At 32.9% G+C, this 144,179-nt stretch overlaps 12 protein-coding genes across 18 annotated transcripts in view; 7 read left to right on the top strand and 5 right to left on the bottom strand.

Moving 5' to 3' along the window:
• Nucleotides 1-418, bottom strand: part of LOC11416088 (pectin acetylesterase 8) — a 3,803-nt gene extending 3,385 nt beyond the window's left edge. Inside the window, exon 1 of the mRNA XM_003613874.1 lies at nt 292-418. Within this exon, the coding sequence (XP_003613922.1) occupies nt 292-418 (127 nt within the window). The remainder of the gene's footprint in view (nt 1-291) is intronic.
• A 21,531-nt stretch (nt 419-21,949) lies between these two features.
• LOC11414771 (protein UXT homolog) lies at nt 21,950-28,211 on the top strand. 5 transcript variants are annotated; one of them, XM_003613871.4, is made up of 8 exons: nt 21,950-22,059; nt 22,360-22,501; nt 22,901-23,004; nt 23,254-23,283; nt 23,524-23,625; nt 24,091-24,198; nt 27,077-27,131; nt 27,909-28,211. In XM_003613871.4, exons 3-8 carry the CDS (start codon nt 22,913-22,915, stop codon nt 27,975-27,977), a joined length of 456 nt encoding a protein of 151 aa, XP_003613919.2. In that variant the 5' UTR covers nt 21,950-22,059; nt 22,360-22,501; nt 22,901-22,912; the 3' UTR covers nt 27,978-28,211. The 5 variants fall into 5 exon arrangements, with proteins under 5 accessions (XP_003613919.2, XP_024640989.1, XP_024640991.1 ...); XM_024785221.2 differs by having other exon boundaries at nt 21,950-22,177; XM_024785223.2 differs by lacking the exon at nt 22,360-22,501 and having other exon boundaries at nt 21,950-22,177.
• Nucleotides 28,212-36,129: 7,918 nt separating this feature from the next.
• LOC11408910 (protein argonaute 7) lies at nt 36,130-40,724 on the bottom strand. Its single transcript, XM_003613868.4, has 3 exons — nt 40,136-40,724; nt 38,259-39,474; nt 36,130-37,882 (listed from the first exon to the last, which is right to left on the bottom strand). The coding sequence occupies exons 1-3, from the start codon at nt 40,500-40,502 to the stop codon at nt 36,415-36,417; spliced, it is 3,051 nt and encodes a 1,016-aa protein (XP_003613916.1). The 5' UTR covers nt 40,503-40,724; the 3' UTR covers nt 36,130-36,414.
• A 16,271-nt stretch (nt 40,725-56,995) lies between these two features.
• On the bottom strand, nt 56,996-63,588 carry LOC11412808 (CSC1-like protein At1g69450). Its single transcript, XM_003613866.4, has 11 exons — nt 63,339-63,588; nt 62,071-62,400; nt 61,634-61,789; nt 61,480-61,543; nt 60,683-60,889; nt 60,164-60,355; nt 59,745-60,040; nt 58,487-58,763; nt 58,053-58,325; nt 57,722-57,955; nt 56,996-57,268 (listed from the first exon to the last, which is right to left on the bottom strand). The coding sequence occupies exons 2-11, from the start codon at nt 62,349-62,351 to the stop codon at nt 57,113-57,115; spliced, it is 2,136 nt and encodes a 711-aa protein (XP_003613914.1). The 5' UTR covers nt 62,352-62,400; nt 63,339-63,588; the 3' UTR covers nt 56,996-57,112.
• A 5,587-nt stretch (nt 63,589-69,175) lies between these two features.
• LOC11422160 (vesicle transport v-SNARE 12) lies at nt 69,176-74,570 on the top strand. Its single transcript, XM_003613864.4, has 5 exons — nt 69,176-69,402; nt 71,429-71,487; nt 71,590-71,778; nt 73,831-74,001; nt 74,247-74,570. Exons 1-5 carry the CDS (start codon nt 69,306-69,308, stop codon nt 74,397-74,399), a joined length of 669 nt encoding a protein of 222 aa, XP_003613912.1. The 5' UTR covers nt 69,176-69,305; the 3' UTR covers nt 74,400-74,570.
• Nucleotides 74,571-76,459: 1,889 nt separating this feature from the next.
• On the top strand, nt 76,460-80,677 carry LOC11427768 (uncharacterized). Its single transcript, XM_003613863.4, has 5 exons — nt 76,460-76,872; nt 79,521-79,620; nt 79,702-79,837; nt 80,218-80,304; nt 80,392-80,677. Exons 1-5 carry the CDS (start codon nt 76,536-76,538, stop codon nt 80,527-80,529), a joined length of 798 nt encoding a protein of 265 aa, XP_003613911.1. The 5' UTR covers nt 76,460-76,535; the 3' UTR covers nt 80,530-80,677.
• Nucleotides 80,678-93,107: 12,430 nt separating this feature from the next.
• On the top strand, nt 93,108-100,733 carry LOC11414006 (pentatricopeptide repeat-containing protein At2g25580). Its single transcript, XM_003613857.4, has 3 exons — nt 93,108-93,355; nt 95,976-98,113; nt 100,182-100,733. The coding sequence occupies exon 2, from the start codon at nt 95,993-95,995 to the stop codon at nt 98,099-98,101; it is 2,109 nt and encodes a 702-aa protein (XP_003613905.2). The 5' UTR covers nt 93,108-93,355; nt 95,976-95,992; the 3' UTR covers nt 98,102-98,113; nt 100,182-100,733.
• Nucleotides 100,734-101,888: 1,155 nt separating this feature from the next.
• On the bottom strand, nt 101,889-107,044 carry LOC11419111 (serine/threonine receptor-like kinase NFP). The gene is made up of 2 exons (XM_003613856.4): nt 104,534-107,044; nt 101,889-102,869 (listed from the first exon to the last, which is right to left on the bottom strand). The coding sequence occupies exons 1-2, from the start codon at nt 105,692-105,694 to the stop codon at nt 102,132-102,134; spliced, it is 1,899 nt and encodes a 632-aa protein (XP_003613904.2). The 5' UTR covers nt 105,695-107,044; the 3' UTR covers nt 101,889-102,131.
• A 5,487-nt stretch (nt 107,045-112,531) lies between these two features.
• Nucleotides 112,532-114,445, bottom strand: LOC11408903 (photosynthetic NDH subunit of subcomplex B 5, chloroplastic). The gene is made up of 5 exons (XM_003613855.3): nt 114,166-114,445; nt 114,005-114,068; nt 113,548-113,610; nt 113,098-113,156; nt 112,532-112,986 (listed from the first exon to the last, which is right to left on the bottom strand). The coding sequence occupies exons 1-5, from the start codon at nt 114,385-114,387 to the stop codon at nt 112,756-112,758; spliced, it is 639 nt and encodes a 212-aa protein (XP_003613903.1). The 5' UTR covers nt 114,388-114,445; the 3' UTR covers nt 112,532-112,755.
• Nucleotides 114,446-115,064: 619 nt separating this feature from the next.
• Nucleotides 115,065-122,621, top strand: LOC11429366 (acylamino-acid-releasing enzyme). Its single transcript, XM_003613854.4, has 17 exons — nt 115,065-115,354; nt 115,690-116,005; nt 116,221-116,442; nt 116,708-116,926; nt 117,049-117,120; nt 117,214-117,352; nt 117,811-117,962; nt 118,369-118,451; nt 118,541-118,662; nt 118,764-118,842; nt 119,411-119,588; nt 119,764-119,824; nt 119,953-120,075; nt 120,815-121,012; nt 121,508-121,576; nt 121,838-121,914; nt 122,209-122,621. The coding sequence occupies exons 1-17, from the start codon at nt 115,225-115,227 to the stop codon at nt 122,270-122,272; spliced, it is 2,304 nt and encodes a 767-aa protein (XP_003613902.2). The 5' UTR covers nt 115,065-115,224; the 3' UTR covers nt 122,273-122,621.
• Nucleotides 122,622-123,087: 466 nt separating this feature from the next.
• Nucleotides 123,088-132,756, top strand: LOC11420124 (acylamino-acid-releasing enzyme). Of its 3 annotated transcripts, none has more exons than XM_039834182.1 (18): nt 123,088-123,281; nt 123,363-123,517; nt 123,618-123,915; nt 125,654-125,875; nt 125,956-126,171; nt 126,265-126,333; nt 126,858-126,996; nt 128,113-128,264; nt 128,364-128,446; nt 128,533-128,654; nt 128,742-128,820; nt 129,440-129,617; nt 130,443-130,503; nt 130,650-130,772; nt 131,570-131,767; nt 132,149-132,217; nt 132,307-132,383; nt 132,473-132,756. In XM_039834182.1, the coding sequence occupies exons 1-18, from the start codon at nt 123,103-123,105 to the stop codon at nt 132,534-132,536; spliced, it is 2,484 nt and encodes an 827-aa protein (XP_039690116.1). In that variant the 5' UTR covers nt 123,088-123,102; the 3' UTR covers nt 132,537-132,756. The 3 variants fall into 3 exon arrangements, with proteins under 3 accessions (XP_039690116.1, XP_003613901.1, XP_003613900.2); XM_003613853.4 differs by having other exon boundaries at nt 123,603-123,915; XM_003613852.4 differs by having other exon boundaries at nt 123,600-123,915.
• A 5,570-nt stretch (nt 132,757-138,326) lies between these two features.
• On the top strand, nt 138,327-141,989 carry LOC11416082 (pentatricopeptide repeat-containing protein At3g23020). Its single transcript, XM_003613850.4, has 2 exons — nt 138,327-141,041; nt 141,526-141,989. Exon 1 carries the CDS (start codon nt 138,475-138,477, stop codon nt 140,776-140,778), a length of 2,304 nt encoding a protein of 767 aa, XP_003613898.2. The 5' UTR covers nt 138,327-138,474; the 3' UTR covers nt 140,779-141,041; nt 141,526-141,989.
• Nucleotides 141,990-144,179: the final 2,190 nt, after the last annotated feature.

Genomic DNA, 144,179 nt, shown 5'->3' with positions numbered 1-144,179 from the left:
GTTTTTAGATTAGATGGTATTTGAAATTTTCTAAATTCGAATTTTACAAAATACTTCATTATGAAATTTATTCATTTTTAAAATTCTTCAAATTCATCATCAAAATAATATCATACATTAAAAAAAAAATTACACTCTAAAATTATTTTTTTTTTTAAGCCAAAAAAGAAAATATATTAAAAAAAGAAGATCAGGAAGTACAAGACTGAGGGGGCATAAACCTAACCATTAAAATTATATTATCTCAACATATTCTCTCATTCAAACCAACTATATATAAAAGTAACTAACCGGCTCCTTTTGCTACAGCATTTTGGACAATAGTGGTTGGTACAAAATCAGCTTCTGCCTTCAGCAATACCAGTAAAATCACCAGAAGGTTTAACTTTAACCATTGGCCTAATTTTGTGCTCTCCATTCTACACAAATCTAACAAATATGAAACTATGATATCCATATCCCTATGTATGTTATCTGGCTTTCAAAATGTATCCATTTTGAAATCATGCATTAGTTAATGAAACCAATCTCTTTTTAATTCAAATGTGATTTGGAATATTTCAACTTTATAGCATATGATCTTAGGATCCATATAAAAAAAAAAAAAAAAAAAAAAAAAGCATGTTATCTCTCAAGTACCTATGGAGGAAAACATTTATTCATTTTCAAACCATGCATCAATGAAACAAATTTTTTCAATGCCCTTATTAACACAAGGAAGAATTGTTTCTTTTATCTTCAAATGTGATTTGGAATATTTCAACTTTATTGCATGATCTTGCAAGCAGTAATTGCTTCATACAAGAATTACCGTTGGCTCAAAAAAAAAAAAAAAAAACTTCAATGGTTTAAGTCAATCAAATTCAAACTAACCCAAATGCCTCATTGGTTTCAAAATTCCACCATGAAAAATCAAATAAAAAACTTGTATTTTCTCAAATACGAATATCTGTTATCATAATCATAATGCAATTGTAACAAAAAAAATCATAATGCAATACAAAAAGACACAATAAAAGTAAGAAAATCCCCTTAAAAAAAATGAGTAAGAAAGTTAACCTTCAAGGCAGGAGGACTTTGATTCTAGTAGTGGGGCTAACTATAAAGATTAGAGTTCATCCGATAAATAATGATGCATCAAATTTGATATACTAAGTAGATTTTCTAAAACATCAATTACATTAGAATGGATAGTCAAAATTTGATGATATTTCCTAAAATATTAATTCTACTTTTATTTTATTTTTTAAGAAGCAAATCATTTTTCTTTTGTAAAAAGGACAATAATTATATTTTTCTAAGACCTTAATTACACTAGTCAAAAATTCATATTTCCAGCCAACGAAAAAATATATTATTTTTATATATGGTACCTTTTTTTTAGAAGTTATTTATACTTTTTTTAGGAAGTTATTTCGGTATATGATGTAAGGTCTTGTTTTGACTTCTTTTTTGTGGTCAAGTGTCTTGTTTTGACTTTATGAATGAATTTTTGTAAAAAAAATATAAAAAGAAATACATTCAAATAATTAAAAAAGAAATACACATGCAGTTCTTGTCAAAAAAAATATACACATGCAGTTCGCAGTTCTCTTCGATGTTCGATCATTTTTATTTGACGCTGCTATTAGATTAATTCGCGCTGTTCTTTTTTTCTTCCAATTTTTTCAAAAATTATTCCAATGATCTTTCAATTCATGTGTTACTGTAGATTCAGATTGTGTTTACCTCTTTGGGGCTCATGTTTACTTCGCCTTTTTTTTAGGGAAACATGCTTATAGCATTTCATTAATAATAAAAGTTTCAATATAATTGGGTATATCAAAATAAACGGCGGGACTAACTAAAGATGTGGTCTCTCTTGCAAGAGCATGAGAACTGCGTTGGCTTATCACCTAACAAACTCCACCCTAGAGTTAGAAAAGAAAGTGCTGAAACGCGGACGACGGGAGGAAATAATGCAGCCAAATTCGGACAAATCGTTCCTGGTAGAAAGGAATGCATCAGTTGTCAACTTTGAATCTGTTTCAAAATCCATATTGTCAAAGTGCATATCCCTCAACCATTGCAAAGCGGAGTGCATCCCTAAAGCTTCACCCACATCCATGGAAACTATACATGGGTATGTAATAGCTTTAGCCAGAATAAAGGTACCTCTGCATCACGAACACAAATACCAATATCTGTACGGTTGATGTGAGAAGAGAAGGTTGCGTCGATATTACATTTGTATCTTACGGCCACATGAGGCTGCCACGTGATTCGTTGTTGATGAGAGGTGGTGCGGTTGTGGGTTATTGAGACGAACTAGAAGCAAGAACGTCTGGAGCATTAGCCAGTGCCAGTCTGCAACCATGTTCCTAGCACGCTCGACAACTGTGGCACTTGTTTCTGTTACATCATCCCACACTCTGAGATTGTGGTGCTTCCATATGCTCCATATTACAGATGACAAACGTTGTGTTAATTCAACAGACAAATTCTCTAACAAGAAAAATATAGCTTTCGTAGCTGAGGCAGTAATAGAAAGGGCGTGTTGCACAGAGCCCCAAAGACCTGTCCTATGCCAAACTTGTATAGCAAAAGGACAATCAAAGAAAACATGCATGAGATCTTCGTGGTTAGATGCGCAACTAGCCCAATTAGTCGGACAAGTAACACCTTTGTCCAACAAACGGACATGAGTCGGTAAACAACCACGACACATCCGCCAAAGTAAATTCTTGAATATCTTGCCAATAAGCCTATTTTTTCGCTCATCATTCTTATTCATGTACAGTTCCTTTGCCTTCCCTATCAAATTTCTAATTCACTGTCAGGTGAAACATTCTTCTCTTTCGAATGTTCCCTTTTTTTTTTTTGCATTGAAGCTATATTGCAAAATTTGTACGAATTCTTTCATATTTTCTTTTGGCTTTTTTTTTTTACAAGATTTTCTTTTGGCTTTTATCAATAGGCTATTATCACTACCAAATGAAAGGAAAATATTTAAGGAAAAACTCAAATAATATAATCCCGATTAGCACATAACATATCGATTTAAGTTATATGCCAACAAAATATGTAGGGTACAATTTAGCCACGTTTAAACCGTGCAAATGTGTAGAAGGGGGCAGGTTTTGGATTTTATAATTCTAACTCTATTTGGATCATAAAATTTGAAGGACAATTTTAAAAGGAAAAGAAATATGGCGCGCGAGAACTTCATAAAATGGGAAAAGTAATAGTCGTAGTTTAGTTGTGTCAAACTTTTGGACCATGCGTTGTAGCCCAATTTGCACATGATATGACCCTATTAAACACTCCAAAAAATATTACTTAACCAGATCAGTTTACGGTGATTAGTTTACAATGAAGTAAACTAAGCCTCTATTTATAGAGGTTCTCTATTTTAGGTTCACTAGGCGAAGGAATGATTGCCTACCGAATCAAGTGTTTTTCCTTTGAGGGAAAAGCCAATTGTCTTCAGATATTTTTTTGAACCGTCTTAGTTCGCTAGGCAAGCCAAAACTCGCCTAGGAAACCGCCTTTAGAATTTTCTTTTAGAACTCTTTATTTGGGCTCGCTTTCACTTTGCTCAACTCCCCTAGAGAATCGGGAATGTCACTAGATGTCTTTGTGGAGCTCTGGCTTGCTTTTGACGCGTGTGTTTGCGTTGCTTTGTTCTGTATTGGTGTAGTCATGTCCAAAACCTACAACAACAAAAAGGTGCGGGAAATAGACGTATTAGCTTCCTAGCATATTTTTGAGATATAAACGATATTTATATATATAATTAGAGGATTTTTTTTGTTAAATTTCTTGTAAAACAAGTCGATAAGTTTATGGAAAATAACAGTAATTTGACACTTATTAATTCTCCCCAACTTAAAACTTTGTTTGTCCTCGAAAAGATATTTTCACCCTTCATAATTCGATTGAATGCGAGAATGAATTCACAAGGTTTCTAGTGAATCAATCATTTTTTAAAAGAGATTATTGCTAATGCATGACTCAATAGTGAATGGCACGGTCAAGTCTTATTTTTACCACTAATCTAGAATCAGACCATGAATGTGAACTATATGCAAAACACATACTTCATTTCATATCCAAATCAATAACATAGTTAATATTGAATCACACATAACACAATAATTTATAAGTAAATAATGAAATTTAAGAATATATGTTGAATTGAATTCACATCTGAAAATTATACAAACATCCTGATCAAGTTAGGCATTCATTTAAGCATGTTAGTTTGAAAGCAATAAAAGATATATCACTAAGGTCTTTTGAGAGTTATAATGGGGCATGGTTACAAAAGAATTGTCATTTATATGGGTCATTTTATTCAAAGTTGCCAACGTATATAGGATCATTGACACATTTGATATTTACATGAAACATGTTATTTACAATCATAAATCTCCTATTTTACAAACCCTTGGTGATATAAACATTTGTTATAAACTATTCTTGACAACTTATTTTCTTTTTAATTTTCTTTTTCATTTCATTCTTCTATTTGTTGTCAAGTTAATATTTTAAAAGTCACCACATTACTTCTTTTTTTTTTTTTTTGAAAAATCACCACATTACTTGACCTTCAAGTAAGCCTCATTTTTCTCCCCAACTAGAATAGAATCATATAATTTGATTGAGTGATCCTCTATCCTAAGACAAGGGACAAAATTGAAATAAACAGTAAAGGTTTAGGGTTCTATGTTCAAGAAGAAGAAAATCAGAATTTGTTTAGAGACCAGTTATGAATTGGATTTGGTAAACAAGGCATGTTCGGTAGGCGAGTTAGACTTGCCTAGCAAATATGGCAGTTACATAACCATAAGACTAAGACATATATATATATATATATATATATATATATATATATATATATATATATATATATATATATATATATCACACAACAAACAACTACTTAATTAAACAGAGTTAACAAGTTGTTCAAAGTTATTACATCAACACTTGAAGTTGAACACATTACCACACACATAAGTTATAAGGACACAAATTAAAAACACATATAAGTCAAACACAACACCACAAGTTATTTAAAGCATAGAGTTATTAAAGACTAAATTTGAAGGAGAATAAGTGACTCAAGGCATATTTAAATTTTTCAAATGTCAAACACTAGGTAAATAAGCTTAATATCAAAAATTATAAGTCAAGTAAATAAGCTTGATATCTTAAAATTATAAGCAACAATTGGATATACATGATCATTTGTTTAGTCGATAAACAATATTTTCTTCTAGTGATTGGAAGCTTTTATAGGCTAATGTGGCACCTTCTATCACGAAGTCGTATAAAAGTGTAAATATACTAAATAAATGAATAAAAAGGGTAAATTGGGTCCAAAATAAATATGTCACAATTTAAATTACAAAAAAAAAAAAAAAAAAAAAAAAAAAAAAAATCAAATGTAATAGAATCGAAATCCTGAATGTTGACGTAATCATAGCCAATTTTGTAAAATTTCAAATTACCAATGGGTAAACACTTTTTTTTTTTTTGTCAAGTAGTCTAGTGGCTAGAACTCACACAATTTAATTGTAGAGAAATGGAGTGTCCGGGGTTCGAACCCCGACTCCTGCATATAAAATGCGATATCTCTACCAACTGAGTTAAGCTCACGGGATCAATCAGTAAACACTTTAACGAACTATTTTGATACCTGCGCATTCAAACATCTATCAAATAGCATATATAACTGAAAATAAATAATGAAAACAAGAGGTGTTACACCAAACCAATTAGGTTTTTTTATTACTTACCTCCAGATTTAGTTCTTCTGCTAAATCAGCCTTTCTTTTTTTCTTGTCAGTTGTATTTGTTGAACTGGTTCTACAATTGTACACAAGTGATTGTAAATTAAATATGATTTTATTCCCTTCAACTATAATGTTTTTTTTTTTATATATTTGTCAATGTAAGTCTTTTTGTTTAGATTCGGTCCTTACAAATTCTAAAAATGTTACAATAGCCTCTACCTCAATACATGTTACAATAGTCTCATGGCCAAATAAGTTGACTCTAGGGTTAAAAGCAACCGGTTTTGAATCTGCAGAGACTAAATTTAAACAAAAATAACTTTTTTTAAGAATCAAAACTAACCCAACCAAATTGTTAAGAGGGGGAATCGATCTTAAGACCTTGAAGAGGAATAAACTTCAATGTCCTAAGTCAACACCTCTAAATCAACACAAGTGGGTTCAAACATAAAAAACACTTGCACTAAAACAGAAAAATACTATAATTAAAAGAACTAAAATCATATTTAAACATACACATTTGTCAACAAAAATATGTATTTACACATACTTTTTTTTTTAAAGGACTCGACATATATTTACACATACTTATAAAAGGCCGGAAGATATCCAAAATCAACCTAAAAATTAACTTTCGGTCTATTATTAATTCGATTTTTTTAGAAATAGATAAAATTTTACCTCATATAAATATCTCAAATTTTGTTTTTGGTCCTTCTAATCATTTTTAGCAAGTCTGGTCACCCAAATATTTTCTATCGCGTCTTTTAGACCTTGTTTTTAAATTAACTAATGCATATCTTACGCATTTTTTAATAAGTTTTTGCATGGCTACTTAGAATATTATAGCCATCTCTCATATATAGATATTTAGAATTTTTTAGCAAAACATAAATTTTTCAGCGCTGATAACTTATAAATTTTATATAATGTACTAAACATGACTACAAATTATTCAAAATTTTGAAGAACACGCGTGAGTTTACATAAAAATAGAGACAAAAATTGACAACGAAAAATATTTGAGGGACTAAAACTTGATGAAAGTTTTAGAAAGAAAAAAAGCAAAATTTGAAAATTTAATAGTGACCAAAAATTTCTAACACATTTTTTTAATAATGTGTATTTTATTTTACCTTGCAATAGATGCTTGTTGAACTTCATGTATGTCTTCCAGTTTTGCCATCATATACAAAGCCTCAATTCTTTCAATATATTCTGACCTGTTATCAGCTCGATATAGAACCTGCATGCAAATAATTGTCAACGAATAATTTAGCTAAACCTATATATGTAGTAGTCAATATTTCAATTGGTTTTATAAGCTATAGTCATTGATTAGAGTGAGTTGCTTGCATAAATTAAAGAAAACATACTTGGAGCTTATTCTTTTCAGGACTATAGGAAATTACTGTTCCCAAACATTTAACTCCATCGTATTCACTACATATAATGAGACCCATAAATTCTTGAGGATCAATATCTTCTGGAGTGACATTGTCTTCTTTGCCCTTGTTTTTTGGATTAGCATTTCTCAAAATGCTTAAAACTTCATCTGGCTTCAAAAGCTTCTGTGTATTATCTTTGTATTCAATCTAAATATTTAAATAAATCTAATTGTTAATGCAGAACAAAGGGAATATTGCAAAGTCAACATCTTACAAAATTTTACGAAAAACCCAACAATTTAGTTTTTAACTATCGTTCTCTTTTAATTTCAAGTTAGTTTATAAACATTGTAAATATAATAAGTAGTTTCTAAAGTATATAAAATTCGTCAATTTAGTTTCTAAAGCATTAGAAAATCTATCAATTTAGTCTCAAATACATTAATAACTATAATTAAATTGGCGTATTGTACTTTTCTTTTTTAAAATAATCTTAATAATTGTTATTCTAATGTGTTCCAAGTTTTAAAAAGTAGTTCATTTCTCAATCTTTTTCTTATTAATTACACGTTATTTAGTTATTTATTTATTTTATGGGTTCACCTCTATGTAAAATATTTCTTGCACCAAATTGAAAAACGTGCATTAATGAAAAAAAGTGTAATCATATATTCTTATCTGAGTAACATTATACACGTTAGAAAAACTTACTCCCTCTGTATTTTAATATAAGCAAAATTGACTTTTTAGGTTCATTCATTTAATGATGTATGTGGTTCATATTATAGACCACATACATCATTAAATGAATGAACCTAAAAAGTCAATTTTGCTTATATTAAAATACGGAGGGAGTATATAATAAAAACATAGAATTATTATAAATAAATATATAAGTGATTTTTTTTTTTTAAGAAATAAATATATAAGTGATATTAACCAAATTTGAATAATATAATTTCAAACAAGAAAAATGTACCTAAAACAGTGGATACATGACAACTAATCAATCACAAAAGGCAATGAACTCATACTTTTAACAAATTCATTCTTGAAAAAAATTGAGTAACAATTCCATGAATTCCATCTCCATCATGCTCCTTATAGATACGTTTACCAATTAAATTTTTAGCGGCCACTATTTGTTGTTGAGTTAAATTTGCTCCTCTTGTTTTCTGTGAAAAGAAGCATCCAAAATATAAGTTACGATTCTTTGCATATCTATGTCATTTGAATACATTCAACGAACGCTAAAATGAAAATATATAACATGCAATTATTGAGATCATAGCATGTAGTTGATATAAATGAGAGCATATCGCATACATGTTTGCATCTTTTAGGCTTATCTCTGGTAGAAGAAGAACCACCTTCATCAACATGAAAACCAAGTTCAAAAATTAGTAAAATGATAAATAATATTACCTCCGTCTCTAAATATAAGATCCTTTTGAGGAAAAACACGTGAAATAAGAAAGTTGAATGTTGTATTAATTTTGTTGATCTTTTTTTTCATGACAAGTGTGTGTGTGTGTGTCTGAAACGAGAGGAACCAAAATTGTACACAGGACCCTGCAAAACATAGAGCAGTAGGATTTGTACCAGAGGTACCAAAAACACAAAACAACGAAAACCAAAACAAAAAATCAAATAAAAACACCATAACAAACACAAAAATCAAACTCAACCACATCCACGAAAACCACAACAAGAACAACACCACATCACAAAACCAAACAAAAACACTCATCAAACCCTAAAACCACCTCCCCGATGAGAGACAACCCTACCTTGGATGACTAGAGCGAGGAACAACACTAGAAAGGCGGTCGAAGACCATAAGCCAAACCGCATAACCCATAAACGACAGAACATCGACACCATATACCGATTCCAGCACATGATGGGAAGAGCCTCCCACACTTAGAAAGAGCAGGGGCTACCACGATTTTTACCAAAGAACTACTTCCATGAGGAAACAATATCACTAACCACTAAAATTTCGACATAAACAAACCCTCCAACAAAGACAAGATCATCGTGGGAACTCCAGATAATCCACAAATCAACGCATCAAACATGGGTCAAATCTATCATGACCCTCTTACTAACACCTAGCCCCGAGAAATACAAGAAAAATGATAAATGTTCTGATGGGGAACACATAACCGACCTAAAAACCGAAAAATACTACAACTCACATATTCAGATATCTCACACAACAGGAACAAGTGGGACGCTGAATCCATAGGATCATCACAAAAACAACAAGAAGTACCCACATACATTATCACCTTACACCTAATAAGATTATCCCTATTAGGAACCTAGTTCTAAAGAAGTTGCCAAGAGAAAACAACTACCATCGACGGAGCCCAAGACTTTCAAACCTTCACCAACACCCTTGCCACATCCACGCGCTTATCAAAAAACCCCATAAGAATACTTAATTGAGAACTTCCTCTTTGGATCAAACTTCAACCACCAAGCACCCACCATCTCCGGAGGCCTGATTTAGGTTAACGCATAAAGGAGCTATTCTTGAATATCCAACTCCTAGACAAAAATTTGTCTCCTCCAGGAAAAATCCCACCTCCATAAATTACCCTCCAGTGACTCATCTCCCTAACCACCCCCAGTTGTTGTTTGGGCACCTAAACCAACCCCCAAAACGTAGTGATTAACAGTGTACCACCCCACCCACATATCATGCCAGAAGAATTTCAACAAAACATTACCAACACTTTTTTCCTTTCCAGTATGGAGCCACTCTATAGCTACACCTCTTAAACCACCCAACACAAACACCTCTTTCCACTAATGTGAAACCCTCTAGAGGCCCCCAGGATGAACCCCATGATGAGAACATGAGCATAAATATATATCTCACCTTGAGGATATCTCTCCAAATAGCGGGCTTGTCATTTAACAACCTCCACCTTCATTTGCAAATGAGATCAAGGTTCACGAGTCGAAGATCATGCACCCCTAGGCCTCCATCATAATTAGCCTTGCATAATTTTTTCTACTAATATGTTGTTATTCTTTTGTAATTTTGTCTTTAGTTACCATGAGTAACTAAACCCTAATTGGATAGGATTCTAAGATAAACCTCTATTTGTTTGTTAGATCTTTTAAATTCAAGTATTTTATTTACTTATTTTATAAGATCTATTTAACTTTCTTATGCTTGTGCGGTCCCAACGGAGTGTGACATAGCGAGGAAATACACCCAAACTTAGGAAGATGAGGCTTCAGAAGATACTGCTAGTTATATTTTTTCGAACGCTGCATATTGAATTATATGCTCTCCCCTTGGTTAAGGTAGAAGAGATAGGACTGCATGTATGTAAAACTACTAAGGTAAGAGAGAGTATGTGATGAACTTCTAAGATGCATAGACGAAGTTGGAGCCTTTAGATGAAAATTTAGAAATCCCGATTCTTTTATGTTTCAATTACCTCTAAGAGAGTAAGGCCCCACTCTAATACTCGTATGTTAGCCTATTGTATCATGTAGTATTGACGACCATGCAACCTTTAGAGTTATGTAAAACCTTAGTGTGGTTAACATGTGAAACTCAACATCTGGTGGGACATATTGCCCCACGAACTCATCGCTAAAATAGAACTCATGTATCGTAACTGAATGTTTACTTGTCTTTAATCCAACAAGAAAATATAGAGGATTTGAATTAATCCAACAAGGAAATAGAGGGGATTTGAAGAATCCTAGACGCCGCTAAAATTCTGCAATCAAACCAGGTAACTAATTTGCAACTGCTTTGCGCAATCAAATAAAACTCTCAGACTCCCCCAGTTTACTGCATTTATTTATTTTATTTGTTTTTATTTTATGTTTTAATAAGCAATGCTAGTTTTCGAGTTGAAATGATTATCCGTGTGGAGACGATCTTACTTACTACTTTATTACTTGTTAAAGATTTGGTACACGTGTCGAAATTTTCCATCAATTCATAACAATTGACGCCCTGCTCAAAAGGTAAGTTGTCTTCAAGTGGGCACCATGGGTGTAATGTATGAGGATGGCGAGGGTGGGGAGTGGTCACCGATGCACAAGGCATGGCAATAAGTAGCTCCTAGAAGCTTCAAGGCAAAGAGAATCCACATCAGGGAGAGAGATCCTGAAGTCGTGCAGGTTTGGAACTGCATGGTTGAAGGAAGGATTATAACAATTGTTTGGTACTACCTATACCAAAAAGATGCATCTTCTTTTCGGTAGCTTATTCCATAAGAACTCCATAATTAATCGTACTTGACTTGGAGCAATTTTAGGATGGGTGACCTTCTAGGAAGTTTTTTAGAAAGTGTGCGAGTGAGGACAAAACACACTGAAAAGACTCGAGTTGGTTTGTGGGGTCAGTCAACAATACTTAAAGTCGTATGGGATGTTACATTGGGTATAAATGGGATATTGAGAAATTTTCTAGAGACAAAAATTTCGTGTTGTGGAAATTGAAGATGTGTGTAATTTTGAATCAACACAAATGTGTAAAAGCTTTGAAGGGTGAGACGTTGTGACAAACCTAACATTATCATAGAAGATCAAGATGATTGATAATTGAAGGAGTTACTGTTTAATGTGCATGGAAATAAGATGTTGAGGGAAGTCACACAGGAAAAGATTATGGTATGAATGTGGGCATAATTGGATTCATTGTATATGACCAATTTGTGAGCTTATAGACAATATTTGAAATAACAACCCTACGCATTTAGAATGGTATAGGTCATAATATATTGTGGAGTAATTGACAATTTTTGAAAAATCACTAACAATGTGGTGAACATCAAAGTGAACCTTAAGGATAAGGATTTACTTTTATTGTGTTTCTTACCTAGAATGAGTCTTGGGTGTCCACCAACCTTTTCTAATTGAATATTATTTTCTATATATATTTTTGTCTTGCATATATGTCCTTTTCACCTATTTAGATGTTTCCCTACTACAAAATTGTCATTCTTCCCACACTATAGAGTTGCTACTCCTAAGTCATGTGTTCCCATTAATGCTTCACTCGTGAACACTAGCCTATCTTTATTATTTGTATTTTCATATCTTTTAGTGTGTAATTTGCATAAGTGATTTTAAGCAAAAAGAAATAAGAGAGGGAGAGAGATGGAGATAGAAGAATATATATATATATATATATATATATATATGTGTGTGTGTGTGTGTGTGTGTGTGTGTGTGTGTCCTCGTGAACTTCGTTTCGCTTAGTTGGTATGGACAATGCATAATATATGCACGGCCCGGGGTTTAAACTCCGGCCACCACCAAAAAAAGATAAATATATATGTCGCTTAATTTGATTTCTCAATGAAATTATGAATAGAGATTGAAAAATATGTAATCCATGTATTTTTTTTTATACATGATTACGAAGAATAGTAAGAAGAAACGATTATATATTTCTTTTTTCTTCAATAACATTTCTTTCATCTCTTTTTGTGTTGAACCAAACTAAAAGAGGAAGAAAAACACATTTCTCCCTCTTATATTTCTTTTATCGTTCCTTTGTACCAACTCATGAATTAAATATATTTTATTTTTTTCATCTTTCTCTCTTCTCACCTTTTTTCTAACAATCAAACAAACGTTGTCACTTTGATATCTCTCTTACACACACAAATTTTCGCTCTTGTTTATTTTCTAAGTTTTCAAAATGATTTTATTTTTACATTAACTAAACATTTAAAAATGCGATGAACACACAATAGTCAATTTTCTATTTGCATTCTAAATCAATTTGCTTACTTTGCCTTATTATCCTTTTGAAAGGAAATTTCGACAAACTATTGAAAAATATATTTTTAACATATTTAATAATTGGTCGCACATAAGAATCATATCAGCAAATAAAAATTGTAAACATAAAATACCCACAAGTTACATCCAAGAAGATTAAATAAATCAAAAAAAATTATATCAAAGACTCAAGATTGATATACCTTTAATATTGTTGAGGGATTGAGTGTCATATTTATCACCCATTTTCATATGAATCTCTTCAAATCATCACCTAAACATAATCCATCAAAGAATTACAAAACAAAATAAATTATCAAAAAGACAATACAATAGAAAATTTTAAAACATGAATGAAAAGACATTGTATTAAAAATTAATCTAGAAGCAACTCACCACGTCCTTGAGAATTGAGAAATTACACTTACTGTGAGAAGTAAAATATGTCAAAAAAATGTTATAACTTTATTGGTACTATGAGTATGAGGTATCATTTATTTTAATATGATATGTTTCGCTCAAGAATGTTCTCTATATAGTATTTTATATCTATGCATCACTATGACCAATAATGAATTGCTAAATGTACAATCAGATTATTTGGTTGATATATATTAAAGCCAATAAATCCATGTATTTTCTGATTGTTTGCCTTGTGTATACATATTTGTGAGCGCACCTTAAGTATGACCCAAGCACAGTGTGCAGATAAATATAGTTATTTAGCATCCCTACCACCCTCTTTTTAAATTCCAAACCCTAATTTTTTTTCCCTTAAAAATTACCTCTAGACTTAGCTATTGAAAACACAAGTTTCCTCACAAAACAAAAAACTTAATATTTGGACAACAACTTATTTTATTCTATTAAAAAATCATGTTTGAACTTTAATGTAATGGTTTTTGTTATTTTCTTTTTAGCCCTTTTGTTCTTAGAGATAGAAGTTGATACTTGTTTTTATCGATCTATGTGAATTAATGAACTAATATCATAAAATTGATTAATGTCATGTTGTATTAGAATATCTTGTTTTGATTGCAAAAATAAATTTTATTTGTCCAAAATTGATTTTTGTGGTATCTATCTAATTCAAAAAGATAAAACAGCTCCACTTTTTAAGATATTATTTGAATCCAACAAAAACACTATCTTATGAAGACTCGGACTCTAAGCTATTTAAACAATACTTGTTCAAAAAAATAAAATTTTAAACCTTTAGCATCTCTAGAGTTTGAAATCACCAAAGTCTAGTAAACACTAAAACAAAATCCCTCGAAAATTCAATTCCAACTTGTTTTCGATTTTGTTTAATGTTGTGGATCAATTAGCAAATTTAGGAGTACAATGCAAGCATTGTTTCTAATCAATCATAATCATTATTTGGTTGGTAATTTCGTAAATTTGTTTGTTTTAATAAAAAATACTAAGAAATCAACTTTGTTTTTATTTAATAATTTCCACTATTTCTCCTTAAACTTAGACAACTAATGAAATTAGACTCATATCTCCTAATCTTTCATGTTTATGCCTTAACACCAGGTTCATTCACCTCTCAACTCTCAAGAGAAGTATGATGATTCTTGAATTTATGAGGAGAAATAATGAATAGAGTGTGTTTATCAATACTTTCAAAATCTCCATCTTTCATCCAACTCTATTACGCCTCTCTACATGACCATAAATAGCTACCTGAACATCCTTCATCGTGATAGAACTTTCGATGAGTCTAAGAACCTATAATGAAGTTCATGGAGCTTTTTTTAGAATGGAAAACTTCAAATCTTCAGGGTCAGACGGGCTTCATGTATATTCTTCAAGAGAAGTTAGGATACTTTGGGTTATGTGATCTACAAGTTAAACCAAGAGTATTTCACTAATTCCAAAAAAAAACAATTGCATTAAACAAACTATTGTGCAAAAACATGTACGAGTATAAACAATCTACAAGTAATATAATATAATTATAAGAAAAGATCATTCACATGAGGATTAACTTGGTTAAAATTACAAGTTATGCCAACTTCTACCTCTACTTAACGAGAAAAATAAAAAATGGATAAAAATCATCATTGATTATGCTAATTTTTAATAATAAGAATTTTTTTCTTTTTTTTATAAATAAGTTTATAAAAGTGATAGCAATGACATAGTTTGGATGTGTCTGCCTTGTAATGAAATATGTTCGATGTTAACTAAGCATGAAGAGCTACAACACATGAGAGTAATTATAAATAACTTGTATTGTTTTACTATAAAAATAAAAAATAATGACATTTGCATTATTTTATATTTTGATCTTGATTGAATGAATGTGGTGGATGAATGTAGTGGTAGTTGATGATTGAAAATGAAACAAATGCATGTTTAGGTGCTTAAGAAAACAACAATTTTGTCAAGAATTGTTGTTCTGTCTACGTACCAGAACTTAGCGGCGGCAGTTAATTCTTGTTGAGGTCCATTGTAGTTAACAGTCTTTGGCTCAACGTTAATTAAATGTTGTTGGTACAATCAACTGCTACTGCTACTGCTACTGGGGTTAATAACGTAAATTTCATGTACGAAGTCAAATTTAAAAGAATGAAGAGCAAAATTCGTTGATTTGTTAATAAAAGTGTGCATCTCTCTCAAAATACTTTGTTTTAGTTTTTTTATAATTAATTAATTTTAAGAAAACAAAACTTGGCATGTGGCATAATCTGGTTGGTTAAAACAATCGTACAGCCACAATATGTTAAATGGCACCGTGACTTTGCGCCACAGCCACTGAAGTGCAGTCTTGATCAGACTGACTTGAAACCCACCACACCAAACCCTGAACCCGTCTCACATACCTCAACCCGCCGTCGCAGCCTCTCGCCACTATTCGAACACCAAAGTCTAATTAACTTCTCTCCGGTTCGTTCTCTCTCTCTCTCTCTCTCTTCTCTGCAAAACCCTTTCTCCCTCTCATTTTTCAATTGCTAAATCCCGAACCCTATCTTCTCCATTTTTTCAAAAATTGATGAAAAAGTAAACAGAAAAAGAGGGTTCAAACTTCTCCAACTCCTCATTAACCATCATTTTAATTATTTTGATCGTTCAATGATTAGACACTGTTTTGTTAAAACTTCTCTAGATCTTTGGACCACACATTTCTGAATTGAATTGACATGTCTATATTAGATGCTTTTGTACCATGTAGTAATAGTGATGTATTTATTGTATTTGCTAAAGTGGGAAATAATGCAAGGTAGGTGATATTGTAACGCCCTATTTTATTATTTATTTATTTTATTGAGTTTAGATGTCTTTTTATAATTTAGTCGATTTATTTTGATGAGTGATATTTTGTTATGTTATATGTTGGTATTTATTAGTATAATATATATGTTATTTGGTGTAGAAATATATATGTTATCTGGTGTAGAAATATATATGTTATCTCGTGTAGAAATATATTTGTTATCTCGTGTAGAAATATATATGTTATCTGGTGTAGAAATATATTTCTTATTTGGTGTAGAAATATATATGTTATAGAAATATATTTGTTATAGAGATATATTTGTTATTTGTTATAGAAATATTTTATATTATATATTAGAATAGAATATTGAGACTTTGGGGCCAGATTTGAAATTAAGAGAAAATAAGTAGGTTAATGATTTATATAAAAGGGAGAGTTAGAGTTAGAAAATAAGGATTTCGTGAAACCTGTTTTTGGAGAAAAGGGGAGAAAACCAAGAGAAGAGGAGAACCAGAGAAGTGAACCTTTCAATCGATCAATCTAAGGTAAGGGTGGGACTAACTTTCTCTAATAATGGGTTGTATAATTCTGAAAAAGGGTTTAACCTTGTAGTTGTTATTAGTTTTGATGTTATAGAAATTAGGGTTAGATTTCATTCATAATCTTTTGTATAATCTCTTTTTCTACTTCTACCCATAAGTGCCTATATGTGATTATTGTGGATTTAATTGGTGAAATTTGTGCTTATGTTTTGATGCAATGTTTGGGCATGTGAATTTGATGTTAATTAAGTTGTTGATGATGAATTTATATGCTCAAGTTATGTATATATGTATACTTGTGTTTTTGCTCAAAATTGGTGAAGTATAATGTTGTTGTTGATGAATTCACTTCTGATTGTTGTTGTTTTGTTATGAAATGTTGTTTTTTGATGATTTTCTAAAATAATGTTTTGGGTCAAGTTTTATATGGTTTTGAGTCTCTTTTGATGTATATAAATGTTTAGACAAACTTTGGGATCAAATTTGGGCATAGGAAAGTTAAAATGGGATTTTGGGGTGAAAAATGGGTTTTTCCCGAGTTGCTCTCTAACAGCACGTCCTGTTTCATGTTCTTGCGTCTTTTTCACACGTTTCTGTTTTGAATTGGCATTTGATGTAAACATGAAAGTTATAGATAATTGAGTTAGCTTTCCAGTGGCTTTGGTTTGACTTGAAAATGATATTTGGTTCTTGAGTTATGATGAAAATACTCCAAGGAGGTCTTAGTGAAATTTTATAAAAATTCCGCATAACTATTTCTAGGTCAACCCAAAACTTATGGATTGTCTCCAAACTTCAAAGCTTGTGCACTATGAGTTCAATTAAGGTGTTTAAGAGTATTTAACCTATGTTGTGATGAATCTATCTTGGTTTGACGTGAATATCTTTAATTGATGAATTATTATATGAATGTATATGTTGATGAATATGATGTTGTTCATGATTGATGAAGTATTATATGAATGTATATGTTAATGAATATGCTGTTATATGATGTTGTTCATGATTGATGAAGTATTATATGAATGTATATGTTAATGAATATGATGTTCATGATTGATGAATTATTATATGAATGTATATGTTGATGAATATGATGTTACATGATGTTGTTCATAATTGATAAATTATGATATTATGATGTGAAGTCGTTGTTGTTGTCGTTACCGCTGTTGTCGTCAATGTCGTAAAGTTGCAAGTTATTGCCAAAGTCACTAAGGTGTAAGTTGTTGTCTAAGTTTTAATGTTGCCTCTACGTGGGTAATGTGCAGATAACCATGAATAGCTGTTGAAGTGAATTGACTCTCTCACACGTTGTCTTAGGGTTGCTTTGATACGTAACGGGATGGAGATCTTGCTTGTTTTCCATGTGTTACGTATTTCTATGATTTTATGTTGATGAACCACCTAAAATGGAGTTTAATAAGTTGTTTATGTTAAGGCCGTAGTGCCATTTTGTTGAATAATGAAATGTTTTTCCGCTGCGATGTAATTTGAATTATTGATGAAAGATGTTTAAATAAATAGTAATTCTATTTTATTTATCTTTTAAAGTAGTGTGACATCATGTTTAAGTTGATTACTCTGATTATTATGTAAAAAATTTGAAGTTGAGAAAATGGGGTGTTACAGATATAGTAGAGATGGTGGAAATACCGAGCTATATTACCCCAATTTAACCAACATAGTAGTGGGGTAGTTCGTAATATGGTTCTCTTCAAAGGAAAAAACCTGAGTTCAATTTTTAGAGTCGCCTATTCGGGAGGCAACTTGTTAGGAACCCAAGAATTCCCTTTATTCTATAATCCTATCACAACCCAACAAAGTAGATGATTGGTTCCATGGCGAGCCCAATCGACTTAGGTTTGTGGGGATACAGTAGAGCGCCCACTGGGTTAGAAAGAAAAAATATTAGCGCAAACTAGAGTCAAAATATCTTAACCTTGTGCATAGATACTGAATCTGATTAGGGTACACATAGTCATCCCATCTAACAGACCTCTTTTTCTTTAGATTGTGGTATGCAAGTTATGAAATATTAATATATTTTTTGATGGCTTTATTATAGTAATAAGTTAGCTTGAAATAATATGGGCTAACCTTTCTTTGCTAGAAACTACCTGGTTTTATCGATGTTTGGCGTATAAACAAGAAATGCGTGTTGAATTAATTAGATATTACAAAGGAAAATAATACCACAAAACTTCATTATGTGTGTATATATTGAATATTGAATGAGTTCCAGCTATGCTTTGTGTTACATTATATGTCTTTTTGCATGAATTGGAAGATAAAGTGATAGAAGCAAGTGGATATATTTGAATGTACATAACATTCGTTTAATATTCTAGGCATCTTACATTACATGATGATAAAATGAATTTCATTTATTATGAGCTATTGCTTTTAAAAAATTTGACATGTATGTTAAATTTAGTGTTCTGATTTGCCTTTTGATCTCGAGTATTGTTTATTCTAATCTGTAAACAGCAGAATTTGGGACATTTCTGTTTACTGATTATTTTTGTTTGATTCTTTGATATCTTATAGATTGTTCCCCCAACAAGATATTGACATAATGGCAGACTTGTGTACTGCCTGTGAAACATGTATACAAGATGTACTTCTTTGAGATTTACAAATCTTTTTTGTTGATTAGTTGTGAAGAAGAAATAATTGTATTAATCAATTTAGAAAATAAGTAATACTAGTTCCATTTGATGGCTCTTGGAGGAATAGATTTTGTACAAATCATGAAGAAATACATTAAGTCGAAGAAATGTAAAATGGTTAAAATAATAGAATTAGTACCTAGGGGTGGGGAAGGGGTACCCAGTTTCTCATTGATAGGGACTGGGACTGAGTCGGGATAGTGTTAGGGAGTTGAGGGGAGGAAAAGGGATGAGGAACCCCCCCCCCCCCCCCAGGTGGAAATAATTAGCTTTTAGTGTTGTTTCCTTATGGGAAACCAATACACTCTCTTGCTCGCTTTGTATTTTACATTTTATAAATTTTCTATTTCTGTATGGATATTGAAGGTGAGCTCGGAGGATTGTATTGTTTTCGAGTTGGGGTTTAGGGTAGGGGTGGGGTCTAGTGCTTGTAGGAGATACAAAGATTTCTGGTTTCATGGCACACGCTGTAACATTTTGTTGGTCTTGTTATGGGGCCTCCCAATGTGACAATCCTTTGGCTCTATATTTTAATTTTTGGGTTAGTAGATATTTGAAAGAGGAATCTAAGAGAGATAGAATGTTTGCGCTTCCTGGTCATCTAGGTTCTTTATTCATTACTCACTTGATTTCTTATGGTGATTTTGTCTATATGTATTATTTAATGTATAGTCAGTGTAAAATAGAGTTATGTGTTGTTCATATTTCATTCAGTGCGTCATCACTAACATAGTTGGAGTATTATAATGAATGGTTATACTTATATGTTAACTGCTATTGTGGCAGTTTATTGTCTTCCATATTGTATTCAATTTATCCGTGTTATGTTATGGATATGGTTCTCTAGCTAGTCTGTAGCCTTTACCTGTTTAGTTTACATTCATCTAGAATCGTGTACTGCTGTAACTAACTGAAACAGAATCAGTTAGTGACAGTTTTTCAGTTAGGAATTACTTGATAGTGTCTACTCATGTGATGAGATTCTACTTTTGGCCGATCCCACTTAGTGGGATAAGACTTGGTTGTATATTTCAGACCACCCAATCACAATTTCTGTTTCAGGATGTTTTTCTTGTTTTACCATGTTAATATGGTATCAAGAGGTTGATTTGGCTGCAAATTACCTTGGAATATTTACCCTTAATTATGCTAATTACATCACCTATAAACTAAGGCAGTGCTGGTAGAAACTAGAAATTAGCTTGATAATCAGTGGTTTTTGAGCTCAAACTATAAAATTTAGGGTTAATTAAGTTTTTTATCCCAATAAATATCTGCAGTTTTGTTTGTAGTCCCTATAAAAATAAATCACACTTTTTAGTCCCTACAAAATTTTCCGTTAATGTTTTTAATCCCTGTTAAATTAAAATTTGTTTAATTATGCTTAAAATTTTAAATTTTTCAATGATTTTTTACATACTTTGTTTAAAACATTATAAAAGGTTCCGCCGCAATAAATTAGCTCAAAATTTTATTTTTAGGTCCAAATTTTCATTAGTTTTAACTTGAATTTTTGGCGTTTTAAAAAAATTATATTTAATTCATTACATGTTAAAAACTTCTAATTTTTTATAAAAGAGATTATTATAATGTTCTTAACATGTCTGTTAAAAATCATTTAAAAATATAGAAGTTTAAGTATAATTAAACAAATTTTAATTTAATAGGGACCAACACATACTTTTAGTCCTTGTAAATTAAAATTTGCTTAATTGTGCTAAAACTTTTAAATTTGTAACATATTTTTCACATACTTACTTAGAATATTATACAAAGTTCCTCCGCAGAAAAGTAACTTAAAATTTTATTATTAGGTCCAAATTTTCATTAATATAATTTTGAAAATTTGGCTTTTAGAAAAATTCATATTTAATTCATTACATGTTAAAAAACTAAAAATTTTTATAAAAGAGTATCTTACGATGTTATGAACATGTATGTAAAAAATCTTTCAAAAATTTAGAAGTTTAAGCATAATTAAATAAATTTTAATTTAACAAGGACTAAAAACACTAACAGAAAATTTTGTAGGGACTAAAAAGTGTGATTTATTTTTATAGGGACTAAAAACAAAACTGCAGATATTTATAGGGACCAAAAAGTAAATTAACCCTAAAATTTATGATTTTATTTCCACTTCATTAATCTTCAAGGTCTAATCTATATGTGATCAGTGGCGGAACTGGGGTTGGCAAGGGGGAGCCACCGCCACCCCATCCTAAAAAAAAAAAGGTTTAAATGCATTTTTGGTCCTCTATGTTTGCCGTTGTAGCAATTTTGACCCTCTAACAAAAACAATGCAATTTTGACCCCCGAATTTTCCCAACTATGCTGAGAAGCCGCCACGTGTCCCAAAAAAGGGGTCAAAATCGTAACTTTTTGATAAAGATAAAGGGCCAAAAGAGCATATTTCCCTAAACATGGCAAAATTAAGGGGTCAAAATTGAATTTTTTTTTGTTAGGGGGCCAAAATTGCTGCAAACATAGGCCAGAAGGAAAAAAAAAAAAGTTATATACTGGAAATGACAAAAATACCCTTCGTAATAATAATATTTCCATTTTAGTCTCATTTCCCCTTCACGTTTCTCTTTCATCTGAGAACCAAGTGAGAAGTGAGAACAGAGAAAGTGAAACGGAATCCTTTTCTTCTCCCAAGCATAGCAAATCGATCCACCACCGCCGGTGAGCCGCGAGACCACTCTCCTCTTTCTCCATCCATCACCGCCGCGATTACTCTCCTTCTTCTTCTTCAATTTAGAGAGCTTTCTTCCTTCATCTCTCTCCACAAACCCTAATTATTGTAATTTCCTTCAATTATGATTCTGATTTGATGATTACATGTTATTTAGTTGATTTCCAACCCTAATTGTTGTTAATTGTTAAACCTGTTGTTCTTTGCCTCTTTGGTGTTTGGTCGTAACCTTGTTTACTGTCCTTTGTTAATTGATAAATTAACAACTTTAAAGTACATTTATGCAACAGAAAAGTTAAGCTGAAGATTCAAAGAATAGATTCTATTTTCAAAAGGAAGGCTGTTGATATTGAAAGAGATGAAGTTGTAATTTCTTCATCCGATATTGTTCTTTGGCGGCCACCCCAAACTTTTTTGTCTTGCTCCGCCACTGTATGTGATACCACTGTTAAAGGCTATTTTTGTGATTTACTTTTAAGTATATTTAAAGCATCAATTATAACTCATAAGAGTCCATTTCTGCATACCTAAATATTTTATGTGTTCACTTTGAATGGGTGAGAACTTAAACCTATAAACTCACACACACCACAAACCATTGCATCAACCAAGCCGTGGTAGTTGAATCAGCTGCAGCAGCAGCTACCAAGTCTCGTTCCCGATACATGGTTGATAAAATACCCAAACGACCATAAGCTGCAATAAATACCCTTTTAACAATCATGTGCCATTTGGGTAATATATGTTGCCCACTACTGGTAATATATACATGAACTTACCACATATGTATACATATACTAATCATTCCTGATTGGCTTATACTTTTGCTAGGACTCTTAACATATGGACAATTTACGTCAGCAAAAAATTCAAAAGTATGAAGAATTTGTTGATAAACGCTTGAAACCTGATCTTCTTCATGTTACCGCTCAGAGGTATAGTGTTTACTTTGTAGATTTTATTCTTGGTTGTTGTTTATAATGTGAAATGCCGTAAATGAATGTTGTTCTTCCTCTATTGTAAGTCTTTCTAGTAAAGCTGTTTCTACATTGAACTTCCGAGGTCTTGAATAATGAACTTGCAAAATGGACTTCATAAAGCTGTTTCTACATTGAATGGTTGCTTTGTTTATTTCAAGGGTTTCAGAGCCACGTTTACTTATTTTTCTCATTTCTTCATTGCAGGGACAAGGTCTTTGAACAACAGAAAATTTTGTATCCTTTTTCACTTTTATGCATACTATTAGGTAGAATTAGTATCAAAATCATAATGACATGCTTTTTAACACAGTAAAATTTGTATCATCCATTTCCCTTAAAATCCACAGTAGCACATGTAAATTATACTTGTAGGCTGAGTTTGGAGACTAGCACAAATTGAGTTAGTACAAATTCAATGATGCATTAAGTGAAGTACTATTGTTCCGTCTGAATACACTTGACTTGTTCACTCAGTGCTGATTTGCGAAGTAACATTGAAAACATAGAGAAGAATAGTGTTACCAGTCTGAGAACTATGGTCAATCTTGGCTCTGAGGTGTACATGCAAGCAGAAGTGTAAGTCATCAAACATTTCAGCTTTCGTCATACTTCACTTGCTTTTTAGCTGCCTGATTTGAGAATTAGTAGCGTTAATTCTTTCTTTTAATTTCACCTTTTCTCGATCTTTTTATGAATTCTGCAAGACACATTTGTATTTTATCACCAACCTACAGGATCAACTTATTTTCTTTCATTTATGGCATATGTTCTTTATAGATCAGTCATCACCATATTATAAACAATAAGACTTGTTCTATGTTGCCGAACTTGTGTCTAGACTCTAGACACCTCTCTCCGCCGATCCAGGGTGCAACTAATGTTTGGAAGTTTAACCCGAGAACCTTTGGCGAACTACCTAATCACTCATCAGCACAGCCAGTGCTTTTTATTTGTGCCCGTACAATTAAATCTCTTTTTTGTCTTCAGCCCATGGAAATGCACATTTTTTCATATTTTATGTATTTGATTGAAACTTTACAGGCCCAGTACACAACACATATTTGTGGATATAGGCATGGGATTCCATGTGGAGTTTACTTGGTCTGAAGCTTTAAACTTCATAGAGAAAAGGGAAGAAAAGATCGCCAGGTATAATTTTTTAGTTTTACATATATAGCCTTATTGAAGCTGTAAAAGTTAATCTAGCACAAGGGAGTGTTTGGGATTTCTTAGATGTGAAATATTGCTTACCGACTCTAGTCTGTTAAAATACATCATAAATACAGTGAACTAACTAAAAAACTAATTAACTCCAGTCTAACTTCCATAGCAGAAAAATACAGTAATTCTCATGCACCTCTGACAAGCTCAAGGTGGGTGAGAAGCTAAAGCAAGGTCAAACACACTGAGCTTGTCCATAAAAGTTGAAATCTGGGTGGAGAAAAAGCATTGGTGAGCATATCAGCCCACTGTTCCTAAGCAGGAACATTAACTACAGAGAGCTACTTCTTAAGCACTTTCTCTTGAACAATGAAATTCGGTTCCATATGCTAGCTGGGCATGCAAAACCGGATTATGAACCAAGATAATGACACTCTGATTGTCACAAAACACTGGGACTAGAGAAGGGAGCTGGAATGTTTGTATCCAATGAATGTCTGTAGTAACATGAGCTAGACTTCTATAGTCTACCTCCATGCTAGCACGTGCCACAACTGATTGTTTACGGGACCCTTAAGATCGAGCTCAATGCAAAGGCAGCTCATGATGTGTATCTGGTCTATGTTGTCAATAGAGGTCTGTAGCGCCACGATATCAGCGTAGTGAATGGTGTCTATTCCCGCATGTGGCAGAGTGTTGCAAAATGGAGTAGCGTTCGTTACAACCGCCTTCTTTTTAAGAATCGGATACGTTCACCTTTGGAGCGGCACCACGCAGGCGTGAAAAAGAGAAATGGAGTAAAAGCCCAAAATAGCCTAAAACTTAGGCTTGTTACAGAGCTACTTACGGGTTTTCGTCCCAAAAAATCCCAAAATCACCAAATATAGCCTGCGGTGCGACGAACCACTGTCCCTAGGTCCCATACCGTAAAGAATATGAGAATATTCAGTCATAGAAGTGAAAACGCAGAGTCACTAACCAGAAGTGGAGACAGTGACACTGCACTTGTGTGCTGTGGCTGGGTTACATATTAGGGTTACCTATCAAATAATCTAATGGGCATGTTTTTTAGTTTGAGAGCTACTTTTACCCCCCAACTGTTTTTTTAAAAACCTCACCCATTCGGATTTACCAATCTGGACAGGAAAAAACCCTTATTTATCACGACCGGATGGGTTAATCCAGAAAAATCGTTTTTCCCCATCCGGATGGGTAAATCTATGAAGCCTGGATACTTCAAAAGTGGAGATAACTGTGTCTTATCTTGCACGTGCAGAAGTGAATGGCATGACTATATTTGTATTTTTCCTTCCTATTTATCTGTCTTCCCTTCCATAATATGATTTGGAATTGTTTGGGATGAAAGCTGTTAATTGATAATGTGCAGCAGAGGTTAGTTAAATCATAGGTGAGTTATATCATCTCACGAGTTCGAAAATAAGTAGATAGTTTTGAGAGCTTGGCTAAAAAATTACAAAAATGTGGGTTTAGGAATTTGGGGCAATGATTTTGAAATGTAACGAGTAATCAAATCATTGAGCTCACTGATTGACAATTCATATTATCAATACGACAACATATTAAAAATAATATATTAATGCTTAAATGTAGCTTTGGCCCCTATTTTCAATTCCACGGTTTTGGTCCCCACATTTTAAAAATGTCCAATATTTTCTCAACCTATGCATTTGGAGTTGGTTTTCTATAATGGGACAAGTCTTATGTGCCAAAATGAATCGATGACATCAAAATGAATCATTATGTGAAAATCCACCTAGATAGTGTAATGTCATCAACTGAGTTGCTACAAAAGCAGCCAATTTGTCTTATTATCAAAATCTTGCCCCAAAATGCCCAAGTTGGAGAAAAAAATCTGACAATTTAGAAATTGGGGGACCAAAATAGTGGAATTAGAAATATGAAGACCAATATTGTGAGTCATTAAAATTAGGGGTACCAAAAGTGCATTTAAACCGTATAGGCTATAAGCCATATATTTATATCACAACATTGATACCTATTTCAACTATGTGGGGTTGCTATATGCTTCAATCTACACTATAAAGTCTCATCATGTATTTTTATTGAGTTTAAAGACACACCATTTACCTCCAACTTTCTCTTACATGTTTGGCTGTGCCTATAGTTTATCTTGTTCCCTCCAAGTTCAACCAATGGACTGTCCATCCAGTCTACTGTCCTTACCAGTACTTTTACAAGTCTTTTCTATACATGCCCAAACCACTTAAGATAATGTTGTATTATCTTTTATATGGGGCTGGTCCAATTTTATTTTCAATGTCCGTATTTCTACCTGCCTTGTCCGTCGTAACATTGTCATATGTTCAATGCAAAGTTTACTTAAGAGTCACGTAGGGGCCTCTGTTCTCTGTGTTTCTGCAAAGACCAACAAGCACCCATACCCACTTTATTTTCGATTAGAGTGGCTGATCTTTCCAGATACTGTGGAGGTGTCTGCAACTTTGCAACTCTTTTTCTAGAAGGCTTCTCATCTGTTTTGCTCACTTCTTTTGTTTCGCAACCGTGACGTTCTACTTCTTGCTTTTGTTCTCTGTTGTTTTCGCCACTCCTTTTCTACTCTACTTTAGGATTTACGGCTAGTTATATACTTGCAATATCAACCACTCCACTAGTCTGCTTTAGCAGTTTTAGCGTCAGGCCGCGCTGCTATCCAGGATTAACAACATGACTGTCGGTAACTCTTATGCCTGTCTCTGGACAAATTTGTCTTTGGCCTTCAATTATCATCTCTTAAAATGATTGATTAATTTAGTTTTCACAATTTTCATTTTATTGTTGCAAATATTGTTTAGTCTCGTACTTAAGAATCACTTGTATATTGCAGGCAGATAGAGGAGTACACCAAACTAATTGCTTCAATCAAAGCCCAAATTAAACTGGTACTTTCACTTCGTTTTCTTCATTTAATTGACTCCCTGATATCTACTGCTTGTAACTGTACTCCCTGATATGGGCCAAGCCTGCCCCACTGGATCCTAGCTGACATGGATCAGGATTCAGGGTCGAAGTATCCTTGAAGCATTAGGGGGTTACTTTTCATTCCGACATTTCTAAAACTATATGCTTTCAGAAGACCAATTTCAAAAAACATAATTTGTCTGAAATTGTACTTCTAGACGGCATAAGTCTTGTGGATATTAGAATGCAAACAATGTTATCAGATAGATAGCCTGAATAAGATGTTTTTATTAAATATCTAAGAAACCGTTTTCAAATCCAGTAACACAAGTGCAATGACCAAAATATGATCAGAAGCCACCATTATTTGATTTTCAATTTAATTTTTTTTTCTCACACTGGTTTTAGTTATTTGTCCAATTTCACAAGTTGTACAATCATCGCTCATTATTAAACTCGATTAATAGGCTACCATTGTCTTTTCTTTAATGAGAGAATCCATTCCCAAACCCACACCACTTTATGAGCTTTTCATCTGTACCAATGTGGCATTTTCAAACCCACCAAGTCTACCCACAGCCACAATGATGATTCTACTTCTAGAAATATCAAGGAAAATGTTGGAAATGTTAAGATGATTCTGGACAAACCCGGAATTGATTTTTCCCTGAAGACATTTGAAGAAAACTGTAATCTATTTCTATTCAAATAATAATAATTGTACAGTTTTGAGAACTTTCACAATTGTCTAAATGCAGGTTTGTGAAGGCATTAGAGAATTACTTGATCTTCCAGCTGAGAAACCCTTACCAGAACGGAGATTTTGATATTTACAGAGTACTCACCGAATTGCTTATGTTAGAATTTGTCACAACAATTATGAAGAAGAAATGCAATCATGTGAAAAAACTTTTAACCTTTATGAAATATTGCATCTCTTCTTTTAGTCATAGTTCACTTTCTAATTAAATTTTGTGCAGGGTTGTAAAGTATTTTGATGACCAACCGTGAATAGAAACATTAACAAAACACCCAAGTCCTTATTTATATGATTTTCTATAGTAGAGTTTTCAATTGAAATTTCTGCTAATCTGTTTATTCATCTATAAAAAAAGATGTCAATGATTTTTTTTATCAACAAATACCCGGTTTGACAAGTAGAGGCGGCCGGGTGAATTTTATTCCACCCCTAATCTGTGTTGGGTTTTCTGCCTCTTTTCATGTATATAAAAAAAATTATAATAATTAACACAATGAAATTATAATTATTAGACTATAAATAATATAAACGAATGAATACATGTACATAAAAAAATTGTGATTTTTGTTCATCGGAATGGATTCAGGGGTGTGGGACGAGGGAGTGGATTCTCTCCGGTGAGAAAAACCAAGTTAAGAGTATAACGGAGATATCCCATTCTTTGGGATGGTTATAATTGGCTACGACTTTAAATATCGGTCATATCATCTTTGTTCGACGATCAGCTGGGTTCATGTGAAAACTTGCATTGGGGTTTAGGTAACTTATTTGTTTGAGGATTAGAGTTAAAAGATTAAAAGTTTCGAATTCTGACAAGGTAGAAAATGCTAACATAATAATTAGTCAGTTAACATTTCTCATTAAAAAATGACAGGGGATGATTAATGTTCATGGTTTGGTCCTACGACATGCATTTTATATGTTGTTTTATAATTAATTTTTAGAAAGGAAATAACTTTTTATGATAATGTTTTTTTTTTTTTTGAAAGAATGATAATGTTATTATTATATAAAGGTTAATTGTATAAAATATATATTATTGCAGTCTTATTCAATTTGAAGAATTAATTTTTACAATTACATGTAAAGAATATCTGATTTATTCATAAAAATAAGTTGTTTTGGCATGCAATATGTTCTTGATGTGATGCTCTCAATTTTAAATGTATTGATGAAAAACAATAAGAATAAAAGATACCATTTCATCAAAAAGATACCAAGTAGCAAGTGAATCTAATATACAGTAGAAATGTAGAATCAAATCCAAAGTTACCACAAGATTCCAGCAAGAAGTCCCAACCCACACTAGCTTGCTAGTTCCTACTTCCCATCACATGATTCTGGTAACGTAAATTATGGAAGAGCTTTGGTGCATTCATTGAATTATCCCGTCATTTTTTTTTGCTTTTGCACCGGTTTCCAACCTACCAACGGTTGATAATTAATACGGCTCGTACGTAGAGGCATGCGCTGTCCAAGCATTATTCCCATGAGAATCCAGTCATTATGCTTCAACACAAAATTATAAGTTGTAATTTAATTTCAAAGGAAAAGTATTGTGGGATGGGATGGAATTGATGGGACTTATTGTATATATAATGCAATGCAAATTTCTACAATAAACACAGAAGATACAGCAAATAAAGAAACGTCATGTCTTAGCTTGTCTCATTGGTTCAGTATTCAGTTGATGCCATCATGATTGGTGATTGATCAAAAGGTTGTTGCTTCTTTTAAGTGTTGTTGTGCTGTTTTGATGTGATCAATTGAATTTCATCATGAGGTTATAAAACAAAGTCGTATAAAAACAAAATCAACTCTACCTATATACATAACATATATGACATTTACTAAGTCATGTTTGGTATTGTTGGATGGAAATCACGATATTAATTTTTTAAGATTTATTATTAGAATCATATTAATTTGTATCCTAAGAATGCATGATAAAGATTTCAAAAATATAAATTTTGCATTAAAAAAAAAACAATTTCTATAACTCTTTTTACGCAATTTCTATCAAGATATTATTATATATAATTTCTTAATATATGTTTTTAAAGCACATGTTAGAATATATTATTATTAACAATATTACAATTAGAAGATATTTAATATTTTTTTATAGATTTCTCCGTATAATTGTCTACTATTAAAAGTGGACACACTAATTTATAGATTCAAATATTAATTTGTTTTATTATAATAGACTTCCTTCTTCCTTTTTCAAATATTGTAAAAGTGATTCAAGTTAAGATGTATTTTTTTATAATTCAACTCATTTTTATGAGTGTATTTTAACAAAAATCTATTTTAAAGAACTAATTCTATCAAAAGCAATCCTCTTCTCAACTAAGAGTGTGAATAGCTTAGATCGAGTTAGACTTTGCAAGGTCTAAGTCTAGTTTGTCAAAAAATTTAAATCCTAAATTTGGCTTTCTGAAAATCAGATATGACTTACTAGTCTGTTTAAAAGTCTATTTCATATGAACATTTGTTAATAAATAATGCAATCTAAGCTTAAATAGATTAGTGAACTAATAGATCAATGATATTAAACTTTTTTGATATTTAACACGAAGTTTTAGAGAATTTTACTATATAATATATCATATTTCAATTCTTATTTATAATAATACATTTAAATATGTGAAAAATCAATGTATACTAATAAGCTTGAATCACCGTAAAGGTTAACAAATTTATAAGGTAATTCAAAGTAGAATATATAATATAAATAAATGAGGGTTAATTAAGTTTTTAGTCCCTATATATATTCACAGTTTTGTTTTTAGTCCCTACAAAATAAAATCACACTTTTTAGTCCCTGTGACATTTTCCTTAAGCATTTTATGGACAAAAATGTTGATGGAAATTTTTGACAGGGACTTAAAATGCTGATGGAAAAATTTTATAGGGACTAAAAAGTGTGATTTTATTTTGTAGTGATTAAAAACAAAATTCTGAATATTTATAGGAACCATTTACTTAATTAACCAAATAAATAATATTATTCGTATATATCTAAGTATGTTGACTTAATACGTTCAAGAGGCTTTTTTAATAGTATTTGTGGTCTGACTTTTTAATCTAAATAAGCTTTTAAAAAAGTTTACATCTTTTTTGATTAAAAAAAAAAATCTGGTCTGACCTGGTCTGTCGTAGGTTAAGTCGTAGCCTCCTATAGGCCAATCATCCCTACTTGGTGCCCAACCAATCACATGTTTAGTAGAGATCTCTTATACTATAAAAAATATGTCTTGTTAACTAGTTCCCTTCTGACACTCGTTAAGGATTTAAAAATGGAAATAATTTATAAATTTTATAAAAAAAAAAATATTTACTTTTTAAATTTTCAATCTGTTAAATGCATATAAAATTTTTTATTTAAATTTCTTTAACAAATACTCCAAAAATACTTGTTAGTATTTCTTTAAGAAAAATTGAGAGAACAATATGGACTAAATTAAAATTACATGAAAAACATTATTTAAATCAATGTGGCAATGGTACAACAAAGGGGACCTAAACCTAAAGCGTGTGTGTTGTACTTGCTTACTGTATAGATAGGTAATCGAATAGATAGCATAGCTGGTTCCTAGTAGAGGCCAAAGCAGTGTCAGTGACAGAAACAAACCATATTCATTTATTTATCAACTCTTTCTGTCCCTTCCCTTAGCTATGGACGTGTAGTACTGAAAAAGTATCTGACCAATATCTAAAAGTATGAGAGAGATTCAATACAAACATTGATATGAGTGTTGCCAACTTCAATAAAATATCAAAATGAAATAAATATTTTGTTCTAATTTTTGAAATATATTTCATATTTTCATTATTGTTACTTTCTTTATATTATTTTAGTTTTTGTGTCAAAAATGACATACTTTGTACGTATAGCTAAGCATCCATTTGATTTTATTTTATCCCTAAATCTAAACCCCTTTTCAAATTATTAGATGCATTTATTATTATTTTTCCTAAACATACCCCTAATTAATACTATTAATTTAATTTGAAATATGAAAAGTCAAATTTAATACACATACAAACAAACAAATGATACTTTAATAATATTAACACACAAAATAGACACATTAATTACACAAATAATTTTTCTTAAGAAATGTGAAAAAAAAAAAAGCGATTACATACAGAGACGGAGGGAGTATAAATGAAATGTTAACGAGTGTTTACATAAAGACTTTAAATAATAAGTTTTATATTAAAATATGTCTATTTAATGTATTAGAATTTGAAGTGTTTGATTTTTTAAAAAAGATAATTTCTAAATTTTTAAATTATTAAACAAAACTCTAATATCTCAAGTTTTGAATAAAGAAGTAGTTTAAACTTAAGAGAAATGATATTTGTACAACCATTTTTGTACAACTTTTGTACAACCTTCTCTTTCATACTCACATTATCTTCTTATTCTCTCTCTTCCTTTCTCTCTCTCTCTCTCTATATGTATTGTTTTTGACCAATAAAAAGAGAACACAACAAGGTTGTCCCAAAAGTTGTACCAAAAGAGTTGTTCAAATATTACTACTCTAAACTTAAACAAGTAGCCTTCATAATCCTCCATTGTGTATTACTAGATTATCACATAGGTACGAATCTCAACTATATTATCTAAATCAACGGTATGAGATTGTTTAAAATTGACAAGAAATCCCAATCATACATTGTGTAAAGTAAGCAAGCAATCACTCTAATATGAAAATACTCTACTCATTTATGAAATTGATCATTCTCTTATATCAGCGGCAGTTAACTACCGTTTAATATTTTTCAACAACAGTTAATTGTTGCTGACATTTTTAAGATTGGTTCAATCAATTTTTAAGTCAATTCATCAGTTATTAAAAGTGTCAGCGGACATCTAACAACTGTTGAAAAATGCCAAGCGGTTGTTAACTGATGCATCTGATACAAGAGAATAAGCAATTTCATGAGTTTGAAGAGTAATTTTCCTCAATAATTATAATAGAGTGAACCATCAAATTCGTCCCTGAATTTTCACTTGTCGGCCAACTTCGTCCCTTAATTATGCGAAATATCAACTTAGTCCCTGAATTTGTCAGACGTCCATCAAAAAGGTCCCTCCGTCCAAGTGCTCTGTTAGCCTTGCTGATCTGTCACCTTGCATGCTGTGTTGTCTTGTACACGTGGCAAGAAGGAAGCCACGTGTTAAGGGACTAATTTGATTGAATTGGAAAATGTTGAGTTTTCACTTTTCAGTTTATTTTTTTCTGCTTTTCCCATTTTACCCCTGCATTACCCATACCTCCTTCTTCACATTTCAGAACATCAAAAACGTCTTTGACCCTTCTTCTTCTCGCTAAAACTTCCTCCATTTTCACCCCTCCAAAATCATCATCATCTCCGGCGATTCTACCATTTTTGAAGTTTGTGTGTTCGGCTGTGATTAAAGGTAATGCCTTTCCTGTTGTTTATCAAGTTTTTGTGTTTGTATTCACCCTGTTTTTGTCCATTTTTGTGTGTTTTCGTTTTAAGTTTGGATCATGTTCTTTATTTTGTTTTTGTGATCGTTGATGCTTGCCTTGTTCTTTGTTTGTGTTTGTTGCGTTTTTGAGACAATTGTTTTGATTATTCGTTTTAGGGTTTTGGAAGTGAGGCTCAAGAAAGTCAGCCACAAGAATAATGTTGTGTCTGGGAATGTAGAAACTGCAGGAAATGTTGTTGCAAATGCTAGACAGGTATGACTCTTAATTTTTAAGGATCATTTTGGCAATTAGTAATATTAATTGAAGGACTCATATGATTGATTATATTATGATTTTAGGGAGTAATTTGATTGAATTTTCAATTTCAGGTTTCTTCACCAAGGAGGTATAGCCTTAGAGGACCAGTTCTTTCAGTTGATAAGCCTAAGCAAACACCAATGAGGGTCCTGCACCAGCTCATCCAACTCCTTCTGGCATAATTAGGGTTCCATATCCAACCTATGTTCCATTCGGTTCGACTCAACCTACTGAATTCATGGAGTTTATACCAACTACCGGATTTCCAAAGAAGTGATGCTTCCTGGAGTTTAATAGATGTTTTGAATTTGTAATATTTAGGCTTATTTGAATTATGCCACATAGTTGGGTTTCTTTTTGCTTAAATTTCCGTATAAGACTTATGACTTGTTAATGCCCCATAGTTGGGTTGCTTTTGCCTATGTAATTTCTCAAACTTATGACTTATGACCTATGACTTATGCCTATGTAATATTTCAGTTTCAATTTGTGTGTTATACCTTTTTTAGTTTATTTTGTACACATATGTTTCAAGGATCAATTTGATATCTGATTAAACAATTCAGGGACTTATTTGATGGTTTTTTATATAACGCATGGATCTAATTGATAGATAGAGAAATAATTCAGGGACTAATTGATGGCAATATTATTATAGAAAGATTACATTTCTCAATCATCTTCAACCTCTTTTGATTAGTTAAACCAACCTTTGGCAGAGGGCAAGCATAGAACGGCCTTCCTGGATTTTTTGAAGTATTGGATTTTCTAACAACACAAATTGTAGGACACCAACATTCAAGCACTCTCACAACACCATTAAACTTGGAGCTTGAAGATGAAGCTTTACTTTCATAACCGTTTTTTCCTATATTCCCACCCCACATCATTTCAGATTCAATTTCAATAGTCTTGCTTCAAGAAATTTTGAGGATTTTGGCTTTGAGATTCACTACGAAAAAAATTAGGGTTTGAAGTTTTTTGAATTGGGGCAGAACTGAACCACTTATTATTGGAGAAAATTTTCATGATTATAGAGTGTAGATTACAGATTGTGTAATTAGGGTTCCAATTTTATACAATTGGGGAAGAAAGAGCTATTGGGGAAGAAAAGAGCCATTTGGAAAGAAAGCCAAAACATTTTATGCAAATCAATCAATTTAGTCCTTCAAAATGTTTGTTATTATCGGTTAAATTAGTCCCTGCCTACGTGGCGTCTGACATGTGAGAGGTTAACGGCCACGTCAGCCCCGTTAACGCTCCGTTTGAACAGGACTAACTTGATTGACATTTAACAAATTAAGGGACTAAATTGATATTTCGCATAATTGAGGGACGAAGTTGGGGAACCCGTAAAAATTCAGGGACGAAGTTGATGATTCACTCAATTATAATACTATTGTGGTGGCAGGACAGGAGGGGCATATGCCGTGCACTGTGATTCAGTAACTGAGCTACCTATCTTCTGTACCATTCTGAATGGGACCCAACAACAGTATTTTACACAATTGATTTTATGTATACCCATAACATAAACATATAAACATGGTTGGTTGTCTTTTTGCTTTGAAATTTGGATTCTTTTTAATAACTCTGTCACTTTATTAATGCTTGCATTGCATTGCATGGCAAAAAGATATTCTGGAGTACTTTTTATTTACACTTACACTAATGCTTTACTTGTATGAGTGTATAAAGCATATATCTAGCATCTATTTGACTAAACAACTTTTATTTAATATACTACTTGTACTTAGGTGAATCTGTCTTTACAGTTATGTAGTAAATAGTTGCTTCACGTTTGGTTAGTTTCACAAGTTACTGCTGCTGCATGCATAACTACTTGAATCTCAAGATTCTATATCATACAAGCAACTCATAAAAACAATGCATATATTTATACTACAAGTAAATGTTTGGATGAGCCATTTTAGAAGTGATTTTCCTAAAATTGATTAATGTTTGGATCAATCCAGCACGTACTACATTTTATTTACTCTAATCAAACTGAGGTTTGGAGGAAAAATTGTTGGAAAAAAGTAAAAACACAGATGCATGTTTGGTAATATCGTTAGGTAGTTGGATCTTCACTCGGACGTGCAATGTCAACGTGATATTGTCAGATTCAAAACACATTTTTCCAACATGAAACCAAACACACCACAAGGTAACAATTGAAGGGCCATTGAGACTGAACTGAATTATACTATGGAGAAAGAAAGAAACTTGGAATTTTGGCATATAAGTCTCTCGCACGCAAGGAGATGCATTTCTGGTACAGGTAGTACTGGACAAGCTCTTAGTTTCCCATCATAGTACAGGTAGTATTTTTGCATTTATGAATGTCAAAAACTAAACAAGTAAAGAAATACAGTTAGAAATCCTTTCTGACTAACCAACATCTTTGGCCTTTAAAGATTACATATATGTTTTTCTTATCTTCCACTGATCTTTGTTCTTGCACAATACTATATTTGCCATGTGTTTCATTCTCTTCTTTGTCACAGAAATCAAAAGCTTGATCATGTAATTAAACAATCTAAAAATCAAATTACATTTGCATAATAGATACCTATGAAGCACCAACAAAAATACAAACACCAACACGTGGACACCGGTAATAATTTTGAAAAAATAGAACTAATAGTATGTAACCACAAGTCCCAGTGTCAGACACCAACACATATCAAATGTGATCTTAATCTAAAGTGTTGGTGCTACATAGATTAGCTATCACTAGCAGTAAAACATAAGCTTCTTGATGTTTTCACTAAGTTTAGGTAGAGGTGGTGTCTTCGGCGTAGCAGCTCTTGATAATGTAGAAGCACTTCTGAACAAACCTAAGGACTCCGATCTCTCAAGGTAGAGTCTACCTCTATATGCAGCTAAATGTGCATAATATGCAGGAGGAACTAATGAAATTGGCTTAGTACATCTAACAAAAGTAAAACACAAATTGTAAACAAGCTTTTGCAGTTCATCTGAAGTAAACTTATTTTCATCCAACAAGACATGGTAATGAGTTGGCCTACTTGTTCCCTTCACACCCCAATGACTACATAGATAGAAATCAAATTCCTTTGGATGAGTAATCACTGAATCAACCACAGTCCCTGGTGGAATATTTTCATATTGAAAGTGAAAATTGTTGTGCATCGAAGATTGATCGGTGTCGGCAGGAAACAACCTTGTGTGATGCCTCTTTTGCACAACTACAAAAGTAATAAAAGGTTTATAACCATGAAACCTTGATGAACATGCTTGTTTTATTGATTGTAGTTCCTCTTGCAGAACTTTGTAAAACTGAGTTTCGCTAACACCGTCTCGGAAGAAAATTATTCGGTTTGGGAGTTTTTCCACTTCTTGATAAAAATCTTCAAGCAATTCTCCTACCATTGCACCGAGATCTGCAATAATTTCTTGCCTGTGTGTTTGAGACCTTATTCTTGAAATATATTTGTTTGCTGTTGGCCAGTTCATGCTACCAACAACAGCAGCGACAGATGGACTTGAATCGTCGAGCGGATGAGGATGCGTGACGTCGGCTCCCATGAACATCACCGGCTCGTCGATGTTGAAAAGACGCGGTAATTGAGAAGGAAGCGAGTTGTACAAAGCAACAGTGCATCCACCAACTTTAGCATTGATCTTGAGAGCCAAATTAGCCAAAAACTGTGAACTTAATTTGATGAGATTCGGATACAAGCAGCACTGGCTTACAACACCGACACTTGTCTCGGCAATTCTTTTCAAATCTGCATACCCTTTGTGTTTTTTCTCCATTATACAAATAAGAAGCTGTAGATTGTTTGAGGCAATACTCTGGATTCTTTTGAGCTTAGATTCCAAAACTGTGACATTGTTAAGAACTTGGATTGATTCAAACTGTGGACTAATAATTGTGTTCTTGTTGAGAAAAATGCCTAATTGTTCACATCTTTGAGTTAACTGGTTTATGAATCTTGGGATATGAGACTTTTGCTCAGGTGTGCCTCCAAAACTTATTAGTGCCCACCTTTCAATTGTAGTTCCTTCAAAGACATGGCCATCTAGAAAGTTCCACTGGCGATCATGACGTGAAGGAGTCAGATTTCTCACATGACCTCCATCTCCAAGCTTTAGTTTTGGAGGGTAAAGAATTCTCCCAGTCAACTTTGTCATTTCTCTTGAGACTTGGAGTTTAAATTCCTTTTCCTGATCACCACTGTCAAAAGGATTACTTTTAAAGCATTAGAAAGTAGAAAGAAACTAATTCACAAACAATGTAACAATCACTTAAACACTGTTAATGCCACTTAGTCCAATTAACCCTACACACAATCACTTAATAAACGGTTTCACGGTTTGTGGATGGATGTTGGTTAAGATACTCAAGTGTTCTGGTTTATTTTACAAGGGACAAAAAATTGGGCTTTTCTTCTGAAGGGCTAATCTGAACTTTGTGCCTTTTGTACGGAATCAGAAGGAAATTTCACTCAAATACATAAACGATCATAGAATAGAAGTACTAAGAAAGTACTAAGAATCATACACAGCATTCTATAAACAAGAAATATGAAAGTAGTGCATTGCAGTTATACCTGGTAGGACCAACATTTCCTCTCATGACGCCTTCGATGATGGCTTTCCGTTCTCCTGGTCTTTGACAGCCCATCTTGAGTATTTTTGCCGTCTGATCATCCGACAGTTTCCCAAGGAACTTCTGTCCTTCACAGATCACACAAAGCTCCATAGGGAGATAACAAGGTTTACTTCTACTAATTTGCAAGCATGGCCACTTCCTGAATTGAATGTCGTAGTTATAGTGATCTTTAAAGTAACTCATAAGCCTCAGATTCTTTCCATCTCTATCAGGAAACCAAAGATTTTCAGTTGCCTCCTCAGTTAAGCCATAGACACGGTATCTCTGAACAGTTTCTCTATGGCAAACAAAGACTCTGATATTCTTCAACGTTTTCTCTACTTCCTTCCTTTCTTCACAAGTTAGCTGAGTTGTCTGCCTCTGAGAAAGGTCTCTAAGAAACTCGAGACGTTTCTGCAAATACGGAATAACTCCTATACTCTCATGGAAAGCAGTTACCGAGAAATCCACATTGAGAGCAAGTCCTTGTTGTGTTGGTCTAAGACTCTGAAAGAAGCCTCTCAATCCAACAGCTCCTCCACCGATATCTTTGCTTCTCCCCATTGAACTCGAATAGAATGACCTTCCAACAGGTATACATTTCTCAGTCGGACTTTCCCTCAAAACTACATCCAAAGCATGTAGATAATCCTGCGGAAGCGGAATCCCTTCATCACCTTCTTTGCTCAAGTAATTAGTCAACCCCTTCCCGTCAATCTTCGAGACTAGTTTGATATTTATCCGAAAAAGTTTATGTTGTTCACGTTTCTCATAAGGTGATGTCGATTTGCTAGTCGGGATCGGGAGGCCTATGTAGAACTCAAGCTTATCATTTTGGAATTCAATTGGACTATAAAGATTTTTCCTCCCGTCATATGCCGGCAGAGCGCCCGATAAAATCTCAGCATTGTTATTTACCAATTTATGCTTGATTTCTCTAGCAACATCCTTAGAGGGATGAGGAGTAATTTCAACATTGTAATGATATATTTTATGTGATGAATCAAATTTCACCAAAAAATGGTTGGCAAGGAGAGAAATCACAGGACCTTCTTGTCCACCAGAATCTGGTCTCCTTGCAACAATTACTTCATGTGGCTTCCTTGTTGAAATAAGCTTCTTCCCATCAACTTCTTTAAAGGATGGTCTAGTTTGTTTCTGAAGTTCCTTTGGAGCTAAATCATTATCATAAATAAGATGGTTCATCATTTTTGCATAAATTAATTGTTAAGCTCAAATAACTAAGTATCTTTTTGATCACATAGTTAGATATATCTTATGTGAAGAATGTTATTAGGATAATTTCTAAAAGTGCTTAAAGCAAAAAGCAAATTATTGTTGCTTCTTAATAAAGCAAGTTTGAGAATAAATCAATTTTGACTTGATGTGAGACCAAACAAGTGATCATTTCACTTTAAATTAAATCTACTTTTAACAAAAAACATCACTAAGCAAAAACATAACACTCAAGTTACAAAAAAATGTTATGTTTCAAAAACATAAAGGATCAATTGCTGCAAGTGAAACAGTGACCTTACATTTTCACATTAAAAACAGCAAAACCAATCTAAAATCTGAATAAAACCTAGCTTCATTGAAGTTAAAAAATGCACAAATATAAATAAATTATTACTACAAGTTTACAACCCCAAATGCAAGAGTAAGAAACAATAAAAAAATGTTTTTTTCCACACACACTCCAATAAGTCAAAGTAAATTTAAATTTTTTTCTTAAAAAACCAAACAAACAAGGCTTAAAGAACAAATTTTTAGCATCTATATTAAAAAAAACAAAGAATGCAAGCAAAAGGGTATGTTTGAATGGTGGTTACTTACCAGGATCAAGTGAAAGTTGAGAAAGATTGTATTCAGATGAAGGAGAAGTATTGAGTTTGCATGGAAGTTTGTGCAAATGGGTTTTGAGATTTTGAGGGAAAGATGGAATGAAAGGTAGTTGTTGAAGTGAAGGTAAAGGAAGAAGAGCAGGGTAATATCTTTGATACTTGTTTTGGTAGTAGTTGTTGTAGAAACCAAGTTGAGTTTGATATTGTTGAAGATGATTCTGATACTGTTGTTGTTCTTGTTGCTGTTGATAGTGATTATAGTAATGATGATGTTGATGAGAGTTTGTTCCATTTTTTGTGATGAAAGTGGTTGTTTTGTTTTGGTTAGTGTTGTTGGTTGAGTTTTCTTGTTGTTCCATGATTTTGTTGATTTTGGAATAAGAAAATGGGAAGTGAGAAAGAGAGAATATTGTTGTTGGTTTGGTTTTTGTGATGTTATAGTTTGAAGATGTGACAAAGAACAGAAACTACAGTTACTGTTTTTAGAGAGAGAGAGAGAGATGAATATGAAGAACAAAACAAGAGACAGAAAGGGTGGTGGGAACAGAAACAGAGAAGAGGTGTGACTTGAGAGAGTGAGATATATTAAAGGAACTTTGTTTTGGGCTTTTGTTCCTGGCGGTTTTTTTATGCACTATTCTTTGAGATAATTGTGGTTGCATTGGTTGCAATATAAGAAAAGAAAATTGGATAATAGTAAAAAAAAAGTTATATGATTTTAAAACTACAATAGTTAAAATTGAAACTCAACATAGTTCCACGTAGTTAATTCTTTTCGGTTGTCCATTTCAGATCAAACGGTCTCGATTTCAATATTAATTTTTGACAAATTTAAAGCTTAGTAAGCTTTAACTTTAGGGGTAATGTTAAAATACTAGATGTTTTAAATTTATATTATTATGGTATTTGTTTGTGTTCGACAAACTCTTATTGCTTCATATTAATGTATTTTGAGTAGAGGTGTCAAATAGACTGCCCTGGCCTAGCTCAAGAGGCCCGGCTATATAAATGGACCATTCCATTTATAATTGGGCGCAAATTATCGATAATGGGTCGTCCCGAAGCCTGATGGGCCAGCCCGGCCCCGACCCCACTTATGTATGGGCCAAATGGGCTTGGGCAAAAAAACCGAGTGCTTTTTTGGCCCGGCCCAGACCAAAATATGGGCTAATGGACCGACCCATTAGCCCGACCCATTTCTCTACAGCTCTAATTTTGAGTATAACGGAAGATGTTAGATAATATATAACGAGTCTTTAGCTGTAATTGAGCTAAGAAATGTTTTTTCTATTTATATTTCACTATATATTTTTATAGTAACACTTATGTTCAAAGTTTTGTTCATTCTAATAAAACTCTAACCGTCTTTATTGTTTTGCTTTCTTTTATCTGATTCTCTATATAATTAAGGGTAGAAATATCAAGACCTAAAGGGTATGTAAAATCATAGATAGATATAACTACTATTTCATTAAACACTTGAGTTAAATTTCATTTTCTTCTTATATGTTGTTAACTTAGTGCTATGAATTTGTTCGCATATGAAGGAGGTACTACTAATATTCTTGTGGACAAATTTACATTGACACTTGAGTTAAATTTCATTTTCTTCTTATATGTTGTTATTACATTGGTGCTATGAATTTGTTTGTACATGGAGGTACTCCTAATATTCTTGTGGAGAAATTTACATTGTCTAGTAAAATTGTGAATCTTTTTTATGATTTACTCTTGAGTGAAACGTACCCTTGAGTTGCATTAATGAAAGGGTAAAATGGCATTCACCAAAGAGGTTGTCTTTTACATAGTTTCCAATCTGTCTTTGACATTAATATCATCATATAAATGGTCCTTCAAACACTGTCAAACACTTTTCCTTTTCCTTTGAAAAAGCAATAAGAAGTCAAATTAGGAGAAAAAGACCAAAGAAACCCTCTCCCCCCTCTATTCTGTTTATTTGGGTTTCATCAATCAATTTGGGTTAACATTTTGTCTCTCTTTAGCAGTATTTTCAGTTCACTATGCTCTAAAACATTACCATCCCTTTGTTATGTCACTGTTATTGTCTATTGTGTGCAGGCTTTAATCAATTCTCACACATTGAATTTTCAGCATGTCATGAACTATTATGTACATCAATAAACTGATCTTCTTGCGTCATCAATACTATGATTCTTCCAAATCTCTATTCTCCTTACAATAAATAATAATATTGAGATAGTATAGTACTATATTTTAAATGCAATGGGACCACTTTTACAAGCCTATATTTTTTTCCATGAGAGATAAGAAAATGGCACAGAAACAGGATCCAAATACATAGCAATTGACTATTGCAATGGCAGACTTTGAGAATATTCAACCACTAGCACACATGCAGCAGATAAATAATCACAGAAGAAACTATAGTCTAAGCATAGAATATGCATATGGTTTTTTATTTTGATTTTTTGAAAGGGTATATGGTTTGCAGACATATACCTTAATATATTTTTTATTCAATTTTTTCGTAAATATTATATTTAGCATTTGTCTTTTCTAAAGTGAGCAATTTAATTTTTTTTTTTGAAGAATTATTTTATTGTTAGAACATCGACAAATAATAGAAATTAAAGTAGAGGATAATAGACAAGATCGATCTTTGTTAACACAGTTTGACTAATAATATCTCTCTTTACACTATAGAGTAGCTATAACTCTATAATTTTTATGAAAAAAATCATAAGAAAAAAATCATTTCACTCTTATTAAGAAAATTAAAATATAGTAGTTTATAATATAGTTTATTGTGTTATCCTTGAAATAAGTTTTATAGATAGATGTAAAAGCAATTTTAATTGGTTTTTTTTTTTTTGAAGACATAAAAATGGAATAAATTAACATCAGTAGTGAACCGCCTAAGTACAAGATGTACTAAAGTGTCAACCCTAGAAATAGTCCATCATACAATGATCATACAATAAGAAGACAAAAGTAAAGGTCAATCGATACCCAAACATAATAAAGGATCCGACCACCATCTTTAAGAACCGTACATAAAATAAATGCAATTTATATTTAATTTCTCTTTATAAAAGATGATTTTTTTGAAATAACATACTCTCTTCGGTCCTATTTATAAGAAAAATAATTTTTTTGATTTATTGCATAAATGATATATTATTTGGTCTATATTCTAGACAAGATACATTAATTACTCAATAAATTTAAAATGTTAAATTTTTCTTATAAATAGAAAGGGAGAGAGTAATTAAATATGATAAAAATTTGTGTTTTTGACTTTTAATTTAGGACAAAGAAAATGATTTTTTTTCTTCTTCTTATAATTTGGAACTTGGAGAGTATACAGTACTAAAATTCATATTACAACAATATCCTGAATTCTTTCAAATAAAAAAAATAAAAACAATACCCTGAATCGGAGGCAGAACTATACATGAGCCATACTCAACATTCATGATAAAAAAATGAAACAAAAAAAATAATGTAAGCAATTTAATTTGGAGATAAAGCAAGGATCTTCAATGTTGATGATAAAATCATTGACTAATACTATGTCGACATACATATACACTTTTATAAAATCATTTACAATTTTAGTTCCTTAACTTAATTTCTGGTAACAGTTTGGTTCTTTATCTTTTTTTCATTTTAATTTGGACCTTTTTGTTCATTTTGAAGTAAATAATATCACAAGAAAAGGGGGTTTGAATTGTGATGTAATAAAAATTACCTATTAAAAATTCTCAACAAAAACGTTAGTGATTTAAATGGAATTTTAAATAGATATAGTGAAGGTGTGTGACTAGTGCAAATAAAAAATAGATAAGGAAGAAGGATCACACAAAAAAAGTTATCCTGGTTCACCCAACTTGGGTTAGTCCAGTCCCCACAATACTTGTGAGATTTTCCACTAGGTAATTGAGTTATGACTTAATCTCAATTCCTTCTTTCTTCTTAGATCTTTCTAATCTTTACAACACTTTCTTTCAACCTTCACTTGGTCAAGTCACTTGCCGTTACGAGCAAGAATTTTTACAACCTTTCTGCACACTTGCAGATTCTTTTACAATAGTATTTAAAAGTATTAAACTTCTTCAAAGATTTAATACACAAAAGAGCTGCTTGCTCAAAACAAAGATATGGTTCTTGAGTGATTTGTAAACAAAGAAATTCTTAATGAATATTGTCTTTTCTCTTTTTCTCAAAAGTTGTTTTTCTCTCTTGCTGAAGTCTTCTATTTATAGGAGAAAAACTCTTGTTAAATTCTTCCTTTCTTGCAGCGCAAGTTTCAAGGGAGCCTTTGAGATGAAACTGTTCCTTTCGAAGTTGAGATCGATCTCTAAATCTGCTGAGGCTTTCCTTTGTACTTTGTTGCTTGCTACGTGAGACATGAGCTTTGTACAGCTCATTTCCTTTTCACTTGTTGCTGTACCATAAGACTTGAGCCCAAAGAAAAGGCTTTTCTTGTACTAGGTAGCTTTCTTGTCATGTTGTGAAGTGACCATAAAGTAAATATCCAAAGGTTTATAGTTTTGTATTTGTCTTACACTCTTGATGTGTTGTCGAAAATATAGTGGTCATTCTCATGCCAACCATTTTTGCACATGACATTAAATATGTTCTTTTTGTTCATATGTTCATTTGTAGTAAGCTTCAAATAATATTCCCTTGTCATGATATAATTTATGCTTGAAATATTTATTGCTTCCTCAAATGTAACATTCCATTTCCCTGTACGTGCTTGGCCTTATTTGAACATTAAATCCATATTTGAAACCAATACTTGAGATCAATCTCTCCATCATAACTTGGTGCTTTCCTTGATAATTGTACAATGCTTTTATACCTTTAACTTAAAAAAAGATACTCAAGAGCACAAGTTATATAACAATTAAAATCAGAATTAATAAAGTTTAATTTAATTAGTTTGTTATCTTTAAAATTAAAAATAGGGATTTAGATTTTATATCAACAATCTCCCCCTTTTTGAAGATGACAAACTTATTGAATTAATTCTTTATTTAAAAATTCTGATGTATTTATAAAAGAGCTTTTTAGTGAATCAGTGATTTATCAAATAAGCTCCCCCTCAATTTAAGCATTCAATTTCAATAAGCTCCCCCTTAATTTATGCATGCAAAAATGAATTTGTAAACAAAGGAGATACACAGGAATTTTGTTTGAACCAAAATATCATTCATTTCCAAAAGATGTTTTACATGATCTTAATCATATTGTCAGTACATAATCCATGGTTCAACAAAAAAAATTCCTAGCTTAGAAATTGAAAGACATAACAGAATTAAAACATAAAAGCATAAACAACAAGATTTCCAGTTTTTTTTAAGATACACCAAGTAGAATCAATTCATTTCTCCCCCTTTGGCAGATTCAAAAAGAGGGGGTGGTGAAGGACTGGAAAAGACACACGAGTGATTAAGGCTTGGAGGTAGCAGGACCAGAAGATGATGCACCAAAGGTAGAGCGAGGCGGAGTCACACCAAACCTTTTGCAGTAATCAGTAATAAACCAATCACGAAAGTTTGCAACATCAAGAACCATGAAGGATTGCAGGTTGTAGACAAGATCAAGTTTCTCAAGGATGGGACGAAGAGCAGCAGTGAGGTCAGCCATTGTCAGATGGGGTGGTGGAGGCACATTGCGAGAGCCAGCTGAAGCGTCAGGAGTGTTGGGTGGAGCTGGTGGTGGTCCGTATTGACCAGAGCTTTCAAAAGATCCAAAGTGAGATGGAAGGGAAGGAAGAAATTGATCAGAAAACATGTTACCAAAGTAAGATTTGACAGGGGCAGAGTAAGATCCTGAACCACTGGATGTTCTGAGCAGAGTTTCTAAGAAACTTGAACCAAAAACAGGAGAAGAGCTACCGTGTTGATGACTAAAAAGAGGAGATATGACAGTGGGTTCACCATGAGCAGCAGAGGGGAAAGCTTTCTCAGCTTGTTCGAACCAAGTGTTTCCTGGAATGTGGGATAAAAATGGAGAGTTTAAATCAAGGACAGAGTTTGAGGCTTGATTGAACTTCTCAGAGGCATGAGTGGTAGGCATCTCAGTGCTAGATGATGGATTTCCTTCACAAGTTTCTTCCAAAATGGCATCCAAAAGCTCATCCATTGGAGCTTTTCCTTTGTCTGCCCTGTTGTCTTTCATAGATGTTTCAGCTTCATCAGGAGTATTGCTTGGTTGAGGAATCTCGATTGGGGGAGTTTTCTTCATATGAGCAATGTTTTTGGGCAAAAATTCTGAACAGACAGTATCAAATTTTTCTTTGTCAAGGTTGATGTTAAAAGCCTTGAAAACACGAGTAAGCACCATTCCATAAGGGACACATGATTTGGTTTTCTTAAGAGTGGTGGCATGAATCATGTGACGAATGATTATGACAGGCAGATTGATATCAATGCTATGAAACATGTGATACATAACAAGAATGTCAGTTTCAGATACCTTGTGTTTGCTTCCTTTTCGAGGAGTGATAGAGAATTGACACATGTTGTGGAGAAGTTTGTATTCCTTTTTGAGATTTGCAGAAATCAGATCATCATCAGATTCATACTTAACAAACATTTCTCGAATGATGTCAAAGCGAGACACTACAGCATTTGCATATCCTGTTCTTCCATAGCATTTTGGTCCTTTCTGAGGAATGTCCAGGATCACAGCTAGTCTTTCAGCAGATAACTCAATCACTTTGTCTTGAATTTTTGAAACGATCAAATCTTCCTTCGGAAAGGTTTCAGCCATGAAGTAGAAATTTCTTACCACTTCTGGATAGTGTGTTTCTTTGATCTGAAAGAAATTCGTCCAACCAAGTGGTTTGACAAACTTGAGAAGATCAACACCTTCTTTCAGCAACTTCTCAAAGTTGTAAACTCTTCCCACACCAATTGGTCTTGCGACCCATTTTTTGAAATTGCGATCCAGAGAGGGATCATGCAAAGGGATGTGCATGTTCTTGATTTCAGAAGCAGAGCCTTCATTCAGTGATTTTTTGTTCTTGGATGGAGGGCTAGAGCATTCCTTTAGCAATTTCCGTTTCTGAACATCAGCTTTGAAATCCTTCTTAATCTTTTCAACCCGTTCAGCATTTTTTTCGGAATCAGTAGGACTTTCTTTGAGATTTTTGAGGGGACGATCTTCATCTGAATCCAAATCGACGAACATAACGTCACCACTTTTCCTTTTTGCTGAAAGTCTGGTGGATTTACGAATGGGTTTCTGGTTTTCAGATGATTTTGCCATTCTGGGTTTGACGGTTCGAGAGTAGGTTTTGAGAGGAGCAGAGTTGGTCTGACTTTTGGGAGGAGAGCAAGAGAAAGGATCAGAATTTGGGTTACGCGGCGACGGAGGAGGTGGTGGAGATGGAGAGCGTTCAGGAGAGGGTGATGGAGAAAGAGAGAAATCAGTGTGATTCCCTTTTGTTCTAGCCATTTTCGAGTGAGTTGTTTGAAGCTGATTTGAATGGAAGAGAAGTAAAACTGGGTTTTGATTTTATAGAGGAATAGGAGTGATGGTTGTTTCTTGAGAAGAGGAAGAGTTTGAGAAAGAGAAGACGGAGCAGAGTGGTTGGGGAGAGTGAGAAGAGTGATGAGTGAAGTAGAGTAGACTAGGGAGAAGTGAAGTGACTGACTCTTCATCTTCAGCCGAAAAATTCTTGGAAAGAAGGAGAGAGATGGCTAGAGTGTACTTGAAAGGAACAAAAACATCATGACAATCATTGTCCAGAAGTTAAAACTGAACTTAATCAGTTGGAGTTTTCAAGACAAGAAAGAGATGCCCCTCGTGTGACAAAAGAAGGGAGATGACCCTCCGCCCCCCCTTTTTTTTTAAAAATTAAAGGGGTTTTTTAATAATTCTTAATTTTTCTTTGATAAAATTAAATCTTTCCTCCACAAGAGGTTTTGTAAAAATATCAGCTAATTGATTTTCAGTGTCAACAAACATAAGTTCAATTTCCTTTTTGTTTACATGATCACGAATAAAATGATGCTTAATTTCTATGTGTTTTGATCTTGAATGCTGAATAGGATTTTTTGATAAATTAATAGCACTGGTATTATCACATAAAATTTTAATATTTGCGTACCTGAGAGAGAAATCTTCTAGTTGATTTCTAATCCATAATACCTGAGAGCAACAATTTGCAGCGGATATGTATTCAGCTTCTGTTGTAGAGAGTGCAATGGTGTTTTGTTTTCGACAACCCCAGCTGATCAGAGCTTCACCAAGAAATTGACATGTACCACTTGTACTTTTTCTTTCTATTTTGTCTCCAGCATAGTCAGCATCACAATATGCCATAAGATTAAAGTGAGATCCCTTTTTGTACCAAATTCCTATGTCTGTTGTTCCGACCAGATATCTGAAGATTCTTTTGACAGCTATATGATGTGATTCTTTAGGAGCTGTTTGAAATCTGGCACAAAGTCCTACTGCAAATACAATGTCTGGTCTACTTGCAGTTAGATATAGCAAAGATCCTATCATTCCCCTATATTCTTTTTCAGGAAATGCCTTTCCATTTTCGTCTTTGTCTAAACTGGATGATGGATGCATAGGAGTAGACATGATTTTGGCTTCATTCATGTGGTATTTTTTGAGAAGGTCTTTGATGTATTTTTCTTGGCAAATAAAAATACCATCTTTATGTTGTTTGATTTGTAATCCCAAAAAGAATTTAAGTTCTCCCATCATACTCATTTCAAATTCACTTTCCATAAGTTTGGAAAACTCATCGCACATTTTTTCATTTGTAGCTCCAAAAATGATATCGTCAACATATACTTGAACAATCAATAAATCATTTTTATTTGTTTTTCGAAAAAGTGTGGTATCAATTTTTCCTCTTGAGAAACCATTTTGCAATAAAAATGTGCTTAATCTTTCATACCAAGCTCTTGGGGCTTGTTTTAGTCCATAGAGAGCTTTGGTTAGTTTAAACACATGTTTTGGTTTTTGAAAATCTTCAAAACCAGGAGGTTGATGAACGTAGACTTCTTCATTTAAAAAACCATTTAAAAAGGCACTTTTTACGTCCATTTGAAAAAGTTTTATGCATTTATGAGATGCATATGCAAGAAGAATTCTTATAGCTTCCAGTCTTGCTACTGGAGCATAAGTTTCATCATAGTCGATTCCTTCTTGTTGATTGTATCCTTGTGCAACTAGTCTTGCCTTGTTTCGAGTCACCTTTCCTTCTTCATCCAATTTGTTTCTGAATACCCATCTGGTACCAATAACTGATTGATTTTGAGGTTGAGGTACCAAGGTCCAGACTTGATTTTTGTCAAATTGTAGTAACTCTTCTTTCATGGCTTCAACCCATGATTCATCAATGATTGCATCCTTTATGTTTTTAGGTTCTATTTGTGAGATCATTGCCATGTCATTGTTCTGAAAAGATCTTCTTGTTCTTACACCGTCAATGGTATCTCCGATGATTTGTTCTTGAGGATGATAGTCAACTGTTCTCCATGATCTTGGAGGACTTTGAGGTGGTTCCTCGTTTGAGGATCTTTGAATATTATTCTCAGAATTTTGATTATTTTGAATTTCTTCATCTTCTTCGTCAATGATCTTGTTTTGTTTTTCTAGTTCCTCAAGCTCATCAAATTTGATATGCATACTTTCTTCTAGAGTTCTTGTTCTTAGATTGTAAATTCTATATGCTTTTGAGGTAGAAGAATATCCCAAAAATATTGCTTTGTCTGACTTTGAGTCAAATTTCCCCAAGGTATCTTTATTGTTTAGGATGTAGCAATAACAGCCAAATATATGAAAATATGAAATGTTTGGCTTTCTTCCTTTCCAAAGTTCATACGGGGTTTTGTTTAAAACTTTTCTAATTGAAACTCTGTTCAAGATATAGCAAGAGGTATTTATGGCTTCTGCCCAAAAATATTTTTCTACGTTTGATTCATTTAAGATAGTTCTTGCCATTTCTTGCAGTGTTCTATTTTTCCTTTCTACAACACCATTTTGTTGAGGTGTTCTAGGACAGGAGAAATTATGAGAGATCCCATTTTCACTGAAGAATTGCTCAAAGGAGGAGTTTTCAAATTCTCCACCATGGTCACTTCTTACAGAAGTAATATGAGTTTCTTTCTCATTTTGAACTTGTTTGCAAAAGTTTTTAAAAGTTTCAAAAGAATCATATTTGTGTTTTAAAAACAAAACCCAAGTGAATCTGGAGAAATCATCAACAATTACAAAGCCATATCTTTTTCCACCAAGACTTTCTATTGAGATAGGTCCAAATAAGTCTATGTGTAGAAGTTCAAGGGGTCTTTTTGTTGAAATAAATTCTTTTGGAGAAAAACTGCTTTTGACTTGTTTTCCCTTGATACATGCTTCACATATCTTATCTTTCTCAAAGTTTATCTTAGGAAGTCCTCTTACTAGATCTAGTTTTGAAATTTTGGAAATAGTATCCATACTTATATGTCCAGCCCTTTTATGCCAAATCCATTTATCCTTTTCAAGAGATATAAAGCATGATTCAACAGGGAGTTCATCTAAGTATAAGACATAAACATTTTTGTTTCGAGATCCGGTAAATAAGATTTTTCCCGAAGATACTTGTCTTACTTCGCATGTGTGAGGTTTGAATGTAACTTCAAGACCGCTGTCACACAATTGACTGATGCTAATTAAGTTGTGTTTTAATCCTTCTACATATTGAACATTTTCAATCTTTGCAGAATTTATCTTACCAATAATTCCCTTACCTTTGATTCGAGCCTGTTCATTGTTACCAAAGGTTACTAATCCTCCTTCTTTTTCGACGAAGGATAGGAAACTTTGTTTATCTCCAGTCATATGTCTTGAGCATCCACTGTCCAAGTACCAAGGCTTTTTCTTGACTGTTATGAGGCATTCCTGCAGTAGAAGTTAGTAAAGTTTTGGGTACCCATATTTTTTTGGGTCCTTCATGGTTAGTGTTATTTCTTAAAAAATTTCCTTTACGGAACTTGGTGATATTTGTTTTAAACATGGATTTCTTCTTTTGAATGGCTAATTCTTTTTCTTTTCTGAAACAGAATTTTTCTAAATGTCCATATTTTTTGCAGTATGTACATTTATATCTTTCTATCTTTTTGTTAGGAATAAAAAGATCTTCATACATTTTTTGTTTGTGATCAGTTTTAAAACCTATGCAAGTTTTATCATGATAATTTTTTTGAACTCCTATGATATTTTGAAAAGTTTCAGTAGATTTCACAAATTTAATAATATCATTTTCTAATTTATGAACGTTTTTCTTTAAAGCTTCATTTTCTTCCTTTGTCTCATTTTTTTCACCTGTTTTTTGAGGTTGGGAATTTTGAAAAGTTTTAAGTAGTTTTTCCAAATCTTCTTTTTCCCTTTTTAGTTTATCATTTTCATTTCTCAGTTTTTCACAAGTTTGTTCAAGAATCTGTGAGCTATGAAAAAGATTGTCAAAAAGATATTCAGTTTTCTCACAAGATGAGCAGGGTTCATAATTTACCTCTTCTGTATTTGCCATTAGGCATAGGTTTGCTTGTTCATCTTCGTTCGTTGATTCTTCTGGTTCATCCCATGTAGTCAAGAAGGATTTTTGATTTGATTGATAATTGTTAGGCTTTCTTTTGAATTGTGGACATTCACTTTTGTAGTGTCCTGTTTTGTAACATCCATAACAAGTTATCTGACTTTTGTCAATTTCTGTTTTTGCATTTTCTTTTCTTGCTGGGAAGTTTCTTTTGCTTTGAATTATTCTTTGAAGTTTTCTAGTAAGAAGAACAATTTGAGCTTGTACTTCTTCTTCATCAGGTTCTAGCTGTTGATTTTCATAATTCATTTCTTCTTCTTGATTTTGCACTTCTTGAGATGTTTTGAATGCAATCATCTTTTTATTTGAAGATTTGTCTTCTTGTAAGAATACTTCATGAGCTTTTAAAGATCCAATGAGATCCTCTAATCTGAGTTTAGATAGATCTTTTGCTTCTGTTATAGCAGTTACGATGTGTCTCCAAGATTTTGGAAGACATCTTAGAACTTTTCTTACTCTTTCGTGAACAGAAAAATTCTTTTCAAGAGAGCGTAACTCATTCAAAATGATGGTAAACCTTCCATACATTTCATCAATGGTTTCGGTTTCCTTCATTTCGAATAGTTCATATTTTCGTACACCGATGTCAATTCTTGTTTCTTTTACGTGACTGGTACCTTCATGATGTATTTTTAAGGAATCCCAAATTTCTTTGGCAGTTTTGCTTTCTTGTACTCTATCAAATTCTTCCCTGCTTAAAGCCATGGTTAGAAATAATTTTGCTTTAAAATTAAGTAGAGCACGCTTACCTTCCTCTTCCGACCAGTCTTCTTGTTTTTTTATGTTTAGATCCTCATCATATGCAATGTAGTTTCCGTTTTCTACTACCGACCACATGTGGTTGTCTTGTGATTGTAAAAATAGTTGCATTTTGTCTTTCCAGTAGTAGTAATCAGCTCCTTCAAATAGAGGTGGTCTAGATGAAGAACCTCCTTCAGACATGAACTTTACCTTAGACATTTTGTATTCTTTTCTTGGATCTTTTTCCTTCTACACCGTTGGGTGTTTAGGTTTTTTGAGACTTTCTTTTCTGGATCTTTTTCCTCCTACACCGTTGGGTGCTTAGGCTTTTTAGAGGCCGAGCTCTGATACCAATTGAAGTAAATAATATCACAAGAAAAGGGGGTTTGAATTGTGATGTAATAAAAATTACCTATTAAAAATTCTCAACAAAAACGTTAGTGATTTAAATGGAATTTTAAATAGATATAGTGAAGGTGTGTGACTAGTGCAAATAAAAAATAGATAAGGAAGAAGGATCACACAAAAAAAGTTATCCTGGTTCACCCAACTTGGGTTAGTCCAGTCCCCACAATACTTGTGAGATTTTCCACTAGGTAATTGAGTTATGACTTAATCTCAATTCCTTCTTTCTTCTTAGATCTTTCTAATCTTTACAACACTTTCTTTCAACCTTCACTTGGTCAAGTCACTTGCCGTTACGAGCAAGAATTTTTACAACCTTTCTGCACACTTGCAGATTCTTTTACAATAGTATTTAAAAGTATTAAACTTCTTCAAAGATTTAATACACAAAAGAGCTGCTTGCTCAAAACAAAGATATGGTTCTTGAGTGATTTGTAAACAAAGAAATTCTTAATGAATATTGTCTTTTCTCTTTTTCTCAAAAGTTGTTTTTCTCTCTTGCTGAAGTCTTCTATTTATAGGAGAAAAACTCTTGTTAAATTCTTCCTTTCTTGCAGCGCAAGTTTCAAGGGAGCCTTTGAGATGAAACTGTTCCTTTCGAAGTTGAGATCGATCTCTAAATCTGCTGAGGCTTTCCTTTGTACTTTGTTGCTTGCTACGTGAGACATGAGCTTTGTACAGCTCATTTCCTTTTCACTTGTTGCTGTACCATAAGACTTGAGCCCAAAGAAAAGGCTTTTCTTGTACTAGGTAGCTTTCTTGTCATGTTGTGAAGTGACCATAAAGTAAATATCCAAAGGTTTATAGTTTTGTATTTGTCTTACACTCTTGATGTGTTGTCGAAAATATAGTGGTCATTCTCATGCCAACCATTTTTGCACATGACATTAAATATGTTCTTTTTGTTCATATGTTCATTTGTAGTAAGCTTCAAATAATATTCCCTTGTCATGATATAATTTATGCTTGAAATATTTATTGCTTCCTCAAATGTAACATTCCATTTCCCTGTACGTGCTTGGCCTTATTTGAACATTAAATCCATATTTGAAACCAATACTTGAGATCAATCTCTCCATCATAACTTGGTGCTTTCCTTGATAATTGTACAATGCTTTTATACCTTTAACTTAAAAAAAGATACTCAAGAGCACAAGTTATATAACAATTAAAATCAGAATTAATAAAGTTTAATTTAATTAGTTTGTTATCTTTAAAATTAAAAATAGGGATTTAGATTTTATATCAACACATTTTTATATGAATTTTTAAGTTTAAAATTCATGATTTTATTTTCTTATGGTTTTTCAATCTTCAAATTTATGATCCTCGTCTATGTTTGCATAAGAATATTAGATTTGAAGCTTGAAAATGTATATAAAAATGGACAAAAAGGACCAAATTGAAATGAAAAAAAGGTAAAAGATAAAAGACCAAACTGTTACCTGAAATTAAGTTAAAGGATTAAAAGTGTAATTTTGCCTATAATAAATTACGAATGTATTAAAATATCAATATTTAAGTTGAGATTACTGACTCTATTATCTAAATAAATTGTCCACTTTAGATAAACTAAACCGATAGCACTTTGGAAAGCAAATTTAGGCACAATCAATTTAACTCCTAGTCTAATCCTGAGATATGTAGCTACATATTTTCTTAATGGCTACTTATTAGAACTTTGGAAAAAAGTTGGAAAAAATAAAGAAACTATTTTATGCTTATCACTTAGTCAAGTTTTCCTTTACATTAATTTTATCTTTATCTCATCTTTAATTCTTACTTTTGGTTTACATTATTAGTGTTTGTGGGATAAGATGATTCATGCACTTGGGAAGACAAACATAAGTTGAATGTGATGATGAAACAAATGTGGAGCCTTAAAACATGCTTAGTTTGATTGTATACCACATAGTAACTCCACTAATCATCCTTGGTTCTAATGTTGTTTACACTATCTTTATGCCATAAATTATGTTATACCTATTTGACTCTAAGTTGTTAGAATGCAACACATTAAAGAATTGACACATCATGTTAGAATTCACTGTTTTATTTAGAAAATATTTGCAATGAAATATCTAAAATCATAAACCAAACACTACTTTTCTATTATTGTAGACCAAACATCAAATACTATGCATGGAAAGACATTGGATCAAAATTTAAATATTATCATGTATATATTTAGATAAGAACAAAGTAGTATTTTCAGATTGGCATCAAAGTGATTGAGAGTTCAATTTTGTTTTTACTTGTCACACTCTTATTCATTGCTCATGACATGTTTGAATTCATTACAAATAATTTTGTTTTGAAAAGGAGTCATGGGAACCATAAACTCACCTTGTATTTTTTTTGTCGGATAATGGATTTCAAATGAGGACCAATTGTACAAAAATCGATGTCAATAATTGATGGGAAAAGTAGAGAAAAAAATGGTGTATTCATATTTGTACAATTTTTTTAAACAACTTTTATGATAATAATATGAGATAAAAAATTGTTAAAGAGTGATTGTATAAATATCATTTATCTAAAAAGTTATTATAAATTAATTGTTCAAATATCATTTCTTTAAAAACAAACAGGCGTTAAAGATCTTTTGTAACAATAAATTTTAAGTATTGGTATTATCCATAATCATATTCATAGTGACATAATAAATCACATTGAGGTAATACTTCATAAAGGACAATTTGGATAGAAGATTGATAGCAATTGCCACAATCTCTTCTAGACACCAGTTGTTTGATGTGTTAACAAATGGTTTGTCAATACAACTCCAACCTACTTACTTACAAGTGTTTTTGACTCAACTTACTTATAAATGGAGAAGGTTTAAATATGTCTTTAGTCTTTGCACTTTCATCAAATTTTGGTATTGGTCGTTATACTTTTTTTTGTTTGGAATTGGTCCCTGCACTTTGTAAAAATATTGGTATTGATCCCTCTATTAACTTTCTGTTAAAAAAAAAACACAAAACTATTGGTATTGGTCCCTGCACTTTGTAAAAATATTGATATTGGTGCCACGTGGCGTGAAATGATTAGGCCACGTGGCACTCCGTTGGTTTTGTGTTTTTTTTTTTAACAGAAAGTTAACAGAGGGACCAATACCAATATTTTTACAAAGTGCAGGGACCAATGCCAAACAAAAAAAAGTGCAGGGACCAATACCAAAATCTGATGAAAGTGCAGGGACCAATGACACATTTAAATCAATGGAGAATTATAGATATTCATTCACGAGTATTGTAAACAAATAACTATTGTCAAATACTTTCTTTTTTGTTGGAAAGTTGTCATAGACAACATATTATGTTGTAAATTAGTTTAGATCATGCTAATGCTAATATATGCCCTCAAGATATATGTTCAAAATTTGATAAATAGTAAATATTTATTGAGAAAAAATAATTTTCAAAATTTGGATAGATAAATTAGCACAATATCCGATACATAATTTTACTTGTATAACAAAAGATAAATAAAGTCAAGCTATTTTTATATAAGCTATACTTCCTCCGGTCCTTATTATAAGAAGAAAAACCAAAAAACATCGAAACCAATACAACTATTAATTAGTGTAACTTTTTGAATATTTTTACAAATATATCCTTATAAAAAGTTGTGAAGCATTAAATACACCTATTAATATTAAAAACAAAAACATTAAATAAAGGGTAAAAAAGTCTTTTAAGTAATAACTACACCTTAAAAGTTATGATGTTTTCTTATAATTTGGACCAAAGATTTTTTTGAAAATTTTCTTATATATCGGATCGGAGGAAGTACATGTTAGCATTTCCCAATTAGTTTTTATATTAGACTCATTAATAAGGCTCATTCCTCTTAGCTTAGTGTATATACTCAGATTAGTTTTTGTAATCTTTACACAAAAATGTGTCAATTGAGCATGCTCTTTGGTTCTGACATATTGCATTCACAATGAAATAAATGCAAGATGTAGAAGAAAATTAGAGAGTGAAAAGCAAAAGATAAGTTGACTGCTATAGTCTATAGATAAATTGAAGAGTGGAAAGCAAAAGATAAGAAAAGCACAAAATTGGCCACTAGTTGGAAACCAAGACTACTCTATTTTCACACATATACAATACAATACAAGCATCTTTTGCATGCCATTTCTCTTAAAATATGAATGTTCAATCACATACAAGAAAGAGCCAAAAAAACTACTCTATTAGTGTATAACATTGTGTCTCAGCATCAAGCTGAAGATATAAGGGGACTGGAAAGACTGTCATTGTTTGATGAGTATTGAATTGGAACCAAAGCAGGATCTTTATAAGCATCTACCAAATTGTGATAAAACTCAGTCAATGTAGGATCATTCTGGTCTTCCCTGTCCTTCTTTATCAAACTCTGAAACACAGACATGAATCGAAATTAGAGCTAACAGATTGAATGCAAAATGCAATAACTTACAGAAATAACAGATTGAATGCAAAATACAATAACTTTGTTATTGCAAAATTGCAATAACTTTCTTTTATGTCTATTTGGATAAACAACTTAATTAAGCTCTTGTAGCATAAGTGTTAAATCATATAAGTTCTTATGTATAAGTTATTTCTATAACAAAAGATAAATAAAGTCAAGCTATTTTTATATAAGCTATAAGTTGTTTTCATAAGCTATTACAAAGATCTTATGGAAATAAGCTGAAAACAACTTATAGACATGTTATAAGTTGTTTCATAAGCTCTCTTAAACAGTTTTGCTACTGCCTGCCTATGCTAGTCGTAGGACTCAAATAAGCCAATCCAAAACAGGCAAACATTTAGGCCATAGTTGTTATCTTGATTTGAAATGTACCTCGGCAGAGTATCCAACAAATATTGGTAGGAATCGTTTTCGGCAATACTCATTAAATAAAAGTGTGAGGAGCGGTAGAGGAAGCGTCAAGGTAGATGCTAGAGAGAGTTTTTTCAATGCAAAGATTCCCACGGCAATGATGTGCATGAGTACTAGAGAGAATATCATTGAATTGTGCACAGTAGGCCAAAATTTTCCTGCAGTTTCATACCTTGGTGCATATACATTCATAAACTGCATAATACATAAGCAGAGAGTATCAGTTCAACTCATATCAAAAGTTCATGAAGTGTCTCTTATTTTCATGTATAATACCCAAATAAATTGTTACCTGGTTTTTGTAAATGATGTATGCAAGACAGAAGTAGGCCAGGACGAACGGTAAAATTAGTGGAGCTAGGAAGAAATATGAAATACCAAGAAGTCCAAAGAAAAGGACCCTTGGAACATCCTTGTGGTATGGCATATATGGAAGTTCAAATTCATCATCTGGTGTTTTGAATAGCCTTGTTATCAAATTAACAATATAAGGAAATATACGGAAGAGTTCTGATGACACGCTTGTCCATCCTGACGTGACAACATAAGTAATAAAGAATGATGCCTAAAATCAAACAAAAATTATTTGCATCAAAAAGATAGAAATGAAAACATAAGTAATAAAGATGATGTCTTGGTATTTTAAAGTGACAAATAATTTGAGACAGAAATATTTCTAACGTAACCTTATCTAATGTTTTATAATGGAGAGAAACATCATCTAACCTGTGCTGGAACCACAATTGCTAACTTCCCAGGAATGGACGTAGGAACAAGGATGGTAGACGCCATAGATAGAATTGAGCCAGAAAATGCAGTCGCGAAAAAAACATTCCATACCGTGAACCACAACACTTTAGTAGTTGCACTCATTTCTATATCACTGTGTGAGATGTATCCTTGAATAGTGGAAAGGAATTCCATGGTAGGCGGCACCAGTTGCAGAAACAACTGAAGAATCAGACTGGGAAGATATCCGGTAACTATCTGACTCACAAATTTTCTGTAAGCAGATCCACAAAAGGTTCAGAGATTTTGCATTGACAACTTGAAAAAACAGAACAAAAAGCCAAAGCTTTTTTTTTTTGAAGGAAAAAGCCAAAGCTATCATGTGAACAAAAAAATTAGGTAACCAAAATTTGACTACCTAGTTTGACATGTTCATTTGCTCTACGCTCCATAGGGTGCATTTTATTTTCTAAATAATAGAGTTGGATAGCACGAATTTATTAACAGTAGTCATTGGAAAGAAATAAACAAAAGATAAAGCACATGACAGGAAAGAATTTGGCTCCTCCAAAGTGAGTAAAGTGTAAATAAGAAAATCAATGACTGTTATTTCAACAAACTCATGATTTACTTTGATTTACCCTTAATATATATGCCTTTGATTCGTCAATCAATGGTTGAAAATACTCACTTTACATTTCACTTTAGAGAAGTCAGGTCCCATAACAAAGGTCTTAAATCTTGTTTGTTACTCTATAAACGATGCGTTGAATATTTGTTCCAGGAAAAACATCCAAAAGTCTAAAATATCCAAACCCTTTTTTTCTCTCCTATATAGTCCTCTTCACTAAGCCTTTTTCTCTCCTTCAACCTTCTTCCTACAATATGCAATTCATTTCTCTCCCTCAAAACTAAAAGTGTTGTACATCACCAAATAGAAGACAGGACAAAAAAAACTATGTTGTAATTCAATTATTACTTGCGCTGTATGTATAATTCCCCAATGTGCATCAACTGCATCAATATATTACTTTTTGGAACTAACTGATATTACAAATTCATTAAACTGAACATGCAATCATTGTAATACAAAATCTACAATCACCAACGTGTCGCCTAATCGATGATTGACCTAATTCTCATGCAATTCTAAAGTTTTTCTTTTTGTGCATAGAAGAGAAACAAGATACCATAAAAGAGAGAGGAGTTATGAATGACCAAATAGCATCAAATAAATAAACCAAGTTTAACTTACATGGTTAGAATGCTCGTCAAGAAGGGAAGCAAAGTTTTCAATTGACTCAAGTTGGTAAGCCCTTGTACGAAGACTACAGGTACAAGGAACAAAATAATGAAAACAATAGACACGAGTACAACCACCAACTTAGAAATCCATATTCGTATGAACGATTCAGAGAAGAAAGGCCAGTAAACATCATGAGGTTCTGGAGCCAACTCAGTAATCCACTGTGTGGGATTGACTGATTGCTGCAAATGGAAAGCAGCTGCGGCAGCAAAACGAGTCCTGAAGAATACAAATGCAGCTCGAGCCTACTTGTGTATTAGTAGCATGCACTTTATGCCAACAGAGACATGAAAAATTCAAATAGTTAAAAAAAGACTGATATACTAGTTTTAAAATGTTTCTTTTAAAATTCAAAGATTACCACATACTTCTCCTGCCAATGAAGCCTCTGACTGCTTCAATCTTACATTCTCCTCAATCTCCGCTAACTGCTTTTCATAACGCTCTATATGATTATTTCTTTGGTGAAAAAGTCGAGAAAAGGCTCCTTGCTTAATCTTCTCCTTAGTGGGATCTGGTCGTGATTGTGCAACCTTTTTGTACATATTGTTTGCATCATTCTAGATTGAGGAATTCAAAAGATAGGGATATGAGCTTTATAATTCTTCAAATTGAAATAGAAATAGTATACCAAAGCACTTAAGTTTGATCAACAGAGCAGCCACCTTATACATGTCATTGAAAAGATGATTGAACTCACATAGAAGATGTTAATATTATTATGTATTGCTAGAGTATTAAAAGCAACAAATATGTAGAACAATACACAAATCTACAAAATTATGCAGCCCTTTAGAAGACTAAAGTAAAGTTTCCAAGAAAATGTAAAATATAGAAGAAAAAATTGATTATCAAGAAAGGAAATTGAAATTCAACATAATCCTCACCACAAGACTTCGGATTTTGCTTGTACGACGAACAACCACATGTGACAGATAAGAAGAAGGGTAGAGCTCTTTAAAGAAGCTGTCGACACTGTCACTGATGCTGCTAGAAGAAGTGGGAATGCTGTTAACTAAAATGGCGAACTGATGAGGCTGTGGTTTGGATGAATAAAAGTAAGAAATTCTTCTAGAAGATATGAGTTTATATTCCTGAAGATTGAAATAATATTGAGAAATGAGTAGGTTATTCAATATTGGTTCTTGCATAAGCTATACCTACTTATATATTTCAATTAATAAAGAAAATTTAGAATGGAAACACTTATTATCAAGCTCTGAAGAATTAAGAGGTAGTAATTTATATCCTGTTAATTAGTCAAGAACTCTAGATACCAAAAAAAAGATACAGAGCTTGTTTGGATTGCCTTATTTGAACTCATATACTTGATAAGCACTTCTAAGATTGTTTTAAAAGAGCTTATGGAAACAACTTATGACATGTCTATAAGTTGTTTTCAGCTTTATCCATAAGCTTTCAAGGATAGCTTATATGGAATAAAAAAAATTGAGTTATTTTAACTTTTGATATAGAATTAGCTTATACATAAGCACCTGTATGATAATTTATTATATGAACACTTAACTAAGTTGTTACCTAAACAGGGCCATAATAGATATTACTCATCACATTTTCATCTTAAAAGGTCATAATTAATGTGGTTTAAAAGGCATAAAATATGAAGATAGATGAAGGAGTTAGAAAGAAAAAAAATCCATAGGCTAAGAGTGCATGCACTTACATTAAAAAGAAGTAAGCATATGAATCCAGTTACAACATATACAGCACTGAAGTGTACCCATAACCTGAAAAACAAATGATAAAGGATAACGATCTTATAAAGATTAAGATCCCATAATGTCGAATAGAACAATAAAATCTTGAGGTAGTATTACCATTTAGAGCCACTGTTTATATTTGATATAGTGAACACATCCAAGGAGTTACTAGTAAAGTTAGCAACATCAAAATCTTGTAGCTGATTTCCCCAGCAATTGACTGGAAGAAGTACAAAGATCCCAATAACCCCGGCAAAAGTAAATATTTTCACACTGCATCCAAGAAATATAAGAACAAATCAATCTAAATAAGAGAAACTTAAACAACTTAATTACCCCTTTTATGTTTTTATAGTGGCATTGTTCTAAATTTCATTGCGGTCACAGTTAGGTTACGCTAAAAACCTTGATATTGCAGCAAAATGTGAACAAATGTGGTCAATGCAACTGCAATTGAGGTTGCAATGTTGTCGCAGAGACCTCTAAAACATTTATAAGACCGTAATTTAGTACTACTATCCCCTAATGAAGGGAAATCTAGAAAGATATAGTACCTGAAGGTTATGATACGCATAAAGACAACACCATCTAACCCTGATGATGAGTACAGCTCCTCCTCAGAGAGTTTCCAGGCTTTAGCAACCCAACCTGCAGAAGGTATAAGTCTTTCAAAATTGAAATGACTCCTCCTCTTAGAAGTTCCTTCAACCAACAAGCGAGGCACGTAAACTTCATAATTGCTTGGTTGCTTCCTCAATATAGAATACAATGTCAAGAATAACACACACAAAGCTGTGTTGATCCCAACAGATGTTAGAAGAGCTGACACAATCATGTTTCCTATCAAATCTCAGAAACCCGGAAAAAGTATGACTCGGCAACTACTGCAATAAACACAAGCAGTGGGGGAAAACACAATCAATATTCTTCAAATTTGAGTTGATCATATAAATCACAATTGATGTCCAATATCTACCAATCAAAAGACGGATTAAGATCTACGAAGCACTGACATGAACATGACACTGACACGAAATAACAACAACAACCAAGCCTTACCTCACTAAGTTGGGTTGTCTATATGGATCAAACAACCTCATATTCAATCATATAACATATTTCTATCCAACTCACTAATCTCTAGATCTTTCTTGATACATTCTCTTATAGTTTTTCTAGGTATTCCTCTGCCTCTAGTGATTTGACTACTCTCCATCTGATATATACTCTCCTTAATCTACGGGTCTTTTCTCTACACGCTCAAATCACCTAAGCCTAGTTTCCATCATCTTTTTACTATAGGTGTTACCCTAACTCTCTTTAATACCGTTTATCATGTTTAGTCTTACCACACAACAACAATAATAATAACGGCAACCCGGAGTACTAAAGCTCCGGGTACGTAGGGTCCGGGAAGGAGTCCCGCCATTTTGACATATTGTATGCAGCCGTACCTTGTTTTTACAAGAGGCTGTTTTCAGTACTTGAACCCGTGACCGTTCAATCACGTGACAACCATTTTACCACTGTGCCAAGGCTCCCCTTAATTCCTTAACGACTATAATAATAATTTAAGAAAATAAAATAATTGAATGTAATGCAATGACATGTGTGGGTATCGTGTTGGACAATTCTATCATTCAACCATATTTTATAAATTAAAATTTTCCAACAGCAATAAAATCAAGAACAAGAAGCAAATTTTGTAAAAAAAACTAACTACTCAACAGAATATTCAACTTTATATTACATACATCAAAACAATATAAAATAGATGTTAAACACAAGTGGTGAAATGAAAAACCCAGATTCAAAAACTTACACAGCTTGCAATTATTCAAAACACATGTAGATATTTTTGCTACGTAGAGTAGAAAACAAGAAAGCCAAGAAGCTGAAAGATTATAGTTGAACAGAGATTACCCGTATTCTCGTGTGTATGTAACTTTGAGTTGACAAAGAAGAGAAGAAAAGAATAAAGGGAAAACTTGAAATTATGTAACTGTTTGTGTGTGTGAGAAAAAACAGAATCTCAACAACATTGCATTTCTCGCTACTCCAAAGTATAGAGTGTCATACAAATAAAATGTCGTTTTCTAATTTTTATTTTTATTTTCTTATTAATTTAAGTAAATATCCTTTCTCCTAAGATCTTGTTGACTATACAAACAAACAAAAAAGGTGCGGATGTAATGTGACTCATCTTGCCAACTCAACACATTTTTGGATATTTTAATAACTATGTCGACAATCATCAATTATCATTTCTAATTGAACTAAGAATTTTGTTGGTGGTGGCCGAATTCGAACTCCGAACGTTACATATATTATGTATTGTACTCATCAACTGAGCTAAGTTCACGGGGACAATTCTAACTAAGAATTATATATGTGATGGAATTTAATTTATTTAGAAAAATCAAATTTAAAATATTTTATTCATTTATTTTTTTATTAAACTTAATATTAGATCGTTGAAAAGGCTAACTTATTTCAAGATGAGTAATCTTTGGAACAATTTAAAAAATTTAAAACATAAGAGATCAACTTAAATCTTTTAAAGTATAAGAGACCAACATGAAATTTAAAATAAGCATAAGGAATCAAACATGCAATTAAGCCTCAACTAATGATATGTCAACTTATATATTTTCATATTTACTAATTGACGTAATAATTTATCATTATATGAATGTGTAAAATAATTATACGTCGATAAATTATATTAATTAAACCTAGGACCGTCGTACTCCTTTCTTCCTCACACAAATTTCAAATCCGCCGCCGCCATCACGTAGATCAAATGGATGGTGGTGCGACGAGGGTCTCTGTCCTCCGCACCACCGTACATTTCCGACGTGCGGTTGCTCTTTGTCGTCGTAAAGGTTGATTTATGTTTTTGGTGTTTTTTTCTTTTTTCGTTTGGTTGAGGGTTTCGTGGTGTGTCGTTGGATAATTGTCGGTGGTTGTTTGGTTTTCGTGGGTCTCAGACTATTTGATTTGTTTTTTATATTGGTTGTGTGGTGGAGGTTATGTTTGCCCGCAACATAGGTGGTGATGGATCAGTCACGATGGTGGTGATGGATCATATCTAGGTTCGCTTATGAACTGTTATGGGTTCGGTGGATCTTTGGTTGTGTTGGTTTGTGGTGCTTCATGGCGTTTTTCATGGTGTTGCTGATTTTGGATCTTTTGTGACGGGGCTCGTGGTGGATTTTGGTGGTCAATGTAGTTTTGATGACGGTGGTGGTGGTGGGGTTGATTTTTGTGGTGATGTTTGTGGTGGTTTTTGGTGATGGTACATGAATTTTTGGTTGGCTTTTGCGGTTCTTTGTGAGGTGTGTTTCGGGTGAAGGTGCTTGGGAGAGCTAACGGTGGTGTTTGGGGTTTTATCCCCAACTGTTTTTCAAAGGTTGTTGGTTGCGGTGTATGTTTTTAAGTTGGTGTTCAGGGGTTGTGTGGGTTGTGTGCGAGCAGTGGAATGTGGGTGGTGAAAGTTGTTATTGTGGCAGTTGCGACGATGCTTGAGGATTTTGTTTATGTTGTTTCTTTGATCATGGTGTTAGCTTTGTTTTGGTGTTTCTATTTATTGATTTCGGAGATAGCCCTCATTTATTAGGAGGCGTTTCTTATAGTTTTTTGAATTTTTTTTCTTTGATTTATGGTTATATGAGTTTTCCATTAGAGGTTTCCCATCTATCGTTTGCATGTTGCTATTGTAAAACTCCTAGCCTAACTCTCGTTGTGCCGGTTAAGATTCATTGCCATTTTAATAAATTTCATTTTAGCTTTTTCAAAAAAAAAAAAAATTCAAATTATTATTAGCCTAAGTACATAAAGTATATGGTTTTTTTCTTTTGAGGAATGGACGTGGATGGAGTTGAAACGTTGTCCGCTTAACCAATGGCTTTCATTCCACGTCGGTCATTGACGGTTAGTTGTTGCTGCTGCTCAACGTGTAGGCTTGTTGTGCACAGTCTACTTACTTTATCTGTTAATAAATAAATAAATTTAAATAAATAATAAACTTTAGAAACAAATTACTATCACAATTACAAAACTAACCTCCTATTATAAAATTCTGACACATGTTGTTCTACTTTCACTATTTTGATTTTCTATTTTTTTTAAATAATAACATTTTTCTTCTGTAATAAATAATATTTTTGGGCATTAAAATATTACTCTTATAGAGTTTAATTCATTCAAAAAATGATAAGTTGTTGTTTATCGATTATGACTTTTTTTATGTCATTTATTGTTTTCACGTTATTTTATGTAAATGAATCGCTGAAGTGTATCGTTCAAATATAAAATTTGTGCTCGTGACAACTTTTTTTTTAGGTTTAATACATGCTTTGGTCCCTTAATTTATTTTTGGTTTTCATTTTATTCCCTTAACTATAAAGTGTCTCAATTTGGTCCCATAAGTCTTCATCCGTTTACTAATATGGTCATCTCCGTTAGTTTTTTAATGTCTAAAATTTTTGATATGTTTTCAACCGTTTGATTGCAGGTTCATTGTATACAACACTGAACTATCAACACCTAATCTTTTTTGTTTTTCTTCATCTTCTTCTCTCATCTTCATCAACATTCATAAAAAGAAGAGGTGTGTTATTTGAACAACCATTTGATAGACAACTTATTTGACAACCATAAATTTACAAAGGAAAAGTAGGTTTTAGCACGAAAATCAAAGCAATAGAGAGATAAAGTAAAAACATATGTGAGTATGAGAGAGAAAGTTGTCACAAAAGTTGTTACAAAATGGTTGTACAAATATCATTTCTCTAAAAAGAATAGGCTAAAGTGCACTTTTCGCCCCCTATGTTTCAAAATATTGCGATTTTGGCCCCCTATTAAAAAAATGGCAATTTTGGCCCCTTTCATCTCAAAATTGCTGAGAAGACGCCACGTGTCCCAAAAAAGGGGCCATAATCGCAACTTTTTGTAAAGATAAGGGGTCAAAAAGCATATTTCCCTTATGTTAGGAGGTCAAAAGAGCATATTTCCCTAAACATAGGGGTCACTTTTGCCATTTTTTTTAATAGGGGGTCAAAATCGCAACATTTTAAAACTTAGAGGGCGAAAAGTGAAGTTTAGCCAAAAGAATATCCAAAAAAAAACTTTATCACCCACCTACACCCCTTCATCTCTATCACATGCATCAACGCCATTCTTTTAATAATTTTCATATTCTCCAACAACAATCTTCTTGATCTTCTAACAATCTTCTCCAAATGCAAAAACATAATCAACAAAATTTAAATCTCTATCATTACTCTTGTGTGGTTTCCTCTTCTTATTCTTTTCATAAATAATTTCCAAAATTTCCACTTCTATGTAGAAACATCATATGCCCATAAACATAGAAATGAAGGAGAAGAAAAAAACCCTTAAACATCATACTGCATAACATACCCAAAATCAAACTCAATTTCATTTATCTTGATACTTTTTCATCTAGAATATACTGCAGAAACATCATAATGCAGGAATTTCAAATTCTGAAAAATGGATATGAGAAATGGGAATTTCGAATTCTGATAAATGAACTTGTTGTTGGAATTTGGAGAATTTAAATGGAATTAGAGAAATGAGAATTTCGATGTTGTTGATAATGAGTTCTTAGTAATGATCAATTTCGAATTTCAAATGGGTTTTGAGAAATGGGTTTCGTTTTCTTAATCAAGATGGAAAGAGTTAAAAATGATGTTTGTTTTTTTCTCTTCAAATTTCCTGCGTTTTCGAATTTCAGGTTGTGGTTCAGTGTTGATTTCTGGTTCGTGTGTGATTTCTGATTGAAAAGAAGAGAAAGATGAAAAAAATTAGTTGATATTTCTATGAATAGTTTGGAAGAGAGAGATATTCTTTTTATGTTGTTTTGTTGTTTTAAAACATTGTGTTGTTGTTGTGTTGTTGATGGGCTGAATTTGAAGAAATACATTTTTTTTAATTCATGATGATGATGATGAAAAGAATTAAAAAGGGATGAAAATAATTTATTGATGTGTTGTTGCTACTGATGATGATTTCTGGATTTTTTAAGAAATAATCTGGGTTTTAATTCTATTTGAAGGTGATGAAGATGAAGAAGAAGATGAGATAAGAAGATGAAGAAAGTGAAAAAATATTAGGTGTTGGTCGTTCACACAGTAAAGTACAATAGACTATACATAATTCAACGGTCCTCTTTTAAAGAAAAATCAAATGATTAAAATTAAAAAATTTAATACGGTCTATGGTGAACCACCTTTATATATGGTTCACCTTAGAGTTTTGATGTTAAAAACTAACAGAGAGGACCAAAAGAGGTAACGACAGAAGATTTATGGGACCAGATTGAGACATTTTATAGTTAAGGGACCAAAATAAAATTCAAAAATAAGTTAAGGGACCAAAACATGTATTAAATTTTTTTATTTTTTTATCATTAATCAATTAATTTAATTTAATTTTTTTATATCTTCAAAACGAAAATAAGAACGTTTTTAATATACTAATTATAATTTATAATAGAAATCAAACAAAGGACAAATGTACCTCACAATATAATTACCAAAAAAGGAAGACCTTATGATAATAATCAAATAATAACTATTTTAAAATTTCGAAGGCTTATTTTTTGTGAAAGAAGATTACCAGGGATTATTGTACTTGTTCGTTACATGTTCAAAATGAATAGAGATATGATATTTGTATAATCATTTTAAGACAACTTTTAACAACTCTATGATATTCACATTATGTTCTTATTTTTTTTCTTTCTCTATTTTTTTTTTTTTGAACAATAAAAAATGGAACTTATATTATCAAACCAAGGACTCTCCCTAGTACAAGGTGTACCAAAGGGACCCCAAAAAATTACAGATATACAAAGTCAATCAAGAGTTAGCCAAGATCCAAACAATCCAAGGGTCTTGACCACCATAAATCAGAACCAAAAACAAAAACAACATGACTAGCTTTTAGCCACCACAGAGAATACCACTTGACATTATCCAACAATTGATCAATGGAACGACCTACATTATTAAACAACCTTTGATTACGGTCATTCCATATGATCCACACACAAAGCAACCAGACAAGCTGCATAAAAGAGCGTCTTGCTCGCAAACCACCTGCTGAATGAAAAATAGAGAAAAATGAAGTTGTCATACAAGTTGTCTCAAATAGTTTTCAAATATCATTACTAAACTGATTATTATCCAAATAGAAAATGAGTATTGATATGTGTGCAACCATTTTGTGTATGTCAAAAAAAGAGAAAAAGAAGAGAGAAAATAAGAATAAAATGTGAGTATGAAAAAAAAATTGTTCAAATTTGTATGAAAATGGTTGCACTTCTATCATTTTTGTAGAAAATTAACGAGTTGTGTAATTTGAACAATGTTTTCAAGGACAACTATAAATTTACAAAAAAAATGAGGTAGCGACACAAAAACCAAAATAACAATGAAAAAAAAGGGTTGTTAATATATTTCTCTTTCTCCAAATTGACCTGTGTAAAACCTAACGCCAGAAGGTCCACAAGTCCTACCTCAACCGGCAAAATGCCAAAATTATTAGACCGAATACCATGACCGGGATTCGAACCCCGATACCTACACTTCTATCATTATCTACCAAAAAAAAAAAAAACCTAACGCCATAAGCAAAGTAGCAACCGGCAACAGCCAAAACGACATCACAAAGACTAAAAGTCGACACCTGCGTTTGATGAAACTATAACACTTCAGATCCCTCTCACAGTAACTATTGGATCCAACTCAAATCAGCGAAGATGAGCCAAGTCTTTGAAGGGTATGAGCGTCAATACTGCGATCTCTCTGCTAATCTCTCCCGAAAATGCACTTCCACTTCTCTTCTTTCTGATCAAGGTACTTACAAAGTTTCAATTCAACAAACTTTCACTTTTTTAGGGATTATTAATGTTATTCTTCAAAATTTGTTGTGCTAGAATTTTTTTGAATTAGAAGAATCATGAATTTGTGTTGTTGAATGATTTCGTGCTACTGCTATATGATTTGATCAAAGTGTCCTATGTCGTCAACACTGATTGACCAATTGACCCTTATTACTAAATTGTAATTTAATTATATCCCAACTGCGATTTCGGACGCTCTTCCTGTCTGCGGTTCTTAACGCCTAAAATGAATTTCGAGGTGATGAGATAGCATAGTTATCAGCCAAGCGATGAAATGAAGAGACACTTTGGGCATATGGGATGTGTTATCTGAAATTTTTGACTTTGAAGTTCATTATTTTTATGCGCTTGTTAAGACACTGTGTCTTGGCGACTTGGCGCTATGTTTTTAAGAAAACAGTTGCTGGCTGCAGTGCTTTGCACCTCGAAGATGAAGTAGTAGTAGCAGCAGTGTGTGTGTGAATAGAAATGGATAATGTGGCCACAGAGCGGAAAAAAGCAGAAGTGGGGAAGCTCCAACGGAGGAATAAGGTTGTGGCTAGTGGAAACGCGCCTAGCAATTGAATAACTTTTAAACAGAGCGTCCAGCTGCTAGCTATGTTAGTGGATAGGTATCATGATAGCCAGAGGCCGTACTTAGCTTGTTATTAGACATGCGTCAATCAATACAACTCTATTTTTCATTTGCAATTTACCTTTAGTAACAAGTCTTTACCATTTTATCACGGTTTCCTAATTTAACTAGCTTTGTTCACTTCACTTATTATAATTTGGAGTAGTTAAGAAACTCGCGGTTGAGAGATATAATTCATTCCTCAAAGCAATTAGGTAAAGAAAGGTAATCATTGTTAATAGAAATCAGTCGACCCCTCAGCTAAATTCAATTCATGTCAACAGCAGTGCTTATTTTCTTTAAGATCTCTGGGGAAAACATGCTCGGTATGGATGTGTTAGATTCTGGTTCAGATGTGAATAAATACCGATGATAATTCTATGGTATTTGGTAGATTATTGCATAATAATAAAGGAATGATCTATTATTATTGATATAAGAAAGTAACTGCAGAAAAGTAACCAACCTCTAGGAATTAGAGAGCCTAGTCTCTCCCAAACCAACCCACATACAAAATACCCAATGCCTTCCCCTTTCCTCTGCATCTTTATTTATAATACTAACTCACTGTAGCTGTTACATAGAAGTTCTACAGATAGCAGTTACTATGTAACAATTACTAATTAATATATTAAATAAACAACTAATATTCTATAACTTATGCTCTTAGGAGTCCTATATCTATCAGGATGCAAGCTATGATGTTCTGACAACACAAAGACGAAAAGAGTAAGTTGAGAGCTCTTGTTAGTTGTTACAACTAAATGCGGAGAAAGGGGAGGGGGGAGAACCCCTTTCTCTGCAATAAGGCACTGGTTTTATGACTAGAAAAACATGTTACTTTCTAGTCACACTGCAGCAACTTTAATTTTGTTAAGGCTCCTCTTCACATAAAAGAAAACAGGTGGAAGAACATGTGATTTTCTAGTCACACCGGAAGAACTATGGACTTGATAGTGCCAATTAATCAATTGGCACACCAACTTGATATACCCATGTGTCCATATATTTGGCCAACTAACATATATCCATGAGTATTGTGTATTTGGTAACTATGGCCTTGACTTATATTTGACTGTTTCTTCCATGCAGTCTAATGATCCCTAGTGACAGTTTTGCTCTTATGTTGATTTTGTCGATAGCATTTGTAATTAATTCTCAAACAAATTTTCTGGAGAAGCTGGATGATATTTACAGTGCTGTGCTGACTGCTGGGTGTCAAATGTTTTCATGAGCATGCTTATGTCACTGTGACATGAATATATGTCAATATCATTTACCTTAACATTATATGCTGTACTGAATTTTCATTGTGATCAATACTTATGCTGTACTGAATTTTCGTTGTGATCAATACTTATTTCAGAAGAAAAGCTGCAAAAGTTTTCTGAGATCAAAACTGGACTTGATGACGCAGATGTTCTGGTACAATGTTGAAGTTTTTCCTTGCATCTACAGCTTAGTTTTATACTTATTAAGTTATTATCTTTGATTTGTTTTTGATTTACCTCTTATCTCTCTCTCTAGATTCGGAAGATGGACCTTGAGGCAAGAAGTCTGCAGCCAAGTGTAAAAGCAATGCTTCTTGCAAAGTTGAGGGAATACAAATCCGATCTAAACAACTTGAAAAAAGAATTTAAAAGGTTAACATCTCCCACTGCTGATCAGGCTGCCCGGGACGATTTGTTGGAGACTGGAAGGGCGGACACACATTTGGTATATCTTGAATTCTAATATATTACTTTGTAGCATATATTTCTTGAAAATGAAAGAAGGAAGTTTGTGGCTTTCATGTTCTTTGTTAGAGTCTTACAGAGCTCCAAAGTAGGAAAAATAAAGTTGTGTTTCTAGTTATGATTATTCACATTTTGTTTTTACAAGTCAGATATGTTTTATTCTTTTCTATATCTCCTCAATGGGATCATGAATGAAGGTATCTACACCTGTTAATCAAACTAACTTCCATAATGGCTCTTCATAAGGTGCTATTTTTTATTTGACTGAATGTTCCTTGGCTACTATGATAGAAACTTGAGTAGAAGTCACTACAAAAAATCTGGTAGTTGAAGTAGGTACTGCAATATGAGTGCAGAAAGCATGAACAGTAGAAGTAAGCACTTATTTGAAAGATAGAAACTTGAGTTGAGATTCAAGGAGTCATATTTTGTCGAGTTTAAATTGGGAATAATCATTCTCTAACCTGAGGAATTTAGAAACACATAGGAAGAGAAGTAAGGGAATTATAGAAGATAGGAGATGGATTCATGATGATTTGGATGAACAAGCTTCTTGCTCCTGCAAGGTTCTGCTTCCAAGAAAGAAATTTGCCGATCATTTCTCTAATTTTACGTCAAAAGATCTGAGACTCCGTCAGGAATATCTACTTATTGTCGAGGGTCTGAAGTTGGCCATAGTCACGCTCACTTCTGGGCATATTTATGTGTAGTTCCATATATGCATGATTGTTCCTGGGTTAACTCAGAATCATATGAGTTCGACCTGGGTATAAAAATAGTTGCTCACTTACAAAATCGTATCTGTGTCAACTAAGCTAATTGCATAAACCCATATAGAATCGTGAGTTTGACGGCGATTGAACGAGTCTACGAAATTATGGTTAGTTGACAGGGCTCTACACTGGGCACAAAACATTGATCTTTAAGTCATACAATATCTTAATTGAATTCTATGTAATGATCAATAAATTCAGTTTAATTCGATATTTATGCATATCCAAATTCTAGTAACAGTTTAATTTATTCTATAGAATAAATTTAGAACTGGAATTGACGAACAACCCATAATAGTATAGCAGTCGACTCTGCAAATTATTCGAACATCCAAATGTGATCCTATCATAAAAGGAGGTGAACAATGTTGTATTGAGTCTCAGTTCCATAGTTCATAGCTTAAGCAAATTCATGAATCTGGAAACATGAACAAACTCATCATTACAAATTTGCAATGAACCCAATAGGCCAATGAGGTAAATGAACTACTCAAATCTGATGAGCTAAAGCCCAGTTCCAAGTTCCAACGAGGGGAACCTAGTTCTACAGTCCTTCATTCTTTAGTAATTGTGAACCTCATTGATTGTGAACTTGGTATACTCTTTTTGTGTGCTCAGATTTGAACTTATATGGTCTGGTGGGTTAACTACACGAGGTTTGGGCATAATTGCGCCCAACGCTCATAATTGAATCTTCTATTTCATGCATCAAGCACAATTGCTCACATTTTCAGGCGCTGTTACACACTTCTCCTGTTATTCCTCTCAAATTTGCTCTCATTTCCTTGAGTTATTCTAACAAACAAATATCTATTAAATTTAGATCACAAAAAATTGAAATGACACGAGATTTCGTCAGAAAAATAATGCAAGCTATGCATGCAAAAATGCTGAATGAAAAGGTTATGTATCTTACCTAAAAAAGAACTAAATGAAGAGAAAATACAACTACAATGATTATCATTACTTGCAAATAAGGTTGCAGATATTTGCACATGCATATCTCTGGGTGTTGTTTAGCCTATCCACATATCTTGTATTTTGAACTTAAGATTATTGAAATCAATTGCACTTGTAGTGAAAGAAAATATTGCTTTTCGAAATACATATCCAGTTCTCTCATTTGTCTTATCCCCATGTATCTTGAATTTTGAAATTTGTAGTGTTTTGAAAATGGTAGACTGGAAAGTAGTGCAGTAGTAGATCAAATGTTATTTTATTATGATTCATTTGGTGGTGAAATATGGATAATTTTGCAGGCATCTGCTGATCAGAGAGAAAGATTAACTATGTCAGTGGAGAGATTGAATCAGTCAAGTGATAGAATCCGGGAGAGCCACAGAACTGTGCTGGAGACCGAAGAGCTTGGTGTCTCAATCCTCCAGGATTTACACCAGCAACGCGAGACTCTCCTGAGCTCCCATAAAAGGGTACGTGATATATAAATGCTACTTTTTTCAAATGGTGGTTTTACATGTTAACTTTAGATAGTTCTTCTCCTTCTTCCTTTTGCTATGAAAGAATCATGATATGATTTTCTCTAAGGATCTGTGTTAAAACAAATCAACCGCGTCAGTTATCCCCTTATATTAAGATTGTTAGTCTTCTATGTAACAAATGCAATGTAGAAGATGTGATGATAGCTGATTGATGTTGATTTTTCTATGCCTTGCAGCTTCATGGGGTAGATAATGCTATTGACAAGAGTAAGAAGGTTTTAACTGCCATGTCACGGAGAATGACAAGAAACAAATGGATCCTTGCATCTTTGATTGGAGCTCTTATTTTTGCAATTGTTATTATTCTATTTTACAAGCTATCTCATTAACTAACATGCACAAGATTCGTTAGCGTGTAATTGATCTTTTATACTTTGTATGTGCTTGGTTGTATATAGAAACCACATAGGATGTTTGTCATATTTCTGCAATTGTTTCTCGATTGTTACTTTTCATGATTGAGGTTTCTTTCAAAAAATGATTGGTGAAGTTGTCATTGATGTCTTTTTTTTCATGCTCTACATTTGTTCATATTGAAATGAAAGAATATTTACTTGATGCAAGTAAATTTGATCATGTATGCTCATTTCATGTCACGATGCTTCGCTAGCTAGCAATATATTGGTTCTGAAAGTGTATGAATCAAATCAATTGATTGAATTCCAAACCCCTTTGCTAACACTTTATCTGCACTTGTCTGAAATGTAAAAAAGAAAAATTGTTTAACATGCAATTACTACTATCATCTCAGAGAATCCCAGCACCATGAATACACATGACCGATGAACTTGGTTGTTTCTATGTACGTATGTTTCAAATGAATAGTCAAATGTTATCATTTGTATGTATTTTTTGTTTGTTTGATAGCTGAAATTTATAATGTGGTCCTTTTGCTATTGATCTTGAGAGGTTTACGTCCGGGTCAAACGTGGACGAAACAAGACTACAAGAGAGCTCATCCTAATTTTTTTCTTCCCCTTATAAGGTCTCATTTTCCTGATCTAAAATTAGAGCAAAGAGCTTGAAACCCTTGACGTTGAGTAGTGGTACAAGTAAATCAAGTTTGAGATGATCACGAAGTTGGAACGATGCCAAACCAAGTTGTGTTGTGGAAGTGAACATGTAAGACAATACAACAAGGCATTTGTCTTCATTGGTGAGCTACCAAATTCGTCGAGTATTTTTCAATTAAAAATAATAAATATATATTTCATTAAACTCACTCAGAAAAAAATATTTACCATCCATAAAAAACATAAAAAAAGAGAGTTCTAACTTGTTCATTATGGCCTAATTGTTTTTGAAAAATAAATAGGTTTTCGAAAAAGTTAATACTAATAATCTTTTCATTTTAAAGTCAAACATATTTTTTTTTATAAAATGATATTTTCAAAAATCATAAACAAACACTTAAAAATGATAAAAGTGATTTATTTATAAAAAGAAATAATTTTATCTCAAAAAATCTGAAACAAAATTGACCCTACGTCAATATGAGTCCAACACTTTGAAATTGAGTTTTATATAAAATGATGAAATCTACATTAATTTTATTCAATAAAAAAATAAATGTTGGAATGTTTAAAAGATAATGTTTCAACATTAGTTAGAAGATTAATTTTGATGCACTCAACATGTAAAACATTTTTTCACGTGCATCTAATCAAATAACACATTCTTATGCTGTAGGAAATTGCTTCAAGAACTCCTTTGTCTACACATGTAATTAAAAACAATAGCATTTAAATGATGGATAGTTATTCCACTAGTGTCGATAACACATTCTTCTATCCATCGAGACATATTACAATTGAGAAAATCAGGGAGGTTAAGCAAGACCTAAAGAGGATAATACTTGAAAATATAATACCACAAACTGTTGGGGTCAGATATGATGTCTAGAGTAGGGGCTGAACCTATGTCACACTCTTGGACTAACATACCCACTAACGACTACTCGAGGCCATAGATACACAAAAAAAATGTCACGTTTCTTAGAAGTCGATACTGAGTTTAGTTTACCAACAACGCCTCACTACAAATAATAAATTTATGAAGACTTGGACAATATTCAAAAAGAAAAATACATTGAAAATCCAATACTTGTCGAGATAATTATATTTTTATATTTATATTCTAGAAAGTTATAAATTGAATATTTACTTTTTCATGAACTCGTTTCTAATCCAATGAGCTACTTAAAAGATACATTTCTTCACTTACGAATTTTTTATTTTTTTTATAAATTAAAATTTAGATGAGTTTCACTCAATAAAAAATAAACATGGAAATAAAGGAAGAAAAAAAAAAAAAAAATAGAGAAAGAAGATTCACGTGGTCCCACTTAGAGGGAAAAAAATTGGTTCAACATATTCATATTTTCATAATTCATTTCATTTCATTGAGATTCACAAACACAATTTTCATTTTGCTGCTTTTTTTCTTTTCTTCCACTTTCATCATTCATGGATTCTCTTCCTTCAGTATCACCTTCCATGGTCCTCCCTCCAACCAACCCCTTCCGCCGCCACACCCGCCGCCTTTCTCTCTTCTCCCGCCATCTTCCTCCGAGACTCTTCTCTACACCGAGGGTCCGAACCAATAGGAGAAAGGAAGTATCGTGCAACGTCGTCGGCGGCGGAGGAGCAGATGACGGTGGAAACGAGGAAGAGGTTGAGAAAGCGCTTCACATGGATGGAAAAATTCCCGGTAGCTCCGACGAGTTCTTGAAGCAAGTTTCCTCACGTGCTTATGACATGCGTCGGAATCTTCATCAGTCCTTTGATTCTAGCAGCTACGATGGTATCTCTTCTGACGTTTTATTTTTCTTGTTATTATGATAGATAGATAGAAAACAGTTTGATTATAGAAATAGCTTATACATAAGCCCTAATGTTTATCCTAACAGGGCTTTCTCACTAAAAATGCAAAATATTAAAAAAAAAAAAAAATCCCCTGAAAATAGTTGCAAATAGTTGGTGGCTGTTTTAACCTATTTTTAGTGAAAACATGATCAATTTGATTGACCTAAGCAACTTAACCTAAATTTCATCCTAAATTTTAATTAAATTTAAATTAATTTGATGATGCCATCATAATCTTTATTGTTGGCTATTGCCTGTTTTGTTTGTGCTTTTTGGTTAAAAAGAGGGAGCAACCCGATGCACTAAAGCTCCCGCATACGCAGGGTCTGGGAGACAAAGGAATATTGTTAAATAAGAGAAACAAAGAAGTAGAAGAGGGTAAACAATAAGGAAAGGAATTGGAATTGAAATTAGAAGAGAAAACAACTATCAACTTAGTTAAGGTCGGCAAACACAAGAAAAATCCAATTTGTAGTATCTAGTTACTGAGCAGCATAAGAGGGTAAGAAAACTACTTCAATGGCACTTCTATCAAAAGATATCTATTCTGCCCCTCAAATAGATCTCACCAGCTTAAGTGTTTAGCCTCTCGCTGTAGACTAATGATATCTTTGGTTTACCAAAAAAGAGTAGAAGAGGCCAAAGCTAAAATTGATTATTGGAAAATTCTGTCTCTCCTTTCTAACAATAAACTCCAAAACAACTTTGCTTTGTTTGTCTCAACTGTTTTTACTCCTCTTTGTCATGGTTGTATAACCGAGTTAATTGAGGACTGTACAGGTTTACAACTCTAAGTTTCAAACTCAGGTTAACTTGTTTCACTTTTACCAAATCGTTTGTGAATAAATTCGGGTAGACAGTTGAACGGGTATACAATTGAGTGAGTCTAGAATATATTGGTTACTTTTCCTAGACATGTATAAAATGACAGCGGGTTAACGTTTTTCAAAAAACCCAAAACGCAATAGCTGAACGATAAGACTTTGTAGTTTACGAGAAATTAACCTCACCTTTGCAGCACTTGATTCCACATTTGCATATCGCATCCCAACGTGAGCCCGTCTTTAAGGAGGTGAAGGAGTCGCTACCCAATAACTTTATGCATAAATGAAGTCATGAACTAAAAAACACAAGAAAACCCATTGTTGCAAGTGTGTAGTGAACTGAACAGGTTAATGAGGTGAATGAACCCTGCTCAGATGAGCTAAAGCCTAGCTCTACCGAGTTGAGTCTAGCTCTAATGCGGGGAACCCAGTCCCTCCATCCTCACTATTTGGTAATTTTAAACCTTGTGATTTGTCAATTTGTCCATCGATTTTGATCTTATTATGCTCTTTATGTGTGCCTGAGTTGAGAACCTATCATGTGATTTGAGAGTTAGTTTGATTGTACTGCTATGTACTTGTATTCTGTTTTATTTTGGCTGGGTCAGTCATGTATAGAGAGTGAGTCGGGTCAGGTCTACTCTGGAGCTACGAATCCATCTTGGTTTAATTTATTGCCTATAGAAAATTTAGATTTTGTTATTGTGCTTTGCTTTATTACTAAGTTTGATTGTTGAATTTTACTAAGAAAATATTATTTGTTTGAATATACGAAATATCTCAGAATTTCTTTTGTATTATGTAGAGTATCTTAGTTTATCTCTAGGATCATTTTATCAAACATTTGACAGACAATTGACATATATCCTAGAATTAGTTGCCATATTACTTAGTTATTATCATGATTTGTTTTATTATTTACCTGTTTATTTAGAGTTAGGGGTCTTGTATCCCTGTAATTAAGGTCTAGTCTGGAGCTACGAATGCATCTCAGTTTAACTTATTGCTTATAGAAAATTTAAATTTTGTTATTGTGCTTTGCTTTTCTACCAAGTTTGATTGTTGAATTTTACTAAGAAAATATTATTTGTTAGAATATAAATATGAAATATCTCAGAATTTCATTCGTATTATGTCGAGGATCTTAGTTTATCTCTAGGATCATTTTATCAAACATTGACCGACAATTGACATATATCCTAGAATTAGTTGCCATATTACTAGTTGTTATCATGATTTGTTTTATTATTACCTGTTTATTTAGGTCCAGTGTTGACATATATCCTAGGATCATTTGCCGTATTCAAAGTTTCTATTACTTCTTTCTTTCTTTCTCTTTCTTTTATTTAAAACCTCACAACTTCAACAGTATTATATTATGTTTAGATATTGGTGTAGATGTTTTGAGCATGATTTTTGTATTAAGTGCGCTGTTACAATCAGATGAGTTGAATCTCTGAAGATTTCACAAGTTAATGTGGACTAATGAGTTTGACAACTCCGCTCTCAGAGTTTATGGCCACCTTTGCATACATAGTTGTATGACATATGTAATGAAGTGTTACTGGAGATATAATATATTATTAACTCCCTTGCAAATGTTTCAATTTGATTTAATTATCTGTCAATGTTTGAGATCTGTATATGTTGATATCAGTATAGACAGAGTGTGTTTTTGTTACTTGTAATAATTGAAGGTTGTCCTTTCGTCAGTTTATTGTTTCTAATTTTTGTCTCTTGTTTCTTGTTTTCCTTTCATCAGTTTTAGATGACAACCCTTGGAGAGAAACTTCAAAGCCTGTGTATGTACTCACCCAAAAGGAAAACCAATTGTGCACGATGAAAACCCGGAGAAATATAAGGTGTGATTCACCTTTTTCTGTTTTTTTCTATCAAGTAATATTTGGAATTTTCCGTGCTTGACTTTACTTTTTATGTAACAGCGAAGTTGAAAGAGAGCTTGGCTTATTGTTTTCTAAAGGAAGCAACCGGAGAGCTGCAATAGAAAATCAGTCTAAACAAGCAAGGGGAGGGACAAAATTTCCAATGCAAGTAGAAGATATTAGAGATGGAGTGCTGGTATGTACTCTATTCAGACACGCATACACGCACAAAATTATCAATAAGCGTTGGATATTTACTGTAATCCAAACATTTTGTAATGTGAAATATATCAGAAAGTATCAAAGGACATATTTTAGTGCCTCTATTGTGTTTGAACATAATTGGAATTTGATTGGTTTGGTAAATGCTAACCAGGATGCAATTTATAAACTTCCCCGATTAGTTTTCCGTAGTATACCTACTACTCTAAACTGTAAGTTTGTTCATGGTACCCTAGTACTCACAACTTGGTAAAATGAAACAATGATTTCATCGACCAACATATTGCATGGTTTATTGTAATATGAGCTATTTGCAAAATTTAATCATTTAACAATTTGACAATGTTGGTGAAGGTATTTGAAGATGAAAACGAGGCAGCCAAGTATTGTGACTTGCTGCAAGGAGGTTGTGAGGGTGTTGCCGAGATAGACGCCTCATCGGTACAAATAACCAAGCAATTATAATTTGCCTTTAATCTCTGTTGTTTGAAAACATTAAACAATAATTATTTGCATCATGTCTTGCAGATATTTGATCTTTGCAAGAAAATGAGGGCTCTTGCAGTTCTATTCCGCAGAGGGAGGACACCTCCTGTACCCGAAAGCCTTAAGCTTAATCTCCGAGCTCGAAAACGGTCCCTTGAAGATCAAGATGATCTGATATGAAATTCAACTCCCTTGTGATGGGAAAGAAGCGACTGTTTGTATCTAATTGTAACACCCAAAACAGTCAAAGGGAACAAAAATGTGTATAATAGTAACAAATTCATTCATCAGTATATAAAAAGTATATAGCATGTATATTGTTACTCAAGACACATGTTCAAATGTTTTTTTCTTTTTCTTCTTACCAGTTTCCTTTTTCTTCTTTCGTTTCAAAAGGGAGTTTTAAGATGTGCAGTTTGCTTTGGCTGAGAACAGAATACACAGTGATGGTGAAGTTAACACCACATATTCCACTGTGTGTGGTTTTCAGAAACTATAAACTACAGAGTTTGAGCATCGTGTGTTGATAACCATGAAGACCATTGAAATGAGGGAAACTCTTGGTCACAAGGATTTTGGATACAATTTGGACAGACTCGAAATGGAAAAAAAAGTAGAAAGATAGTAGAATTAAATAATGAGTATTTTTCAATTAATTAAATTCTATTCTCTATTTAACCAAGGTCTTGGTTAAATAATGAGTATTAATGAGTGGGCAAACTCATAATTTTTTTTAACAATCTAAAATGGAATTAAATTAAAAACCAACAATCATTTTCCTTAGCATAAGGTGTGCTAAAAAGAAGCTTTAAAGTTCAATATAAAAGAACATAATACAAGGTAAAATTAACAAGCACTCAAACAATCAAAAGGGTGCCGCCACTTGCCATAATAGCCTACAACTAAGTTAGCAACTTTTGTCTTCAGTCACAAAAGAGAAACATGCTTAACCATATCTAGCTACTGAGACAATCTTTTTCTTATGAGTAAAAATTCTGTCATTTCTTTCATTCCAAATGAGCATATTGAACAAAGTGTTCCGTAATAGAACGGGGGTCAACCGATAATAAACCCAACCAATCACGAACCATATTCCAAAGAGAGCCAAAAAAATTACAATTTAGGAACAAATGACATGTCGTTTCCACCTCACAACACCCACTCAAACAAAGCTGATCGTCATTAGTAATAACACCACGCCTGGCCATGGTATCTTTAGTAGGCAATCATCTGTTACAAATAAGACGCCAAACAAAAACTGAAACTTTCAAAGGAACATCTTTATGCCAAATCAAATCTGAAACTGCGGAAGGACATCAAGCTTGCGAGCTAATGAGAAAAAGGTAAGCATCGCGGACATAGTAAACATCGTCCCAGTCCAACTTCCACACCCACTTATCATCAGTTTCAACCTGCAAATGTTACTTGACATTTGTTTGGTTGTCAAATGTGCGTGTGTGGCTAGTGTGACTTGACATTCTTGCTTATTGGACAGAGCAAGCGTGACTTGACATTTGTTTGGTTGTCAAATCTCTCTCTCTCTCTCTCTCTCTCTCTCTCAAAAGGATAGGGCTACAATGAGGGTCGTTCCCGACAATTGAGAGGCCCAGCTGTAATCTTGACAATTTTCGTTAAAAAGAATTGAAAAAAAAATCCAGCACCATTTATAGTGATAAATAGTTAAGTCGTAATTAAATATATGAGCGTTCAAACATGACTTTTACACTTACCTATAGACAAATAGACACTTACATATGAAAAAAATTACACTTAGTTACAGATTTTGTCGTAAGTAAAAGTGTTATTTTTGTTATTCTACATCCCAACAATTATACCTTTATCCCTACAAATATTTGAGGCCCCCATAAATTAGAGGTCTAACTCCATGGAACTCGTTGCTCTTGCCCAAGGACAGACTTGGCTACGATGTTCATATGTTCTTTATAATTAATTTTTTTAAATTGCAAATAATGAACTAAGAAAATTAAAATAAATGAAATAAATATAATTGGACCATCATTAAATATAATTGGACCGTCATAATATTCCTAAAGGCTTAAAAGCCCTCTAGGAATGCTCAGACGCCCTCTAGAAACCACCTAAAAGACCAAAAGCCCAGCTTCTTTGGGGCTGAAGTCACGCTATAATAAGTCCACAACGAGGATATAAATACCACCATTGGAAGCCCTTTGAAGGCATCTCATAAACATTCTAAACTTAGATTCTATTATTGTACTCTTGCAAGTACAGTTGGTGCCGTCTGTGGGAACCTCGGTAAAACTAACCTAGACCACAATCAAAAATCTAGAAAACCTCATGGCGATCTTGAAAAGACGGTGGTCGATGATTACAAAACCAACATCGCTAGTCACCCGGTCTCAAGATCCACAAACATATCCTCGAAATCAACAATCCTGACAAAATCAAGTTTTATCTCTCTTAAATTGTGAATATTTGGTTAGCGATACATGAACCTCGTGAAGACCGATCGCGATTGTGCTACTTCGTTTTCTTTTATTTTTGGTTAATTTTTCCGCTTTTAATTCGTGTCTTTGAAATTCGTTTGAATGTTGCGTGATCTTTTTCTTTTTTTTTGACAGAAAGAAGCTTATAGCTTTTCATTATTAATTGAAGTAGAAATACAATGTAGGATGTTAAGATGAACATGGAGACTAGCATTGTATAGTGATTCCTTAGCTAAACTATGAGCAACACTATTGGCTTGTCTCCTAATGAAACTCACATTAGAGTTTACTAAATCGGTACCTAACAAATGTCTACAATCATTAATTATTGCCATGAAATCAGAGACATCGTCCTTTCCATATATGCTATCTGCCACTATTTTATAGTTTGTTTCGAAGTCCATGTGCACCATATTCAGCTCTTTTACCCATTGCATTGCAGCTAGTAGACCCATGGCCTCCCCCATGTCAACATCAAGTAAAAGGGTAGCCCAAGCAGTTAGTGCTATCACAAAATTTCCTTCTGCATCGCGAATACAAGCTCCGAATCCAACTCTATTAAGGGAAGTGAAAAAGGATGCGTCAACATTACACTTGAACCTCCCGGGACTCGGTCTATTCCAATTTTCAATCACAACACGCGAACTGCGGTTGGTGCTTTGGTTCCTCACTTCTTGTGCATTCTTCCAACTACGTAAAAAGCTTGCGGCACGGTCACTGATTTGTTGAGACCAAAACGGTAAACGACAGAAGATTTATGGGACCAAATTGAGACACTTTATAGTTAGGGGATCAAAGTGAAAACCAAAAATAAGTTAAGGGACCAAATGATGTATTAAGCCGTTTATATTTTCAAGATAGAAAATTCTATTTATAGATTCCTTAACCAGTGCTCCGGAACACCGGTTAACAAGACCCTTTTTTAATAGAGCTTATCCGTCTACTTTTTAGATATCAAATTATTACAATCCCAGAACTTTTAAAATCGGTCAACTTGCTAGTAGTACTATATCTTTAATAGTCAATACCTTCATTGGTTCACATTTAATTTATTATTATATTGATTGATTCATAACTACTGGACTTCCTTTTGGCCCTAATTTTCTCCCTCTAGGTTTTCTTTTACCGTTTCTTCATTGAGGGGTGGTTTTGGGTCAATTATTGATCTGAAATCATCCCTCTTCATCTTTTTCTCTCTATTTTAATCTAAATAAGTGATTTTCACATAGATCTAGGTTTTTTTTCTTTGTGATTTCATCATCTAAGTGTGGTGGTTTGTTGTTCGTCGTCTTGTGGGACGTTGTTTGATTTTCCGTCTTCGTACGGTGTTCATTTGATTCATATTGAAAGATCGATTATTTAATCAAATAATTTGGCGTCAACATTGCAGATCCGGAGACCATGGATATTCCGGTCACTTTAATTTTATCATATATTTTTGTAAGCATTATGCCGTTATATGCTATTAACTTGGATGTTGTGTGTTTGTTCGCAGATTCATCCTTACGTTTTTAGCGGTGTTGAATGATGTAATCTCTCGATTTGAATGAATGAATATCATTTTGTTTTTGCCAAAAAATAAAATAAAATTAGACTTCATTTTTACAATTGTTTTTTTTTTTAGTCTTTTTGCAATTGATCTATATGTCTAATTGTACTATACCGTATAATGTACTATATTTTTAAATTCATTGACCCCTTTAAAATCTTGAAAATCAATAAAGTCCTTTAAAATCTTGCATCAAGAATCTTGATTGTAAGAAGTCTTTTAAAAACTGTTTTTAAAATCCCACAAAATCACTACAATACAACAAAATCTTTTAAAATCTTCAAGATTTTTTCTATCAAAATAGTCTTTTAAAATCTCAATCCAAGGAGAGTTATGATCCGTTGGCACTAATTTGACACCAAATCTCAACGGTCTGTTTTGTTTTAATCAAGGATCCTTAATTATTTTTTAAATTAACTCATGTGAACCTTTCTCTCTCTACTCCACCTAATCGGCACACTATTTTTCTCTTTTATGTTGTAGCAACAAAGTCTGGAAAGACGAACAATAGAATGATGAATCTTCTCATCGATCTCAAATTGTTAACAACTATATGTTTCTTCTGTGTTATTGAAAATACTAATAATAGATTGTACTTCCTCCGTTCCTTTTTAATTGTCACTTTTGCATAAATTTTTTGTTTTTAATTATGTCACTTTCAAAGTTCAATGCAACATTAAATGTTGTTTTACCTTTATTATCCTTGATTATTTATTGTAGAGAGAGAAGTATATGAAATAGGATATTAAATGATGAAGGTTATTATAGGAAAAAGATGAATTGTTGTATCAAAAGTAGTAAAAAGTATTTGTTGTCTTGATTTGTGTAAAAAAATTCAAAAGTGACAATTAAAAAGGAACGGAGGGAGGAAACAATTATTTATTGAAATTATGTTCTCAAGGTTTCAGACTCTTGTCTGAACTTTAGGTTATGAATAAGAGTTATACTACTCTTGATCATGTCAAGAAGATTCTGAGGACTCTTCCTATCAAGTGGAGACCAGAGGTTAGAGGTTAAAGCAAAGGACTTGAACACACTTAATATTGAGAACATGATAAATTCTAAGTAATGAGGAGCTTATAGGTGATGAACGTTTTAAGAAGTCAAACCTTAGAATGGACATAAAAAAGTTGTGTTGTATTAAAAATTAAATGAGTCGGTAATGTTTATACATTTTATTCGTAAATAGGTTAATTTTCTTGGGTCGAATTTCTCCAATTTTGTGTGTTTTTGCTCATATTTATCTAGTTTTTTCGTTCCTTTACGGTTAAATAAAACAAATTAAGAATCTACCAAAAAAATTAAAATTAAAACAAATTAAGAACTTGGGTCATAACCATTTAGGCTTTGTTGGTGAGTTTGGAAGGGAAGGGAGGCGAAGGCTTGGGAAAAAAGGAATGACCAAGTGGAAGAAATAGAGGAAAACGGGCGGGGAGGATTTTGAGAGGTTAAATTTTCTTCGTAATACTAAATCCTTCTCATTTGGGGAACTAAAAGATTATATTGGAGAAGGGTTTTGGAGGGTTTATATGAATTCTTCGAATTTAATCTATGTTATTATATTATTTTTAAAATTAAAAATATAGTAATTATATGCATTAATTTATCATTCTCTAAAAAACTACTCTTTTAAAATTAAAAAATATAGTAATCATATGCATTATTTTTAATATTATTTTCCACCCTTCAAAACCTTTCCTTCCTCTCCCTCTAAACTCGCAACAAAGCCTTGTAGCGGGTACTCTTAAATTTATTATAATGAAGCCTATAATAATTTTATTAATTTCTCAAACATAATGTTTTCCAAGCTAATCTTTGAAATTGGCACAACAGCATTCGACTCCAAAATTTTGTGGGGTGCATTCTCCTTTAACAAAGCCCTGTCGCTTGCATGCTGTATCACAAGGTTCAGCAAATGGACATGAACCAATGCATTTGACATGTACTACATTTCGACATTCAGTTTTGTGCATACCTAAGATCATAGTAAAATAATTGATTAGTAAAATAATATGCATATAAGGAAAATAATAAATATAAGGAAATAATATGCATATACCTATGGAGAATAGAAGAACTACCATCAAGGCTGCCATAAAAAATTTCTGGGTGTGAGTCATTTCTTTGTGTTCTCTCAATGATCTTGTGCTATTGATATGATATTCGTAATGTTTGTCATGTTTATCTATATATAATAAATATAAGAAATTAGATTTGGTATCGAATATTTTATAGTAAATGATAACATGATATATGCTAACCATAATATTAATAATATAATATTGTGAATCATGAACGTAAAAAAAGAAAAAAATATTGTGAATCATGCCATTCATTTTGAATTTCAGACGATCTTTTATCTTAATTTTTTTTTTTAGTAATTAATGGTTATTATTATTATTATTATTAGTAATTGTAAAAATATGTTTTGATTTTTTTTTTTTTTTGTAGATGTTGATTTTGATCTTGATTGCTTGATGGAAAGATAGTTGTAGATTGTTTTAGCATAGGCAACGACGACACCGTGAAATTTAGAGATATACCATTTCTTGTAACGAAAGTCATTTGCAGCATTTAATAATTTCATTACTGATCAGATTGTCTAATCAGATCGTTAACACACAAGGGAATAATAAAACAAATGGTCGGACTAGATGATGATTTGGTTTCTGCTGCAAGAACATGAACTACCTCATTTGTTTGTTGTCTAATCAGACTCATTTTTTGAGCAGTGCAAACAACTCAACCTCCCAAAGTGATAAGCCTTGGAAAAAAGAGTATTGTTCAATATCCACCCTCCACTCAAAGAAAGAAAGAAAAAAAACTTGTTCCATGTTTCCAACCCATAACTGCCACATCAGCGTCCATGTCATCAAGTTAACGCTTTTCAATTAAAAACTGACGGAGTGGATTTAACTAACGGATGGAGATGAATTAGTGGACCATTTTGGGACTTTTATTAATTGGGGGACCAAATCAAAATTTCATAATTATTTAAGGGTTTAAATATGCCTTTAGTCCTTGCACTTTCATCAGATTTTGGCATTGGTCCCTACTTTTTTTTTTGTTTGGAATTGGTCCCTGCACTTTGTAAAAATATTGGTATTGGTCTCTCTATTAACTTTTTGTTAAAAAAACACAAAACTATTGGCATTGGTCCCTGCACTTTGTAAAAATATTGATATTGGTGCCACGTGGCGTGAAATGATTGGGCCACGTGGCACTCCGTTGGTTTTGTGTTTTTTTTTTAACAAAAAGTTAACAGAGGAACCAATACCAATATTTTTACAAAGTGCAGGGACGAATGCCAAAATATGATAAAAGTGTAGGGACCAATGACACATTTAAACCTTATTTAAGGGACCAATTGTATGATTAAGCCAAGAAGAAAGAAAAAAAAACTTGTTCTATGTTTCTATTTCTAAGTAAAAAAACATGTTCCAAGTTTATATTTCTAGGTAAAAAAACGTACTATTTAGTAAAAATTGTTGGAACAAAATGTATTTAACGTTAATTCCTGAGACTTTGACAATTTGGGCCCCAACTCATATGTGAAGGGGGTTTAAAATATTAAGAGAACTACTATTTACCCAAAAGTTTTTGCTCATTCCCAAATAAAAAGACAAAAATACCCCTGCGTGAGTTAACTCACACCGAAAAAATCACATTGAATACCAAAGTGAGTTAACTCACGTTGGTTTTTTTCATTGGTAGTAGTAGTACATTCATTTATAGTAGGCACCGCATGATTAAAATCATTTGATAAAATCATGTCATGGTTAGTAGGCAACAGCAAGAACATGCATACCAACAGGAAAACGGTCAAACAATATATACTCCTATTCGAACAGGAAATCATTCGATGAAAAAATATATTGAAGTAAATTATGAGTTGTAGTGTAGATTATTATTTTCCTATTCGAAATCGGAAATAATATATACTCCTCCTAAGAAAGCTGCATTATTATTATTTATTTGCATCATCGATTAAATAAATAATTAAAGTGAAGGACAAGAAATAACAGAGCAAAACAGAACATAGAGTAAGAGGTTTCACTAGTAAAAGATTTCTATTGAAGATGGCTGTGGAGAATCAAAGGAGAGATGAATATGTGGCCATTGACAGTTTTCCTCTTGTATATCACTAATTGAACTATTTCGATTTTTGATAATTGAGAACTTCTAATCAGTGGCAAATAAGACCTAGTTTTGTATCAAGCTCTCAACATATGCATTGGATGTGCTCCATATGTAATCATATTGGTGCTTTTAATTCTCTTTACTCTGTTGAAAACACTTAAATTTTTAATAAGGACGGTTTTATCATTTAAAAATAAACATGAGGATAATTATGTCAATATAATTAAAATTGCATTAACTCATATCTCTTTCCCTCCACTCCCCTCCAAAAAACTCCAATTTGAGGGGAGCAATAAATGAGTTTATGAGGGATTTTACTCCCCTTCCTCTCCCTCCCCTCCTCTTCTAAAAATTGAACCAAACACAAAATTTTAAAAATATTCCCTCCCTTTCCTTCCACTTCCCTTCAAAACCCGCGAACCAAACGGAACCACACTCTCTCTCCCGCTTGCTATGTTTCATCAAATCTAGCACCAATTCATCAACACAAAGACAAAGCAGCAGTTACTCATGCTTAAAAAAAAAACAAAACAAAATCAACAACAACAATGGACATGATGATTCCTCTATTTCATTGCTCTCATTTGTTCTTTCAGAACCAATTCCTTAATTAAAGACTTATAAATTTTTAGTCTATGTTTCTGCACACTTGAACAAATATTAACATATTCAATTGAACTTTTAATACTTTTTTATCATCAAAACTAAAGGTGGCAATGCTAAACACATTTTGCTCCAACAATTTTTACTGAAAAATACGTTTTTTTTTTACTTAGAAATAGAAACATGGAATAAGTTTTTTTTTTCTTTCTTTCTTTCTTTGAGTGAAGGGTGGATATTAGACAATACTCTTTTTTCTTAAGGCTCATCACTTTGAGAGGTCCAACTCACTTGAGATGTTTGCACTCCTTAAAGAATGAGTCTGATTAGACAACAAACAAATGAGATAGCTCATGCTCTTGCCGCAGAAACCATATCATCATCTAGTCCCACCATTTGTTTTATTATTCCCTTGCGTATTAACAATCTGATTAGTAATGAAATTATTAAATGCTACAAACGACTTTCGTTACAAGAAATAGTATAGCTCTAAATTTCACGGTGTCGTCGTTGCCTATGCTAAAACAATCTATAACTATCTTTGCATCAAGCAATCAAGATCAAAATCAACATCTACAAAAAAAAAAAAAATCAAAACATATTTTTACAATTACTACTACTAATAATAATAATAATAACCATTAATTACTAAAAAAAAATTAAAGATAAAAGATCGTCTGAAATTCAAAATGAATGACATGATTCGCAATGAATGACACATGATTCACAATATTATTAATATTATGGTTAGCATATCATTTTATCATTTATTATAAAATATTCGATATTTATTATACATAGATAAACATGGCAAACACTACGAATATCATATCAATAGCACAAGATCATTGAGAGAACACAAAGAAATGACTCACACCCAGAAATTTTTTATGGCAGCCTTGATGGTAGTTCTTCTTCTATTCTCCATAGGTATGCATATTATTTCCTTTATTTATTATTTTCCTTATATGCATATTATTTTACTAATTGATTATTTTACTATGATCATAGGTATGCACAAAACTGAATGTCGAGATTTAGTACATTTAAAATGCCTTGGTCCAGGTTCATGTCCAATTGCTGAAACTTGTGATACTGTATGCAAAGGAAGGCACTTTACTAAAGGAGAATGCACCCCACGAGATTTGGGAGAAATCGAATGCTGTTGCCAATTATAAAGATTAGCTTTGAAAACATTATGTTTGAGAAATTAATAAAATTATTATAGGCTTCATTATAATAGTGAAAGCTAATAATTTCGTTTTTTGAAAAAAGTGAATTTGGGGGGTCAAATTTAAGAGTACTGCTGCAAGGCTTTGTTGTGAGTTTGGAGGGGAGGGAAGGGAAGGCTTTGAAGGGTGGAAAATACGAGGGAAAATGGAAAAAAATTTCAATTTTAAAAATAATATAACAACATTGATTAAATTTGAAGAATTCACATAAACCCTTCTCCAATACAATTTTTTAGTTCCTCAAATGAAAAAGATTTAGTATTATGAAGAAACGTTAACTTCTCAAAACCCTTCCTTCGCATTTTCCTCTATTTCTTCGACTTGATCATTCCTTTTTTCCGAAGCCTTCCCCTCCCTTCCCCTCCAAACTCACAAACAAAGCCTAAACGGTTATGACCCAAGTTCTTAATTTGTTTTAATTTTAATTTTAATTTTTTTTTGGTAGATTCCTAATTTGTTTTATTTAACCGCAAATGAACGAAAAAATTGGATAAATATGAACAGAACACAAAATTGGAGAAATTCGACCCAAGAAAATTAACCTATTTACAAATAAAAAGTATAAACATTACCGATTCATTCAAAATACAATACAACTTTTTTATAGTTTGACTTTTTAAAACGTTCATCAGCTTTATTAAAAAAAAAAAATTTCATCGGTTATGAGCTCCATCTCATTACTTTTAAGAGAATTTATCATGTTTTCAAAAGGTTTAAATATGTATTTCTTCCTTGTAATTATGAATCGTTTAAAAATTGGTCTCTGTATTCGCCAATCCTTGCAAATTAATCATTTAAAATTTCGTCATTTAACCAACTTAATCACTGCCACGTCACTAATTCGATGACGTGGCAATCACTACCACACATGAAATTCCAATTTTGCCCTTAAGAAGAGTACAAAATATTGAAGAAAGAATTGGAAACTCAGGGGTAAAATTGGAATTTCATGTATGGCAATGATTAAGTGGGGAGATGGACGAAATTTTAAATGATTAAACAATGCAAGGGTAAATTGCGATTAGCGATTACAGGGACCAATTTTTAAACGACCCCTACTTGCAAGGATGAAATACATATTTAAGCCTTCTCAATATTAAGTGTGTTCAAGTCCTTTGCTTTAACCTCGGATCTCCACTTGATAAGAAGAATCCTCAGAATCTTCTTGACATGAAACCTTGAAAACATGATTACAATATATAACTCCTTACAATTTATTATTAGCATTTCCAATAATACAGAAGAAACATGTAGTTGTTAACAATTTGAGATCGATGAGAAGATTCCTGATTCTATTGTTCGTCTTTCCAGACTTTGTTGCTACAACATAGAAGAGAAAAATAGTGCACCTATTTAATCTTATGATCAGAAAAAACTTTCTCATGGTGGGAAACTCTTTCCCTCACCCACCCTAAATGCCACACAATAATGTAGGGACGACCCAATAAAAATTAAGGTCCTGCTGAAATAACAAAAATGTACCCTTGCTTAAATATTACTAATGGTAGTATGTTTTTTTTGGAAATTTTGATGATGAATGATTGCATAAAATTCAAAATGACTGAGGTTTTTGTTCTTGAGTTTTGCTGATTTTTTTTCCTACGGGTTGGAGGAAAAAACTCAGAATATCAACCAAGCTTAGTTGAAAATATGTCTATAAATATAGCTCATTACACACACAAATATTCATTCGGAATATGATTATGTATTTTGTTACCATGAGTAACCAAACACCCTTTGTTTAGGGTTTTAAGACGAACCTCTATTTATTTATTGGATTTACTTAATGCAAGTCATTTATTTAGTTTTGATCTGAGTTATATTTAATTTTCGTCTGTTTCATGCATTAATGTTGTCTTGCACTAGGGAGTGTGACATACCTAGCTTTGTGAGTTGAACTTAGATTAAGGTTTAATATTGGCATCTTGTTTTTGGTGGTGTTGACTTGGAAGTTTAGAGTATGCTCTTCTCAAATCTCTGGTTCGATTATCTCCAGTGTCAATTTCGATTGACTAGTTTGACTTATTAAAAAAAATGGTGTTGCTTTAATCAAAATTGTTACATATGAATTTTATTCTAATGTCTTTAATTTATTAAGGGATCATTAGGATATATGGTTAAGTTCTAAGATTTGTGTGCGGTGTGGTTCTTTTAGATGACAATTTAGGAATTTGAATCTTTGTCTCGTTTCAATTACATCTAAGAGTGTAAGTCCTCATTTTAATAACAATACCAATGTGTAAGGAAGCCTATAAGGTGATGAACCTTTACCATTGTGAATACCATTGTGCATGTATGACATTTAGAGTGATGAGAAGAAACTTGACACCTGAAGGGATTTTGACCCACAAAGTGATTGCTGGTCATTGTTGGTCATTTTAGTTAGGAGTGTTTGTGATAACATGGTCATTACTGACCGCTCACACAATACCTAAAATTGCTTTGTAGTTTGCCAAGTGATAGTATGACGATGAATAGAGAACTTTGATATCAATTGCACACACTTTCTCTTTATTTTGTTATGTTTCGGATAATACAATCCGAAAATACCCACAATTTATTTAAGATTATAGAATCCGAACATATGGTATTTTGGAAAGAAAAAAAAAACAATTTTAACAATTATTTTTTTTCCTTAAAAAAACAATTATTATTTTTCTCTAAAAAACAATTAATAATATTTTTTTTTTTGACAAGCCTTGTTAATTTCTTTTTATACAAGAAGATTCATTGATTAATTGAAACCAAAACAACTTCCAACAAATAAAAAAATTGAAACCAAAACAAAGAAAGAACATTTTTGTATAAGAAACAAGTTGGTTCCAATACATCACTGAACTCAGCTGCCGCAAAAGCAGCTTGTGTTCGTCGTCCGCCGCCTGAAACACTCACAACCTAACATCTCATCAATTTTCTTTCTCTCTTCCAATTCCCAAATCACGAACCCTAATTCCAAATGTGACTAAACCCAAATTCTCTATCTCGATTTCTCTCTTCTAGATTAACGAAACTCTTTGCAGGTTTGTGATTTTCTGTTTCTAATATATATTCTTTGGTTAAAATGAGCATATTAGATTGTATAAATCACCCTTTTGGTCATTGTTTTCAATTTTGTAATCAAAATTTGATTTTGCTTATGTTTTGTCATCTGGGTTGTTTTCTAATTCTTATTATCAATCAATATTGTGTTTCTTTTTATTTTTTGGTGTGGGTGAGTATTGCTTTTACCGTCATGATTCATGTAGCAGGATAAAGTTGATATTAGAATCGACCCTTTAAGCTATGGATAAATATTTAACTTGAACGGTTCAAATTTAACATCATGGAGTGTTCATAGCTTTATCTATAGATGTGTTGGATAGTATTGCTATTAACATGTGTATCTACAAATGACTAGATTTAGTGATAGTAGGCTGGGAAATTTTTTGTGATTCATTAAGTGGTATTGGTTGGTTACATTAGCCACTGTTACTTCAGTGATGCATTTGTGCAGCTTAGTTCATTTCACTCACTATTTCATGAAAATCAATATGACGTGGCTAGTGTATAGACCAAATTTGATTAACAATGTATTAAAGCTTATCATTTATAGAATTCCAACAAAGCAAACGTTCATTCTTCTAGTTTTTTATGTGATTATTTGAAGTTAAAGTTTTCAACTCTGCAATTTTATATATCTAAACATTTCAGATGCTTTGTGGTTTCTCTATAAAGTTGAGTTGCTAAATTAATTTGAAGATGACCACTTCTGATGTTAAATTATTAATGTTTAGGTGAGTTTAAGTTGATGAATCTTTTACATATGTTTATCATGTAATCAATTTTGATTGTTATGCCCTGCCTTCATGTTAACTTATTTTTTGTATCATGGGCCACCATTGTGGTCACATCAGACGCCTTGAAATATCTTTCATAGTGTAACCAAGCTCTTGCCGGAAGAAATTTAGTACAAAAGTTCAATGATTGGTGTAACTATTATTGGTGTACAATGATTGGATTGATTTTGTTGTGACTTGGAAAACTTATGGAAAACTAGTTTTAAAACCGGTTTGATCCTTTTTGAAGTAGATATATGTTATTGAATGAAATTTAGTATTTGCAAAAAAAAAATGGAAAACTAGTTTTTTTGGAAACTGGTTTAAAACTGGATTTTGAATAAAAAAACTGGTTTAAAACCGGTTTGAATAAAAAAAAACTGGTTTTTATGACAAACTGGTTCTGAACCATATCCGAACTGGTTGTACTCAAAAACCGGTTTTTAGAGAAGTGGTTTCAGGAGGTTTTTAACTTTGCACACCCCTACCCGTACCATAATATTATTGATTTTTGTTATGTCATGAAATTAGAACTTGAACAAAGTCATAAATTTGGGGAATGTAATGTTTTGATTCAGGCTTATGGATATTTGGGTGTTTTGATTTATGAATGTTTATGTTTCATGATATTTGAGTTTTATATATATTTAATTTATCTTGATCAAATAGCGGTCATACCGCTATCCCACTTTTGGGGGTGGCCGCATTCTGGGATTGACTACTATTAGGGGTGTGCATATCAACCAGTTTTAGGCCCAAACCCATAACCATATCCAGTCCACTTTAAAATATCTGGATTTTTTGTAAATGAGTTACCAACCAACCCATTTTAAACGGGTTGGATATCCAAACCGGCTAAAATTCGGATCCAGATTTTAACCATTTCAGATTTCCATTTTCTTTCTCTTTTCCAATTTCCAAATCTGAAAATTCTAAACCTAATCCCCAAATTCGCAACCCTAATTCCCCCAAATTGGCAACCCTAATTCCGCCCCCTCTTTCTCCGCCGCTGCCGGTTCGTTTCGCTTCCATTCTTCCATTTTCGTTCCTTTCCAATTCTTCCTTCTATTTTACTTTTTATTTTTAATCGAATCACAATTCATGAAATGCACCTATGAATAAATGCTTCAAATGTTAAATTAACATGTGGGGATTCTTTTTCTTCTTAGGGTTGATTGATTTCACTTTTTGTTGTGTGATTGAATGAATTTGGTTAGTGAAGTGGTTATCCAAACCGGTTTTTATCCTAGTTATATTTCAACAGTGTAGTTTGGAATTTTATGTTCAAACAGAGATAGTTAGTTTAATTGGGAATCTTGTTTTTCTATTCTGCATAATGGTATCTTAACATAATATAATAACAATAAAATTTAGGTAATTGCTGCAACTTATACAAGGCATATTACTATCTATTCACAGATTACAAAATTGCTTTAATTCTTACAATGTGGCTATTAGCTACATAATTCATGTGCTTATATTTCAAAAAACTGGATTTTGAATAAAAAAAACTGGTTTAGTTCAAAAAACTGATTTTTCTGACAAACCGGTTCTGAACCGGTTTTGAACCATATCCAAACTGGTTGTACTTAAAAACCGGTTTTTAGTGAAGTGGTTTCAGGAACAAAACCAAAACCAATATTTGGTTTTGGTTTTGGTTTGGTTTTAACTTTGCACACCCCTAACTACTATGATGTGATTAGCAAATTGGGATTTCTGCTTTAGTTGACTCTATTCCTTTATTTGTTCATTCAGTTATGCTGAAAATTGTTGTTTTTGTTGAGAAAATGCACTGAATTTATTATTTCAATTTGTCCTTTCTCAGATTATTCCAAGTTTCTAATGATGTCTTCTAAGAAAGCCTCCTTAGTTACTGTTAATTCTCTAATGAGACTGTGCAATCGATGTTGTTCTCGCCACGTTGCAAATTGTATCAAAGGGTCTAATACATCAAGGAATATTTCCACCGCTGCTGAAAGGTGGGATTATCAAGCTAATGATTCTTCGGATTACCATCAAAATTGTCCTAGGTTTCATCAGCAAAATGCAAGTGGATATTTTCCGAATAATCATGCTAGTTCAGAGCGAATTTATTATGGATCTGGTCAAACTGCACATGGAGGGCATGTAAATAATAATATCACTCAGAATGTAGTTCAAAATAATTTGGCAGAGCATAATGGAAGTGTCAATGAGGACTTTGGTCAAAGAAACTTCAAAATGCAACATAAAGTTGGGGTAGGTGTTGATAATTCAAGGGGCTTTGGGATGCATCCTTATGGTTCTTTTGAGAGACATAATTGGAGACTAGAATCCGGAGAAACGATGAAGTATCCCAATTCACATAGTTTACTTAGGCCTATAGATTATCAGGGACATCATGGGAACCTTACTCAAAACCTTGGTCGTTGGCAGCAGGCTCGAAATTCAGATAATCAAAACTCTGCTTCAGATACAGATAAACTTAAGAAACTAGATGAAGTTTGCAAGGAGGGTGAAGTGAAGAAAGCAATTGCTGTTTTGCAAGAGTTAGAAAAGCTTCATACTTATGTGGATTTGTATCTTTGTTTGCGATTAATGCAACTGTGTGGAAAGGCTGAGTTTCTTGAAGAGGCAAAAGTTGTACACATATATGTTTTACAACATTTGTCACCTCTCACAGTTCGCACATGCATTAGAATATTAGAGATGTATTTTCAATGTGGTTCTGTAGATGATGCAGTCAACGTGTTCAGGAACATGAACATGACTGAGCGCAAATTGATTGAGGAACTTGATAGTTCTTGCATGGAGGGTGAAGTGAAGGAAGCAATTGATGTTTTGCAAGTGTTAGAAAAGTTTCATATTCTTGTAGATTTGGATCGTTGTTTGCGATTAATGCAACAATGTGGGAAGACCAAGTCTCTTGAAGAGGCAAAAGTTGTACACAGATATGTTTTACAACATTTGTCACCTCTTAAAGTCAGCACATGCAATGGAATATTGGAGATGTATTTTCAATGTGGTTCTGTAGATGATGCAGTCAACGTATTCAAGAACATGACTGAGCGCGATTTGACTACTATATGTATTATGATAAAGCAGCTCGCTAAGAATGGGTTTGCAGAAGATTCAATTGATTTATTTACTCAATTTAAAAGGTCAGGACTAAAACCTGATGGCCAAATGTTTATTGGGGTTTTTGGTGCATGTAGTATGTTGGGAGATATTGTTGAGGGAATGCTGCACTTTGAATCCATGAGTAGGGACTATGACATTGTACCAACTATGGAACATTATGTAAGTCTAGTAGACATGATTGGTAGTATTGGGCATCTTGATGAAGCCTTGGAGTTCATTGAAAAGATGCCAATGGAACCAAGTGTAGAGGTATGGGAGACTTTGATGAATAGTTGTAGAGTTCATGGAAACACTGAGCTGGGGGATCGTTGTGCTGAACTGGTTGAGAAGTTAGATCCATCTCGTTTGAATGAAAAATCAAAAGTTGGTCTTTTACTCATAGAAACTTCAGACATAACAAAAAACAAAAAGCAGAACAAACCACCAGACAATAATCCTGTAGGAAATATGAACCGTATCCATGAATATCGAGCAGGAGATACTTCACTTCCAGAAAATAACATGATCTATGTTTTGCTTAGACGTTTGAGGGTGCAGATGAAAGAAGCTGGCTATATTGCAGAGACAAGATTTTGTTTACATGACGTAGACCAGGAAGATAAAGAAGATGCTCTCCTTGGCCACAGTGAGAGACTTGCTATTGCTAAGGGTCTCCTTAACAGTCCGGCTCGTAGTACCATCAGAGTAATTAAGAATCTCCGTGTTTGTGGTGATTGTCATACTGCATTGAAGATTATTTCTGATCTTGTGGGAAGAGAATTCATCATCCGAGATGCTAAAAGGTTCCATCATTTTAAAAATGGGCTATGCTCCTGCAGGGATTATTGGTGAACATTAACCTAGGTACTGTCCACCTTTGATAGTGAAATATATTCCGATTAAACTTATCTTGATTTTCTATAACTGTCTTTGACTATAATATTTGAAGAAAAATGAAATATGTTTTGAAATCTGTGTATTAAAATTATTAAGTTTATTGTAGAATTTAGTTTAAATTCTTAAGCTAATATAAAAGATAAGATATGTTTTTTTACTTCAGGTAAAATGCTTTTAGGAACAAAGCAACTTTGCATGACAATTAAATCTCCAATTTATGCTGCTAATATAGCTTTTATGTTGTTGCTTTATAAGATTGGTTGTGATGGGATTTTGATTTTCTCTCTCATGGGTTACAATGGTTTGGGATTATAATAGAAATGAATATGTTAAGTTAGAGTTTATGATAAGGGAGGAGCGAAGAGAAATAAAATGACTTATATTATGGTTTGATATTATAATGATTCAGATACAAGATCTTATATTAGTATTATACTACTTCTAATTATAATCACATGTATGTGGATGGGTGGCTGGAGGGGAGATATTATAATTTTTTAAGAATTATGAAAAGTAATCGTAACACTAAATAATAAACTTAGAAACTCTTAATATATAAACTGGCCCTAGAGATAGCACATAAGATACTATAAATATAGATAACTATTATAAAATATTTTTCATATCGTCTAACACTCCTCCTCGAGCTAAATCTTAATAAGCTTTAAGCTTGTTATAAACACACTCCTTTAGGAAACTAACATTTTACACCACAGTACTGTAGAGTCAGGCTGCTTTTTCAAACTGCTGCAGGTCCAAGAATCCTTGAGAATTTTGGGTCCACTCTGATATCTTATCTTTGACATTGCCATGTGACTAGGCTGAATCTAGGATAGCTGTAGGACTAGTTTGATTTGTCTGAAACTGTGAGGCTAGGCTGTACCTTGGATAGTTTTAAGGTTAAGTGCATTTGGCAACTAGATTGCTGGATGGGTTGCAAAAGGTATGTGTCAGGTGAGAGGAGAGGGAGAAACAGTACCGAATAAGAGCAGTTTAAGCAAGATGGTGTGGCATCTCGCCAAAAATTGCGAAACAAAGGCAGTTATGAAGAAGTGAAACTTGGCAACTGGGGATAGCAGAAATAGGACAGATCCATGTTAAGATGTCCGACCGTAGCAGTGGAGATCAGTTCCTATAATTTTAGGACAGAAGTGAAATTTTAGGAATGTGGAGATCAGTTCCTTGCAAGTCTGTTGACGGTAGCTTTGGTAAGAAAATCCGTTGGAAAAATATCCAGTTATAATAGCAGGCAGCTGCAGCAATTATCAGAGAAGCTGGATGGAATTTGTGCACTGTGTACTAAAAGAAAGTAAGTATAGAGATAATGGTATTATTATAATGTAGTTCAGGGAACACATCAGCAGAACAATGATGGCATAGGTTTAGAGGATGGACGAGAAAGAAAATAAAGATATTGACTTATTTATCAATATGAAAAGGAGCCCTAAAACAGAATCTCAGATCCTTGATAAACCAATCTCAAAAGATAACCTAAGATACTAAAGATAAGACCAAGATATTATAAAATATTTTTCATATTATTATATCTAATAGAGCAGAAGCTAAGTTAAATTCATTTTAGAACAAATGCCAAGTATTACACTCTAACAAAGACACAAATGGATTCTGTGTAAAATCTTAGTAGACCGTCCGCCTCTTTACTATATAATTTTTGTTTTTGTTAATATCGCTTAGAATGAATGCCGTGCCTTGTGTTAACATTGTCAAAGAGTTTGTTTAATTGGCAATGGGATGTTGAACAATTATTCAGCCATCTCTTAATAATCATAATTTGAATCTCATGTAAATGCTTTATAAAAAAAAGTTTCCTGGAAGAATTTAAAAAACCTGTCCTATTTGTTGCTATAGACTTATTTGAGGGCATTAATAGCTTTTTACTAGATTTTTTGCTAACAGCATTATTTGCTCGTCTGTTTCCAACACAATGTTAATGTGAACTACTATACTGCTGTTTTCACATCTTATTTGGCGTTTTGAGGTTTTTATTGACTCTGAAAACAATCTTGTTATGCAGGTGTATCCCGACTCCACACTGGATTGAATAATGCGGCTGTTGGTTACAACGCTCCAAACCTGTTCTTCATATATCTCATGGTTATTGAAATCAATCTTTATATTCACAAGGAGATTAACCAAAGTCTTCCGCACTATAGGCATTTAAATCATCAAGCAGCATGTCGTGTATTCAAGGAGACAACTGTTTTGACTGTCAGCAAGCATATCTTCATTTAACAGAACTCAAATTAACCTATTTCTTTTATAGTCAGAATTACTTCCTTGTGTCATAGCTAGCTAGCATATGGTATGCAGATTGTCTTATAATTTTGTATGACTTGTCATGTGTAAAACAACACACCTTGTTGGTGCTGAGATTTAAAGATTAAAAACAATACACGGGCTAAGATTCGATGTGTCACCTCATGATTGTGCTGAAGTTGCAATAACTTCTGGCTTTGAGTTGAGGCATGGTTATATGTTTGCACTGTGTTTCCAAAAGTGTGCCAAGTTCTTTATGGAGTTGTATTATTCGAACATTCATATATGTCATAACTTTTGTACAATCAAACTTTTACAAAGGAAATGAAGTATTGGCACAAAAACCAAAGCAATAGAGAGAGAAAGTAAAAAGATAACGTGAGTATGAGAGAGAAAATTGTCACAAAAGTTGTCAAAAATGGTTGTTCAAATATCATTTCTCTTACATTTAGGTTTCATTTGAACATCAAAGTTTCACACTAGTAGTTTACTCATTATCATGACATTGTTTTCCCTTTTAACCGTAGAACCCATGTATTTGTCATCATATACACAATCTTGTACAAGTCCAAAATACTCTATAAACTAATATCAATCTAATGGTCTCGCTTAAATTTATAAATCTTTCTTTTCGGAGGCATTTCCATAAGTTCATAGTTAAAAAGATCCAAAATATTTAGACTATTGTTCATAAGGTCTTGTTCAACTATCAAATATTGATATTGTTAGGTCTTCATCCGAGTTCGAACACATGACATTCTGTGTGATTCAGTTTTAGTTGGTGATTTGTTGTTTGCTCTATGGACAAATAAAAATATTTAGACTATTAAACTAAGATTCCATCATGTCTTTTCCCTAACCAAATGCAATATACTTCTCATAAACGGCTAAGCCAAAGCAAGGCACTAAGAAAGTGACGGGGCTAGAAAAAATAGCTTAAGTCGGCCACTAAAATAAACTATAAACAATAATATGTAAGTATAAAATTAAATTAGTAATAAGTATGAAGTTGCAAAGTTTGACTAAAACGCTCATGTGGATACTTTAAAAAAAAAAAAAATTACACAATTTACTTTTGTTATAAATTATGAATCTTTTTCTATAACACAATTGTTAATTGGGGGAATTTTCAGTTGACAAGACAATATAAATTATGAATCTTTTTCTATCTCACAAAGCAGATCTACGACCGTTAATTTTTTAATTTTTTTGGGTGAGTCTATGAAGGGCTCCGCCTCTCCTAGAAAAGCAAGCTAACACATGGATGTCGATCAATCTCTATTTTTGGAAGTCATGATCTTAACCAAAGTATGCAAAAGCTCACTCACTACTGATGATTTGGTTAGTTGCTATCAGGAAACCATTACCTCAAATGATCCATGGTCTTAACCTACATAAATATGATAAAATCCCACCAAAACAAGGTCTCCTTTGAAAAATTATCTCTGAACTTTCACCGAAAATGTAAAAGTAAATTACACAATTTTGAAGAGGAAAAATTACACATACATCGATCTAATCGAATTACAATAAGATATAATCAAGTGATTGAACTCACGTGTAGACCTCATTATATTTTCTAATTTGTTTTAAAAGTATTACATTATATTTTTTTTCTCTGAACTTTTTGGGATCAAAACTCCCCTCCTTTAAGAAATACTACATATCTGTACCCATTAAACTAAATTGGCCATCAAAATAACCTAATTCACCTAGCCACCAACCTTTCTGAACCAAACCCATCATCTGAGAGCTCAAATCCTGCTTCTTCACATTTACTAAGTGAATAAACAATATCTATAATGCTAGGTCTCTTTGATGGATCTCTATTCAAACAAGCAATTGCAACATGAAGTACACCCATCAAACTTTCCATTGAACATGTCTCCTTTAACATAGTCCTATCCAACCATTCCTTAAGTCTCCTAGCTTTTTCTTGTTCATTTTTCACTTCAAATGTTTTTATAGCACTAGCCCACAAAACATTCCCCTCCTCATCAATAACTTCCTTCCCAGAAATCAATTCAAGCAGCACAATACCAAAAGAAAACACATCCATCTTCGTTGACACGATACCATCGGCTAGATATTCGGGTGAAATGTACCCTTGTGTTCCTACAATGTGCATTGTAATCGCGTTAATTCCGCTCTTTGCAAGACCGAAATTTGCAATTTTAGCTCTCATGTTTGAGTCCAAGAGAATGTTGCTACTTTTAATGTCTTTGTGTACAACCTTTGGTCTTGTGTGTTCATGAATGTACAATAAACCATTGGCAATGTCAACGGCTATTCTTAGCCTTGTTACCCAATTTAACTTTTCGTTTTTGTCTTCATGTAACCATGAGTAAAGAGATCCATTTTCAACATATTCATAGACTAGATAGCAATTTGATTCTTCTGGTTCTATGCAAAATCCTTCCAACTTCACCAAATTCCCATGGTTTACCTTCAATACAAAAAATGACACATTGTTATTCAAATGAACCTGAAAAATATCTAAGTACTTTTTTTTTTTTTGTCGAATTCCTTTCTAGTCATATTATTATGGTTTTGCATTTTTTTTTGGTCAAATTAAGGTCAAATAGTGTTGTTGATTTTTATACGAGAATTTTTTTTTTTTACGGATGAGAAAATGTTATTTGAACAACAAAAGATTGACAACTTTTTTGACACTACACAAAAGTACATTATTATATTTATAATTATTGATTTGACTCTAGGAGAAAGAAAAAATCAACAAAAAAAACAAAATCATATTTACATAATAATATAATATATAATAAATATGTTGTGGACAGCTTATTTGTCATTTTTTTTGTTGGACAACTTTTAAATAAATTTTGTGACAACTTTTAGACAACCTTCTTTGATACTCATATCATATTCTTTTTTTTTCTGTCCCTTTTTTTATTGTTTTGATCAATAAGAATAAAGAAAAAATAGTTGTCACAAAAGTTATCATCAAATAATTGTACAAATATCATTAATCCACCGTAATTTAAAAAAGAAATAATGCAAAAATAAGTCAATACTAGAACGCCACTTTTCACACCTCTAAAATTAGTCTAAACTTTCTAAATACATGCTTTTCAAACAATGTGTGCGGTTTGACTAGAAAATCTAAAAACAAGAGTGATCTTTTAGTGGCAAGGGCGCAGCCTCAAAATAAACCACTCTAGAGATAGATAGATAGGGGACAAAAAAAGATAGAGCACCATATATTTATTTATTTTTTTACTTATTTTAATTTATCTTCTTCTATAACTTATAAGCTTCGAATTATTGTTTATGTAACTTTCTTTTGTCTTCAAACGGAAACACTAAGTTATTGGAAATCATTATAAATCCACCTTAGATCTGAAAAATAAGACAAACAACTTTCTTTGAATTTAAATAACCACAAACAACAAAACCATTAACCACTGCTAATTTTTTTATTCGTCTTGATGCGTTTCTAAAAAAAAATCAAGTACAAAAATAATGATTAAGAAAAAAATCAAGTACAAAAAATAATGACTAATAAATGATTAAGAAAATCAATAGTTTGAGGATAGTTCCTCTTATCATTGAAAATGACCAATGTTAGAAAAATAGTGTATCTTCTAGGAATCTAGAGGTTTATGCCCTTATTTTGATAATGTTACATAAATTTTATTTATAATTCTTCTATTGACTTGTAAAAGATTGGTCCAATGGTATCATTTCTTTAGACAAGTCACTTCACCTATAATCATCTGATAACACATCAACATTAAGATATTAACTTCCAACATATTTTATTCTAGTGAAGGTTTTCTATCTATTCCTCACTCATTATTCCCTTTCTCTCTTGAGTATCCAACATTGAATGAGATAAGGTCCGAATACATCTTTATACGTAAACGAAATTGTCACCTTATTACAAGTCGGTTTTATAAAGTTTAGTTAAACTGAATCTAAATTATGAATCAGTATTAAAGTTTATACGAAAACCGTTAGACCACCTACTATTAAGTTATCGGTATCAGATTCAGTTCTACCACCATTTTCAACATAGTAAACACTAGAAAAAAATGATCAACAAATAATTAAAGATCTAAAATATGCAAAACACTAGTGTTAGTGAATTACCTTCTGCAAAATTTTGAGTTCTTCATAAGCATTCCACTTCATCTTCTTAATTGCATAAACTTGTCCATCAATTTCACCTTTATAAACAGACCCTTGAATCAAAAACCTTTCATCAAACCCATCAGTAGCTTCAACCAATTCATCAAATCCAAAAACTCTATACTTATCTAAACAATCAGAAACATTAGCCATAAAATTCACATCCATTTTCTTCTTCTTTTCATCATTCCCTTTATACCCTTTATCTCCAAAATACAAACCCTTTCCTTTCTTTTCCTTCTTAAACAGAACCTCTCTGTAAAACCAAAACACTATAACCAAAATCAACAAAAACCCTAAAATTCCTAATCCAATAGCCAACCCTTTAACAATTCCACTCTTATCATCATCATCATCACCATCATCAGAATTTCCTCTTGGAGCAGGAGAAGGAACAATAGTACTAGGTTGTTTCAAGACAGGTAATTCAGTAACAGGAACAAAAATAGTATCATAATCATATAACCTTTCACCATTAACATCAACTATAGACTTTTCACTTGTTCCAAACATAGAAGCAATAGAAGAAACATTATCATGAGGTTGAACAACATAAGAAATCATGAAACTAGAATTTGTTTTGGTTTTATCAGGACACTTACAAAAAATAGGAAACACAGCATTATCACCAATAGAGAGATTAGTAGCAACAAGATTAGGATTAACAACTTGAACAGAAGGATAAGTAGTGAGGTTTTGGAAGTTTATAGTTGAAACAAGGAAAAAGGTATCGTTTGGTTTGATGGTGTAAGTGATGTTAGAGTAAGAAATGGAACCAAAAGTGGTGTTGATGAAGTTGCATGAACAAGTTAAGGGAATGAGAAGGGGTTGGTTAGGGAGTAGAGGAGAAGAAGGTGAAGAGATATTGCTTGGTTTTGAGATCATTAAACGACTAAGTTGGAAAAGGTCTGAAATGGTAGCTAAATCGAGGTAATTTGGTGGTGTTGCTTTGTAGTAAACATAGGTTTGACATGGATAAGTGTTGTTGTTGTTGTTGTTGTTGTTGGGACAAGTGTAGCCTGTGTTGTTTTGTTGTCTTGCAGTTTGTGATTTAAGGAAAGGGAAGAGTAGGATGAAGATGAAGGTTGATAATTGGTGGTGATGGGGTTTGAGAGTTTTCATTTTTTTCTTCTTCTTGTTATGTTTTGTTTTTGTTGTTTCATGATTTTGTTCTTTGTTGAAGTTATTTATGTGTGATGTTGTGGGGGATGAGTCGGCTTTGAGATCTGACTAGTCAATGTTCAAGTCAAGGTTCCTATGTTTGCCGTATTTTTTTTTATAGGCTTAATTGATCTGCCGGTTCCTTAACTTATTTCTTTTATTCAATTTGGTCACATAAGTCTTAACTTTCTCAAACACGTCCCTTAATTTATTTCTTTTATTCAATTTGGTCCAACTTTGATAATTTTAATCCCCTAAAAAAAGAGACCGTTGAATTACGAAAGTCTATCAGATTTTACGGTGTATCACCAACAATTAATTTATTAACCTCCTTCTTCTTCTCTCATTTTCATCCACATTCATCCTTCATAAATTTAACAGTACGATATTTAACAACCTCCAATCACTCCACCATCACCAAATCTCCTCACCACCACCATATTTAACAGTACGATAAAGAAGATAAATTTTTAACGATACGATCGTCAAACATTTAATTCTTTTCCAATTGTATGTACATATTGTTTTTCCTATAGAACATTATTGAAGATAATTGTAATGAGTTTTGTGGTTGTAATATGTTTTAAAAAAATAATAAAAAATTGCTTCAATCGCATGAGATCAACAACGAAACAATATTAATTTGAATTAATTAATCCTTTAGCTCTCTAATCTATTGAGAATGAAATGCTAAAATCACTCCCACTTACCTCGTCGTCGTCAGCAATGGACTCTAGACCATCCTCAACTACCAACCAGTTATTACCTCAACTTCTGCAAGAGATTCAGGACAAGCTCACCAAAGGCACCGTCGAATGCCTCAACCACCATACCTCATCTTCATCTCCAACATCCTATTTCGCTTTTTCTTCATGATTTTCCGAATTCGCCGTGTTGCAATCGTTTGTCCTGATTTACGTTTTCGTTCATGAAGATTCACAAAGATTCAGATTGGAAGCCATTGAAGAAGAAGATGAAGATTCAGATTGATGAAGATTCAATTTTGACCAGTGGAAATAATACTGGGTTTTGATGCAGATCCAGAGTTGAAATCAACAAGGCAACTGACAAGGAGATAAAAAGCAATAAATTTGAAGAATTAAAAGGAGGAAAGTTGCAGAAGTGTTGAAGAAGAAGATATTGGTTAGGGTTCTAGTGAGAAGAAGAAGAAAGAAGGGTATAATGGTCATTTTCTTCTTCTGGATTTGGAGTAGAAGAAGGAAGAAGGATTTGGAGAAAATGAGAAGCACGAAATTACGGTCTAAGTTGTGATTGAGTTTGATTTTTCTAAAATTTGGAATTGAATCTGGATTTTTTTATTTTATTTTATGAAGATGATTGAAGGATGAATGAAGATGAAGATGAGGGAAGAAGAAGAAGAAAAATGTTGATAAATTAGGTGTTGGTGATACACTGTAAAATCTGATAGACCTCCGTAATCCAACGGTCTCTTTTTTAATGGGATTAAAATGATCAAAATTGGACCAAATTTTAATAAAAGAAATAAGTTAAGGGACGTGTTTGAGAAAGTTAAGACTTATGGGACCAAATTGAATAAAAGAAATAAATTAAGGGACCGGCAGATCAATTAAGCCTTTTTTATATTTTTTTTAAGAAAGGATATAATGTTTATTTTTTTACAAAAATAAGCGATATTCATTCATTCAAATTGATAGACTACATTGATACAATATAAATCCAAATTCGCTAAAAACAAAAAGGATAAATTTGTGAACAAACTCACAGCATCCATGTTAATAGCATAAAACGGCAAAATACTTATGCCTACAAATATGACTAATGTGACTATATTCAAATATTCGAAATACCCGTGTCTCCAGATCTGCTACATTGACGACGTCAAAGTCATTGTCATTGATCGGATCTGCACTTGCTCAAACCTAATTTTTCAACCTGAATCAAATAAACACCGCACTATGATGGGAAATCAAAAACACACCGCACAAAGACGGGAAATCAAAACAAACAGAGTCGTGCAGAGACGACGAAATCACAAAAACAAACGAAAGAAATCAGAAAATATACGAAATCACTTATTCAATTAGGATATAAGAAAAAACAACTTAGAGAGGTGATTTAGTGTATTGGATTGGATAATAGTTCTTTTGTCCTTAAATATAAGGGTAATAATCAAATAATTGAGTTCAAATATTTAATTAGCTCTATTAAGGATGAATTGTTAAGAGAATCAAAGTTTTATTTTGAGTAAAATTATTGTTCATGTTTTATTTATCATCCGATCGAACTCTGGATTATCAAGATATTTCCATATTAATCAGAAGGTTAAGAACACACATTAAGCAATACTCCCTTCGGCCTTGATATAAGAAAATTTTCAAAAAGAAATTTGGACTTATTTATAACATGGGTACTGGTAACAAGTGCCCTAAGATAAATGATCCTCTCAAATTGTCAAAATAAATGGAGTTTGCAATTTGAAGAGAGATAGACACAAAAAATAGATAGTGAGTTCTACCATTAAGTGAGTCTCACCATTAATAATTATTTTATACTTTTTCAAAATATTGTGTCTTCATCTTCTTTTTTTTGTTTTGTTTTGAAAGAAGTGTCATTATCTCTCTAAATGGAAGAAATAAAGAGGATTATATAAATGGAGAGGATCTTAAATTGTGTCCTGAAGACTTTTTTAAGGATTTCATTAAAGGAAATTTTGTCTCATAAATACAAGTTGTTACTTTAGTCAATTAAATAATTACACACTTTTTGATATAAATTTACCACTTTTAATACTTTAATCAATGCTCCAATAACACTCGTTATCATTCTCCTTATAAGAAATGTCATAACTTTTAAAGTGCAATTGCCGTTTAAAGTACTTTTTTTACCCTTTATTTAATAATTTTCGTCTTCTTTTTTTTGTCAATTAGCTTAATGATTGTGACTCACATATTTTAATTGTGGAGAAGTGAGGAGTGATGGATTCACGGCCCCTGCATAATACAACATCCAGTCACTATTATAAACAAAAATCAACATTTTAGATTCATTCATTAAATGATGTATGTGGTTTATAAAAGTATCATTAGAGGTTGTGATGGTGAATGGCTAGGGGGCTTTGCTAAAAGTGTTGAGATGTGTTGCGCTTATATAGTGAAATTATGGGGAGTTTTGGAAGGATTGAAATACGCTAGAAATTTGGGTTTGTGGGCTGTCGAAGCGAAAGTAGATTCTTTAGTAATTGCTAATTGTATTAGTGGAAATGGACATGGTAGCCCGAGCGGGAGGTCTTTGGTTTTCGAGATTTAATGATTGATTAATTAGGATTGGGAGATTGTGGTGAAGCATTCTTATATGGAAGCTAACTAGTGTGCAAATGCTCTAGCTAATTTTAAATGCTCTTTGACAGATGAAATTATCTTTTACTCCCTCCGTCCCAAAATGTATGACGTTTTGGCCATTTCACACGTATTAAGAAATATAATTAATATTGTATGGGGAAGAGAAATCATGAGTTGTTTTACAAAATTATCCTTAATAAATGGTATGAGAAAGATAAATGAAATAATTGAAAGAAGAGAGGGTAATTAATAGTCAAGGAGATAATAGGAAAAGTAACATTAATATTTCATTGGTATTGTAAAGCGACATATCATTTGGAGTGCAGATCTGCTCCAGTACAAAATTGCTCCAGTTCCTAGTTAATGTAACTGATGCGTGACATGTGGCAGGGTCAAATTTCAACGAATCAGATTTTAAAAACAAAATCAGTTTTTTACTTTGACACAAAAAAGAGCTCTGCGAGAGTAATAGCAGCCTTCCGCCCTTCTCCGTCACTCCTCTCCGCCCCTCTCCCTCTTCTTCGTTAGTGCGCCACCGTCCCTCTTCTTCGTTAGTACGCTGCCGTTATTCTCTCTCTTCTGCATTTCAATTGGAGGAATACTGTGTTATTCGTTGTTGTAAACATTCTGTTGGCATACAGTGTGATGTTTGTTATTGCAAATAAAAGATATCGTTGTTTTTATTAATTGAAAGCTTGTAATAGCATGACGCGGCAGCGGAGGGCAGTTACAACAGCGTAGCGGCGGAGTAGGGCTGAGTAGTGGTAAATTAAGTTTGAACGTGTTTTGTTTCGACGGAGAAGAGAAGAGAAGAGAAATCATTTCTATTTTTTTTAATTAAAAATAACTTACTTTACAAATTTAAAATCTGAGCCATTGATGTTGTTTTTGCCACGTGTCGTCAATCTGTTCAAAGTACAAGACAGTTAATGGATTTTATAAACTGGAGCTGATCTGCACTCTATAATTTAGGACAAATTTTTTTTCCAAAGCGGCATACAATTTGGGACGGAGGGAGAATGAATTTTGTCTGCTTCAATTTAGTCGTTGCTCACAACTGATATAATATGAATTTCTATCCCTCGTTTAATTCTTCCGATGTTCTCTTTTCTCTCTGGGTGTCCTTTTTGTAACAAAATATTAAAAAAATTACAATGACTATAGTTTTTATGATTTTATATTTGTTTCTTATACTAACAAGGACAGGAGGGGAGTATATATATAGTCTAATTCAGTTCAGTTAAGTCTAACTCAAACTTTTAACTTTTATTTTCTCATAATAAATATTGGCCAACTTGAATGGTGGGTTTGGGCAGGGACTTTCAATTTTCCACAGCTGCCTTATGCCACACGTAGGTAATGTTGGTGGGTACAAAATTAATGACTTTTGAATTAGTGTATGGAATCGGGTTTTGAGCGAAAAACCATTATCCTTTCCTATTTGATTTCTCATGCTTGGTTCAAATGTTTGCAAATTTTTTTAGGGCTTCTCTTGATTAACATCCCTCTCGATCAACAATCCTTGAAAGTCATGTCCTTTCTTTGAGAAATAAGGAGTTGAAAGATGAGGAGTTTCAACTTTCGCCATGGTTTTAAAGATATTCACACAAGTTATTTGATCATTTGTTAGCATGACCTTAATTTATTATAGGCTCAAATGCACTTTTGGCCCCCCAAGTTTCACAAACTTGCAATTTTGCCCCCTATTTTCAAAATAGCACATTTGGCCCCACAAGTTTCAGCCCCTTTGCAAAACCATGAGCCCCTTGATTTCGACTCGGTCAAAGCTGACATGTCGCTTTTATTTTTATTTTTTTTGCCACATAGATTGCCTACATGGATTATCGATTGAGAAGATATTTGTGTGTGAAGAAGAAAAATGGTGTTTGAGAAGAAGGATGAACCAGATTTATGAGTGAAGAAGGAGGATGCAGATTTGTGTGTGAAGAAGAAGGATGAAGGAGAAATGGTTATGGAGTGGGAATTTTTTTTTTTCATTTTAAAATCCACGTAGGCAGTCTATGTGAAAAAAAAAAATAAAAAAACGAAACATGTCAGCTTTAATCGAGTCAAAATCAAGGGGAACCATGGTTTTGCAAAGGGGCTGAAACTTGGGGGCCAAATGTGCTATTTTAAAAATAGGGGGGCCAAAATCGCAAGTTTGTGAAACTTGAGGGACAAAAAATGCATTTAAGCCTTTATTATATCATATGTTTCTTATCCTAAACAGATAGTGAAAATATAAATTCCGGTAAGCTCCACAATCATCAATACTAACAACCATTGCCTCCGCCCAGAGGTAGTGGTTAAGGAATGCACAATTTGCAAGACAAAGTTACTATTTTAAGCTTCTTATCAAGTGTCTTTAAGGCACTTGTTAACATTTTTCTTAATAAAATGATAATCTTTAGACTTTTGTAGGCACTAGGCAAACAATAGTGATGGCACGATTTTGACTCATCCACATTTTTCTATCTACAGAATATGAACATTCAATTAAGATACTTAAATCATGGGACTCGAATTTTCCAGATGTCTTCCAGATCCATAATAGTAGAACTGAACTGGTCAAGGGGCATTACTTGATGCCATGCCATCACAGCTAAGCAGACCCAAGGTCTTTATTTACCAAGACTTTTTTGCCTAGGGTGTTCCATTTTCCTTGGAGCACTTAATGCCAATGTTAGTAAAATATTTTCCCAGTTGCAAATTAAGACAAGTGGTGGAGAGTTTGATTTTGGTTGGAACAATTCTCGACTAGACTGATTTGTTTTTCGACTTAACTCCAGATATTAAGTCAATAAAGTATTATATTTAGAGACGGGTGTAATAACTGAAAAGTAACAATAATTTTGTAAACACCAACAATAATAGATCTAGATCTAATCTAGTAACAAAGTGTAAAGGAAAACCACAAGCAAAGCAAGAACAAAAATAAAAAGAGTAGATAAACAAACACACCGATATTTGGTTACTCAGTTCAGATTTCAGAATGATCTACGTATGGAGAGAGATATCTCGGAATCACTGTCAATGTGTTTCTTACTAAAAGATACAAAGGTTACAAGAAATCTCTACAAACAAACTAATTTCTACTCATTTCCTAATCTCTTCCCTTTGTCAATAGACTCCAAGGTTTTTACTCACCCAAAGTGTTTATGATGTTTCTCAACCCATGAATCTCCACTAAGGACACGCAACTGTTAGCCTCTATGTTTTCTAAAAGTTCTCTATTTTGGTTTGACAAGATTACACAATAACGATGAAAGAATGCTTAAATAGCAGTTATGAACCCGAGCGAATCACCTTGTGATCTTCAAAAAGCTCTGCCATTTCTAGCGATTATGGGAAATTACCTTGCGATTTTGGGTCCTGAGCAAATCGCCTTGCGATCCGAGGCGATTTTTCCAGGATCAAACCAATTCCAAACTTCCAAAATAATTCCTCTGATGAAATTTGAAGGCACACGCAACAAATGTGGAAAAAAAATGTTGAAAGAATCCTAACTCATACATTTTTTTAGACAAGGGGAGTAGCATTCTTAAGTTTATGTTTGCTTTAGAATAGAAATAGGGAATATACACATGTTGATCAACATAAAAAAGAAAAGCAAGAAAAGTAACAAATTTACAAGGGAATCCTTCATATTCATTATACTTTAAGAATTACCATGCACATATATAGACAAAAACAAGAAAAAAATTATCTCTTCATTATGTCATCCTTCTTGATAGTAAAATCCCAAAGGTCTCCATATTTTTCATTGAAATCCCATATGCTCATGGAATTATAGTCATTTATCAACTTGTCTCTAGCTCCTCTTTCCATGTTGTATATTTGAGGTTCAAAGTGATGAGGTTGATCAGGTTTATCCATCTCAATAATGCAAAATACAATTGTAAATATCCCTGCTCCAATGAACAAGTACTCTCCCTGAAACAAACATTGTACTTAGGATTAACATCAATTACTTCTTCCTCAATGTATCAATTGATTTCTAGATTGAGTATTTCTTCATTGATGTCAATTAACATTTAGAATTACCGGAACATCGAAGAATACCCCAGCAGCAATGGCTGGTGGGAAGAGCCATGATATAAGCCCTGCATGAGAATCAAACAATAATCGAAATCAATTATTACAGTCAAAATTTTGGTCAAGGGCCAGCTCAAGTGGCAAACTTTGATGTTGCGGAGATTTGTGGTCAAATGCAGTCGATGCTGCTTCAAACGCGGCTGCAGTGCAGCTGTGGAGACAGAAATACTTTGATATCGCTGATGTTGTGATCAAAGTCGCAAACATTTCTGTTTATAAAACTCCGCAATTGCAACACAACCACGGCTTATTTATTCATTAGTCATTCTGATCAACTGTTTGAGCTAATTGAACTACAATTTGGAGGTTTTACGGGCTCAATCACTCGTCGAGTTTATAAAACATTCTTGTAAACCAAGTTAGAAAATGATAGATATTGGTGCAAGGAAAACAACATACCTTGAAATCCAGTGGGGGGTCCTACTGCTATTACATCATCCATAATGGCACCCCAAACTGTTCCTGAAATTAATATCCATCATGAACTTTGTTAGAAAAACATATACACGCTTGATCAGGAGCATTTTTTTTTTTTTTTTTTTCATCATAGATTTCCTCCACAATAGCTAATGCCTTTCTTTTGGTAGGGATTCAAAATTTTGTTCGCCACATTGTGAAAGTCTAAATTCAACCCAATGAGGTGTGACATAAGACATATCGAGTTCAAATCCTTCGACAATAAAATCAACACCGTCTCTTTAATTAATAACAATTTCCTTATTCTCCAGGTTTTCAAAATAAAAAGTATCCAATTACCATGAGTGCCACATACTTCAATTTCCATTAAAAATAGAACTGATTGAAAAATAAAAAGAAACTATAAAACTAAGAAAATAAGCAATGAAAAAACAAATACCTTCCTTTTCTTCACCTTCATTAAAAGTATGATGACCATCAAATATTCCATACTCAAATTCTTCCTATAAAATCCACACAAAAACAAACCAAACTCATCACAAAAACAAAACTATAGTATAAAAGTAATTAAACAAAATGAAGTATATATATGAAAAATACAGGTGGAATGCCATTAGTGCGAAATTGGTCAACAGGATCTTCATTAAGGTCAGGCTCAACAAGATTGAAACCAGCATTCAACAAGAATTTTGTTGAGTTATTATTACTCTTGGTGAATATGCCATGAAAGTTGAGTGGTGTTGGTGAAGAGAAGGATTTTGAAGTGAGTTTTGATGGAGTGATGATAGGAGGGACAAGTGAAAGTGAGGAACATAGCGCCATGTGTCAGACTTGGTTGGTTGGTTCTCTTTCATATGTTATCTCCACTTTTATCAACAGCAACTATTTTTTTGAGGAATCACCAACAAATTTTATCTACTTAGATTATTAGATATTTTGGAGCTTATGTTGATTAAATTACTACCACGTTAGATTTTTGTTAAATTACCCTTGATAATTTAACTCTTTGCAAAAAATAATTTGTCTTAAAATGATTGACATTTTCAATGTTGTTATAATTTTTTTTTTAATAATATACTAGTATTTGAGTGAAGTTGATATGTTAATTTGAACAAAACAAATGTTACAACGAAAAATCAAACAAGGCTGTGTTAAGATGACTAACAAAACATGAAAATGAGATGTCGAAATTACAAAACATATATTCTACTTTTCATTCCAATTCTATTAATTACATAACGGTTAAGAAATACTATAGATTATTTTGATAAATGAAAGCAATAAAATTCCATAAAGAAAGTTACATTTGCGATCCTTTCACTTAATTATCGATAATTATTAGGTCCTTTATTTTTTTTAAACTTATTTTAGTCCATTAGCATATAATTTTTAAGCTTTCATGTATAAATATATTAAAATAATAAAAATTTCGATCGTTATTTCGATCTAAGTTAAAGGACCAACAAAACAATTTTGCCAAATCAATATAACTCCTTTCCAATCAAATCCTAAAAGTCAACTACTCCAAATACAAAGTGCAAATCTTCTTTCTTCTCTTCCAAATTGAGTCACATAATCCACACTTGTTCTTCTTACCAACATTACCAAATAAGCTACTACATTAGCATACAAAATATAACATTGTTTCAAGGTTGAGAAATGCAGTCTGGTGGAGAAGATGCAACCACTGAGAAAGAAAACTATGCTTCTCTCTCCAATTTACTTCCACACTTTACTACTATTCCCAACATTCACAAAGCATGGCTTTTCAACTCACACACTACCAACAGTAAGCAATTCATAACCATCATTTATTTCACAGTTAGTTACTATACTAGTGTGTGTTAACTTCGCATCACGTTGGATTTGTCAGAATCACTTTGATTATTACTATATGAATTCTATTAGTTAGAGTTAGTTAGGATGTTAGTTAGTGTTTTTTGATAGTTAGTTACTCAATAAGCTCTATATATATAAAGCACTTATATACATTTTATACATCTTTTATCGATATGATTCCTTATGAATTTTACTCTCATTCGAGCTATCAAAGCTCTTTTATTACATTTTCTCATAATCTTCACTTATATTGCTAATTAAGGATGTTTTATTTCTGCTCCATAGCACAAGGAATGTTTTCTATCACCCAACCAGATGTTTTAACAAACAAGAACAAGACTTTGATTCTGTCCTGTAACTTTGTTAAACAAAAAAGTGATGGTTCTGTTGTTGAGTTTCTGTGGGCTCCGTTTCCAATTGAGATGCGTGGTGATGTGTCTATGATTGTTCCGTCGCCTTCTGGTTCTAAGCTTTTGGTGATTCGGAATAGTGACAGTGAAGGAGGGGGTTCTTGTTGCTTTGAGATTTGGAGTTCTTCTTGCTTGGAAAAGGAGTTTAGTATTCCTCAATCAATGCATGGATCGGTATACAATGATGGATGGTAAGTTTGATGACTTATGAGATTGAGATGTATTTATTATTATTAATTATTCATGTATGTGAGTTTGCAATGTTGAATTCAATGTTAAAGAGTTGCAATGGAACCAAAGCCTTTTGGCTTAATCGGTTGTAACCATGGTTTTAACACTCGCATAACAAAGTTCTACTAAAAAAATGCACAATAAAGATTTGTTTGTTTATTTTACCTTGGTTTAGGTTTGAAGGTGTCTCTTGGAACTTGGATGAAACATTGATAGCATATGTAGCAGAAGCACCCTCTCCTACAAAGCCAGTATTTAATAATACGGGCTACAAGAAAGGTGGTTGTGCAGAGAATGATTTTGGTATCTGGAAAGGTCAAGGAGAGTGGGAGGAGGATTGGGGAGAAACATATGCTGCAAAGAGACAACCTACACTTTTTGTTATCAACATCAACAGGTTTTTCATCATTCATATTCATGTCAGATATTATTTAGGATCAATACTCAATAGTTGTCAAGTAGCGGCAATAGAGGCACTGTAGCGCTGTCGCACAACATAACTTTATCTAATTGCTATTGTGCGATGATACATTGTTTAGTACAAAGTGCTCTCAAATAGTGGCTCTATCGCAGTGTAGAATAGCCAAATTTGAACAAACTGCTATTTTCCGAATTTCACAATTCACAACAGAGTAATCTTACTTTAACTAGTATTTTCGCAGTGGAGAGGTGCAAGCTGTCAAAGGAATTGACAAATCTTTGAGCGCTGGCCAAGTTGTGTGGGCTCCATTTACCGAAGGCTCAGAACAATATCTTGTTTTTGTCGGGTGGTCATCTGGGACAAGAAAGCTTGGTATGAAGTACTGTTCTAACAGGCCTTGTGCATTGTATGCGGTTAGAGCACCGCATCACGAGTCACAATCTGAGGAACCAGAACATCAGTGAGTCACTTTAGTAAGAAATTCTTAACTCCCAATTTTTTCATATCTTTTAGAAAGAACAAACTTGTTGCTAAGTTTGGTTAATTCTGAAAAGAATGATGAAACTAATATTTTACATATAGCTCATCAACTGAAGAATTGCATGCACTGAACCTAACTCCAACAATAAGCAGTGCTCTTTTTCCACGATTCAGGTGGAGTCAGCTACTTGTGTTTAATTTTAATATCTACTAGTATATGCGTGGTGTCCCTAAACCGCTAACAATTATTCATGAATTTTCTACCAGTCCAAATGGAAAATTCCTTGTATTTTTATCTGCAAAAAGTGCTGTGAACTCTGGCGTGCACAATGCTACAAATTCACTTCATAGGATTGATTGGCCAACTGATGGAAAACTGTACCAATCTGCCAATATTTATGACATCGTAAGCTCTTCTTGTGGCCATCTTAATTTGGATGTATTTGGTTTGTTTGCAGGTTGCATTTTTTTTTAATTTAGACTTTAGAAGTCTAGAATAAACTCCTAAAGTAGTCCTCTAAAAATTATGGTGTCCTGACAATATAACATTAGTCTTCCAAAGAATTTTCACCAAATAAGTCTCTCAACGATCTAAAATGTCACACATTTATCCTTATGGAGGGGCTAAAGTGGTTCTACGAAATGATATGTTTGGTAAATGCTTTGAATATTTGAAATTGAGGGTCTGATTTGGTGACATGCTAATCATTGGAAAACCCATTGGAAATTTTGTTGCCAAGCAATAACAATCTTTAAAGCACCTTAGCTTAAATATATTTTACTTAAAATGTGTAATCTTTGCAGAAGTCATAAGGTGATGTTTTTGACAGTTATTAACTCTGGCTTTTTCAATCAATTCTGAAGATTCCTGTTGTAATGTGTGCTGAAGATGGTTGTTTTCCTGGGCTTTATTGTACAACTGTCCATAATAATCCTTGGCTTTCTGACAACTGCACAATGATCTTATCATCCATCTGGCACAGCTGCGAAGTTCTACTTTCTGTGAATGTGTTGAGGTAACTATATAACAATAGGAATGTTTTTATCCATCTATTAATGGTTTATGTATTCATGGTTATCAGCTCGTGATTCATATCGTGAATCAGCAGAACTATTTCCCAAATCATGACTCAAATATTATTATAAATCACAAGAACTTTCTTGAATTGAATATTATTATGAATCATAAGGCACATTACTAATTTAAGACTCAAGTCTTAAATCAAACCACAAAAGAAAAGTGGCCGAGTATAAAAAGTTGATGAAAAAAAGTGGGACTTTACTAAATTCAGGAAATGATTCATTAAAATGAAATGGGATACATTGAGTTCCATTTTGTATCGATTCGAGATATGACTTGCATGTATCATAAGATACTGGAAACTGTATATATTCTTTCTGATAATTTTTTTGTCATTATAGTGGGAAAATATTACGTATCAGCCCAGCAGACTCAAATTTCTCGTGGAATCTTCTTACGCTGGATGAGGACAATATTCTTGCCAGTAAGAACAAATTCTCAGTTTTTCACTACTTTGGTCTTCTAAAGTGGAGAAGTGTGTTTTATCCCATTTCCTTGTCAACTGTTTTGCAGTTTCCAGCAATCCAGTCAATGTTCCTCAAATTATGTATGGAATGGCCATTGAGAAGACAAAGGGAAATTCTATATGGAGTTGGTCAAAGATATCCAGTCCCATACTCAAATGCTCTGACAAGGTTTGTATTATGTATTTCTTTAGGTATATTAGTGGAAACAGATGTTTCAAAAGTATATTATTCTATATGTTTAGATGTGAATCACTGTACTTTGGTTGCAGGTTAGATCTTTGCTGTCCTCTATCCAGTGCAGTATACTGAAGATCCCGGTCACAGATGGCTCTAGTAATACAACAAAAGGTCTTTTAGTTGCTTTGGTTTCTTGGTCATGGATACGTAACATTAAGTTGAATGACTTAATGAGATTTGAAACATGTTTTAATTTTTGTGTGTGTGCGTGTGTGTTTATTCTCACAAAGTAGTTGAGAAAATATCTTATTCCATCTTATGGAACTCACTCTTTATCTTTTGTTGTTTCTATATCAATGAATTTTCATGTTGGAGATCTTGGAGCCTGTTAGGTTTGAGGAAATGTTTTTTGATTGCATATCTTGTTTTTTTAAAAACAAAAATTTCATATTATTTTCACTCTGTTCCTGTTTCTAAGGATTTGGTTAAGAAGCAACATAAACTATAGAATTCATATAAGAATCTCATGAGTTGTTTGTTATGTTACAATTGAGAGCATTGGACACGTTAAATTGATTAAAAAATCTTTTCATACAGTGCAAATATTTATTTGGTAACCACATACTTCTATAACAAATCCAACACATTATATAGTGATAGCTATGCGTAAATCTTAATCGAGTTTTTGGGATCACTTAACCGACTGTCTAATATGTGTTTATCCTAAGTTTTATTTCAGGTGCTGCTAAACCTTTTGAAGCTATATTTGTCTCATCCAAAACCAAGAACAAGGATGTATTTGATCCATTAATTGTGATCCTTCATGGAGGGCCACAAGACGTCTCTTCGTCACACTTCTCAAATTCTTGGGCGTTTCTATCTTCAGTTGGATACAGTTTGCTAATTGTAAATTACAGGTAATACTTGTTCCTGAAATGCAGTTAGAGATTTGGTCGGAACATGCATATTACAACATCAGAATCACTCAATAAAAGCATGCCTAGAAAAGAAACGGAAAACGAAGAACACCGCTCCTTGTATAATTATCTCTTTTAAGGATTCTTACAAGTTTACAACCTTATTATTTCTCAGAGGTTCATTAGGATTTGGTGAGGAAGCATTACAATCTCTTCCAGGGAAAGTTGGATCACAGGTGTTTATTGTTTTCTACATCTGAATAGAGTTTGGTTATACTATCTGAGCAATCATATACTTTATAAGCTAATTCCATAACTACCGTGGACTTTCTAGCTGAATATTTATTTTAGCTTTTCACTGTAGGATGTCAATGATGTTCTCTCTGCTATAGATCATGTAATCAACTTGGGTCATGCCAGTCCATCAAAGATTACGGTGATGGGAATTTCACATGGTGGTTTTTTGACGACTCATTTGATTGGCCAGGTGCAATTAGCCCAATTACCATGACTTATTTCTGACATATACATATATCTTCTATACATGCTTTATTAACTCCTCTTCTTGCAATACCAGTTCTTGTTAACAACCGAACTTTGTGTTTGTATGTCAAGAATCTATTTTAACTTGGTTTTGTTTGTTAAAAAGTAGTAGATGCTGAATAAGCTAGCAGACAAAAGATGAGTTTATGGTGGATAGCTGATAAGCTAGCTAATAGCGCTTAAGTTAGTTGATTGAATTTGAAGTGTTTGATAAACTTAGTGGTTGAACTAATTTAAGCTCGTAAAATACTTTATTTTGAAGTAGCATCTCGAAAAACACTAAGCATTTGAGCTCAAAAAATACTTCAATAATATGTGAGTTCAAACGCTACTTGAAGTAGCATCTCAAAAAACACTTTAAGCTCGTGAAATAACATTTGTTACGAAACAACTTTATTTTGATCATACAAGCTTCTACACTATAAGCTATCCTCTATAAGGTATCCTCTATAAGCTAGGAGTTTGGACATGTCAAACAGAGCCATACTAGTTGCTATATGACTTGCATTTGCTGTGATTCATAACACCTGTCATACTATATTACCAATACGAATTCAGATTAGTCTATTTTGTGGTAGAAATTACTTACTTATTGGTGATACTAATATTGTCAAAATAGGGGATAAAGGTGTAATACCTTTCTCAGATGTTATGGGATATAATTGTTGTTCTAATTACTGCAGGCACCCGAGAAGTTTGTAGCAGCGGCAGCAATTAATCCTGTTTGTAACCTTGCAATGATGGTTGGCACAACTGATATACCTGATTGGTGCTATGTAGAGGCCTTTGGAACAACTGCAAGAGATTGCTTTAGTGAAGCACCATCAGCAGAAGATTTAACTCTCTTCTACAGCAAGTCTCCTATTTCGCACGTTTCAAAGGTCTTATATTGCAAGAATTCTCTTTTCACTATCTATCTGTGAACTTATCTTTTGAGTCTAACTGTGCGGACTATGTATTGCTTTTTCAATTTATATGAAGCATGAATTTCATTTCCTTGGCATTACCTGTTTCTTGCTTTTTATGTATTTTATGTATTTCGTTCCATGGATATGTGGACCTGTCACGGTTTTTTTTCATCAACATAATTGCATGATGATATTCTCTCCTTAAAGTTTTATTTTACTGAAAATTGAGCTAATGAAGTTATTTAACATATGATTTCAATCAATGAGAGTTTGTTTTGTCAAGAAAAAACCAATGAGAGTTCGTCGTTGAGTAGTCTACTTCTCTATTACCCTTAATTCCATTTTTCATATAATTGAATTTCATGGTTATGCATCCTGAATTAATCCCGAGCATTGGCTAAATGATTATGACATATCCTACTGCATACAGTTGATTTCTAACATTATGTGTTTTGATGAATTCTGCAGGTAAAAGCACCAACACTTTTCCTTTTAGGTGGTCAAGATCTCCGTGTTCCAAAATTCGATGGACTGCAAGTAAGTACTTGATAGCTTTAGGTATAGTTTAGTGAAACTCTCATGATTTCCTTTATTGATATTGTAGGACAGTAGATCTTTCATTGTTTTAAAGGAAATGATTCCTGGACGTTGTTCTTTAGTGTTTCTTCGTATTTTTGAAATGTGTGTAAGTTGTTAAAGAATAAAAGTAAGTGAGAGATAGAGATAAATATGTATGATGTCGAGTACAATATCTGCATTTTGATGTTTAAATAACATAATTGCTGTTTAAATGTCTAGTATGCTCGAGCTTTAAAGGAGAAAGGAGTAGATGTCAAAATCATCATGTTTCAAAATGATGTTCATGCCCTCAAAAGGTAGACAACTTCAACATACCTTTGCCTTCCTACTGCATAGAATCAGAATCATGGTTTTAAATTTTTAATACATGAACTGTTTTGGAATTTTAAATAACTCTCTAAACTTTACATATTTGTAAATGAATCTTGAACTTGTTTATAAATTTTAATTAGGTCCCTTACCTAAACAGTTTTTAATTGGGTCCTTGAATAACAAGTTTATAATTTTTTTGTTGAGAAACTTATTTGAAAATCCTCAAATAGTTCAAGGGTTATCAGAGTAATTAAACCTTTGATATTATATTTTTGCAGGCCACAATCTGAATGGGAATGCATCCTTAACATTGGAGTGTGGTTCAACAAATACTGCAAATAATTGCGTCGCAAGTCACAATACTTCCTAAATATTCAAGTAATGGAATGAGGATTTGCGGCACTGAGACACCAGCTATATCCACCAGAGTCAATTGTTTGATACACTTTCAGCTAATCAACATTTGAAACATGTTTGGAGACAACATTTTTTTGTTACATTACAAGTGACAAGTGAAATGCATATTGAAGTGAACGCTTTGGAATATGCACATGAAATGAAAACAAGGGTTACTGGATAATACTTGTTGCATGTAATGATAAAATTTGGAATATGGTACAAATAATTCACAGAAAAGCATACCATTTACATATATAGTGCTGCTAAATGGAAATACTAGTAACTAACAAAACCAACTCTAAACTAAACAACTAATTGAAATTTGAATACTAGTAGAAATAACCAAATAATTGGGAATACTAATCTAACAAAACCAACTTGGAGATGAATTATCGAAAGAGAAATGATATTTGCACAACCATTTTATTACAACTTTTTGACAAATTTATCTCTCATACTCACATTATATTCTTATTCTCTCTCTATTATTTTGGACCAATAAGAAAAGAGAAAATAAAAGTTGTCATCAAAGTTGTCCCAAATGGTTGTACATATATCACTACTCTTATCGAAATAACTACTTCTAGTGGCTAGAGCTCACACAATTTAATTGTGGAGAAGTGGAGTGTCCGGGGTTCGAACCCCGGCCCCTGCATATAAAATGCGATATCCCTACCAACTGAGCTAAGCTCCCGGCGATAGATATGAGTATTTTTATTATGAAATAATGTGACACATGCATGGTAAGGTAAGGTAAGGTGGTGGCTATTGCCATGGTTATTTTAATGGGGTGGAGGACTCTATCATCAGTGTCACCCGTTGCTATATTATCTCAAACTTTTTCAACTCATTTCCCCCAAAACCCATTTTCTACTATTTCTCTCTCTCATCGTTCTTCTTTTCATTATTCATCATCATCATCATCAGCAAAATCACCCATTTTCCTCCTCACGTAACTTCTCAATTCTCTCATCTCATTTTCTATTATTACACTGTTTTATTATACTACTTAACTAACTTACTCTTCAACCAGAAAATCTTCATCAATGGAGAATCCAAAAACCAAAGAATTTCCACTAGGAATCGATGAAGAAACAGAACAACAATATTCACTTCACTCCAATTTACTTCAACAATTCACTTCAATCTCTTCCATCGACAAATCATGGATTTTCAATTCAAACACAGGTAAATCCAAATTCAAATCCACTTTCATATTTCAAATTTCAATTTCATTTGATTATGTTATTATTTTTACGGTTATTTATAGCAGATTCTTCATCACAAGGAATGATGTTTTCTGTGAGTCAACCGAACCTTCTAGCGAACAAGAAACGGAAGTTTATTCTATCGTCAACCGTTAACAAACGGAGCGACGGTTCCGTTGGTTTAGATTGGGCTCCGTTTCCTGTTGAGATGACTGGAGTTTCTGTTATGGTTCCGTCGCCATCGGGTTCGAAGCTTTTGATTGTGAGAAATCCGGAAGGTGATGGTGGTTGTAAGTTTGAAATTTGGAGTAATTCTTGTCTTGAAAACGAGTTTTCTGTACCGCAATCGAAACATGGTTCGGTTTATGCTGATGGATGGTAAATTTACTGTCACTATTACTTCATATGTTATGGTTAATTGATCTTAGTCATTGATTTGATATCGAACGGTTCAGATTACACATTCACTAGGCTTTCTTTGGATATACAATTTATTATAGCTTAAACGCTTGTCATCACTTATATCAGTTTTAATTTGAAACAATCTCGGCTGAGGTCAGTTACTACGTGACAATGTTACAAGTTACTGAGCTGTGGCCTGTTTGGATATACGACTCACTGTATGTTTTGTTTTGAGTTGAAAAGAATTGATTTTGAGTGAATTGATTCTAACTAAAAGTGAGTTGAGAGTACAGTGATTTGTGTTTGGATAGATTCTTTTTAAAATTGAGTTGAACTATAAATGTGTGTAAAAATCAATTCTAGAATCAAAAGCTACTTATCTTAGCTTCAAGTGGAATCAATTCTACTTGAAAGCAACCAAACATGTAGGAATCAATTGTTCACCTTTAGAATCAATTTTGACCCCTTTAGAAGTAGCCAAACATACAATTATTTGCAGCTTATAGCATAAGCACTTATAGTGATAAACGATTATGTATAAGCTGTTTCTGTCATAAAAGATAAAACAAAATTAAATTGTTTTTTCGTATAAGCTATAAGCTATTTTCATTAGCTATCTTGAAGATATTATGAAAATAAGCTGAAACGGTTTACGAACATGCTGTTTTCATAAGTTCTCAGAAAAAGTCTTGCAGGTACATATGCTAGTAAATAAGCTTAAGTAAGAAAATACAAATAGGCCCTTAGTCATTGATTTAGATCAAATGATGCAGACTGCAAATTACACATTCACCATATCAGTTTTAAATAAACTTGGTTCAGGCCAGTTACTACATGACACTTACAAGTTACCAGAGGGAATATGTTCCAGTGTCATATTTTCATTTTGTACGCTTCAATAATACTTCAAGATTCAAATTGTATTTTACAATGTATTTTGAGTTTAATCCGGATGCAGTGTTGGACATCCAATTAGAATTCAGCAGATTGCCATTATGCTCACTTTGTAACCACATTTAATTACCATTTCTTTTTACAAAATACTGGATTTTCATTAGACGTTGGTATAAAATTAGTTTACGCTGACAATGTAATCTCCTTTTCTCATTTATGTAGCTTCTTTTAAAAAAATAAAATAAAATAAATATGAATGCAAATGTCCATATCATAATGATTGGATACATACTAGCATTTCATTATATTTACAATGATGCATGCTATGTTTGGATTTGGGTTCCTCCCAGCATTAACACAATCACTTAGTTATCAATTTGGACAGTTAGACTAAGATTGGACGGCTCATATTCTGACTTTGTTGTTTTAGATCTGATTTACCGAAATCAGAATATGGGTCGTTTGCCCCTTACTATGTTCTATATTAGATTGCGTAACTGCAAAGATTTGCTTTTTATTTTTATTCTTATTTAATCTGCTGTAGTATAATCTCTTTTTAAATACAAAAACAGTAAAAAAAAAATCTTAATACCAAAACCAAATTAGTTTTTTTTTAAAGCTATATATACTTTCTTTAAAAATAAAAAAATCAACATTACCCTCTCGTCTAATATTGTCATGTCTTGTGATCTTAAAACTTGGATGCGTTCACATGTCCTTTTTGTAACTCAAGTGTTTTGTGTTGTTTTCGTGCTTTCTAGCTGTTGTTTCTTTTTTGTAATCAGCTTATGTTTCGGTGTCTTGTTCTGTGAAATTGTAGGTTTGAGGGTATCTCTTGGAACTCAGATGAAACTCGTATAGCATATGTTGCTGAAGAGCCTTCCCCTGCAAAGCCTACATTCAATGATCAGGGCTACAAGGTAAGTGGTTCTGATGACAAGGATTCCAGCAGCTGGAAAGGTCAAGGAGATTGGGAGGAAGACTGGGGAGAAACATATGCGGGAAAAAGACAGCCTGCACTTTTTGTCATAAACATTACTAGGTTTTCTATGTTTATATTCATTAATGTAGTAAAGATTTAATTTATGGATAAAAATCCTAATTACGATAGTGATTTTACAGTGGAGAGGTTCAAGCCGTCAAAGGCATTGACAAATCTTTGAGTGTTGGCCAAGTTGTGTGGGCTCCATCAAGTGAAGGCTCTGCACAATATTTGGTTTTTGTTGGATGGTCATATGAGACAAGAAAACTTGGTATTAAGTACTGCTATAACAGGGCTTGTGCATTATATGCTGTTAAAGCACCACACGAATCAAAACCTAATGAAAATGAGATCCAGTAAGTCACTTCAATTTAATTTATTTTTGAAATTGATTTTGTTTTATTGAGTTTGGTTATGCTGAGCTGAAATATAAAGTTGTGATGATGCAGAGCAACTGAAGATGTTCAGGCATTAAAGCTAACTCAAACCATAAGTAGTGCTTTCCTCCCACGGTTCAGGTAAGCTGGTACTCACTTTCCCAATGCACATCACAGAATCAGGACTTTTAGGGCTTCTTCTTGTTTATATGTTGGAGGAACTATTTAATTAGAATTTTCTATAGTGGTATAGTTTTTGTATGCATGTAAGATATTGGTTGATGACAAGATGGCTGAGAATTTGGTTAATGATGAAGGTAACAGTTTACATTTCAGTGAGCAGTACCATGGAGTCAGTATTGTGGGTGATGTGGATAGTGGCTAAAGTAGAATGAAGAAATTTTATCTACCAAAAAAAAAAAAAAAATGAAGAAATTTTAAAAAGTTAATTTTCATTTTTCCTTCAATATCTTTTTTGAAACACTTTAATGATTATTGTGCAAATATTTTGAAGAATATAAAAAATAATCTGAAAACATCACAAACATACCTAAATGCTATTTATGTTATCAGTTCTCATTGCATGATATGGTTCAAGAGTTATTAGTAATAGGTGTGGCAATATGATTTGTACATTTGATTCTAATACATGAAATTTCTACCAGCCCAGATGGAAATTTTCTTGTATTTTTATCAGCAAGAAGCTCAGTTGATTCTGGAGCCCATTCTGCTACAAATTCACTTCATAGAATTGATTGGCCTAAGGATGTGAAACTCTATCAATCTGCAAAAGTTCATGATGTGGTAAGCTTTTTTTACAACCAGTTTAACTTTAATCCAAACAATTGCCATGGAGCTTTGTTATCTATTGTTACTCTTGCGTATTTTTATATGCTCATATTAATTAAAGCTTAAGAGTATGAATTTCTACTATATCATATGCTTAAGAACATGATCTATAGATTTTTTATTTTTTACTTTTTTACGGCAATGATCTAGAAAATTTAAATGTTGAATATGGTTTTGTTATTTATGTCTATGTTTTGCATATGATTTTTTGTTTCTAGAACGTGTATTTATTGTGATTGAAACGGTAATGCTTTTTCTATAACAATTGAATGAGGGTTTGGTTTGGTTAGGAAACTTCACAATTTCGTCTTCTTGGGACTGCATATTTATTTGTCTTCTTATCTGAGTCCTAGTTTCAGTTTTCATAGATGACGTTGAATTTGATGTGCACCATACTTGGTCTCATGTCTAGTATCATTTTCACGAGGCTGTTTGTACTGTCCTCAAGGATTCTAGCTTTTGAAACCTAGTAGATGTTTGAAACCCAAATACTAGTTTGCTTGGAAATATGCTTTTTCAACTTCTCATATGACTGAAGTAGCATCAAGACCCAACATCTGAACTCATCTCTAAACTATATTTTCTAAATAAGCTATAAAACGAGTATGGTAATTTCATTTTGGCTAAAATATGGTTTTAGTCCCTGCAAATATGCCTCGTTTTGGTTTTACTCCCTGGTAAAAAAAAAAATTGTTTTTGGTCCCTGCAAAATTTTTTGTTTTTGAAAATAGTCCCTGACCCCACTTTTGTGATGATTTGCATACGTGGCACATTATAACTGAACCAATTTTGTAGTTTTTGGTCCCTGCAAAATATTTTGTTTTTAAAAAAGGTCCTTGCAAAATTTTTTGTTTTTGAAAATAATCCCTCAGGGACTATTTTCAAAAACAAAAAATTTTGCAGGGACCAAAAACAATTTTTTTTTTACCAGGGACTAAAACCAAAACGAGGCATATTTGCAGGGACTAAAACCATATTTTAGCCTTTCATTTTTTACATAATGACTGATTAGTTTTTGTCTTAAACTCAATGAAGCTATTGTAACTTTTTTATATTATTATTTTTTTAAAGATACCAGTTGTGCTGTGTGCGGACGATGATGGCTTTCCTGGGCTTTACTTTTCAAGTATCCTTAGTGATCCATGGCTTTCTGATGGCCACACATTGATTATACCCTCTGTCTGGCACAGCAGTCAAGTTTTACTTTCTGTAAATGTGTTTAGGTAAGGTAACTATAGCAGTAGGAATATATTTTATTAGGTTTATGTAAACCATTATGCAAATCATCTTGACCAAATTCTGCTCATTTTCATCAAATATAGTGGACAAATAAAACGAATCACCCCTGCGGACTCAAATTTCTCGTGGAGTCTCCTTACGTTGCATGGGAACAATATTTTTGCTGGTAACTTTAGATGCTCATTTATCTTTGTTCTATATTTTTGGAGTATGATGTGTTACTTCAGTCTAACTTGTTTCAACTATATGCAGTTTCTAGCAGTCCAGTAGATGTTCCTCAAGTCAAGTATGGAACCTTTGTTGAGAAGGAAGGTGGTAATAGTGAATGGAGGTGGTCAGATGTATCAAATCCCATATATAAATGCTCTGACAAGGTTATTATGGATTATTTGTATGGGTTATTTTTGCATATAAAAACAATCTCCTATATGCTAAAAGTGCATCATTGGAATTTCCTGCAGGTAAGATCTTTGTTGTCCTCTCTTACGTTTAGTATAATGAAGATCTCAGTCAAGGAGGCTTCTGAAAATCCAACTAAAGGTATATGATTCACTTTGGGTCTTTAGGCTAGACTAAATGCACAAATTTATCATAATGCAACTCTTATTTCCTGATCATCACAAATTGTGGGAGTAAACAATCAATGGCATTATGTGGGGCTTGGTATCTGTTATTGTTCTGCTACTGAAGCAATTAACCACTTAAGAAGAAACCCCACAAGTTAATGTTTCTTGGATGTCTACAGTTGGTTCGTGTGGCATATAAGAAATTTATTTGTCCTGTCCCTTTGTAGTTCCTAAGGTAGTGAGAAAATAAAAGTACCGTTGCATGAAGATGGTAAATAAAAGTACTGTTTCATGAAGATGATCAATATAAGCTCTACTAAATAAAAGAACCACTTGTATTAAGGTCGTTCATGGAAATTTAGAAGGAAAAAAAATGAATCATAAGGTTGTGTAGAATTGGTAGACTTTTCCGCTAATGGATAGCATGCTTAAGTATGACTACACCTGCAAGAAAATATAGTGAATACAGAATCATTATTGAATTCAGATGATCTTGATTGTGCCTTATATTATAAAATTGGTGGCTGAGTTGAGTTAAACTGAAATTTTCCTGAAAGTTTGTTTTTCATTTCCATTTTTTATGTCAATTTCAGGTTCTTGTAAACCTTATGAATCTATATTTGTGTCATCAAAAACCAAGAAAAGTGACGCATGTGATCCACTAATTGTGGTCCTTCATGGGGGACCACACTCAGTCTCATTGTCAAGCTTTTCAAAGTCACAGGCTTTTCTTTCTTCACTTGGATATAGCTTGTTGATTGTCAACTACAGGTAAATAATAGCCCCTTCAGTGTCTGAGAATTTAAAATTCATCATTTGTTTGATGATTTTTATGCTGAAAAATGATTTTATAATATTAACTTTTTAGCATAAAATTCTCTGCTTTGTTTATATGACTTATATTATGTGACAAAGAAGTTCAAGCCTTTATTAATTTATATCTAAGAGTATCAAAATGTCACCTTTGAGGGGATCCTTCCCCTGATGAAGCTTTTGAGTATCATGGCAGCTTAGATGCATGTGATTGTGGAAGGGACATAAAATGACATATCTTCTAAATAATGAATTGCATTCTGGGTGTTTGGACAAACAATCTTTCCAAATAGTGTTCAATTATCCCCTTTCTTCTTGAAGCTACTATCATATTCAACATTTGTTTTTCTTTGCACTAGATCATTTACCTATTAAGCTTCATATTTCCCAATAATCTGGTTTATAAATATTTAATATCTTAGTGTTTTGGTAGTGAAAGAGGATAAACCTGGGAATTGTAATCTGAATAATATGATTAGATCGATATGGTGTGGATCAATACATCTAGCCTATTGGCCCTATCTTTGTTTTGACAGGTTTGTCCCTATCATTACTAATAAAGGGAGCATGTGTACAACTAATCTTTTAATCTGCTTGTTGTATCGTATAATATACTAAATGCTTTTGTCTAAGAAAGATTGATATTGTCAATACCTTTATGAGTTAGCCAGTATGACCCCACAATGCCTGAAGCGTCTTTTAGATGTCCTGTATAGTTGAACAAATGTCTAGGACTACTGGACTAGTACTTCTACAAGTTTCTTACTTGACAATATTTTGCAGAGGTTCATTAGGATTTGGAGAGGAAGCCTTACAATCTCTTCCGGGGAATATTGGATCTCAGGTTCTTAATTGTTTTTCCTTCTGAGTTCTAAATTTTCATTTTGCCGTGTAATCTATCTACTGCAGCTCTCTTCCTAAGCAAGTTAAAAAATTATATTATGACCTTTTTTTTATACGAGGATGGATCTTGATCTGTGTCATATGCAGGACGTCAATGATGTACTCAGTGCTATTGATCATGTCATAGACTTGGGACTTGCCAGTCCATCAAAGATTGCAGTTCTTGGTGGTTCACATGGTGGCTTTCTGACAACCCACTTGATTGGCCAGGTACAAGTCCACATGCTTTGACTTTTGAAATCTTATACATATTTTATATAAATAATTCTTCTATCTATTCATTCTTGCAAGTTAACCTCAATTTTTGTGACATTGGAGCCTTGGATTTATTGTCAAGATAACTTAAAAAGGGCTTGGGCATGTAATGCTGTAAATTGGATATTCACAAAATTAATAGGTTATGTTGAGGGCTGCATATTGTTTTTCTAGTGGCAGTCATTATTCTTATTAGTTGATTAATTTTATTACAATAGCATCAACAAAACAATAGGATTTCCAATTTTGCTGAACTATCACATACCAGTATAAGATCATTTGATGCAACTTTGAATTTAAGTGGCTTTTGGCGTAGCTTACCAGTGGTAGAATTTTTTTGAAGCAATTAGATTATATGAAGGGGGCCTTGACACTATTTGGAGTTGCTTCCGTGTAACTAGGTCACACAATTGAGTTGTGGAATCGGTCTCTCAAAAATATATGGTAAAGCTTCTTAAATGGGGCTACTATGGATCTGACCTCTGCTTGGATCCCTCTGTAGCGGAATTGTAGAAGCTTTATAACACCCGATTTCTCTAAGCAATTTGATAATATAAAAAATTGTGAATTTTATATTCAAAACAATTCATGAAAGATGTATATATATTAAAAATTAACCTGGTGTGCATGATAAATATTCACTTTAAAAGTGGTGTGATTATGCCTAGTGAAAAACATAGGCTTTCACAATTTATCTTAGGTTTTGTTTTAAGATTGTTCATAATTTAACCGTGTCTTTTTAATTGCTATAGGCTCCAGAGAAGTTTGTTGCAGCAGCTGCTAGGAATCCTGTTTGTAACCTTGAGCTGATGGTTGGTACAACTGATATTCCTGATTGGTGCTTTGTGGAGAGCTATGGTACCAACGGAAGGGATAGGATAACTGAAGCACCTTCAGCAGAGGATCTGACTCTATTTTATAGCAAGTCTCCTATCGCACACCTCTCGAAGGTCTGCACACTAAAATAAACTTTTGAAATATTGGATTGCATTAATGTTGCTCAGTATTTTATGCACTATCCGAAAGTACAAGAGCAATAATTCCTTCAAAAAAGGATAGTGGGCTTTGGTATTTTTAGCAAACTGCTTTAAGTGTTTTAATATTTCAGTACTTGCTTCAAATTTTATTTTGTTTCATACTTTTTTTCCTCATTCCAATTTATTGAGTTTTTTACTGTCATTTCTTTGGATTGCTTGACAAAAGATACCTGCAGACAATTGGTCTCAAATTTAATACGCTGCTCTAAAACCTACTATAGTTTATAACACTATTTATAATATTTCATACTTGTTAAACTCTGGCATTACAGATTTATATTTTGATGTTTGCAGGTAAAAACACCAACAGTGTTTCTCCTAGGTGCCCAAGATCTTCGTGTACCAATTTCGACTGGACTACAAGTAAGATTTTGATTCTCTTAGAATGAGCTGAATTACCTTCTAAAGTATGAATCATGTGATGGAGAAAACCATATTTTTTAAATCTGTAGTATGCTCGGGCTTTAAAGGAAAAAGGAGTACCGGTTAAAGTCATCCTGTTTCCAAATGATGTTCATGGAATTGACAGGTACACAAATATTACATAAAAATCTCTCTTAGTCTAAATAGAATTGTGAATTGTGATTGATAAAATAGTTTGGTTTAACTAATGTACAGACCACAATCCGACTTTGAAAGCTTCCTTAGCATTGCTGCATGGTTCAACAAGTATTGCAAATGAGGAGCATTTTCAGATATCAGTGATCAAATCTTATAACTTCTTCTTGTGTATACCCTGTTATGTTGCAAACTGTATTTTAAGAATGAAAAAGATATTGGACCAGACTGTATTTGACTTATGATTCTCTTTTCTTAAAGATTATGTCAACCGATGATTTTGTATGCTGATCTTCCAACTCTTCATTAACAATGGATGTCCACAATAAGAAGGTTGTGCCTAACACGCACCACCTTCGAGCAATCCATCCTTCAACAACGTTGTCTTTTTTTGAGGAACCCGTGACCAGTGTTATCAAAATCGATAGTTTAAGCAAAGTCCTTTTATCTATGTGAAATAAACTCGAAAATTCGACTCGATTTATGAGTTTATCTCATTAAAATAATATTAAAAATACTTTATACATGACATATAAACTTATATTACACAATAAATGTATCAATAATTAAAAAATTCAACTCAATTATTAACAAAAAAACTGACATGAACAAAATTGAACTTACAAAGAATATAAAAGAAAAAATTGTGTTAAAAATTGTATTGTGAGTTTACCTGATTTTAGTGGAGTTCACCTCGAGTCCAGCATAGTACACTCAGTTTTGTTTCTGAGTTTTAAAATAGGATAATATAAATATTCGATAAAAATAGGATAATATAAGACAATTTTTTTTTTTCTTCAGTTCAAAATCACGCATGATGTACTTATTTTCCATAGCGTTGATAAAAATTACGAACCGATTTGCACAAGAATGTGAGTGCATCCTGTTTTTACATATAAATCTGTCCTTTTAACTTAAATAGAATTGAAAATTGATAAATAGCTTGGTTTAACTTATGTGCAGGCCACAGTTTGATTTTGAAAGCTTCCTTAGCATTGCTGGGTGGTTCAACAAGTACTGCAAATGAGTAGCATTTTAAGATACTAGTGATCGAATCATATATCTTTCTGGATAATCTTGTGTAACAATGTGAAGTTTTTGGTCGCATACGGATGAGAAGCTATCAAATCTCTGGTGAAGAGATATGTTAGAGAAAGAAATGCAGTATTTATGAATTTATGCATAATTTTGATCAGGCATTAAGAGAATACGGAAACAATGAACAAGTTGCTGATTTTAAGAGTTAAAGCTCTGATCCGATGTTGACAACTGGTCTGCATAGCATTGTGTAGGATACTGCAAAAACTTACACAATAGAGATATTTAAAGAAGTTAAAAACGACATTCTCAAGTCTTCTTCATTATTAATCGTCTTTGAGTTGGTGGAAGTAGATGATAGGTTGATGTTTAAATTGATCAAAACATTTGATATAAGATATTGTTGTATCACATGTTTTGGTCAACTTAAACATCGACTTATCTTCAACTTCCACCTGCCTAGAGATGAATGTTGAAGACTCGACAATGTGGTTTTTAATTTCTTTTAATATCTCTAATATGTAAAATTTTGCAAAATCCATCTCCATGCTATGCAAATTAGTTGTCAACACCGGATTAGAGCTATAACTTTTAAAATAACAAAATGTTCATTGTTTCTATATTCTCTTAATATCTAGTCAAAATTATGCATAAACTCATAAATGCTGCATTTCTTTCTAACATATCTCTTCACCCGTGAATTGATGGTTTCACATTGAGAAGTTGTCCGTATTTCACCAAATAAGTTGCACATAATTTATTGTTCAAATATGTTTTAGACATCCAACTGTTACCTTGTAGTTCTTTCATATTAGCAACACTTCCCAAAACTCTTGAAATTCACCTTGGTGAAATTTCAGTGCATTGCTTTCTTTAAATTTGTAAAAACTTCTTTAATTTTAACATTTTCAAAAGCATTCTTCTGCAAATGCCATGCACAATGTCTGCCATGTTTCAGGAAAAACAACGAAAGGATAAATGTATTTGTTTTTCTTGTATGCAATGTCAAACGCAATAACATTACCAAATGACACAATCATTTTGACTCCATTCATCTTCCCAAAACAAACTTATCAAATTTCCCATCATTACTGGTGCAATATTTTGCATACAACTTAGGATCCAAGGCCACTTTCCTCTGATGATAGCTTAATAAGCAACAATATCACCACCATCTTTAATATCAACATCCATTTTCTTGCCAAAATAGTTAATACAAATCTTTGTTTGTAAAACTTACAACATCATATCCACCCTTGTTTGCCGCCATATACCACATTATATGACATGTTTTGATATAGGCAACAGGGCCGGTCCTAAGTTTTTTGGTGCCATAGGCGAAACAATAAAATTGTGTCCTTTTAATTATTTTAATATTTTCTTGTATTTTTTGTTGCACAAGATTCATTTATAATCAAAGTTCTCAAAAAATATTTCTTCAATAGAATTAATCAAAACAAAGTAAAAAGAAATATATCTATACAGTACTATGCGCAAATTTGGGAATGATGGCTATGGAAAGAGCTCAGGAAATGCAGTTGATGCATGTGTGTTTGGAGACTGATTCCCTCAAAGTTGTCAATGGTTTCAACAAAGGTATTGGAATCCCTTGGCAGATGCGAGCTAGGTGGCAAAATTGCTTGGATTTCTGTCATAGCATTTCTTGTTCATGTGTTAATATCCTTAGGGAGGGAAACATGGTGGCTGATGCTCTAGCTAAGCATGGACAAGGGCTTTCTCTATACTACACACAGTGGTGGCCTTCTCCACCTCCTTTCATCTCTGACCTTCTATTAAGAGATAGGCTTGGATTACCATACACTAGATTAGATATGACTTGAGGTTTTCTGTTTGTTTTTGAGTTTCTGAGTTTGTATTTTTTTTTTGCTTGAATTGTTTTGTATGCGGTTCAGGCTTCTCCGGACTTTTATTTAAATTTCTAGCTTTATAAAAAAAAAACGAAGTAAAAAAAAATAAAAAAAATGATGCCCTGAGCTACCGCCCCTCCCGCCCACCCTCAGGGCCACCCCTCACAGGCAACTTGAGTTTTGTCAGCATCCATCATTCCACGATAGATATGCAATAGAGGTACAAATCTTGAGTTGCTTGGCAACTAAGCTATCTTCTAGGATTTTTCGTGGATTATGTATTATGACATGATTTTACAATCTTGTTCTATTTCAAATTATTATTTTTTCAATTAAATTTAATTATTATATTGCTAAAATTATGTGTTAGGATTTACCACACCATTGACATGTTAATTAATCACTTATTGACCAATACGATATATGCTAATATTTCAATCATTCAACATCTAAGTTTTCTTTTGTCTTAATTAAATAATTTGTGTATGACCAATCCAAGAATTAATCTAGGTAGAAAAATATTTGTCAAATTATTTTTTTGTCAAGTACCTTGGTGACCATATCCAGAAGTCCTAACTCAACTGGCAAAATGCCAAAATTGTTAGTCCAGATGCCATGATCGGGGTTCGAACCCCAGTACCTCCACTTGTATGTGTGAGTTTATAATGGCTTTGCCATTTCGTCTATCTACCAAAAAAAAAAAAACTTAGTGACCATAGTTTCACCGGGTGAAGATCCTCTCCATTTATGTGTTTTTCAATTTCTTTCATTTGGAGAGATAAAGACACATAAAATCTTGAAAAAAATAAAATATAATTAATGATGGTGGGACCCACTTAGTGGTAGGACCCACCATCTATTTTTTGTGTCTTTCTCTCTCCAACTTGCAAATCTCCATTTATTTTGCCAAATGGAGAGGATCTTCACCCAATTTCACCTTATGAATAAGTGGAGAATCCTAAATTTGAGCCTCAACATCGTGCATATTGTAATGTCACTTCCAATATATGCCAAAACTTTGTTAATAGTTGTTTAAAACATGGATTGACGATTGGGAGAACGATAAGGATTTGTATAAAACTAGAACTGAGGCTATCAAATTTACGATTAAACTTATGACAATGGGACTTTGAGTCCATATACACAAAGGACTCTAGAAACATCATATACATTGAGTAATACCTCAAATTCGTCCTTGAATTTTCACTGATCAGCTAAATTCGTCCCTGAATTTTGTGAAATATCTATTTAGTCCCTGAATTTTACACTCGTCCATCAAAATGGTCCTTCCGTCCAAAAGCTCCGTTAGTAGTGATGATGTGTCTTCTTGCATGTTGTGTTGTCTTATACACGTGTCAACAAGGCAACCACGTGTACAAGGACTAATTTGATGGAAATGGTAAAAATTCGAGATTTAACTTTTCAGTGTCATTTTTTATGTGTTTCCAATTATACCCTCTATGATAAGGATCGATTCGATACTTATTGTGATAATGTAAGGACTGATTTAATGGATAATGTTATAATTTAAGGTCTGATTTGATTGATTTTATTTTAGAGAATGAGTACAAGGAAATATGACATGAGAGAACTAGTGATTTCAAATGACAGGCATAAACAAACACAACTGAGGGGTCATGCTCCACAAAATTCAACTGCTCCTGGAGTTATTAGAGTTCTAAATCCAAATTACGGGCCATCCATTTCTACACAACCCCAATAGATGGAGTTTATCCCAACTCCAAGATTTCCAAAGTAGTGATACTTGTTTAAATTATGTTTTTGGACTAGTTTCATTAATGCTTTTTGGACTTGTTTAATTTATGCTTTTTTGGATATGTAATGACTTAAGAACATCAAATGACTTGATGACTTGATAGCTATGTAACGTTATTTTTTTGGCTATGTAAACAACTCAATCAAACAAATTACTCCTATCAATATCTTAATCAACCTAAGCTCACTTCCTACACAATCAACTTCATCCATCAACCTTGTCATCCAAACCTCTTCTCTGACACTATCCTTTGGATTCTCTATCAACCTTGCATTTCTTCCATGACCAGCACCATTGTTTTTAAAATAACCTAGTTCTTTAGCTTCATCAACCCACATAAAAAATTTACAATTTTCACTATCATCCTATACAATCAAAAGACAAAATCAGTACTATTTAAACAAACCATTCACACATCACATAACCATTGTTAAATAAACTTTTTCTTACAACACAAATTATAGGACACCAACATTGAAGCTCTCTCACATCTTCATTATACATAGGGCTTGAAGATGAAGACCGACTATTGTAGTTGTTTTTGCCCATACGCCCACTACCCATCATTTCTAAACAACAAATCTTCAACAATGACCGCTGATTTTTGAATTTCAAATTGAATCAAAAAAATTAGGGTTTTAAGTTTTTTGAATTGGGGAAGAACTTTGGCATCAATTCATGTAAGAAATTTTGGGGATTTTGAACTCTAGGTGACGAATTATAACATTAGGGTTCCAAATTTATATATTTGGGGAAGAAAGAGCCGTTAATGAGCGAGGAGAAAGAGCCTTTAGAAATTTTGCAATTTTACGAAACTCAGGGTTTATACCCGATAGCATTTGTGTGACATAACTTTTGGTGACCTTGATGACATTGTTCATATCTCTCTTATCTAAATAATTTATTTTAATCATTCATCTATCATTCTCTCTTTTTGAGTATGATCCTCTTATTTGTAATTGTAGAACTTTGATCACTACAACGACTTCATAATTGTTTTTACTAAGTGTGAAGTAAACGGTAGCATCCATATTTTTGTATATCAACATGCTTTTGATATTTTGTCAAAAAAATAAAATAATACTTTTGATATTTCTTCTTATATTGCTACTTTTATTATGAATGAAATACAATATTGGCATGAGTCAAACAAAAATATTGTTGCTTTTCAGTTTTTTGAAAAAAAAAAATAAAATAAAAACTAGTTAAAAGAATACAATTTGAGCAAACAAGTTAAAGATAAAATGCGAAGAAACACAACACAATGAAAACCATATTCCATAGCAAATGGTCGAATCCTAAAACCATAGCATCGTTTCTTGAGTAAACCGTTGTTAATTCCTCTCACACTATTTTGTGTTCATCAATCTCAAACACCAATGCTTTTGAATCTTGAAATCAACACACTTTCACTTGTTGCTCCTCCACGTGAAACCATTTCCATTCCCAGCAAAACCAGTCAACAACAACCACTGCTTGATTATCCCAATGACCCAGAAGCTCGATTCAAGAATTTAAATCTGCACAAAAATGCTAATAAAAGGGTCAACAGTAATGGGTTTGTTTTGAAGAAAAAGAACGTGCACACCAAGTGTTCGACGAAATGTGTAAATTACAATGGACGTGTTCTGGCGATTTTGCAAGCTTTGGATACCATACATGATTTGGATAAGGCACTTGGACCATGGGAGAAGAGACTTGGCAAAAAGGAAATGAGTATTATATTGAAGGGACAAGTTTGCTGGGAGAGGGCTTTGATGATTTTTGAGTGGTTTAAGCAAAAGGGTTGTTATGAATTGAATGTGATTCATTATAATATAATGTTTTGGATTCTTGGGAAGGAGAGGAAGTGGAGATTTTTGGAGAGTTTGTGGAATGAAATGAATGCAAATGGGGTTTTGCCGGTGAATTCAACGTATGGAACGTTGATTGATGTTTATAGTAAAAGTGGATTTAAAGAAGAAGCGCTTGGTTGGCTTCAGAGGATGCTAAGTCAAGGGATGGAACCTGATGAGGTCACCATGGGGGTTGTTGTTCAGTTGTACAAGAGGGCGCGAGAGTTTCAAAAAGCAGAAGAGTTTTTTAGGAAATGGTCACGAGGGGAACCATTGGTAATAGCGATTGATCATAATACAGTTGATGTTCGTCATGTTTGCAATGAGGTATCACATGTCAATGTTTGTTTAAACTCACATACGTATAATACCTTAATTGACATATATGGGAAGGCCGGTCAAATTCAAGCAGTGTATGAAATTTTTGCTAAGATGATCAAACAAGGTGTAGCGCCGACTACGGTGACGTTTAATACGATGATTCACTTGTATGGAAACCATGGACGCATACGGGAAGTGAGTTTGTTGTTGCAGAGAATGGAAGAGCTTCGATGCCCCCCTGACACTAGGACATATAATATCCTTATTTCTGTTTTAGTTAAACATAATAATATCAAATTGGCAGCAAAATATCTTATGAAGATGAAAGAGGCTTTCCTTGAGCCAGATCTAGTGAGTTATCGCACCCTCTTGTATGCATACTCAACTCGGAAAATGGTCCAAGAAGCTGAAGAGCTTGTACGAGAGATGGATGAAAGAGGTCTTAAGATTGATGAGTTCACCCAAGCTGCCTTGACTAGGATGTATGTAGAATCAAATATGCTGGAGCAATCGTGGTTATGGTTCAGGAGGTTTCACGTAGCTGGAAATATCACTTCTAGCTGTTATTGCGCCAACATTGATGCATATGGAGAGCAAGGGTACACATTAGAAGCAGAGAAAGTCTTTATGTGCTGCAAACAAAAGAAGAAGCTTAGTGTCCTTGTGTTTAATGTGATGATTAAAGCTTATGGAATAGGCAAATGCTATGATAAAGCATGTCAACTATTTGATTCTATGGAGAAATTTGGTATTGTTGCAAATGAATGCAGCTACAGTTCTCTCATACATATTTTGGCCAGTGCCGACAAGCCACATATTGCGAAACCTTATCTGAATAAAATGCAGGAGGCAGGATTGGTGAGTGATTGCATCCTGTATTGTGCTGTGATATCAAGTTTTGTAAAGTTAAGCCAATTGGATATGGCGGAAGAATTATACATTGAGATGATTGGACATACTGTGAAGCCTGATGCTATTATTTATAGTGTATTAATCAATGCTTTTGCTGATGTTGGAAATGTTATAAAGGCTACCGGTTATCTAGATCGAATGAGAAATGCAGGTTTCGTAGGGAATCAAGCCATATATAACTCTTTGATGAAGTTGTATACTAAAATAGGCTACCTGAAAGAAGCACAACAAACATACACATTGCTTCAATCATTAGATCAAGCTCCTTCTGTATTTTCTTCTAATTGTATGATTGATCTTTATACCGAGCGACTTATGGTTGAACAAGCGAAAGAAATATTTGAGAGCTTGAAGAAGAACAACATTGCAAATGAGTTTTCGTATGCAATGATGCTATGTATGTATAAGAAAATTGGAAGATTGGATGAAGCCTTTCAAATTGCAAAACAAATGAGAAAACAAGGACTCTTGACTGATTTATTGAGCTATAACAATGTGCTTGGCTTGTATTCAATGGATAGAAGGCTAAGAGAAGCTAAAGAAACTTTCAAGGAAATGATAGAATCTGGAATTCAGCCAGATGATTTTACATTCAGAGCTCTTGGACATCTTTAGCTGAGTTATGGTGTTTCAAAGCATAATATTGGCATGCTAGAAGTAATGGTGAAGAGGGATGCTCCTTGTGGCTTGCAAGCATGGATGATGACACTTTCATGTGTGCTTAGAGGAGATGATTACACACACGAATGCAAGTGGTTACGCATGGATGGAGCTGCCTAGTCTGGCTTTCCACGGAGCTGATTGTTTGCTCATTTGATAGCTACATGGCTGAGGCTATAGTTGGAGCATTTCAGTCATGGCATCTAGAATCACCACTGGTAATTCCAATAACACTCACTACCTCTGTTTCTTTTTTGTCGTGGTTTTAAGGTTATTTACACTTGCTGAAAAGCAGTAAATTGTTACTTTTATTGAAATTATGTCTTTTTCCTATAATATTCTTAACTATTCATATCATCTCTTTCTCTCTACGGTAAATAATTATGGATAATTTTGACAAAACAATAGTTAAACTACTTAAAAATGACAAGTAAAAAAAAGTAAAAAAATTACTTACACTTAAGGAACGGAGGGAGTAACATGTTATTTTTTGGCTTGGTAGTTTGGATGGTTGGGCATAAAATGTTAGGATATATCTGAAATATGATAATAGGATAATGTGATACTAATATGATACTGTTTCACACCTATTGAACATTTTGCTCTTCATTGCATAAATATCATTTTCTCCACCAGAATAATTCCAAACATTTAAAATAAATGAACTTTCGCCGTATGACTCCGGTGTCTGTTGTTTTGCAGGATTCTGTGATGGGAACATGTTTTGACTCATTTAATGAGTATTCAGTGAAGGTTGGCAGTGGAAATCAGATTGTTGAGACCTCTTTCATTTTTCCCTTCACTACATTTTGATGACAGAAGTAATTTGATATTGAGAATGACGATAGGATTTAGGGAAAATTTTTAAACTGCATATTTGAAAAATTTGTCAAAGATATATCCTACCTAAACTCATCTTGTCGGTTATTGGAGAGACATTGATGCTACACACTGCCTTCTTTGGTGTCTGGAGAAGATTTTTCTATACATCTGCTAGACAATGCTAATATTTTCACAATTTGATTTCTATTGTATATATGTATGCTCAGTTCAGTTGGTTATGACAGTCAGATTTGTAAATTTTCTTGAGTCAATTATATGGTAATCAACTTGTATATAGACCTAGTTCTCAAGTATTGAATTAAGGATTTTTGTTTTCTGCAAAATCAAGTATATTTTATTGCTCACAGCTCTTATACTGAAGTTCTGATGTGCAATCTTCTCATTCTCAAAACATCTTCAATGATAGAGCTGTCCCCTAACAGTTAAGCAGAACTAGCAATTGCTAATCCTTCATATAGAACCCATCAAACCAGTATTACTTACAGAGTGAAATCCAAGTGGGGCATTTGTTGCTCTTCCAATGGATGGAACAAATTATCATTTTTTTCAGTAGAGCTATTTGGAAAATGAAGTTTTCTGATGGTTTGTTTGTAGTTTCATATTCAATGCACAATGCTTGGAACTGTTGCAATCTGACGTAATGTCTTGGCTAATCAGGTTCATGACAAATTGCATAAAGTAGAATCTGCATAGAGCATGTATGAAATAACTCAAGGGATCAATTCCTTGAGATGATATATATTTTCAGTACTTCAGGTCTTCTACAAGAAATTCAATTGATGCAACAATGAGAAACAAACCAATTTATTTGGTATGCCTTATAAGAATTCTAATACGAGGTCTTTTTTTGATAGTGGCCGGGATTTGAACCTAGAATTTTGCATATATTATGCATTGTCTCTGCCAGCTGAGCTAAGCTCACGAGAACTACGAGGTCTAATTCAACTGTATAAAGGAAAATATAGATAAATGAGTCAGGATCCGTTGACACCTGACGTTGACACCAAATCATGTCCATTCATTTGTATTGATCTAAAGGCTCATGTTCATTTAGTTGAAAATCTCACATAATCCTTACTTATCTGAATTTTTAAAGTCCATTTATTTAAATGCTAATTCTTCTCTCTCTCCGTTTTCGTTATCTTTATTATTGTCCAGATTTTTTTTTTTTTTTGAGAAATTATTGTCCAAATTTTTGTTTTTCCCCTCTATTACAAATGGAAATTAACAATAATGATCTATCGTCATTTCATATTCTAATCAGGGCTTCTTCTCCATTTCAAGTTTTTGACAAAATCTACATTTCAATATTATCATGTCAGATCGAAATTTAAATGCTAAGGATATGATATATTTCACTTAATTAAATTTCAACGGTGAACTTTTCTAACACTTGAAGTGACCAACAAAATAGGTTTGATTTGAGACTGCAATTTATCCCGGTGCGAATGCAGGACTAAAATCAAAGAAAAAAAATAAAAAATACATTTTTTTAACAACTCAAATATGCCATCAAGGAAAACACCCTTAATAGACCATTCAAAAACCAAAATTTCTTGAAAAAAAATTCTGAAAATGGCCTATTAGGGGTGTTTTCCGGAAAATAAAAATTTTACGAGGGTGCAAATCAAACCAAAAATTTTATAGGGCCAAAAACTGGAAATGACATATATTACAGGGGTGAAAAGCACTATTAACCCTTTTTTTTAAATGAGTCTCGCCAATAAAAGTAAGACCGGTGCTAGTTACACAAAAAAAAAAACAAGTTACACCCTAGAATGACTAATATACCCCTTAACTAAAATAAAAATTTCAAATTAACTAAATTTACATTAACGTAAATTGAACATAAGTAAACTTAATTTACATTAATCTAAATTGAACATAAGTAAACTTAATTTACATTATCCTAAATTGAACATAAGTAAACTTAATTTACATTAACCTAGATTGAATGTAAGTAAACTGAATTTACAAACTTAATTTATATTAACGTAACTAAACTTAATTTACATTAACCTAAATTGAACGTAAGTAAATTGAATTTACACTAACCTCTTATATACATACGTAAACTAAATTTACATTAACCTAAATTGAACATAAGTAAACTTAATTTACATTAACCTAGATTGAATGTAAGTAAACTGAATTTACACTAACCTAAATTGAACATACGTAAACTTGAATTTACATTAACCTACATACGTAAACTACACTAACCCCTTTTATATACATACACATAAACTTAATTTACACTAACCTCTCACTTAAAATCAAATTGACCGACAGACATATCTCATACCAAAACAAACAATAAACAAATAGAAACTCATCGAAAATGAAATTCATGAAATTCACTAACCTTTATGAATACAGTACAGATCAATAACAAAAATTAGAGAGAAGAATACCTGAAGATTTTCATTAAATAATATGAACCTTTAGATCAATACAAATGAATGGACATGATTTGGTGTCAACGAATTCATTGACACCTGATATCAACGGAT

This window comes from Medicago truncatula, chromosome 5, assembly GCF_003473485.1.
Source record: "Medicago truncatula cultivar Jemalong A17 chromosome 5, MtrunA17r5.0-ANR, whole genome shotgun sequence".
Taxonomy (NCBI): Eukaryota; Viridiplantae; Streptophyta; class Magnoliopsida; order Fabales; family Fabaceae; genus Medicago; species Medicago truncatula.
This window is presented reverse-complemented; position numbering and strand designations above follow the sequence as displayed.

What these genes read in the sequence shown, in the direction of transcription:
- LOC11414771 (XM_003613871.4), top strand. Translation starts at nt 22,913, where the DNA reads ATGGACAATTTACGTCAGCAAAAAATTCAAAAGTATGAAGAATTTGTT. An exon ending in TTTGAACAACAGAAAATTTT is followed by an intron (nt 23,284 to 23,523) that starts GTATCCTTTTTC and finishes TTGTTCACTCAG; the next exon opens with TGCTGATTTGCGAAGTAACA. An exon ending in GTGTACATGCAAGCAGAAGT is followed by an intron (nt 23,626 to 24,090) that starts GTAAGTCATCAA and finishes GAAACTTTACAG; the next exon opens with GCCCAGTACACAACACATAT.
- LOC11408910 (XM_003613868.4), bottom strand. Translation starts at nt 40,502, where the DNA reads ATGGAACAACAAGAAAACTCAACCAACAACACTAACCAAAACAAAACA. An exon ending in TCAACTTTCACTTGATCCTG is followed by an intron (nt 39,475 to 40,135) that starts GTAAGTAACCAC and finishes ATAATGATTTAG; the next exon opens with CTCCAAAGGAACTTCAGAAA. An exon ending in GGAAATGTTGGTCCTACCAG is followed by an intron (nt 37,883 to 38,258) that starts GTATAACTGCAA and finishes TCCTTTTGACAG; the next exon opens with TGGTGATCAGGAAAAGGAAT.
- LOC11412808 (XM_003613866.4), bottom strand. Translation starts at nt 62,351, where the DNA reads ATGATTGTGTCAGCTCTTCTAACATCTGTTGGGATCAACACAGCTTTG. An exon ending in ATAAACAGTGGCTCTAAATG is followed by an intron (nt 61,544 to 61,633) that starts GTAATACTACCT and finishes TTTGTTTTTCAG; the next exon opens with GTTATGGGTACACTTCAGTG. An exon ending in TATGCTTACTTCTTTTTAAT is followed by an intron (nt 60,890 to 61,479) that starts GTAAGTGCATGC and finishes TTCAATCTTCAG; the next exon opens with GAATATAAACTCATATCTTC.
- LOC11422160 (XM_003613864.4), top strand. Translation starts at nt 69,306, where the DNA reads ATGAGCCAAGTCTTTGAAGGGTATGAGCGTCAATACTGCGATCTCTCT. An exon ending in TTCTCTTCTTTCTGATCAAG is followed by an intron (nt 69,403 to 71,428) that starts GTACTTACAAAG and finishes TACTTATTTCAG; the next exon opens with AAGAAAAGCTGCAAAAGTTT. An exon ending in GAAGGGCGGACACACATTTG is followed by an intron (nt 71,779 to 73,830) that starts GTATATCTTGAA and finishes ATAATTTTGCAG; the next exon opens with GCATCTGCTGATCAGAGAGA.
- LOC11427768 (XM_003613863.4), top strand. Translation starts at nt 76,536, where the DNA reads ATGGATTCTCTTCCTTCAGTATCACCTTCCATGGTCCTCCCTCCAACC. An exon ending in TGATTCTAGCAGCTACGATG is followed by an intron (nt 76,873 to 79,520) that starts GTATCTCTTCTG and finishes TCCTTTCATCAG; the next exon opens with TTTTAGATGACAACCCTTGG. An exon ending in AAAACCCGGAGAAATATAAG is followed by an intron (nt 79,621 to 79,701) that starts GTGTGATTCACC and finishes TTTATGTAACAG; the next exon opens with CGAAGTTGAAAGAGAGCTTG.
- LOC11414006 (XM_003613857.4), top strand. Translation starts at nt 95,993, where the DNA reads ATGATGTCTTCTAAGAAAGCCTCCTTAGTTACTGTTAATTCTCTAATG.
- LOC11419111 (XM_003613856.4), bottom strand. Translation starts at nt 105,694, where the DNA reads ATGAAAACTCTCAAACCCCATCACCACCAATTATCAACCTTCATCTTC. An exon ending in AACTCAAAATTTTGCAGAAG is followed by an intron (nt 102,870 to 104,533) that starts GTAATTCACTAA and finishes TTTGTATTGAAG; the next exon opens with GTAAACCATGGGAATTTGGT.
- LOC11408903 (XM_003613855.3), bottom strand. Translation starts at nt 114,387, where the DNA reads ATGGCGCTATGTTCCTCACTTTCACTTGTCCCTCCTATCATCACTCCA. An exon ending in GCACTAATGGCATTCCACCT is followed by an intron (nt 114,069 to 114,165) that starts GTATTTTTCATA and finishes TGGATTTTATAG; the next exon opens with GAAGAATTTGAGTATGGAAT. An exon ending in GGGTATTCTTCGATGTTCCG is followed by an intron (nt 112,987 to 113,097) that starts GTAATTCTAAAT and finishes TGTTTGTTTCAG; the next exon opens with GGAGAGTACTTGTTCATTGG.
- LOC11429366 (XM_003613854.4), top strand. Translation starts at nt 115,225, where the DNA reads ATGCAGTCTGGTGGAGAAGATGCAACCACTGAGAAAGAAAACTATGCT. An exon ending in CAACTCACACACTACCAACA is followed by an intron (nt 115,355 to 115,689) that starts GTAAGCAATTCA and finishes TCTGCTCCATAG; the next exon opens with CACAAGGAATGTTTTCTATC. An exon ending in CAGGGAAAGTTGGATCACAG is followed by an intron (nt 119,825 to 119,952) that starts GTGTTTATTGTT and finishes TTTTCACTGTAG; the next exon opens with GATGTCAATGATGTTCTCTC.
- LOC11420124 (XM_003613852.4), top strand. Translation starts at nt 123,103, where the DNA reads ATGGTTATTTTAATGGGGTGGAGGACTCTATCATCAGTGTCACCCGTT. An exon ending in TTTGTCATAAACATTACTAG is followed by an intron (nt 125,876 to 125,955) that starts GTTTTCTATGTT and finishes GTGATTTTACAG; the next exon opens with TGGAGAGGTTCAAGCCGTCA. An exon ending in CTGCAAAAGTTCATGATGTG is followed by an intron (nt 126,997 to 128,112) that starts GTAAGCTTTTTT and finishes ATTTTTTTAAAG; the next exon opens with ATACCAGTTGTGCTGTGTGC.
- LOC11416082 (XM_003613850.4), top strand. Translation starts at nt 138,475, where the DNA reads ATGCTTTTGAATCTTGAAATCAACACACTTTCACTTGTTGCTCCTCCA.